The sequence below is a fragment of the Orcinus orca genome, chromosome 1 (assembly GCF_937001465.1).
Source record: "Orcinus orca chromosome 1, mOrcOrc1.1, whole genome shotgun sequence".
Classification (NCBI taxonomy): Eukaryota; Metazoa; Chordata; class Mammalia; order Artiodactyla; family Delphinidae; genus Orcinus; species Orcinus orca.
This window is the reverse complement of record NC_064559.1, coordinates 203472011-203611595: the sequence shown is the minus strand read 5'-3', so window position 1 is coordinate 203611595 and position 139585 is coordinate 203472011. Positions and strand designations below refer to the sequence as shown.

General features: G+C 51.4%; 4 protein-coding genes and 2 non-coding genes across 15 annotated transcripts; 5 read left to right on the top strand and 1 right to left on the bottom strand.

The window, feature by feature from the left end:
• Positions 1-39718: 39718 nt before the first annotated feature.
• LOC117202392 (U5 spliceosomal RNA) lies at positions 39719-39835 on the top strand. The gene has a single exon (XR_004484732.1). It is a non-coding gene; the product is annotated as a U5 spliceosomal RNA (small nuclear RNA).
• A 7014-nt stretch (positions 39836-46849) lies between these two features.
• Positions 46850-51968, bottom strand: KIAA2013 (KIAA2013 ortholog). The gene is made up of 3 exons (XM_004272406.3): positions 50743-51968; positions 47565-48418; positions 46850-47104 (listed from the first exon to the last, which is right to left on the bottom strand). The coding sequence occupies exons 1-3, from the start codon at positions 51773-51775 to the stop codon at positions 47087-47089; spliced, it is 1905 nt and encodes a 634-aa protein (XP_004272454.1). The 5' UTR covers positions 51776-51968; the 3' UTR covers positions 46850-47086.
• A 4593-nt stretch (positions 51969-56561) lies between these two features.
• Positions 56562-83641, top strand: PLOD1 (procollagen-lysine,2-oxoglutarate 5-dioxygenase 1). 2 transcript variants are annotated; one of them, XM_004272408.3, is made up of 19 exons: positions 56562-56819; positions 63551-63642; positions 65059-65192; positions 65654-65817; positions 66967-67079; positions 68869-68932; positions 70235-70332; positions 71197-71298; positions 71872-72003; positions 73486-73607; positions 75543-75647; positions 76071-76196; positions 76485-76626; positions 77252-77365; positions 78034-78099; positions 78737-78841; positions 80070-80216; positions 80982-81107; positions 82540-83641. In XM_004272408.3, exons 1-19 carry the CDS (start codon positions 56744-56746, stop codon positions 82693-82695), a joined length of 2184 nt encoding a protein of 727 aa, XP_004272456.1. In that variant the 5' UTR covers positions 56562-56743; the 3' UTR covers positions 82696-83641. The 2 variants fall into 2 exon arrangements, with proteins under 2 accessions (XP_004272456.1, XP_049564936.1); XM_049708979.1 differs by lacking the exon at positions 56562-56819 and adding an exon at positions 57763-58312.
• A 5845-nt stretch (positions 83642-89486) lies between these two features.
• On the top strand, positions 89487-117048 carry MFN2 (mitofusin 2). Of its 5 annotated transcripts, XM_012534028.3 has the most exons (19): positions 89488-89628; positions 90828-90963; positions 95268-95446; positions 99521-99656; positions 102687-102849; positions 103533-103657; positions 104375-104483; positions 104596-104703; positions 106345-106498; positions 106666-106733; positions 106875-106996; positions 108394-108520; positions 108931-109035; positions 109311-109413; positions 110219-110439; positions 111021-111176; positions 112598-112794; positions 113601-113735; positions 114962-117048. In XM_012534028.3, exons 3-19 carry the CDS (start codon positions 95272-95274, stop codon positions 115029-115031), a joined length of 2274 nt encoding a protein of 757 aa, XP_012389482.1. In that variant the 5' UTR covers positions 89488-89628; positions 90828-90963; positions 95268-95271; the 3' UTR covers positions 115032-117048. The 5 variants fall into 5 exon arrangements, with proteins under 5 accessions (XP_033288859.1, XP_033288858.1, XP_012389482.1 ...); XM_033432968.2 differs by lacking the exons at positions 113601-113735; positions 114962-117048 and adding an exon at positions 111394-111540 and having other exon boundaries at positions 89487-89628; positions 112598-112669; XM_033432966.2 differs by lacking the exon at positions 111021-111176.
• A 7395-nt stretch (positions 117049-124443) lies between these two features.
• Positions 124444-124570, top strand: LOC117202400 (small nucleolar RNA SNORD22). Its single transcript, XR_004484739.1, has one exon. It is a non-coding gene; the product is annotated as a small nucleolar RNA SNORD22 (small nucleolar RNA).
• A 4960-nt stretch (positions 124571-129530) lies between these two features.
• On the top strand, positions 129531-139345 carry MIIP (migration and invasion inhibitory protein). 5 transcript variants are annotated; one of them, XM_033432970.2, is made up of 10 exons: positions 129531-129615; positions 131347-131542; positions 131792-132127; positions 132554-132635; positions 136295-136403; positions 136489-136541; positions 137245-137374; positions 137535-137631; positions 138597-138731; positions 139016-139345. In XM_033432970.2, exons 2-10 carry the CDS (start codon positions 131429-131431, stop codon positions 139229-139231), a joined length of 1272 nt encoding a protein of 423 aa, XP_033288861.1. In that variant the 5' UTR covers positions 129531-129615; positions 131347-131428; the 3' UTR covers positions 139232-139345. The 5 variants fall into 5 exon arrangements, with proteins under 5 accessions (XP_033288861.1, XP_049569059.1, XP_049569044.1 ...); XM_049713102.1 differs by lacking the exon at positions 129531-129615 and adding an exon at positions 129758-129778 and having other exon boundaries at positions 131792-132118; XM_049713087.1 differs by lacking the exon at positions 129531-129615 and adding an exon at positions 129758-129778.
• The last annotated feature ends 240 nt before the right edge of the window (positions 139346-139585 follow it).

Below are 139585 nucleotides of genomic sequence, written 5' to 3'. Positions count from 1 at the left end.
TCTTCAGACCCATTTGGGTTTTTTTTAAGATTCCATATACATGTATTAGCATACCATATTTGTCTTTCTCTTTCTGACTTACTTCACTCTGTATGACAGATTCTAAGTCCATCCATCTCACTACAAATAACTCAATTTCCTTTCTTTTTATGGCTAATATTCCACTGTATATATGTGCCACATCTTCTTTATCTATTCATTTGTCGATGGACACTTAGGTTGCTTCCATGTCCTGGCTATTGTAAATAGTGCTGCAATGAACATTGTGGTACATGACTCTTTTTTTTTTTTTTTTTGTGCGGTATGTGGGCCTCCCACTGTTGTGGCCTCTCCCGTTGCGGAGCACAGGTTCCGGACGCGCAGGTTCAGCGGCCATGGCCCACGGGCCCAGCCGCTCTGCGGCATGTGGGATCTTCCCAGACTGGGGCACGAACTCGTGTCCCCTGCATCGGCAGGCGGACTCTCAACCACTGCGCCACCAGGGAAGCCCACGTGACTCTTTTTGCATTATGGTTTTCTCAGGGTATATGCCCAGTAGTGGGATTGCTGGGTCATATGGTAGTTCTAATTTTAGTTTTTAAGGAACCCCCGTACTGTTCTCCATAGTGGCTGCATCAAGTTATATTCAGGGTGGGTTACTTTTGAGGTCCTCCCTCTTTGGCTTGTAGATGGCCGTCTTCTCCCTGCATCTTCACATGGTGTTTGCCTGTGCATGTCTGTGTCCTAATTTCCTCTTCTTATAAGGATACCAGTCTTATTGGATTAGTCCCACCTGAATGACCTCATTTTAGATTAATCACCCCTTTAAAGACCCTATCTCCAAATGCAGTCACATTCTGAGGTACTTGGGGTTAGGACTTCAAAATACGAATTTTGAGGGGACACAGTTCAACCCTAACACCCCCTTACTTCCCTCTAGTCACTGCCGCGTCTCCAAGGGCCATTTCTTTATTGTTTTGTTACCTTTTGCTGCATAACAACGCCCCCCTCCCAGAATATAGGGGCTTAAAATAACCATCATTTTATTGTGTCTCCTGGTCCTAGGGGTTGATGAGGCTCCGCTTCCTTGCTCTCACTTGAGGTGCCTCAAAGGGTTATCCTCAGATGATGGCTGAGGCGACAGGAATTCCCTGGCGGTCCAGTGGTTAAGACTCCGTGCTTCCACGGCAGGGGGCGCGGGTTCGATCCCCAGTCCCTAGTCAGGGAACTAAAATTCCGCCTGCCGTGCAGCAGGAACAACAACAACAAAAAAAGATGATGGCTGAGATGAGTGGTCTGAAGACTTCATTCACTGCTGTTAGCTGAGCTGGAGCGGCTGGAATAAGGAGGCCAGCCGAGTCCATCTCCCTCCCCGTGTGGCCACCTTGAGCTTTCCCAGCAGTAGTGGTTTTCCCCACAGCAAGTGGTCCCAAGGTGGAAGCTGCCAGTCTTCTGATAAGCTAGGCCTGGATGGTGTGTCCTCCATCATTTTCTATTGGTTAAAACAGTCACAGACCCCCTCAGATGTAAGGAGAAATGGATTCCACCTCCCAGTGGGGGTTATGAATTGAACTGTGTCGCCTCAGAATTTAATCTCCAGTACTTCAGAATATGATCCTATTTGGAAATAGGGTCTTTACAGAGAAAATCAAGTTAAAATGAAATCATTCACGGGGACCCTAATCCAATATGACAGGTGTCCTTATAAAAAGGGGAAATTTGGACACAGAGACGTGTAGAGGGAAGAGGAGGTGAAGAGTTGCAGCCACCTATATACAAGCCAAGAAGAGTCTGGAGCAGACCCTTTCCTCACAGGCCTCAGAGGGAACCCACCCTGCCAACACTTTGATTCTGGACTTCCAGCCTCCAGAACTGTGAAACAATGAACTTCTGTTGCTTAAGCCCCCCGATCTGTGATACTTTGTTACAGCAGCCCCAGCAAACTAATACAACGGGAGAGAGGCATGCATCTATAGGAAGGGCAGGAATTGATGGCGAGCATCTTGGAGATAAGCCCCATGTCTGTTAATGGGATTCTCTCCCAAAAGCACTGCTTTATCAAAGCTGCCACCTTTTTTTTTTTTTTTTTTGCTGTACGTGGGGCTCTCACTGTTGTGGCCTCTCCCGTTGTGGAGCACAGGCTCCGGACGCGCAGGCTCAGTGGCCACGGCTAACGGGCCCAGCGGCTCCACGGCATGAGGGATCTTCCCGGACCAGGGCACGAACCCGTGTCCCCTGCATCGGCAGGCGGACTCTCAACCACTGCGCCACCAGGGAAGCCCAAAGCTGCCACCTTTGACCTACTCACTTTCAAGCCCCTTCCCTGTAGTTGATGCCGTGAACCACAAGGTCCCAGACCCAGGATCAGTATTTGGACACACAGCTGGACTTACTCCTTCTAGGAACAACTCTGTCTACACTTTGTCTATGAGCTCTGCTGTCCTCCCCCTTCCTGTCCCCCTCTTTTTACTGAATCTTTTAAGCCTCCCTCCTCCGCTGTCCCCAACCACAGATTTACAAGGGCAAAGTAGCTCTGCTGGAATTTGGTGTTTGGGGCTTACAGGTAAGTTTCAGTTTGTTGAGTTCTCTGTCTCCTAATAATGTTGAAGAAGTGGGTCACGTGTGGTTGTATGTGCGTTCTTTGTAGACCTTACGTACGTAGGAGAGGATGTGTAGGGGTGTGAATGCGGGTGCTCACTGTTAAGCTTGCCAGTATACTTTAGAGGTATTAACTGAGTTCATCTATTTGATGGCTACGTTTTCCTGATAAACAATAGCTGCCTTTTGTGCTGGAAATCTTCACTGCGCCCCTGTGGAGCTTCCCGGCATCCTTCACTCTGCTCAGTGCCCCAGGAGGCCGATTTTATGGACTGGCCTACATGCCCTCTGGCTTTGTGTTGGATCCACCCGGTGGTGGAGGCAGCAAAATATCCCAGGGAGTAAGATTAGAGAAGGAGGCCATGGTATGTTGTCTGCCAGCTCCAGCTGCCCCGTCTCTTAGGGTTGGCACCCCCCCTCACCCTCCCCCCTCTCGGTCTCAGGCTGCTTCCAGGTTAGGTGGGGTGGTCCAGACACTGCTGCTTCCCCTGGATGCTATTCTCCGTGGTTTCTCTGTGTGCAGACCTTTTTTTTTTTAATTTACTATTTTTTAAAAAATTTTTATTGAAATAGAGTTGATTTACAATGTTGTGTTAGTTTCAGGTGTATAGCAAAGTGATTCAGTTTTATATAGATAGATTCTTTTCCATTATAGTTTATTACAAGATATTGAGTAGAGTTCCCTGTGCTATACAGTAGGTCCTTGTTGATTATCCATTTTATATATAGTAGTGTGTGTATGTTCATCCCCAACTCCTAATTTATCCCTCTCCCCCTCCCCTTTGGTAACCATAAATTTCTTTTCCATGTCTGTGAGTCTATTTCTGTTTTGTAAATAAATTCATTTGTTTCATATTTTAGATTCCACATATAAGGGATATCATATGGTATTTGTCTTTCTGTTTCTGACTTACTTCACTTAGTATGATCATCTCTGGGTCCATCCATGTTGCTGCACATGGCATTATTTCATTCTTTTGTATGGCTAATATTCCATTGTATATATGTACCACATCTTCTTTATCCATTCCTCTGTGGATGGACACTTAGTTTGCTTCCATGTCTTGGCTATTGTAAATAGGGCTTGTGTGCAGGCCTTTATACTCTGTGTCCACACCTTCATACACTGCCCCCTCCTTTTTTTTTTTTTTGGCCACGGCACGTGGGATGGAACCCCCGCCCCCTGCATTGGAAGTGTGGAGTCTTAACCACTGGACTGCCAGGGAAGTCCCAAGAGCCCCCTTTATTAAACCTCCTGGAATTATTCTAAGTCGGCTGCTTTCTGCTACCACCCTCACGGATACCCTTTATCTTCATCTCACAGCCCGTCCAGGTCAGGGCTGGTTCAGCTGAGTCCTCTGTGTGACGGGGAGGAAGACACCCCAGGCCCGAAAATGGGGCAGAAGAAGCCAGGACAGTCACAAGGCCCTGTGAGGAACTTATTTTAAGGCAGCCCTTTGGCCTGTCACCTGCTCTCAGCCACCATCTCCCACAAGGTTTCTAGGACCTGAAGGCTCGGAGGGTGACGGGTGACACACATACTTTGTACCAAGCTCTCCTCCCTGGACTGGCAGCCTCTGGCCAACACCTCCCAGGAAACCACACTCTCTTCCTGCTGGACGGGGCTGGTGGGGGCTTGGAGGCACTAGATGGCCGCAGGTCAGGAGTGACGGGCCAGTCTCAAGTTCTGTCCAGGACAGAGCAAGCCCAGCAGATGGCTTCCTGACAAGGGCGGGAAGGGCAGGCCGGGCAGCCGGGCCATTCAGAGGTGAGGAGCCACTCGTTCTCTTTTTATAGCAGCTGCGTTTAAACTGGGCCCGGTTCTCACTCACTCATTCATTCAACAAACATTCATGGAATGCCTGCTTTCTTCTGGGTGCGGAGGATACAGCAGTGGACAAAACAGACAAAAGCCTTGTCTTTGGGAAGATGATGGGGTTTGGGGGAGTTTTTGTTTGTTTGTTTTGTTTTGTTTTGGCCGCTCCAAGCAGCATGTAGGATCTTAATTCCCAGACCAGGGATTGAACCCATGCCCCCTGCGCTGGAAGCGCGGAGTCTTAACAACTGGACCACCAGAGAAGTCCTGGAAGCTTATGTTCTAATAGAAGGAGATAGACCAAAACAACCAAATAACTATGGGCCTCCCTGGTGGCACAGTGGTTAAAAATCCTCCTGCCAATGCAGGGGACACAGGTTTGAGCCCTGGTCCGGGAAGATCCCACATGCTGCAGAGCAACTAAGCCCGGGCGCCACAACTACTGAGCCTGCACTCTAGGGCCCGTGAGCCACAACTACTGAGCCCATGTGCCTAGAGCCCGTGCTCCACAACAAGAGAAGCCACTGCAATGAGAAACCCACGCACCACAATGAAGAGTAGCCCCCACTGGCCACAACTAGAGAAAGCCTGCGTGCAGCCAAAAATAAAAATAAATAAATTAAAAAAAAACTAAATAACTGAAATATTTAGTATATTAGAAGGTGATAATTCTAAGGAGGAAAATAAAGCAGAGAAGAGGGACGGCTGTGTTAGGGATTGTTGAGTTGTTAGCAGGAAGCTCAGGAAGAACTCATCAGGGAGGTGATATTGGAGCAAAGACTTGAAGGAGGTGAAGAGGGTGCCCCAATGATATTTACAGGAAGAGTGGGTCGGGCAACCTTACAGTGTGTTGGAATGTCCACGAATGACAAAGAGGCCAGCATTAGGGAGTGGAGTGGGTGAGAAAAGAGAGACAGGAAATGAGCTCAGAGAGGTGGTGAGGGCTGGACAGAGCAGAGCCTTCTGGTTAGGACTTAGGCTAAATTTATTCCGAGTAAGATGGGGCCAAGGGGGTGTTTAAGGCCAAAGAGGGATGCTCTCTGACTCATGATTTCACACTCAGTGTGACCCTGCCTGTTCCGAAGAGCCGGCCCCAAGGACCTCTTCTGCTTCTTTTCCATCCTCCTCAGAGGTCTGGGTCCCAGCCCCATGGGGCCCCTCCTCCAAACTTCTAGTTTTAATCATTTCATCCCTTCGTTACTCCGGTCCGGGGGCACAGCTCCTTCTTGCACTGTCTCCCTCCTTGACACCCAGTGTTCTCTTAATTTTTCAGGTTTTCATGCCTAATTAACATTTTTATATGTTAAATTCTCTCTGTTAAAATAACTGGAGTGGCAACAGTTTCAGCTGGCCCCTGGCTGTACCCTCGATGGTGGACCTTCCACTGTGAACAAGACCCAATCTCTAGCTTTGAGGATGACTTGAAGGTGATGAGAGAGAAAACGCCTTCCCTCATGTTCACTGCAGCATGAGTTTCCCAGGGCTGCCAAAATAAATTACCACCAATTCCTCAGCTTGAAACAACAGAAATCGATTCTCTCACCATTCTTAGAAACCAGAAGTCCAAACTCAAGGTGTTGGCTGGGTGTCGCTCCCTCTGAAGTTTCTAGGGGAGGATCCTTCCTGGCCTCTTCCAGCTTCTGGCAGCTCCAGGCGTTCATTCCTTGGCTTATGGCGGCATCCCTCCAATCTCTGCCTCTGGCTTCACATCACCTTCTCCCCTCTGGGTCTCTGAGTCTCAAATCACCTTCTCTTTTTCTTTTATAAGGACACCTGTCATTGGCTTGAGAGCCTACCCCATATCCAGAATGATCTCATCTCAAGACGCTTTTCCCAAGTAAGGTCACATTTGCAGGTTCCAGGGGCTGGGACACAGACATACCTTTCTGGAGGCCACCATTCAACCCTTTACAACCCTCCATGCCCCACTGCCCACTATTGGTCTTATTGCCCCCAGCTCTCTGCTCATCTTTACCCAGACTTCCTATCCAGTCTCCTGAGTCCCTCCACAGTTTGGCCCATCTCACTTTCCACTTTTCTTCTCTGCAGCACAAGCTGCTCCCTTGAACTGACTGACAGACAGGTCCTGAGTCCCCGGGCCCTTCACAATGACTTGGAGAACTCAGCTTGGTGTCATGTTCACCATGACCCTGGCTTTGACCCTGCCATTCACACCCCACCCCTCACCTTTCTTTAGCTTTGCTTCCTCCCTCCCTGTTCCTCCCGGAGACCAGTATGGACTTCTATGGACAGGCTCCTCACACTGGAGCATAATTCATTACCCATGGCTTGTCTGATTCCCCCGCTGGGGTGGGAGCTGCACAAGATATGAGTCAGGTGCACAAGGAATGGCTGGTGCAGGGCTGGACACATGGAAGGGGCCTCGCCAGACACGTGACGACTGAATGATGCATATATATGTTTACTTTTCTTTTTGCATTTACATCTTTTAATCCATGTGTGTCTGTATTTTTTAAACAACTTTATTTGAATGTAATTCACATGCCATACAATTAATTCATCCATCTAAAGTGTATCATTCAATAGTTTAAGTATATTCGCAGACATATGCAACCACCATCACAGACAATTAGAACTTTTTCATCACCTCAGAGAAACCCCAGGCCCTTTAGCCATTATCCCCTACGCCCCGTCATCACCTCTAGCCCTAAGCAACCACTAATCTTTCTGTCTCCATAGATTTGCCTATTCTGAATATTTCATACGAATGGAATCATAAGCTATGTGACCCCTTGTGGTAGGTTTCTTTCACTTAGCGTAATGTTTTCAAAGTTCATCCACGTTGTAGCATTATATATCAGTACTTCACTCCTTTTTGTAGTCAAATAATATTCCATCGTGTGGACATATCACGTTTTGTTTATTTTGTTCATTCATTCGTCCACAGATGAACATTTGAGTTGCCTCCCCCTTAGGCTATTATGAATAATACTGCCATGAACCTCCATGTACAAGTTTCTTTGTGGACATACGTTTTCGCCTCTCTCAGTTATATACCTAGGAGTGGAATTGGTAAGTCAAACAGTAATGCTCATTCAATTGTTTGAGGAATTCATATATATAATTACATATAATATTCATGTATAATTTTAATTTACTTCTCTGTGTTTCCAAAGAGCTGTCATATTTATCTTTTTATTTTATTTATTTATTTTTTTTTGCAGTACGCGGGCCTCTCACTGTTGTGGCCTCTCCCGTTGCGGAGCACAGGCTCCGGACGCTCAGGCTCAGTGGCCATGGCTCACGGGCCCAGCCGCTCCGTGGCATGTGGGATCTTCCTGGACCGGGGCACAAACCCGTGTCCCCTGCAACGGCAGGCGGACTCTCAACCACTGCACCACCAGGGAAGCCCATATTTATCTTTTTAAATGGCTGTTTTATAGTTCTCTGAGTTTAATATTCTGAATATAATGAAATATTTTCTAATTTGATAGCGTGTAGATTTTTTTTGTTAGTTTTAATAATGCTGCTATAAGAGTCTTTAACTATGTAGGCTTTTTGTCCTTTTAGATTAGGGTTCCTCAACCTCAGTTCTATAGACATTTGGGGCCAGATAATCCTTTGTTGGGGTTGGGGGACTGTCCATGTGTGGTAGAGTACTTAGCAGCAACCCCGGTCTCTACCCACTTACCCAAATTGTGACAGCCAAAAATGTCTCCAGCCGTTGCCAGATGTCCTCTGGGGGCAAAATTGCACCTTACTGAGAGCCACGGTCTTAGATATTTTACTCAAGATAAACGCCCAAGAATGAGATTCACTGAGTTAGAGGCTAAGAGCCTGTTCATGGATCTCGATGCCAGCCAGCGGCCGGCCCTCCAGCAGTTCACGGCCTCTTCACGAGGGTCAGGAGAATGGGATCAGGGATGCTCACGGACACCTGTGAAAGAGCAGACCTTGCACACGGGGCCAAGAGTGGCTTCCCACTGCTGCTCGCACACCTGCAGGGGGCGCCTTTCACAATGAAGCCCCTGGGAAGGGCTGCGCGGGGCACGTATACAGGCAGACACTGTTCATTCAGCATAAGATGTAAACACAGTGCCTCTAACTCGGTGGCCTCATTGTCAAGAATAAGCACACGGTGGCTTAGATCCTGCAGACGCTCTGGAAACAGATCAGGGGAGGGAGGGAAGGAGCAGAGAATGGAGAGAGCACACAGGAGAGGAGGAGGGAGCCAGCCCAGCCTGGAGGGTCACACTCATGAATGGTGTGGGGGGGGCCCACACGTGAGGACGAGCTCATGAATGGCCGTCCCAGAACGTCCACATGAGGGATATTAATAGAGCCGTTCCGGGAGAGGACACCCTGTGCTGGGCAGGGTCAGACGCAGGAGCAGGGCTGGGTGTGCGGGAAGCAGGCCCTGTGACAGCCCCACTGTGGGAAGTAGGGGAGGCGCTGGCAGGGCACTGATGTCGCCCTGGCTGGCTCTTCTCCCGATGCTACTCCCCAGGGAAGGTGGCCATCCCCCTGTGGGCTAGCTGCATCCTCCTGGACGTGGCCGGGATCTGGAGCCATGCTCCCGCATTTAAAAGGCTGCGTAGAGCAATGAGAGAGACCGGGAAGACAGCCAGGGTATGACAGGAAAATCAGAAAGAGGCATTGCACTGGGCTGAACAGTGTCCCCTAAAATTCATTCCACCCAGAACCTCAGAATGTGACCTTATTTGGAAATAGGATCTTTGTAGATGTAATTAGTTAAGATGAGATCGTAATGGACTAAAATGGGCCCTAAATCCAACGTGACTGGTGTCTGCATAAGAAGAGGAGAGACACAGATACAGACAGACATGCAGGGAGAAAGCCATGTAAAATCAGAGGGAGAGATTGGAGCCATGTGTCTACAAACCAAGGAACACCAACGATTTCCTGCAAACACCAGAAGCTGGAAGAGCCTCGAGCCTTTGGAGAGAGCGTGGCCCTGCCGACGCCTTGATCTCTGCCTTCCAGTTTCTAGAACTGTGATAGCATGAATTTCTGTTGTTTTAAGCCACCCAGTTTGTGATACTTTGTTGCAGCAGCCCCAAGAAAGGACACGGGCATCTTGTATTTGCAAAGCATCTTTGGTCTGGGCTCCCGTGTCCTTAGGTTTATGCCTTAGGTCTCTGGCGGACTTAGCCTTTAATGGGACAACACAGTACAGCAAGGCAGAGTTTAGGGTCCAGGAGCCAGCCTGCCAGCATTCAGATTTCAGTGCCCCCCCTTACTAGATTGAATCTCAAAAGAGGGCCACATGATCCTCCACCCTCCATGCTCTCCTCCCATTGAAAAGTGGGTCCACGTTCCCTCCTCTTGAACCTGGACAGGCTTGTGACTATGGCAGAAGTAAAGCTCTGTGACTTCTCAGGCTGGGTCATAAAATGTTGAAGGAGTTTCTGCTTTGCTTGCCCAGCAGAACACTTGCGCTGGAGTCCTGAGCGGCTGTGTAAGGAGTCCGACAGCCCCGAGACTGCCTGCCATGCTGTGAGGAAGCTCAAACTAGCCTGATACCAATCAGAGCTCTTGGCCTTCCCCAATCAATAGAAATTGATAAAAGACCAGACAAGAAATTCAGGCAAGGCTTTATTGAGGCCCCTGCTGCAGCAGGGAGGAGAAAAAACGAGTAACAATTTCCCTTGCTCACTCCCTGAGGTGGGGGCCCGCTGCTTCCTTATATGGCATGAGGGTAGGGGTGTGTCCAGGGGTCGGGCTGGAGAGGTGGCTTAGGTGTTTTGCCCGCCCCTTTGGTGGTGGTGTGTGCAGGGAGCACGCGCAGTACCGTGCTTTTGCTCCTGACACCCGATTTTTGCTCCCAGCTCTTCAGAAGTGGCAGTTGGGTTATTATTATTTTTTTTTTTTTTGGTCTTTTTGTATCTTGTTGTCCATAATTTGCCCCAACTATGCGTGCACGCAGTTATTTTTAGTCCCTTATAGTTTCTTTGCATTTTGTTGCTCAAGGAGATGTTTGCCCAGGTGCAAGCCCTGCAACAGAACGGTCCCAGGTCCCAGGTCCCAGCCTGTCTCAAGCCCACCTGGAAAAGCCCTGAGGCCACATGAGGAGAGAGAAATGCCCTGGCTTAGCCCAGAAAACAACCCCCTTATAAAGGATTTAAACTTCCCAAAGGCGCAAACTCTCTCTCTGAGTTTGCCCGTGCGTCTTTCCGCATGTACTTTGCTTTCCCAATAAAGTTTTTACCTTTCTCTTTACCTTCTGCCTCCTTGCCTGAATTCTTCCTTGACAAGGCAGGCAAGAACTGGGGATTTAGGCCCTAGCTGCTGGCCTCTGTGGTCTAGTGGTTAGGACTCCTGGTCAGGGAATTATGGTCTCGCTTCCAGCTACTGCTCGCTGCCCCTTACTGCTGCACGCGTCCGAAATCGCCAAGAACTAGTTAACATTTACTGAGCCCGTCCCACAGGCTCTGACCAGTTCTACACGCCAAAGGGAAGCATCTCACTTACGGGAGGAGGAAGTGGGCAGAGCCCAGCTTTGCAGGACAGATCAGGGAGGCGGCGGGGTGGGGGAAGAGGTTCGGATTTTGTCCTGGGGCATCTTCCCCACCCTTCTCTCACTCACCTCCTCCCGCCTCTCTCTAATGCGCCCCAACACGTCCCACCCCTTTTAAAATAATTTAACTTGTTTTAGTAAGCAGGCATCAGCTTTGAAACTGTACACACAAGTTGAAGTCTTTGAAGACAAGAAAAGCAGGAAACAAAGCAAGTCCTCTGCTCATCTCTCTTATCCTTGCCATCCTCTCCTCTCCTGTCCTGTCCCTGCAATGTGCACCTTCTGCCCTGTAGTGGGAACCCGAGGCTGAGCTGCGCCCCGCTGGGCCGGGCTCCTGGCTGTCAGCACCTGCGGCCAGCAGGATTGTTGCAAACTCTGTCACTCTAACGGCTGATAAAGCCCCACAACCCGCTCGCCTGCAGCCTGGGCTTATAGTCCTGATAAGTTGGGCCTGTCAGCACTGTGTCCACACCTACTCCTGGCCCGGCCTCTGCAAGCCCACCCCTGCTCTGGGCTTCCTGCTGCCTGTTTACAGCCAAGCCCTGGCCACCGTGCCTAGGCCAGGCCCCAGTCACCTTGAGATGACCCCAGAGAGCCAGGCTTGCAGCCGCAGGATCAGGAAGGACAGTTTGCTCAGGACATGGAGTGGGTCCTCCGTGCTGGAGGTATTCTGTCCCCAGCGCTGTTCAGATCCCTACTTGCAGACTGGTCTGTGTGGGATTCTGATTGTACAGGGAGGTGCAGAAGCATCCTGGCCCTTCCTAAGGCAGCCAGCTAGACCAGGGCTGTGGTCTTGACCCCAGAAAGACTTGGCAATGTCCAAGACGTTACTGGTTGTCATAAATAGGGAGGGGGTACTACCTGCTTCTAGTGGGTAAAGGCCAGGGACGCTGCTAAGCGCCCTACAGTGTGTAGGACAGCCCCCCAAGAAAGAATTATCTGGCCACAAATACCAACAGTGTCGAGACTGAGAAACCCTGAGCTGGACAACACAGGGGCAAGCCTGGAAGTTGGACCTCCAAATGCCTCACCCAGAGATGCAAAAGCCAAGTCCACACACTGCCTGGGAGCCTGGACCAGAGCAGGGCAGGGATCCTACCCTCAGGTACCAAATGGCTCGGGGAAAGGCCAACAAACTACCGCAACATCTCCCCAGGGCTGGCTCCCCACGGCCCGCCAGGCCCCGCCCTTCCCTCAGGCATCAGATTCAGGTACAGCCTGACTAGCAGCCCCTTGGCGGATCTCATCCTAGGAAGGACACAAGAAATAACAGTGGCTGTTTTCCTGAGCACCGACTATGATCTGGGGGCTGTGTTTCTAAACAGCAACTCTGCGATGGAGGGATTATTACCAACCCCATATTACACATAAGGAAACTGAGGCTCAGAGCTGATATCTGATTCACCGAAGGTCACTGTCATGGTCATGTTGAAGTCCCAAACCCCAGTACCTCAGAATCACCTTATTTGGAAGTCTTTACAGAGGTAATCAAATGTAAATGAGGTCTTTAGGGTGGGTCCTAATCCAATAGGATTGCCATCCTCAAAAAAAGGAAAAATTTGTGCAGAGACATGCACACATTCAAACCTAAAGGCAGAGACCAGGGTGACGCATCTACAAGCAAGGAATGCCAGCGATTGCCAGGAGACCACCAGAAGCCAGGGGAGACACGACAGACCCTCCCTCGCAGCCCTCAGAAGGCATTAACCCTGCTGACACCGTGATCTTGGACTTCTAGCCTCCAGAACTGTGCGACAAGAAACTTCTGTTGTTTCAGCCACCCAGTCTGTGGTGCTTTGTACAACAGCCCTTAGCAGACTAATAGTCACACAGCTCCTAGTGGTGGGTCCACCGTGGAGCTCAGACCTGTCCAACTGCAGGCAGCCTCTGACCATGTTTCCATTATTTCTTCTGGGGCAGGTGCCCTAGCATTCGGCAGGTCCCTTGAAGTAAGGCTTCAGTTTCCAGAAGTTTCATTGGATTGCTGCTCGTTAACCTTTTTTTAAAAATAAGTTCTTGTGTTTTTTTTAATTAATTTATTTTTATTTTTTTGCTTTATTGGGTCTTTGTTGCTGTGTGCAGGCTTTCTCTAGTTGCGGCGAATGGGGGTTACTCTTCGTTGAGGTGTGCGGGCTTTTCATCGCGGTGGCTTCTCTTGCTGCAGAGCATGGGCTCTAGGCACACGGGCTTCAGTAGTTGTGGCTCGCGGGCTCTAGAGTGCAGGCTCAGTAGTTGTGGCGCACTGGCCTAGTTGCTCTGTGGCATGTGGGATCTTCCCGGACCAGGGCTCGAACCCGTGTCCCCTGCACTGGCAGGCGAATTCTTAACCACTGTGCCACCAGGGAACTCCCTCATTAACATTTTTTTCATTAACATTTTTAACATAACTCTGCTAAATAACATACAATCACTGTAAGTAAGCACCACCCAGGCTGCTTGCAGCAGGACGGTTTTTACTGTAATGAATAATTCGTCAGGACCATGTGATTCATAGGAACACTAGTAGGTGAGTCATTGGGAGTAGAACTTGGACTCTGGAGGTCTGAATGACACACGCAGGTCCAAATCCCAGTTCTACCACCCACCAACAGTATGCTCTTAGGCAAATCTCTCAGGATCTTCCAGCCTCGGTTTTCCCAGTCTGTAAAATGGGTGTAAAAAGAGTGTCTGCCCTATGGAGTTTTCATGATGATTGAGTGACATCATGCTTGTGAACTGCTCAGCACAATTCTTGACACATCGTACTCCCTGAGTAACTAGCTGTTATCGTGATTATTACTATTAGTATGACTCTATCGTGTGGTCCCAGGAAGACCGAGAGACGTGGCTATTGACGATGACTGAATTCATCTCTGGGTCCCCCTGCCCTGTTTTCCAGTGCTCTGCCGTGTTTCTCAGAGCTGGGCCTAAGAAGACCTTGGAGATTCAGGATCGAGGTGCTGGGGCCCGCCCAGCACACTTTTCTTCACACGGTTCCCAGAGGAAGTCACATGGTGATCACACACAGAGCATGAAGTGCTGTCAGCAGCTCTGCCACGTTCCAGGAATTCTTTAGCCCGTGTGGGACCCAGGGGAGTGTGTAGTCTGATGCGAGCCTGGGCTGCCATCACACAGGATGGCTTTGCCCCCGCACAGAATAACCTGCCCCCATATGGTACATCGTTCTCCCATCCCACATCTCAGCAAGAGTCCCAACCAGGCCCAGGCTGCTCCCACCAGAACCTGTTACCAGAGGGACCGTATTTGCCGTCCTGGTAGGGAGGACAGTCAATGCCTGGTGCCCTTAAGAGATCCTCCGGGGCCTCCTGCTTCTGGGAGACAGGCTGGGTCCTCTCCCACCCCCGGGACTCAACAAACATCTATGAACACTGACCATGATCCTGACACTCTGTTGGGCAAAAGGAACCCCCCAAATGTCCCCAGTTTCAAGGAATTTGCAGTCAAGAAAGAGGGAAAGACCAATACATTTTTTGTTGTATTTTACTTTGCTACGTTACTAAATGCAAAGTTTCTGGCCAAAACCCAGAAATAAGTGATAGAAAAAAAAAACAAGGAGAAGTCCCCACACCATAGAATAAAAACTGGGAACACAGGCTGGGGTAGGGGACAGAGTGGGGATGAGGAGGTCATAGCAGATGACCAGCCTTCTGTTTTCTTTAATTTTACTGTTTGAGAAAAAGTAACACATGTTCACAGTAATAAAAAGGAAATCAGGGACTTCCCTGGTGGTCCAGTGGGTAAGATTCCGTGCTCCCAATGCAGAGAGCCTGGGTTCGATTCCTGGTTTGGGAACCAGATCCCACACGCATGCCGCAACTAAGAAGCCCACATGCTGCAACTAAAGATTGCAAGTGCCACAACTGAGACCCAGCGCAGCCAAAATAAATAAGTAAACAAATAAATATTTTTTTAAAAAGGAAATCAAACTTTTGAAAAGGATGCATCTCTCCCGGACATGCCTTCATCAATTTCTTCCATCTCCTTCCGCGGATATCTCATCCACACATGAGCGCACATGTCTGTGTCTAATTGTGCTCCAGCATTTTGCATTTTTCTGCTTTTTTACTTAAATGATTAAGCTACACAATTACTAATTATCAAATTATCTTAGAGATGATTCTATATGATCATATATAGACCTAATGGCATAACCACGTAACCTAAGGTCCAAACCAGGATGCTTTTGCGCATGAAACAGGTGGAATTAAACCAGGTGATGGACGTCAACCAGACAGCCTGGACAACTGTGTTTTAGAAGGAGCCGTGAGCAAGGTCCAGCTAAAACCAAGTTGAACAGAGATCTGTGAATGAACACATCGTTTCTGAGTGTTTCACGTATTTCCAAGCAGGCAACAGGAGGCCTGGGGGTGGGACACACCTCAAACCAGGCTCTGGGTCCCCCCAGTCTCTGAGCCACCAGTCCTCACATCTGAGAGACGCCTGGGGGAGACGGTGTGGGTTCAGAGGGGAACTGGGCTGGCCGGTAAGTGACAAGTCTCCGCCGTGGGTGAGCCCTGTGGACACTGCTGCGGACCCTGTTCCAGCTGCGCCCTCCCCGACGTCCCCTTCAGGCCTCCCTCGGGGCACCCATCCTCCTTCACCCAAGCAGCTGGCCTGCAGAAGGACACAGCCACTTCCCTGACTTCTAGAGCCCTGTTGTCCAAGAGAGACCAGAGCACTGCCCTCTCAGGTTCCATGGCAGCTCGACTACAGGTGTTTTCGAGCAGCTACTCTGTGCCAGGCACTGGGGTCACAGAAGTAAGCAGCTCTGTAGCTCAGTTTCCACGGGGCTCCCATCCCAGTGGGGCCACAAGCAACGGGCCTGATGAGTATTAGCACAGGGGCCAGGGTCACAGAGAGAAAGGAGCTTTGACCTGGGGTCAGGTCTGGGCAAGCCCTTCTGAGGAAGTGACATTGAAATTGAGAGTACGAGGCTCAGCAGGGCAAGCTTCCTCATCAAAGGAACCTGGCAAGCTAGGGAATGGGACAGAGGCCATGTGGCTAGGAGTGGGGTGAGAGGTAGGCAGGGCTGGACCTCGTGGGCCTTTTAGACCCCAGGGCTGCAAGCAATTGTTAAAGGAATCCAGACAGGTACGGTGACAGGATCTAATTTGCCACCTTCCCTGCCCGAGAAAACAACTTGGGACAAGAGCAAAGGCAAATGACAAAGTCCTGGACCCCAGGCCAGGGCGCGGGGGAGGGAGCGAGAAAAGGCGTCTCAGAGCCTGAGGCCCACGAAGCCTCACCCCCAGCTTCCTCGGCAGCCACGTCCATGAAGATTGAGGGGAAGCCCAGGGACAAAAGAAGGAGACAAGGAAAGAAAGCCCAGTGCAGTGGGCTTCCCTGGCCTGGAGGCCCAGGCCCCGCACTGGCTCACACTCTCAGCCCAGGCCTGGGAGCCCCAGCTCCAAGACGGTGGCTTCTTCTGAGCAACCCCCAGTCCCCCTCCCACACACACGCCCCCAAATGGAGCAGAAAGAACGCACAGAAGGCAAAGGGACAGTCACAAAAGGAAAAATGCAGCCTGGAGGGCCAGACGGCGCCAGGACTGGGGGGCTCTGCCCCCTCCCTTCCCGCGCACCGGGCGCAGACAGGAAGCGGTTGGAACCAGCTCCATTCTGCAGGCAGTGCAGCTGGGGGAGAGGTGTCCTGACCACTGGCCATCGGGCGGTGCCATTGGTCCCACAGGCTGACCTCACTGCCCAGGCCCGCGGAGCCCTTCCTGGGGTCACATTCCGCGCTGAAGAGCCCCTCTCCAAGGCCTTGGTTGGCGCCAATGTCTTTTTAGGAACCAAGGGTCTAATTTTAGTGTCCCAGCCTTCGACACCTTCCCGAAATAGCTCCCTGTTTTCCCTCTTGTCCCTGCGCCTTCCTTGGAGAAGGTGAACCCCCTGCGTCCCCGTGATCCGGGCTGGTGAGCGCAGGCCCACAGCCTTGTATGGGTCTCGGTGGAGGGACTCTTGTCCCGGTGGCCTGTTCCCGGTGACCCGACCCAGAGGGCTCTCCTCAAGCAGGGCAGCTCAGCGCCCACCAGGTCACGGGTCCCACACTCAGGGGCCAAGCTTTGAAATGATCACCTATAGGAGCCAGATGGGTAGTGTAAGGAGGGAAACAAGCCAGGTGACAAAGAGGACCTGACCTTTGACCTAGGTGTTGAGGATGTCACAGGGCTGTGGGGACCCAGAGAAACTTGTCTGAAAGAGCAGCTCAGCCTGCCTGAGCGCTGTCTTGAGAGGGGCACCTCTGTTGTCAGATGCCGAAGTAATTTCAAAATCTTCTGTAAAAACCTGATTTTTAAATCTTGGCCCAAAGTTATTATTATTATTATTATTATTATTATTATTATTATTATTTTTACTGCTGAAAGCTTCTAACAAAACATGTCTGCAGGCCATATCCACCTATGGAGAGGGCTGAGGAGGCAGCATTTGCTGTGAGATTACGCTTTTCTTGTTTACAAAGTACATTGTCTTGTGTAATTGTCACTGGGCAGGTCTGCCGTGTCCATTTGACAGATTAGGGAAACTGAGGCCCACACGAGTGAGGCACTTGGCAAGTGTCACACAGCAGTGGCAGAAGAAGGACTCAAACTCAGGTCTCTCTGGTTCCCAAGGGATGCAGGCTGTGTGGGGAGGGAAGGGGCGCAGCTGCCTGTGGGAATGGGGGTGACTGCACTTTTGCACAGCTGAACCCACCCTGTTACCTGAGCCCCCAGTTCCCTGCTCTCAGCACCCCGAGAAGAGCTAAAGGCGGAGATAAGGTTGTCGAGGTGCTGATGGGGCATGTGACGCGAAGATCTTTGCAGCTTCAAAGATGGCCCTCACCCTCCCCATCTGGCTGGAGGAATGCAGAAGAGAAGGTCAGGTGATGGACAGGGCGTCCGTGATGGGCAGATTCCAGTGTCAATCCCAGGGGCTCCATGCTGAGACCTGCCTCACTTCCAGGGCCACCTCCCCATCCGTGGGTTTCCTGGGTCTAACCAGCCCTGGTTCCTCGCCCTCCAGAGGGTCCTACATCGCTGGGTATTGCCTGCCTCTTGGGATCCCACAGCCCTGAGATCCCAGGTGCCTTCCATTGGACTCATCCATTCCATAAGACAGGAGCAAACACGTTTGCTGTGAATCCTGTCTTTGAGGCCAGATGGCATCTCTGGTGCCCTGAAGGAGACCCCAGAGAAGCTACTCGGGACCCCACCAGCTCAACTCACCGATACGAGAGGCCCCAGCCTCTGAACGCCCAAGACACAAACACTTCAGAAACACCTGTTTCCCTGGCTCTGGACTCGTGGCTCTCTGCCCACTCACTGCCGGTGCCCCGGGCGAGGGTCTGTCACGGGTCCTGTCACTCTCCTGCTCTCCTCGCTGGGGGCTCCGGTCGGCCCATGACATCCTGCTCTCCCTGCTGGGAAACATGCCCCAAGAACCACAGGTTTACCAGTGAGGCCGACCCAGACTTTCCAAGGGAACTAAACTGAATCCCCACCTCTAGGACTGGGTTTTGTTGTTTTTTAAAGAAATCCCTGATCTTTTATTATATTTTAACTTCACATGTTAACATTATGATGTGTGCCTTGCCAGGCTTTTTCTAGAAAGCAATGATTTTTGAAGGAGCATTTTCCCTCCAGCCTGTTGTGAAAGAAACAGGAGTTACTGGAAAATCAAGGTGATGCACCCAGGTCTCCCAAAGCGGAGGCAGACGCTAGTGTGGCCGTTAGTGGGCTTGAGGAAGCAGTTTCTGGGACCTTCCTTGCCTGACCCCTCAATTCTCTCTTAGCAGGAACCCAGTTCTATACTGGCTCAGGGGACAGCATAGAGTAGTAAGAAATGCAGGCCCATGCTGGGCTCACCCACACGAGGCCTGCAGATGGAGAGAGAACCAGTACTTGCCGACGACCTGTAGCGATGTGGTGCTTTTGCTGACGCATTTAATCCTGACGCTAACCTGAGCATTATTACCCCATTTGACTGGTGACTAAACTGAGGCTCAGAGAGCTGAAGCAAGTTGCCCACAGTCACACAGCCCTTAACATCAGAGCTGGGATTTGAACTGAGGTCTGTGTAACTGCAAGCTCTATGCCTTTTCAGGGCACCGGGCATGACTCTCAGGGGAGACAGGGTGAGTTTGGCTCTGAGCGCTACGCAGCTGATCCCAGACCAGAAGGGAGACAAGCCCTCCTGCACTTTCTAGGAATGCCCACGCAAGGACGAAAATTTCATATGAGAGTTTCGCTGCCTGGTCTGCTGGCCTGGGGCTGAGCCACTGCCCTGGGTTCCCACATCTGGCCCGCCTGCTGCTTCCCGAAGCAAGGGCGGAACGGGCAGTGTCACCCAGGTGAAGAGAGGCCTTTTAGCGCCACCTGCTGGAGATACTGTAGCAGCATCTCCAGCGGACCCTGCATCCCCAGAGCATGTCATCATCCCTGGCCACTTGAGGGAATTGAGGGTGAGATATGAAGGAAGGCAGGGAGCAGGGCCAGGCTGCCTCTCAGGAGATTAGTCCTATACTTGACCCTATAAACAGGTGTGGGTATTCCTCCTGCCAGAACCTCAGAAAGCTGCACCTGGAGCTCAAGGTAGGTGCCTGACCTTGCAAGGATAGATGGATGGATGGATGGATGGATGGATGGATGGATGGATGGATGGATGGATGGATGGATGGATGGATGGATAGATGGATGGATGGATGGATGGACGGATGGATGGATGGATGGATGGACGGATGATAGATGGAGGCGTGTCAGCTGCTGAGGGCCAGGCTAGGAGGAAGGTTGGCTAATTGTTGTATCATGGAAACAAGGCAATTTTCTGAACAATGCCCTGGCTGTTTGAGTCCAGAGAGAAGATTGGACAGGCCAGCTGGAGCCTCATGTCATCTCTATTTCTGATCAGCCTGAAATTTTCACAACAATCATGACTATTAATGAGCCTGTGGCCACTGCCACTATAAACCTCCCCTATCTTCCCTCTCCCAGCCTAAGTGTCCACAGAGCTTCCGCTGAGGGTTTTCTGGGGTGACTGGCCTCAGGAACCCAGGAGAAGCAGGCAGCTCAGCCCTAGGGAGGGAAAGGAAGAGATCCAGGCTGTTCCCCACAGCTAACATCTATCAAGCATGTCCTTTGTGTCAAATCCTGTGTCCACACACAACACACAGGGTCACATGGACCATGGCTGTGACCAGTGAGGGAGGGACGCTTGTAACCAGAGTCGTAACCATCAGCGTCCACAGCCCTCTGCCTAGATGGAGGTCTCCAGGACCCAGTCCTCCTGACCACCTTCCACTGTTCAGGCCACAAAAGGAGAGGCATGGTTGGAGTGTTAAGCAGGCAGCCTCCAGAGCCAGACAGCCTGTCCTAGTCATCACCGATCAGCAGTGTGACCCTGAGCAAGTTACTTAACCTCTCTGAGCCCCACTTTCCCTGTCTCTGATATAGAGGTTGTGACGGCACATACCCAGGGCTCCTGATCCCCCAGCTGGCACAGCCAAGAGTCAATTCTGACTGGTGACTGTGTCATATGGTTGTTACATTATTTTTCTATTATAAAAATGTCAAACATCATAAAAGTGGAGAACATACTATATAAGAATGCCCACAAATATATCATCATCATTCTACCATATATCACCTGATCCTTGTGTTAGTGTTAAAGCATTATACACGTAGAAAATGTTCTTACTGAAAGAAACATACAGAAAGTAGCCATCTTGGTGGATTTTTCAGTGAATCAGATCAAAATATAGACCATTTCCAGCCACCCCACCTCCACCCTGAAGTCCCTCTCATGGCCCTTCCCAGACATGGGTAATCACCATTCTGACTTCTGTCATCATTGATTAATGTTGCCTATTGGGGGAATTTATAAAAATGGAATCACCCAGTGTATACTCTTTTGTGCCTGTCTTCTTATTTTCGGCATCAAGTTGGGAAGATTCATCCACATAGTCATGTGTTCTGTGGTTCTGTCTCACTGTGTTTACATTTATGAATGTATCACAATTTATCCATTCTAATGTTCGCGGACATTTAGGATTTTTTTTTTTTTTTAAAGAGGAAGGTGAATATATGATCCAATTTTTAAAAATTTTTTATTTATTTATTTATTTTTGGCTGTGTTGGGTCTTCATTTCTGTGCGAGGGCTTTCTCTAGTTGCAGCGAGCGGGGGCCACTCTTCATCAAGGTGCGCGGTCCTCTCACTGTTGTGGCCTCTCTTGTTGCAGAGCACAAGCTCCAGACGCGCAGGCTCAGTAGTTGTGGCTCACAGGCCTAGTTGCTCCGCGGCATGTGGGATCTTCCCAGACCAGGGCTCGAACCCATGTCCCTTGCATTGGCAGGCAGATTCTCAACCACTGCACCACCAGGGAAGCCCCCATTTGGGATGTTTTATGTTATAATTCTGCTGTAGATGTTCTTGTCCATGTCTTTTGGTACATATGTATACACACACGTTTTTTTGGTTATGCACCTAGGAGTGGAAATACTGGATCATAGGACATGTACATGTCCAGCCTCATTAGATGCTTCCATGTAGTTTTTCTTTTATATAAATTTATTTTATTTATTTATTTTTGGCTGCGTTGGGTCTTCAGTGCTGTGCACGGGCTTTCTCTAGCTGCGGTGAGCGAGGCCTACTCTTCATTGTGGTGTGTGGGCCTCTCATTTTGGTGGCTTCTCCTGTTGTGGAGCACAGGCTCCAGGCGCACGGGCTTCAGCAGTTGTGGCACGTGGGCTCAGCAGTTGTGGCTCGCGGGCTCTAGAGCACAGGCTCAGTAGTTGTGGCACACGGGCTTCAGTAGTTGTGGCTCGCGGGCTCTAGAGTGTAGGCTCAGTAGCTGTGGCGCATGGGCTTAAGTTGCTCCGCGGCATGTGTGATCTTCCCGGACCAGGGCTCAAACCCACATCCCCTGCACTGGCAGGCGGATTCTTAACCACTGCGTCACGAGGGAAGCCAGTGGTGGTTTACCTTTTAACTCTCTTAATGATGTCTAAGCAGATCTTAACTTTAATGTAGTCCAGTTTATTGCTCTTTTCCTTTATGCAAAAGTGTTTTTAGACTCCTGTTTGAGAAATCTTTCAAGGTCATGAAATAATCTCCTAGTTTTTCTTTTCGAAGATTTATTGTTTTACCTTGACTTGTAAGTCTATGGTCCACTTGGAATTGGTCTCTGTGTATAGTGTAAGACAGGTGTCAAGGTTCTTTTTCTCCATTTGGATGTCCAGTTGATACAGCACCATCTATTAAAAAATAACATTAGGGCTTCCCTGGTGGCGCAGTGGTTGGGAGTCCACCTGCCGATGCAGGGGACGCGGGTTCGTGCCCTGGTCCTGGAAGATCCCACATGCCATGGAGCGGCTGGGCCCGTGAGCCATGGCCGCTGGGCCTGCACGTCCGGAGCCTGTGCTCCGCAACGGGAGAGGCCACAACAGTGAGAGGCCCACGTACCACAAAATAAATAAATAAAAATAAATAAATAAAAATAACATTAGCTGACTAATATATGGGACTCTTGTACATCAGGTGACTGTATATACGTGGCTCTATTTCTGGACTTACTATTTTGTTCCATTTGACCATCTTTGCACCAATACCACACTATTTTAATATCTGTTGGTGATAATAACTTTAACATAAACAGCTTTATTTTAGCCAATACCATAGTCCTCACCAACATTTGGAGCAGTAGATATTTTTAATTTTAGCTATTCTAAAGGGTGGTATTTCACTGTGGTTTAATTTTCACTGTCCTGATGAGAGATGATGTTGAGCACCTTTTACGTGCTTACTGGGCGTTCATATATCTTCTTTGGGGAAGTGTCCATCCAAGCCTTTTGCCCACTTTTTCTTGGGTTCTGTTTTTCTACATGGATTTCTGGGATTTCCTTATATAGTCTGCATACAAGCCCTTTTCTAGATGGATGTGTTGTGAATACTATCACCCTGTCTGCGGCTTGCGTTTTCATTTTCCTATTTTCATTCTCATTGACATAATGAGCAGAAGTGTCACTGTTGGTGGAATGCGAACTATATATTTTCTTTTCTATTTAATGCTTTGCTTATCTCTACAAGTAGTTTTGCCTATGCCAAGGTCTATGTTTTCTTCTGGAAATGTTATGGTTATACTTTTTATAGTTAATTTTATGACCTATATTAATCCCCACTTCGGGGTTAATTTGCTCTTCTTTTTCTAGCTTCTTAAGATGGAAAAATAGAATATTTATTTTTAAACGTTTCATTTAAAGCTACAAAATTCCTTCTAAGGACTACTTTAGCTTCATCCCACAAGTTTTGATGTGTTAGTGTTTATTATCACTGACATTGCAAAATAGCTCTTAATTTCCCTTTTGATTTCTTCTTTGGACCATGGGTTATTTAGAAGGATAGTGTTTAATTATCTAATATTTAGGGCTTTTCTAGGTAAGTTATTTGTTTTGATTTCTAATTTAATTCTCTTGTGGTCAGACAACATATTCTGTAAGATTTTAGTCCTCTTCCTTTAGTTCTGTCAGTTTTTGCTTCACTGCACTTTGAAACTCTGTTATTAGGTGAATAATCATTTAGGATTATGTCTTCCAAATAAATTGACCCTTTTATCATTATGAACTGTCCTACTTATCTCTGGTAATATTCCACGTCTTAAAATATACATTGTTTCATATTACTACAACCACACAAGCTTTATAATGCTTACTAAGGCGTAATTTTCCATCCTTTTCGTTTCAACTATTTGTGTCCTCATGTTTGAAGTGTATTACTTACAGCAGCACAAAGCTGAGTCTTGCTGTTTTTATCCTATTGGATAACCTCTGGCCTTTACTTGGAAGATTTCATTCATTTAGATGTAATGCGATTACTGATATGGTTGAGTTTAAGTCTAGCATCTTGCTGTTTGTTTTCTATTTATTCTATTTCTATTTATTCTATTTATTCTATTTCTATTTATTCTATTTCTATTTCTATTTATTCTTCTTCTTTGTTGCTCTTTTCCTGACTTCTTTTAGGCTAATTGAAGAATTTTACATTCCATCTTATTTCTTTTACTAGTTTTTTAGCTATACCTTTTTATATTGCTTTAGGGATTATAATATGCATTCTTGATTTTCCAGAGTGTACCTAGAATAAATACTTTACCACTTCAGGTAAAAAGTAAATACTTTAAAACAGTATAATTCCATTTAACCTCCTCCTTTGCACTATCAATGTTATATTCTACCTATGTTATAAACTCCCAAATACAAAATCACTATTTTTGTTTTAGACAGTAGTCTTTTAAAGAGATTAAGGAAATTAAAGATAGTTTTATATTTAGCCATGTGTTTACCATTTCTGGTGCTCTCCATTCCATGAATGTCAGTTTCCACCTTGTATCATTCCTTTCAGCCTGAAGTACTTGCTTTAGAATATCTTGTCATGCAGTTCTGCTGGAGACCGATTGTCTCAACTCTTTTCCTGTGTGTCTGAAACAGTCTTTATTTCACTCCTGTATTTGAAGGATATCTTAGCTGGACATAGAATTTTACATTCACAGTTGTTTTTTTTTTTTCTTTCAGCACTTTAATGTGGGCATTCCATTGTCTTCTAGCTTCTGTTGTTTCTGATGAGAAGACAGTCATCAGTCTATATTCAAATTCCCCCCAGTTATCTCCAAAATGACTTTTTATCATTGTTAGTTCAAATCAAGATCCAAAAAGGACCCTCATATTGCATTTTGTAATTATGGATTTTTTTAGTCCCTTTTAATCAACGGCTTTTGTTTCCTGACACCGTGTGTATGATTGTGTGTGAGTGTGTGTGTGTGTGATTTTTGAAGGACTGGATCAATTGTCCTAAGGAATGTCCTCATAGTGAATGTGTCTGAATTCTCCCCTCATGGTAGGTACTTCTTCCTCCAAATTTAATTTGTCCCTATATCCCCTAAGCTTCTTGTAACCTGGACATCAGCTCTGCAAGCCTGATTAGATTCAGGTGTGTCATTTTTATATTGTCTGACATTAATTATATTGAACAAAATCTCTCCATCTCCCTCACAGGGTTGGCAGGGGGATTAAAGGATCATAAAGCGTTTCTCAGCACCTACCTTAGAGCAAGTGAACATAAATGTTAGCTAGTGTCATTATTATCATTCAGTCAGTTATGCCACTGGTTATGCTACTGACAGCCCACTGGTTAAATCCAGACTACAGATGTATCTGGTCTTATTTTTTAGTTTTGAATTAATCGCCAATGTTTTTTTTAAAGACTTGATTACCATTTATTTATTTTTGGCTGCATCAGGTCTTAGTTGCAGCATGCGGGATCTTCATTGAGGCATGCAGGATATTTCGTCGCAGCACCTGGGCTTCTCTCTAGCTGTGGTGTGCAGGTTTTCTCTTCTCTAGTTGTGGCGCGCAGGCTCCAGGGATCATGGGCTCTGTACTTGTGGCGCGTGGGTTCTGGAGCTCATGGGCTCTGTTGTTTGTGGCACACAGGCTCTCTAGTTGTGGCGTGTGAGCTCAGTAGTTGTGGCACTCGGGCTTACCTGCCCCGCGGCACGTGGGATCTTAGTTCCCTGGTCAGGGATCCAACCTGCGTCCCCTGCATTGGAAGGCGGATTCTTTACCACTGGACAACCAGGGAAGTCCCTCTCAATGTTTTTTTAAGTACTGGAAATTTTATATAAAATTCTAAATTTATGGCTTCTCTGGGAAAATGAGAAGTGGCAACACTCGGTCTCTCTTTCTGCATAGCCTTGATCAGCTGGAGCTAAAGTGCGGATGCTTCCCTCAGAGGGGTCCCACTCACGCCAGTTGGTAGTCATTGCCTCTCAGTCTATGTGGGTTTGTAATTCCTGGTCCAAGCTCACCCCGTCTCTTGTCTAAAGAGCTGGGACCATTTCTGAGGTCCTTTTCCTGTAGTTTCAGTACTCCGATCTTCAGAAAGGCTGTGACTGCCACTGCTGAGAAGAGTTCCATTTCAATTCAGCAGATGTTCATTGAGTCCTTTAACCACTCAATTAAAACAACAAAAGCCATTCTCAGCAACCATTCTGTCAATAACCCAGGGCTCTCCAAAGGGTTCTACAATTACTCTCAAGGGCCAAGTGAGCTAACCCTTGGGAAAAAATTTTGACTCCATGCTCCTGCTAAAAAATGGACAAACCTACCAGTGGACCAAAGGTGGGGAAATAGGAAGGACTTGCTATGATTCATGTAATTCATTCCTGTGTATAATGTAAGACCAAGATAGAAGTGGCGTGAGCATCATGGTGGCGTGAGATGCTCTCTTTGTCTCTCCCGTTCAATCTACAACCAGTACAACATCCACAGTTCAACACAGGTGTCTCTGCCCAACTCACCAGGCTACCCAAGAACTCCACACATTTGTACATCTAACGGCGGGTGGACTGGAACACACAGAGGAGGTGGAACTGGGGGAAGAGTGGAAATGACACCTGCAGTCCCAGACTCCCAGCTGTGGCAGCTGAGTCTGCAGCCCCAGAGAACCCAGTGGCAAGAGGGGAGGTGGTGCACACAACTCCAGCCTCCTGGCTATAGCAGCTCCCATTGCCACAGATAACTGGGCAGCAGTGAGGGCTGTGAACCCATCTCTCTGGCTGTAGAGGCATCCATGACTCTGACCCCCTGTCCCCACCCACCGCGGTGAAGCCTGAACCCAACGGACAAGGTATATGCAACCCTGACTCCCCGCTCCTTCCCCTTTCAACTGCAGTGTAGCCTGCAACTCAGGAGGTCCTGGACTAAGCACCTACCATGCTGGTGCCCCAGACGGTGATGCCAGTGACACCAGCAGCAGCAAGGCACCGACAACCCTTAGAGGCACAAGCAGCACTAATGATGGCACTAGGTGACACCTACTACAGAGGCAGTGGAGGGTGGAAAGTGCTGACTCTCAAATATAACCAGAGGGAGCGCCGCTAAGAGAACCCAAAAAAAGTGTGCTACAGCGCCACCTACTGGAAAACTAAAGAAAAGCCTCTAATTTCTCATCCATTGAATTGTTAGAATGAAATTTTTTTTTAAAAGCTTTACTTAAAAAAGAAAGGTAGGGGCTTCCTTGGTGGCGCACTGGTTGAGAGTCCGCCTGCGGATGCAGGGGACACGGGTTCGTGCCCCGGTCCGGGAAGATCCCACATGCCGCGGAGCGGTTGGGCCCGTGAGCCATTGCCGCTGAGCCTGCGCGTCCGGAGCCTGTGCTCCGCAACGGGAGAGGCCACAACAGTGAGAGGCCCGCGTACCGCAAAAAAAAAAAAAAAAAAAAAAGAAAGGTATTCATTACTTCAAATGTGTCAGCAGAGGGACAACTCATCAAGTACCATGAATAAGCACAGTAACTGTATGTCACGAAAAGAAAATGACAATTCTCCAGAAAGCAAACGTAAAGCCACAGAATGTTGTGATCTACCTGATAAAAAACATATTCAAGGGCTTCTCTGGTGACGCAGTGGTTAAGAATCCGCCTGCAACCCACCAGGGGAGGGATAGGTTGACATCCACCCTCCAGGAAGCCTGAAGTTGCTCAGAAACTACCAAAGCATAGACAAAGCGGGTGGCAGCGTGGTACCAGGGCACCACACCACTTGGGGGCAGCTGCCACTGCCAGGCCTGGAGCAGGAATGTCAGGGCCACCACGGCAGCCAAGTCAGGGCCGGTCTTCAGAGCTGCGAGCAATTCCTTCTGGTCTTTCAGCAGCCGAAGCAGCTCAGAGATGGCACCTGAGAAGAGCAAGCTGGGCTCAGGGACCTGACTCCAAGGGCACGCTGGGGTGCCTGCTGCCGTCTCCACGTGTTGCTTGCAGACTAAGCCTGATTTCCCCTCACACTAGGCATGGTGGGCACATATCCTGCCCAGTTCCCCCTGACAGAGGGCCTCCATCCTCTGAGCATCAACCTGTCCAGGACCAGGGCTCAGCATCACCCAGGGCGTCCCAGCAGCAGAGGGCCTGCTCTGCTTGGAGGAAGCAGATCAGCAAGGCTCGTAGGACGTGACTGCAGGACAGAGCCCCCAGTGGCCTGGTCCATGGCTGCCATTGGCCAACGCAGGTCCAATATGACAGCCCCCATCAAGGCCACCGGAGAAACTGCACAGGTGGCCAGAATCCTCCACATCTGGCTGGCTCCAGAGATGAAAAGGAGGCACTGGGGATGGAAAGCCCCACCGACACGCCCAGGGATGTGCTGCTGGACACCTCAATGAGGCCAGGGGTCCAGGAGTGGAAGGAGGGGGAGCTAACAATTTTACAGGAGTTTCCAGGGAGGACAAGGATTCATGGGAAAGTCAAGGTCCCGCATGAGAGTCAGCAGGGGTCCTGGACCCAGAACTATATCCAAGGTGATGGCCCTGACCAAGGTATATTTCCTCATCTGCAAATCCCTAATGATGACAACAGTTATCCCATTAAGCCGTGAGAATTAAATGAAAGGATGTGGGTAGAGCCCATGGGAGGGGCTCAATAAATGGGAATCTTTAGATTATGACTGAGGGAGGGTAGTGTCATGGTTAGGGGCATGGACTCTGGAGAGACTCTCCTGGGTTCAAATCCAGGCCCTGCTACTTACTACCTGTGGGCTTTCACCCCTCTGTGCCTGTTTCCTCATTTGTTTGTTTGTTAGTTAATATTTATTTATTTGGCTGCATCGGGTCTTAGTCGCAACATGCAGGATCTTTCATTGCAGCGTGTGGGTTCTTTGTTGCGGCGCATGGACTTCTCTCTAGTTGTGGTGCCTGAGCTCAGTAGTTGTGGCACGCAGCCTTAGTTGCCCCGCGGCATGTGGGATATTAGTTCCCCGACCAGGGATCGAACCCATGCCCTCTGCATTGAAAGGCAGATTCTTTACCACTGCACCACCAGGGAAGTCCCCCGGTTTCTCAGATGTAAAGTGAGGATGATAAGAATAGTGACAAACACATAGGGTTGATTTAAGGATTATAAGAGTGAAAATAACTGAAGATAATTAACACTCATATGGTCATCCCAGTATCAGCTCTCATTCTCTCTCGATCTGAGGGTGATTACCAGCAACAAATTTCTAATACTACCCCTTCCCTTTCTCAAGCCATCTTCTGAAAAATGCAGAGGAATTCTTTTATCTATGACTAAACCAAATATCAGTAGGAAAGTAAATCTACTACAGAGTCACAGCATGCACTCCCAAGCCAAGGCAAAACGATGTAAGTTCCCTGAAGTTTTTGGTTTGCCCGCTCTATCGGTGTGGATGATGGGAAGTTAACTGCGTTAGTAGGCGGGAGCTTGGGTTGGTGCCGGGAGTGAGAAAGCAATGAAGCAGGAGGAAGCCGCCTTCTCCTGGATGCCCAGGGTCTAAGCCCAACTGGGAGAAGCGCAGGGGCAGCTACGGAAGGAGGGCTCCCCCCACCCCTTCCCTCACACCCAGCAGCGCAAGGTTCAGTCCAGAGACTTGAATTCTGCAGATTCAGGGACCACCTGGGGTGAGGGCTTCATCTAATTATCTGCAGCCAGCAAGTCTATGGGAGGGCTGACTGGGGGGATCTTGGCTGGTCCATATTCTGGCTCAGAGCCCTGTGGAAGCCGGGGAGAGCGTGGAAACTGGTCGAGGCTGCGTTTGAAAAGGGGGACACCTCTGGGAAGGACCAGGGAGGTTGGAGGCTCAAGGACTCCAGCCTCTCACCTGCTCTGGGCTCGGCTTCCCCTTAGGGTGTCCCTGACGCCCTCCTCTTCCCTCCGTTCTTCCTTCCTTGCCTCCCTCCCCGTCAGGCAGTGGAGACCCTTCGTTTCTGTCTGGGCTGGGCCAAGCGTGTCGGGGAGAGCGGGTCCTCCCCTGCCCTGACTCGAAACAGCACACCTGTCTTGGCCGCGGGGTGGTGGAAAATGAGGACCTGTCTGGATCCGAGGGCGGCTCCTGTCTGGATCCGAGGGCGGCTCCTGTCCACGGTGCTGAAATGCGGCACCCGCTACAGGCCCGGCCAAAGCATCTGCCCTGCACGCTCCCGGAGGCGCCCTGCCCTCCATGAAGCCCCCGAGGAGGATTTGTAGTGCGGTGTTCATGGCTCTTCTCTCAGCCTCCGTCCTTACGTGATCAAATCCTGCTTTCTGTCCCCTAAAATTGTCCCTAGTGCTTCCTGGGGATCTCTCTGGGCAGACATCACAGGCTGGCCCGTTTGCTCGTTATTTGCACCTTTGTCTTACACTCCACGCCACCTCCCAACTCCGCCCCCCACTGTCTTTTTGGGGGGACATTGACGTTTCCCACCCTTAACCAGGCTTTTTTTCTGATTATAAAAGTAACTCTTGGGGCTTCCTTGGTGAGGCAGTGGATGAGAGTCCGCCTGCCAATGCAGGGGACACGGGTTCGTGCCCCGGTCCGGAAAGATCCCACATGCGCGGAGCAGCTGGGCCCATGAGCCATGGCCGCTGAGCCTGCGCGTCCGGAGCCTGTGCTCCGCAACAGGAGAGGCCACAGCAGTGAGAGGCCTGCGTAACGGGAAAAAAAAAAAAAAAAAAGTAACTCTTGGGACTTCCCTGGTGGTGCAGTGGTTAAGACTCTGTGGTCCCAATGCAGGGGGCCTGGGTTCGACCCCTGGTCAGGGAACTAGATCCCACATGCATGCTGCGACTAAGAGTTCGCATGCCACAACTAAGGAGCCCCCGTGCTGCTACTGAGGAGGCTGCCTGCCGCAACTAAGACCCAGTGTGACCAAATGGATAAATAAATAATTTTTTTAAAAAGATCATGTTATTAAAAAACCCTCTTATTTATTGCTGGGAATAAATTATTTATTATTAATATTTTTATATTTACTATTAAGCCTTTTATAGGCACACACGTCTTTTTTTCTACTTAACTGGAATATACTTTTGTATCTTTCTTTTCTACCAAATAAATTGTAAACATATTCATATGTCATTATACGTTCTTTGGAGAAAAACATTTTAATGGCTTCAAAATAGTCCAGTTTATGGAGCTACCACAATTTAGTTAATTGCTTATTGCTAGATGTTCATATCACTTCCAATTTTATTTTCATTGTAAAAAGTGCATTTTTCCACACGTATATTTTTCTACATTTCTGTTCCCTTAAAATATATTCCCAAATGTGAAATTGTTGACTTGAAGTACATGAACTTTTTTTTTCTTTTTTTTTTTTTGCAGTACGCAGGCCTTTCCCTGCTGTGGCCTCTCCCATTGCGGAGCACAGGCTCTGGACACGCAGGCTCAGCGGTCATGGCTCACGGGCCCAGCCGCTCCGCGGCATGTGGGATCTTCCCAGACCGGGACACAAACCCGTGTCCCCTGCATCGGCAGGCGGACCCTCAACCACTGCGCCACCAGGGAAGCCCCCAAATAATTTAAAAAAAAAAAAAACACCTCCTGGAACTGAAAAGCAATTATAACAAGGTTGTGGGATAAAAGGTAAATATATTGATACAAAAGTCAATCAATTTCCTATATGCCAGCAATGAACAAGTGGAATCTGAAATTAAAAACACATTACCGGGCTTCCCTGGTGGCGCAGTGGTTGAGGGTCCGCCTGCCGATGCAGGGGACACGGGTTCGTGCCCCGGTCCGGGAAGATCCCACGTGCCGCGGAGCGGCTGGGCCCGTGAGCCATGGCCGCTGAGCCTGCGCGTCCGGAGCCTGTGCTCCGCGGCGGGAGAGGCCACAACAGTGAGAGGCCCACGTACCGCATAAAAAAAAAAAAAAAAAAAAAAACACATTACCATCAAGAGAAAGAGAAGACAAGACACAGATTTGGGGAGAATATTTGCAAAAGACATATCTGACAAAGAACTATTATCCAAAATATAGAAAGAACTCTTCAAACACAATAAGAAAACAACCCCATGGGCAACAAAAACAGACAAGTAGGACTACATCAAACTAAAAAGTTTCTGCATAGCAAAGGAAGCAATCAACAGAGTGAGAAGGCAACCTACAGAATGGGAGAAAATATTTGCAAATTGTATGTATATTATAAGGAATTAATATCCAAAATGTATAAGGAACTCCTATAACTCAATGGCAAAAAAACAAAAAAGATAAAAAATGAGCAAAGGACTTGAATAGACATTTCTCTAAAAATATACCAATGGCCAACAGGGGTATGAAAAGATGCTCAACATCTCTAATCAGGGAAATACAAATCAAAACCACAATGTGTGGGACTTCCCTGGCGGTACAGCGGTTAAGGCTCTGTGCTTCCAATGCAGGGGGTGAGGGTTCCATCCCTGGTTGGGGAACAAAGATCCCACATGCTGCGCAGTGCGGCCAAAAAAAAACACAAAAACAACCCACAATGTGTGATGTTATTGCACACCTATTTGGATGGCTATTATCAAAAAATAAGAAGTGTTGGCAATGAAAAACTGGAACCCTTGTACATTGTTGGTGGAAATGTAAAATGGTGCAGGCACTATGGGAAACAGGATGGAGGTTCCTTAAAAAATTAAAAAGTAATACTATCATATGTTCCAGCAATCCCATTTCTGGGTATTTATCAAAAGAATTGAAATCAAGATATCAAAGAGTTATACACACTCCCATGTTCATGGCAGCATTATTCACAATAGCCAAAATGTGTAAACAACGTAAGTGTCCACTGATGGATGAATAGATAAAGAAATGTGGCATATCCACACAATGGAATATTACTCAGCCTTTAAAAAGAAGGAAATCCTGCTAAATGTAACAACATGGCTGACCCTTAAGGACATTATGCTAAGTGAAATGAGTCAGTCATTGAATAATTCCTCTTATGTGAAGTATCTAATATAGTCAAATTCATGGAAGCAGAGAGTAGAATGGTGGTTGCTAGGAGTTGGGGGAAGGAGACATGGGGAGTTGTTATTCAATGGGTATAACATTTCCTTGTGCAGGATGAATAACTTCTAGAGATCTGCTGAGTAGCATTTTGCCTATAGTTTAAGTGTATTGTACACTTAAAATGTTTTAAGAGAGTGTATCTCACATTAACTGTTCCTACTGCAATAGAAAGAAAGAGAGAGAGAGAAAAGGAAGCAAGGAAGGGGAGGAAGAAAAAGAAAGAAAGAGAAAGAAAGAAAGAGGAAAGAAAGAAAACGAACATTCAGATTAAAAAATGGGCAAGACTTGAACAGACACCTCACCAAAGAAGACATACAGACAGAAAGTAAGCATATGAAAAGATGTTCAACATCATATGTCATCAGAGTTGCAAATTAAAACAAAGAAATATCATTACAACCTATTAAAATGGTCAAAATTCAGAACACTGACAACACCAAATGATGTTGAGGATGTGGAGCAACAGGAACTCTCATTCGTCATTGGTGGTCATGTAAAATTTTACACACACTTCGGAAGTCAGTTTGGGAGTTTCTTACAGAACTAAATAAAGTCTTACCATGTGATCCAGCAGCTGCACTCCTTGTGGTCTACCCAAAGGAGGTAGGAACTTATTTCCACACAAAAGTCTTCATGGGAGTGTTTATAGCAGCTTTATTCATAGTTGCCAAAATCTGGAAGTAACCAAGATGTTTTTCAATAGTTGTGTGTATAAATAAACCACGGTACATCCGACAATGGAATATTATTCGGCACTACAAAGAAATGAGCTAGCAAGCCATTAAAAGACATGGAAGAAACTTAAATGCACATTGTTAAGTTTAAAAAAGTCGATCTGAAAGTCTACCTCCTGCAAAATTCCAACTGTATGACATCGTGGAAAAGAAAAAACTATAGAGACAGTAAAAAGATCAGTGGTTGCCAGGGGTTAAGGAGGAAGGAGGGATGAATGGGTGGAGCACAGGGGATTTTTAGGGTGGTAAAACCACTCTGTATGATACTACAATGGTAGATAAGTGTCCTTATACTTTTGTCAAAGCCTATAGAATATACAACACCAAGAGTGAGCCCTGATGTAAACCAGGGGTTTTCGATGGTAATGATGTGTCAATGTAGGTTCATAGATCATAACAAATGTGCCACTCTGCTTGGAGACGTTGGTAGTGGGGAAGGTTGCAGGGAGGTGGGCAGGGGTCTATAGGAACTCTCCGTACTTCTTGCTCAGTTTTGCTGTGAGCCTAAAACTGCTCTAAAAAATAAAGTTTGTTAATTTTTAAAAATCTAACGAACAATTTCACACCAATAAATTTAAGAACATAGACAAAATGGATACATTTCTAGAAAAATATGAAGTGCTGAAACTGGCATAAGAAAATTTAATACATTTCTGTACATTAATAGCCAATTAAAAAATTGATATGAGAATCAAAACCCTTCCATCCCCAAAGCCTCAAGCCAAAATGGTCATAGATAAGTTCTACCAAACTTTTCAGGAGTATTTATCTCCTATCTTATACCAGCTGTTCCAGTCATTTGGAAAAATACAAAATTATATTCATACCTGACACCATACACCAAAATAAACTTCAAACACACCAAAGATCTAAATGTTTAAAAAAATGAAACCATATAAGTACTAGAAGAAAATATGAGCGAATTCTTTTTATAATATGCATGAGGAAGCCCTTTCTAACTATGACTCAAAACCTAGAAAAAAATAAATGATTGATAATTTGACTCCATCTTTAAAAAATACTTTTGCTCCGCAAAAATGAAAAACAGAAAGAAAATATTAGCAACTTACCTGGCAGATAGAGGACTAATATCCTTAAATATAAAGAACTCTTTAAAATTACTGGGAAAATCTTTCCTTTCTGCGATATGCAGCTGCAAGATGGTAGTGCAGGTTTCCAAGAAAAATTAACTGAAAACGCACACAAAAAGAGGTAGACAAATGGCCCTTAAACATACGGAAAGATGCTCACGGTTACTTTAAGAAAGAGAAATGAAAATTAAAACTATATTGGGGGACTTCCCTGGTGGCGCAGTGGTTAAGAATCCGCCTGACAGTTCAAGCGACATGGGTTCGACCCCTGGTCCAGGAAGATCCCACATGCCACGGAGCAACTAAGCCCGTGCGCCACAACTACTGAGCCTGCACTCTAGAGCCCACGAGCCACAACTACTGAAACCAGCGCATCTAGAACCCATGCTCCACAACAAGAGAAGCCACCGCAATGAGAAGCCCGCACACCGCAACCAAGAGTAGCCCCTGGGCTTCCCTGGTGGCGCAGTGGTTGAGAGTCCGCCTGCCGATGCAGGGGACGCGGGTTCGTGCCCCGGTCTGGGAGGATCCCACATGCCGCGGAGCGGCTGGGCCCGTGAGCCATGGCCGCTGAGCCTGCGCGTCCGGAGCCTGTGCTTCGCAACGGGAGAGGCCACAACAGTGAGAGGCCCGCGTAATGCAAAAAAAAAAAAAAAAATTTAAAAAAAATAAAAAAAAAAAAAAGAGTAGCCCCTGCTCGCCGCAGCTACAGAAAGCCGGCGCGCAGCAACGAAGACCCAACGCAGCCAAAAATAAATAAATAAATAAATTTAAAAAAATAAATAAATAAAATAAAGGCCTTTCTATCACTTAAAAAATGTATGGAATCTAAAAGATTAAAAAAAAAAGACATCAATATACCATTTCTCGCCTATTAAATGGGCAGAACTTCTCGACAATGTCCTATCGGCAGCTCCTAGTGGCCACCTGCACTTCTTGGCTCATGGCCCCTTCCTCCATCTGCAGAGCACATCACTGCAATCTCTGTTTCTACGTTCTCCTGTTCTGTGGTCAATCCCACTCTGATGCCTCCTTAAAAGGACCATCTCAAGATGTTTAGTGTAAGCACATCTGCAAAGTCTCTTTTGCCATATAAGGGATTAGGACCTAGGTATCATTGGGGGCCATCTTTCAGCCTCCCACACCCACTACTGTCCATTCTAGAGCCAAAATCAGGGTACAGGGATTGGAAGATGTAATGGAAGCTGCTAATTTTCTACCTTGAGCCGCTTGCCCTACTTTTACCTGGGCACTGTGGTGTACTCAAAAAATGGGTTGTGGGACTTCCCTGGTGGCGCAGTGCTTAAGAATCCGCCTGCCAATGCAGGGGACACGGGTTTGAGCCCTGGTCCGGGAAGATTCCACATGCCGCAGAGCAACTAAGCCCCTGCACCACAACTACTGGGCCTGAGCTCTAGAGCCCGTGAGCCACAACTACTGAAGCCGGCATGCCTAGAGCCCGTGCTCCACAACAAGAGAAGCCACCGCAATGAGAAGCCCGCGCACCTCAACGAAGAGTAGCCCCCGCTCGCTGCAACTAGAGAAAGCCCGTGCGCAGCAACAAAGGCCCAATGCAGCCAAAAATTTAAATAAATAAATAAATGAATAATTTAAAAATGGGTTGTTATACAACAGATAAAATGCATGACCTGGAACTAGGTCTACAGATATACCCACACAAATAAATACTGAAAACATAAATGTTGCATGAAAGAGGCATGTTGCAGAAAGATGGATCAAATATATTATAAATCTGAATTTTAAAAACACAAGATCAAAGCTTTTTGTGTTTGGAGGACCCACCTCAGCTTTACTGGAGAGGAAGCAAATGCAGGTTTCAACTGTATAAAAACAGACCTAAAGCATATTTGGAGAAATGTTGACATCTCTTAAATTCAGGTGTCAGATGCACTTTCATTGGTTACAATTTTCTGTGGAGTTAGAAGTATTTCATGATTTTTTTTTGGTACTATTGTTGTTAATTTGTTTCCGCTTTATTGATGTGTAATTGACAAATAAAATTGTAAGATATTTAAAGTGTATGTTGCATTAATTTAAAATACATATACATTACTAAAGGATTTCTCCCATCCAGTTAATTAACAAATCTATCAACTTACATATTTATATTTTCTTGCATGTGTGAGAACATTTAAGTTCTACTCTCTTAGCAAATTTCCATTATACAGTACAGTGTTATCAACTATAGTCACATGTTATACCTTATTTTTTTTACAGCTGAAAGTTTATAACCTTTTACCGAACTCTCCCTATTTCCCCCACCTCCCAGCCCTGGCAACCACTTTCTACTCTCTGTTTCTATGAGTTTGATTTTTTTTTTAAGATTCCACATATAAATGATACCATGCAGTGTGTGTTATATCTGTCTGTCTCTGATTGGCTTATGTCACTTATCATAATGCCTTCAAGTTTCACCCATGCTGTTGTAAATGGGAAGATTTCACTCTTCTTTATGTCTGAGTAGTATTCCACTATCTATCTATCTATTCCATTATATATATATATATATATATATATATATATAAAACACATCCTTTTTATCCATTGATCTGTTGGTGGACACCTAGGTTGTTTCCATGTCTTGGCTACTGTAATAATGCTGTGATGAACATAACGGTGTATATATCTTTTCAAATTAGTGATTTAGCCTTCCTCAGGTAAATACCCAGAAGTGGAATTGCTGGGTCATGTGGTAGTTTTCATTTTAATTTTTTGATTTAATTTTGGCCTCTCCTCCTACCTCTTTGGAGCAGGTCCTCAGGGCTGTCTGAGGAGCTATTTCCCAGGCTGTAGTCCTCAGTAAGGTCCCTGAATAACGCTGAAAACCACAACTCTTTTTGTTTTTTGGTTTTGGGGTTGTTTTGGCCGCGCCGTATGTGGGATCTTAGTTCCCCTGAAAATCGCAACCCTCAATTGTGCATTTTTCATTGTGTTGACAAGGGGAAGATACTGACCAGCTGGTAGATTTGGGGGTGGGAAGATAAGGCTCCTGTTCTCTCAGTGAAACCCTTGGGAGGTCATGGGCTGAGAGTGAGTCAGGGATGGGGGGCATGAAGGTGAGAGGAGAAAGTTTAAAAGGAGCATACTGGGGGTTGGACAGCCAGAGAAATGTCCAAAAAAACTGAGGCCCTCCTTCGAGTTTTGCTCAATTGTCTGATATTTCCAGCAGTTCAGCCGCCCCAGAGCAGATGCTGAAAAGGCAGAGGGTGGGGTATTCCCAGCTGAGGAAGTTGGAGGGAACTTGGGGCAGGCAGAAGGAGGTGGATGGAGGAACGGGCTCCATCAACGCCAGTCTTTGGGGTGGAGGGATCACCATGCTCCCCCTTCCCTCCTTTCCTTCTGCTACCTAGGGCTTGGGGTCCTTCCTCTAACCTGAAGTCAGCTACTGCCCCCTCCCCATTTCCCACCCCACCCTCATCTATTGTTTTTCTTTTTAAAATTTTTATTGAAGTATAGTTGATTTTCCATGTTGTTTAATTTCTGCTGTACATCAAAGCGACTCAGTTATATATATATATATATTCTTGTTCATCTTCTTTTCCATTATGGTTTACCACAGGATATTGGATATAGTTCCCTGTGCTGTACAGTAGGACCTTGTTTACTTCCCCTCTCCTGCATCTTCATTCTCTCCCTCTGCGCTGCCTCCTCCCCAGCGAAGTTTGAACCCCTTTAACACTTTCCTGATGTCAAAGAAAGAAAAAGTCCTCCTCTAACCTCACACCCCTTCCGGCCGGTCTCTCTGGAGCCTTCACTGTCCACCCCACTCACTCCCTCATCAGCTCCCCACAGTGGGGCTTCTAACACTTCCACTCCCTGAAAACGCCTCTGGTCAAGGTCATGACTTCTGTCCCGTGACATCCACTGGCCTTTACAGTCCCCACCTTAATTGACCTCTGGTGGACATTTGACACAACTGACTGCTCCCTTCTGCCCTTGATTTCTCGGTGGTCCCCAGTCCTGGTCTTCCTTCTGCCTCCCTGGTCTCTTCCTAATGACCTTCACATGCTTCTCCTGCTGCATCAACTCCCCTCAATGCCACCATCCCCTAAGGATCTCCCTAGAATGTTTTCTCTCCTCGACTTTGACCCTTTCCCAGGCCTTGTCCCCCATCCAGGCCACCGTATTTCTCTCTGCTTTAATTCTCAGGCTCCTAATTTGCTTCCCCAAACCTCCTTGCTTTCCAACAATAGCCACACTTTAACCAGAGTGGTTGTCCAACAGTGTTTCTCAACCCAGCCGGCATCACACTCACCTGGAGGGCTTGTTAAAACCCAGCTGCTGGGCCCCACTCTCAGAGTTTCAGATTCAGTGGGTCTTGGAGTAGGACCCAAGAACCTGCATCTCTAACACATACCCAGATGACACTGATCTGCTGGTCCCAGGACCACTGTGTTAAAAAGCTAATCTGATCATGTATTCATTTTTAAAGCTCTTCACTGCCTCCCCACTGTCCTCAGGGTAAATTCAAGCTCTTAGCTGGCACTGATGGCCATCTGGTTACTTGCCCTCTCAGCACTGTGCCTCCCTGCCCGGAATACCCTCACCACCCGGCTCCTGTTCTGCCCAGATGTCATCTTCTGTTAACAGTGCTCATCACTGACACCTGGCTCCCCATCACACTGAGCACTCCTTGAAGATGAAATATTACGGTTATCACTCTATCCCTAGAGGCCAGCACGGGGTTGAACACAGTGTTCAATAAATTTTTGTTGAATGAATGAAGATAATTATTTCAAGCTTTTAAATTATTTTATTTTATTCTATTTTATTATATTTAACTCCAAGAGAAATTTTTACTTGTAATGCCACCTATAAAACAGACTTTTTCTAGCTGGATCAGCCTCAGCTCTCTATCCCTGTTAAGTCTCGCCTCCGTTCTGCCCCCTGGCGGTAGTCTCGGTCCCAGCACAAGATGAATGAACTATTTGAGGTATTTCCGGAAACCGGAGAGTAAAGACTGCGGTTTTAATTTGCATATCCAGAATGCATTGCACCCAGGACAAATTTTCGACTAAAAATGACTCGATTCTCCTTCTTTCTTTAATTATTTTTTCCTAGAAGTGAGAATTCTTTCATAGAATTGTCTGAGAAAAAAGCAGATGTTAATAGCTCTTTCAGTTAAATAATCACCATTACTGTGTTAGGGGTAGCAGTTACCCGAGGAATGCGTGCCGCCCAAAGAAAGGTATACTCTGGTTTCTCTTCAGATCGTATAAATCTTTCGCCTTTTACTAAAGATTTCCGTGGAGAGGAACAATTCTGAGTTTGTACCCAATTTTTTGAGGTCTTGCGTTTTGCAAGGCCAATGATAACGTTTAAAAATAGATTATCAGTTTTGGGTGTTCTAGTTGGAGTGCGATGTTTAAATTCGCGCACCACGTTTGTTTTTCAGAGAAAAATTTGTTGTGGTTTTCTAGACTGATACCGTTTTGAAAACGTTATTTTCGGTTTCCGTCATGGGAGTAAACGCTGTCAACCTACTTAAAACAAAAGGACCGAACTACGGAGAGTGGAGTAGTTGCTGTTGTTGAAGTGGAAGGGGTGTAGTTTATTCGTATTCTTTGGTTGCTTTTTCAGTGCCAAGTGCGGCCCGCGGTGGGAGGATTTCTTAAACTGTGGCGTGCAAGTTTTGGCGCCACGGGATTTAATAATGGTGGTCAGTGGGCATAGTTACCCCGCCTTATGCAGAATCATAGTTTCGCGACCACGAACCTAGACGCCGTCCCCCGCATTGAAAGAGAGATTCTTAACCGTTGGACCGTGAAGGAAATCTTTAAAATTTTTTCTTCAGAAAGAATTTAAGTGTGGATTCATTGTTTCTTCTAGAGCGTAAGTATCGTTGTTTTATTCTGTTGAGGTAATTTAGGTTTAGAACAGACACTCTACTATTTGCGAAAAATACCACTCAAGAAAGACGTTTGATCACGGTTACAACGAATTTGATAGAACCCGAACGGAAGTGAATATTTTAACCGATCACAGTGGCCAGAATTCAGCTTTCTGAGCCCGCATAACTGCAAAGCAGGCTGGGAAATGTAGTTTTTTCTCCAGGCAGCCATGACGTTTGCGAGATCCTAGGAGGGAGGAAGTGAATATGCGGAAAGAAAACTAGCAGCGTCTGCCCAGTAAAGAAAGGAGGGAATCCATCCGCACGTTTCCTTCTTGCAAGTTCATTTGTTGAGTTTCGTGTTCCTGCATTCCAGGTTTCTACCTGTGGCCAGATCTCCCATACATGTTCAAGAAACCTCTCGGAGGCTGTCATGCGGCTGTGGGGATCACCCCTTCCCAGGCCCTTTTGAATGTTCTCTTGTGTAGAAAACCAGAATCCCAGGCTCAGACAGTTGTCCTCCGTCTACCCCTGCCCCACTGGCGCGGGTAGCTTTCTTGTCCCCCTAGAAGAAGCGCTGCTTTTCTCACGACGAGGTCTGGTCAGTGAGAACGAAATACTGGTGACAGTGCTTTCTTGGGCTCTGAAGACCGAGTGTTCATCCAAAGTAGGGGTTCTAACATTTTTGTTGTTCACCTTCGGCAAAAGCAACGATCCAGAGTAACGAGCACGCCGAGCAGCCAGAGAGCTAGATATTATATGTCTCCGGGTGAAAGAGTGCGCTGCTCCCATGAAATTGTCTGGCCGGGGAAAATCGAACTTGAGTTCGCTGAAGACTAGATCTGACCACTAATTGACAGAAGAGCAGAACACAGTCGAGCTTGTCTGCATCTCTGCGGGGATGGACGCAATCAGCAAAGCCCTGGCTGCGAGGAGCTTTTCAGGGCGAACCATCAGATTTTTTCAACAAATAAATTACAAGAAGAAATGAGAGAGGGAGATAAAAAGGGAATCTATAGGTTAAAAGAGTTAAAAGAACCCATCTTACCAAGCAGAACTTACTGGGATTCCGGTTTAAACAAACACTATTTTCAGAACTTATTACATTTATGAGATGTCTTCATTTTTCAATCTGACCAGATATTTGATGATATTAAGGAATTACTGAAGAGTTTGGGGTACGATTATCATATTGTGGTAATGATTTTTGTTTTAACCTCCTTATACTTAGAAGTAGCTAAAGCAATATCTACAATATAAAGTTTTTTTGGGGGGTGGGGCACACCGCACAGCTTGTGGGATCTTGGTTTTCTGACCGGGGATGGAATCCACGCCTGCAGCAGGGAGAGCATGGAGTCCTAACCACTGGACTGCCAGTGAATTCCCCGGAAATATCTACAGATGAAATGATATTATATCTTGGATTTGCTTCAAAAGAATGAGTGCAAAGAAAAAGCCCCACCCCCCCCCAAATAAAAAGAACAAAGACAAAAATAAAATTTTGTTTACGTGATGGTTGTTGGACTTGGTAACCAGCACACGGAGGTTCTTTATACTATTACGTCTACTTTTGTGAATGTTAAACATTACTCATAATTTAAAAGTTTTGAATATATTTTATTTATTTATTTATTGTTTTTTTGGCTGCACCGCTCGGCTTGTGAGATCCTAGTTCCCGGACCAGGGATCGAACCCAGGCCCCCTACAGTGGAAGCATGGAGTCCTAACCACTGGACCGCCAGGGAATTCCCTGAATACATCTTAAAAACAACTTTGCGGTTGGTAACATATGCACTTCTTTATTAATAGATCAAATATTGGTATCTAGTGGGAAGTCTCATGACTACCAGCATTTAAAAGTCACGATGAACGTGAGCAATATTTCAAGATGCCTGCCACCACCGGGCGTGTCATGACTGCATCTGTGATTTCTATGTGTGACAATGATGCAAATGTCAAAGTTAATCATGGAAGGAGATGCTGAATTTCAGTTGGAGGTTAGCGAAAATAAAGATTTCTTCCAATCCAATTTCGCAGACCCCCTGACTTCTGTTCAGGGACCCAAGGTTTAGAAGTCCTGCTCTGCATTCCCTTGCCTCTAGGCACATAATACAAACAATTCCCCCTTGTATGGGGAGAAGGTTTTGAATTTATCAAAGCACCTTCACACAAGAGTCATTTATTTCATGGGAATTCCTAACCATCTTTCTGAAGTTGGAAGGTGTTACTAGACCCATTTTACAGGTGGGAACATAGAGCGTAACACATAACCCACTTGTTTGAGGTTACAGAATGATAATGACAGAGCCAGGTCCCCTAACTCCCAGCCCACTCCCCACTCTTTCGCATCAAGCTCCCAGCTCCAGAAATGCTGCTTAGTTAACTTTTCTTTTTTTTTTTTTTTTTTTAGTTAGTTAACTTTTCTTGACATTTTCTTTTGAGAGACGCCACAGCCTTTCTCCTGAGCTCACCTGTCCTCCGTTTGGTCATCTCTCAGGACCCCCTTGAACAGCCACATTGATTCCTGTGGTGCTCGCGGGCAACCAGGAGCTCTGATTTCCAGCACTCTCCTTCACATACTAGCAGAGGTGATAATTAACCTGCCACTGGGAGAGTGTCAATCCTGCAAGGTGGTCAGTGACCTCTGGCAAGTCTCTTTCACTGTGTCTCAGTTTCTACTTTTGTAAAACAGGATGATGAACTGTCGTCCTTGGTTTTGGAGGAAGCTGTAAAATTGGCTAAAATTATGACAGTAACTAGGGGAGAGTAAGTGATTCATCCTCGGGAGAAATTATTACCTGTAATGTTATCATTACAGGTTAGGGCCAGAGCCCACCTAGACCTTGCCTTTACAGGTCAATGAGGTGGAACCATAAATCCCAACTCTCTAAGCTTATTACCTACTTTATTTCCCTTCCTGGATTCTATGCTCCAGACAAACTGAAGTATTACTGTCCATTGCCTCTCAAACTTCCCCATTTCTGTATGTCTACTCGTGCTCTGCCCACTGCCTGGACGGTCCTCTCCCACACCTTAACCTCGGATGTGGGATCTTAGTTCCCTGACCAGGGATCAAACCCATGTGCCCTGCAGTGGAAGCGCAGAGTCTTAACCACTGGACCGCCAGGGAAATCCCAAAGATTCACAATGAACATTTACTGAGTCAAATGATTTATTTGAAGCTTCCATCAGCCTAAGTCCAGAGGAGAGGCTCCCAGGAAGCACGATTATGAGACTAGGTAGCTTGTTCACAGCGAGGCTGCTTGCTCAGCTCAGCTGAGATGGGCCTCCTTTCTGCAAGGGGAGTAAGTGCCCCTCAGCAAGTGAGGTGATCCACCCAATCACCAGACCCCTAAGCCGATGGCCGGAGGTCAGACCACTGCTGCTTCTTGGGGGTGGGGTGGGGGGCTGAAAACAAGACCCCAAAGTGCAGGTTATCATGTTCTTAAGGTTTTTTTTTAAGAGGTCAGGAATCCTTTTAAGAATCTGAGGAAAGCTACAGAAACTCTCCTCATGAAAAAAAAAAAGTACATACATTTTGCAATTCCAGGGGTTCACAGGTCACTTGAAGCCAGGTTACGGACACTTGAGCAAAAAAAACTCTAAGGTTTTTTTAATCTAAGACCCTGCAAATGTCTGGATTTTTGGCTTCTTACCACCCTTGAAGAGTTCCATTCCTCCACTGGAAGAATATGACTGTCTTAGTCCGTTTGGGCTCCTACAGCAGAATACCACACACCAGGTGGCTTATGAACAACAGAAATCTATTTCTCACAGTTCTGGAGGCTAGAAGGCTGAGATCAGCGTGCCGGCGTGGTCGGGTTCTGATGAGAGCCCTCTTCTGGGCTGGAGATAGCTGTCGTCTCTCTGCGTCCTCACACGGCAGGGAGAGGACTAGAGAGCTCCCTGGGGTCTCTTGTATAATGGCACCGATACCATTCATGAGGGCTCCACCCTCATGATCTATTCACCTCCCAGAGGCCCCACTTCCAAACACCATCACATTGGGGGTTAGGCTTCAACATGTGAATCAGTCCGTAACAACGCCCACAGGAGAATCCAACCTCCTCTTGGAAAAACCCTCCAGAGGAGCCACAGACCTCCCGGTTAGTGTCTTAACCCGAAGCAAAACTTGTGTTCAGGTAGTTTATTTAGGAAGAGATCCCAGGGGACAGCAGAGGGAGGCTGGGGAGGGTAAAATGGAGGGAGGGAAATTGAATCAAGCGTGTCTTCCCAAGTTCTTCACCACTGTGGGCAGTGGGGGGCCTGATCTTGCCGTCTGAGGAGCCGTGTAGAATGTGTCACATAACTGTCCGCCCAGGGGATGGCGGAGGCAGCACTGGTCCACTGGCTCCACCTCTCATGGGAGAATGGCTGCCCCTAGCAGCGATATCCTTGGCCTGCTTTGAGGCTACACACATGCTGAGTGCAGAGCAGCTTCCTGAAGGTCAGAGAGAAGGTGAGGTCAGATGCTGCCAGGGACCTGCACCTGGAAAGAGCTGGTGGCTGCAACCACGGCAGGAGTGAAAGGTGGCCTGAGAGGACATGAGATGGGGCACGAGAGGCCAAGGTGCCCGTAGGTTTTCAGGGAGTTAATACATTTCCAAACCAACTTTTCAGCTGTTGGGAACTGCCGGGTAGTGTGCAATTCCATACCAGGTGTCTTTCCCTGAAAAGCAACTTGACCAAGCCTCTTTGTGCATCCAGCCCAAGAAGAGAGCTCCAGTGCATTACCGGACCGTGAGAGGCAGACCCACTAGAGTTAGTGGATGGCCTGCTCCCAACTGAGGCTGAACTGGAGGCACTGCAGAGGCTCACGGCAGACGCCCAGCAGCTTTCAGAGTGGGCTGATGTCATCCCAGAGGGCAGGAGCAAATGCATTACCCACCCCATCCTGTGGGAGCCATCAGAGGAGTGTGTGGGGAGAGAGCATGGGCAGAAACAGAGTGTAGGGACTGAGAGAGAGGCTGGGCTGACAGTGAGCCCCAGTTTGCATCCCAGCCTGGGCTGCTCGGCCTTGAGCACATTTCCTCATCTCTCAAATCGGGATCTTAACCCTTAGCAACCTCCTCCCTGCATGAGGCCGTGTTGATGTAAAATACGTAACACACGTGCTCGCTTCAATGACCTATGATTCGCAAGTGTTCGTCTACTGAAATTCTAGTCGTTGGCTCGGTATTCTCCAGGCACAGGTACATGGGTTCATGTTTACATGTATGGGAGCCCACACCATGCCTGGTTCCAAGTTAACAGGGTGAGTGGGAGCCCTGAAGCGCTGCTCCTGTGGTCAAGTAACTTCCAGTTGAACGCAATGACTAGAGGGCATGTCACGCCAGACACCACAGCCCACCACACCCCACCGCCGCCAAGGGCCCCTGGCCAGAAGGGTGAGGCACCCCCAGGGCAGGAGTGGAAGGCGCACAGGACTGGAGCGACAGCAGCAAAACCAGAGCAACTCGTAGAAGAGCCTGAAACCCTTGTGTACTTTCTCTCCCAGCCACCTGCGGGGGCCGGACACTCGGCAACTTGGCAAGCAAACCAGGCTTCCTGGTGAGCCAGGGTGCTCAAAACGCCCATCTGGGAAGCCAGGGAAACCACCAAGACACTGAGGGTGATGGTCCACACTCAGCCCGGCCCCTCTTTGCTCCATTCTCCCCACAAAGGAAGGACTCAGACCTTAGCTTCGAGAACAATCTGCAGGAGGCCCACTCAGGGTTTTTCCTGCCCCCGGTCCTATGGGCAGCAAAACCGGGGCAGGCAACTCTCTTTAGGGCAGGCAGGGGGAGAGGCACTGCAGCAGGAAGGGGCCAGGGTAATGCTCCTCGAGCAGCCCACTCAGCTGGGACATGCAGCAATCCCCCAGGTGGGCAGCACGGGGGCCACCTCCACAGCCTCTGAGTGGGCTCCTCTGAAGAGGAGAGGACGTGGGAAAAGTATACTGTCACCACGGCGGGGCCTTTGCTTCGGACTCCACCCAAAAGCCTGGTGACCGAGGAAGGTCCGATGTCTCCAGAGGTCTCAACCACACGCAAACCGGTTGTGGAGGTTTGAAAGAGATTTATTTAAAAACAGAACACAAAAAAAAGCTTTGGTATTCCAAAACCCAACAATCATCGATCACTAGAAAGTTAAACACCTCCCCTAAAGCCCAGAGGTACAAAACCACAGATCTCCATAGGCTCACGATAAGAAAGACGCAGTGTGCAAACCCGAGGGTGACGGAGACCCACTCCTTCACGCAGGCGGCGTGCGGGCCTCCAAACCTCCCGAGGTGGTGCATATTGGAAATCATTGCCAAGATTCCCTACCGAGAGTGGATGCAAAAGCCATCCAGCAAAATCTCAACAATAAATTAAAAATTCATTCAAGAAAGAACACATTAAATTAGGAAAAGAACACATTTTTTCCTAGACAAGAGTCTTTTCAAAAGAGGGTCTATTTCCTGGGACAGAAGAAAGGGGGAAAGTGGAAAGAGTGAGTTCAATTTCAAGTATTTTCCATATAGGTTCACTTTATTGAGTCGAAAGCTTACAAAAGGTCCACCAGCCCCGCCCCTCCCGCTCCCTGATGCAAACTCCTGAACATCCACGCGCACTTCCGAGTCACTGGTGTCCCCCAACAAGGCACAAAAGGCTGGGTGCTTTCAAAGGATCCCTTGTTCGCAGCAGCAGGACTTTCAGTGCTGGGTGTCTTGTGCAAGTGGCGACTGAAAGCAGGACTGATGCCACTCAGACACTGGGATCTTCCTGTTCAATCAACAAGACAGGTCGTTACTGCTCACGCCAACCCCGGTGGACAGCTACAGAAATCTCAAGGGAAGCAGGCGATGGAGACACCCTGCTGGCACCCCACCCAGGCTCCGAGCCCGCCTTGCTGACAGCACTTGGCCCAGGGGCGGGCTAGAGCTGCCACAGACTCGGGGGCCCAGGCGCCTCCTTAGGCGGGTGCGGCGAGTTCACGGGCTCTGCTCTGGCCAGGCCTGGCTGGAGCTCAGACCTGCCTCTGGCCCTTCTCCCACTCCTTCAGGTCAAGTGCTACTTCCTTCTCCAAACCAGAAGCCACAGAGCCCCTCTCTCCTGAGTCCGGGCTCTTTAAAGAGTGGGAGCACAGAGCTGGAGCTTAACGTACCCTCCACCCCACTACACTAAACTCGGGACAGAACGCGAGGCCAGGGCCCCGGGCTCTGGAGGCGCAGTGGCTTTATACCTTACTCCTGAAGAGGGGTTTGGCGCCAGGCCCACAGTACTCGTTGTAGATGAGCTTGAATAGGAAGAGGTGGAAGAGGGTGATGAGGGAGGCCACGCTGAACCAGAAGAGGAAGGGCAGCCCGGGGTCCTGCTGGGCCATGTGCTCGTCGTGGGCCAGGATGGCCTTGAGATGCAGCGTGTGCCGCAGGTCCTGCAGGTGCGTGAGGTCAGTGGAGATGTAGAGCAGCGGCGTGATGGGCTGCGTCACCATGACCGAGAAGGTGTGGCCCTGGGGCGCCGAGGTCAGCTCCACAGGCTCGTCCAGGCAGCCCGCTTCGCAGGCGTAGATCTTGACGAGCTGGCCGCGGGACTCCACAGACACGTGCAGGTACGGCTTGCCCTCGGGGTCCGCGAGCACAGCCAGGTTGATGTGGTCATTCTTGTAGCGGATGCCATGCAGGGCGTAGCTGTTGTGCAGCACGTCGGGGTCAGCCTGGAACTGGAGGTGGTTCTCGGTGAACTGCAGGCCGCCGAAGCTGAGCACCATGCCCTGCAGGATGCCCGGGGCGCCCGCCCGCACCAGCCCCTTGCAGCCGCGCTTCTGCAGGGTCAGCCTCCACAGGTCCCAGAGCTGCAGGATCTGCTGGATGGAGGACAGGCGGCCCGGCCAGAGGTTCCCAGCGTGCATGGTGGCGTGGCCGCTGAAGCAGTGATCTTCATAGTTGAGTGTCGACTCCATCTGGTCTCGCTCCCTGTGGCTCAGGTCGGGGCTGAGCAGTGGCGCGGGGGAGCAGGAAAGCATGTAGTACAGCGTCAGGTTCACGGTCAGGCCTGATGGAGTGTGAGCATCGGTGATCTTCTTCATTTCCACACCTGCAACACCACAGAGGTTGTACATTAAGGAGGAACGGCATGGCCAAGAGGCTGAGGTTATGAAACAAAGATCAAGAGCAGCAGAGACACGAAGCTTTTGTCCTCAGGGATGAAAACAGCAGCTCCAGTCTCCCACAAGTACAGGAGAGCAGCATTGCCTGGCTTCCTCACGTGACCACCTTGAGCCCTCTGGGCCTGAAACTGAAAATCCCGCCAGTGGGGCTCCTGCCAGAGCCCAGAAGAACACAGATTTAGCCAAGCCTAGGGCGCCAAGTCAAAAGGCCAATTTCCCGACTCCAAGAACTGTCACAACGCCCTGGCCAGTCGTGGGCTGCTTCTCTCTCACCGGGCCTGCAGCTTTAAACAACATCTGAGCACAGGATCGCACAGATCTGTATGAGCTCTAGACTCAGACAGCTCACCGCCCACATGGTGTCTCAAGCTGGATGTCTGACAGGCATTTGGGAACGGACAAGGTTTGAATCCTTCCAGCCCCATGCTAATCCTTCCCTAAATCACCTCCAGACACCCGCTGGAGCCCTCCCCCCAAATCCAGGAGTCACCCTCAAGTTCTCACTCCCCACAGCCAGTCCACAGAACGCCCAGTGGCTCCAGCTGCAAAAGTTTCCGACTCATCCACCCCTGCTTCCACGGTCGCAGCGCTGGTCCCAGCCACCGTCCTCTCAGCTGCGTTCCTGCCAAAACCTCCTATGTGGTCTCCACACTCTACTTCCCCCTCTCCCCCACACTGTCTACACTCTGACACAGCAGCACCGCGACCTTTAAAAACGTGCACCAGATAGTGCCTCCGCCCTGCCTCCCATCTCACTTAGAATAAAATTCACTGTCCTCACCAAGGCCCCAAGGTAAACCCTCTGGCCACTGCCACCCTCCCCTTGCTCACTACCTGCCAGCCACACTGGCCACTCAACCAAGCCCGCCCCTGCCTCAGGGCCTCTGCCCTGCTGGCTCCCTCCAGACCACCACACAGCGCTTCCTCTAGCTGTGTAGGCCTCAGCTTCTGCAATTCCTGCTCACAGAGGCCTCCCCGACAGCGGAGCTACACACTCTTAGCCCCACCCACTGCAGTCACTCACCCCCAAGCACATATTTTTATCTTTTCTCCTTATAACGCTTGAGCCTAAAAAGCTATCTCGCTTTTTTAATCCAAATTTCCGCTTTCTAATATCTGTCTTCTGCCCGCCCAGAATTTAAGAACCATGAGAACCGGAACTTTGTTCTGTTTGCTTCCGTATGCCCCACGTGAAGAACACTTTCTGGCAGAAGCATTCGATAAATACTTGACTAAATTAAAGGCTCTTTGAGCAACTATGTTTAAGGATTTAGACAACTAGAACTCTGGAAACCAAAATCTCTTAATCTCTCTCTCCTCTACACTAGGATTTCCTTTTCTTAAGCAGTCAAGGGGGCGAAGGAGTTTTCATTTGACAGGAGCATCCCACCTGCTGAAGAGATTCCACTACCCCCGCCCCCCATGAAAAAGCTGCAGCCGCAACAGCGAGGCCACAGCTCAGGCTAGCGGGAGTCATGTCAAGAAGCCCATGCCTGTCACCAGCCAGAAATGTGGGGAACTGAGTTAAGAACCCCGGGATCAGGCTTCCCTCGTGGCTCAGTGGTTAAGAATCCGCCTGCCAATGCAAGGAACACGGGTTCGAGCCCTGTTCTGGGAAGATCCCACATGCCGCGGAGTAACTAAGCCTGTGCGCCACAACCACTGAGCCTGTGCTCTAGAGCCCGCGTGCCACAACTACTGAGCGCATGTGTCACAACTACTGAAGCCCGCGCGCCTAGAGCCCGTGCTCACAACAAGAGAAACCCGTGCAGCGCAATGAAGGTAGCCCCCCACTCACAACTAGAGAAAGCATCCGCGCAGCAGCGAAGACCCAATGCAGCCCAAAATAAATAAATACATTAAAAAAAAAAAAAAAGAATCCCGGGATCGGCCAGGCCTCTGACCTCCCAAACCACGCTGCTCAAATGAGGCTTCAGCCACAAGAACGAATAACAATAAGATCTGCCCTTTGCACTCCTCTTTCACGACCATCTCATAAAAGTCCTCTGAGGTACGTGCTACTGTTATTATTGAACACAAGCCCAGAGAGAGTAGGGTTCAAGGTCACACAGCTACTAAGTGGTGGAGCAAGAGTCAGCCCCAAATCAAACGCCAAGCCCAAGTTTGAACTACCCCGGGACCCCGCCCTTCAGTGTCACCTCTGCAGACTCTGCAGGGGCATCTCCAGGATGGACCGTGCTCACCCTGGTGCAAGGTGTGGACGGTGGACCAAGCACTCGCCAGGCCTCACCTGGGCTGAAGAGCTGGGCCCAGAGGCGCTGGTGGTCCTGAAGCAGCTCCGCCGCCGGCATCTCCAAGAGCTCCAGCATTTCCTTCCGTGCCAAGTCCTGGAGCACCTTGAGCTCCTTGCCTGCTTTGCTTTTGAGCACCTGGGGGTTAAGAGGGCCGGAGACGTGCACCACCCACAGCACAGTCTCGTCCAGTTGCGTCTTGGGAGCCACTTGGAGACGGTTCACTAACTTCTTGGCGGCCACCACCAGCAGGTGCACCAGCCCCGTGGGAAAAGGCGGGGACCGGCCCGAGTAGAGGAGGAACTGATGGTCTCCGACCTTCTCCAGAGTGCTGGTGAAGGCCTTGGGGACCGGGCCAGCAGTGGGCCCGACAGTCTGCAGCGCGGCCACGCGTTCCGTGGGGTTGTTGAGCTGGATGCGCTGCAAATAGACGTGGGGTCGGCCCCGGTGCGCAAGAAAGTCCTCTTGCAGCAGCACGCAGTCTCGGCCGGATCCCGTGACGAGGCCGGAGGCCGAGGCGGGGCCCGGGCCGGCGGCCGCAGGGCCGGGACCCGGAGTCCCGAGCTGCAGGCAGCGCACCCGCCGCAGCAGCCCTTCCCGCAGCAGCAACACTGACTCTCCAGCTTCAGAGAGCGCGCTCAGCGGGCGCAGCTGCACGAAGGGCACGAAGTCCGGCGCCACGGCGGGCTCCCGCTCCCCAGGGGTCACCCACAGCCGGTTGGCGACCACGTCCAGGGCCAGGAAGCCGTTGGCCACCAGGGCCGGCACTCCGGGGCCCAGTGGTACAGCCTCGCCCCGCTCCCGCAGGCCGCGCCACGCGCGGGTGGCTGCCTCCAGACAGGCAGAGGGCTCGGCGGCGCCCGGCTCGCCGCGGGGCCAGGGCAACAGCTGCAGACCGCCCGCCGCCCGCCGCGCCCCGGAGCCCGCGAACCACAGAAGCAGCACCAGGAGGCCGAGCAGGCAGAGTAGGCGGCGGGCCCAGCTGCTCGACAGCAGTCCCGGCAGCCCCTTAAGCCGCTGCTGCAGCCACATCGGGCCGCCAGGCGCGGGCGCGGCGCGGGGGCGGCCGCCGGGCCCGCCGCCCAGCCCACCGGCCCGGCCGCCCGCGCCTCACTCCCGGGCCCGGACCGCGGCGCCCACCCCAGCCCCCGTCACAGGCGCCGCGGCAGCCGCCACAGCTGCTCCCTCCTCCTTCTCGGTTGCCTCCGGCCGTCAAACGACGCGGGCCGTCAAGCGCCACCTACTCTTTTGCGACAGATGGAAAAGGGGAGGGCGGAGGGAGGAGAGAGGGGCGGGCCCGGGAGAAGGAGGCGTGGCCACAGCGAGGAGGGGGCGGGCACCGCCGGGGTTTGACCACCAGTTCTCGGGCCTGAAAAGTCAAGTCCAGAAGAGGAGAGGGGTCTGCGGAGGACTGGAAGCGGCCAATTCATGGGAACTTAAAACAGAAACGAAAAAACCAACCGCGCTAGCCAACCCGAACACGTGTTGTGCCCCATTCGCTACTAATGGATTCAACAGCCGCAAGATTTTTAAAAAATAATTTTAAAACTTTTTTTCTGTAAAAATGATCCTCACTGCAAAAAAAAAAAAGACTTAGTACAGAATAGTACCCCCAAAAAAAAGAAAGAAAGAAAGAAAGAAAAAGAAAAGTAAGCACTGTCAACCAGACTTCCTAGGATATATTTTGTTGACGACTCTTCCAGACCTGTCTGGCTGCATGTACAGCATACAGGACACAAATCAGGCCCAGGACTGTCCATTTCTCTACCACACCAAGTCGTCTTCTTGATGTCAACCATGAGTCTTAACTTATTAAATAACATAAAACACTAAATTCTCATGCTTTGAAAATGCTTTTAAATTGTGTATTATCAATGCAAAAGACAAATTTTGTTTCTGGGGAAAAAATTCAAATTGAGCACAGGGGCAGACAATGGGGCGATTGTTTCCACTTTAGTTTCAGGACATTCCAAAGCCAGACAGTGCTTCCCAGTTGTTGAAAATTAAATGGTCATTTGAGGTGGCTTCTTGTGGGCTGTGAGCAGACACATGTGTGTTTGCCAAGTCTTAGGGCCAGCACCCTATAAGAAGGCAGCTGTCCAGGTGATCCTACAGTATGCTTACCTTCCTTGTTTTCTTTTTTAAGATCATTATCAAAACATACACACAAAATTCTTAATTTCCACCAGGATTTCACAAACCCTACAGAATAACTTCATGGATGTGCAGGAATCCATAACCTACAGTTAGAGAGATAGGATCCATCCAAGCCCCTCAGGGAGGCAGAAACACTTGGGAGGCACAGTGAGATGAGAGCAAAGGACTAAACCAGGCTTGATCCCACCTGTGAAATGGGGATGACCAGAGAAACTGCCTCTCAGGTTTCTGAGGAATAAGTAAGTTAATACAGGCAAAGCAAGCAAGGTGCATGACATGGGGTAAGTACACAGTAAATGTAAACCCACATAGTTATTTTTCGCTATTATGAATGTCTGTGTAATAGACATATATAGGCCTACTTTTGAGACTGTTTCTGGGGGAGCAATTCCTGGAAGTAGATTCCTACGTTAAAGAGAAGGTTCATGCTGGTGCTCTTAACTCCCTTACCACTCTCAAACACCCCAGGGGAGGGAATCACAGCCCACGATCAGCAACATAGCCACAACAAAGCCAGGAGGTCAAGAGTAAGGACACTGGCACGAGGCTGCCTGGGTTTTGAATCTTGGCCTTGCCCCTTGCTAGCAAGTCAGCTAACTTCCTTGGGCCTTGGTTTCTCCATCCATAAAATGGGGATCATGAGACAGAGTAGGATTGCTCTGAGACTTAAGTTAGATAAACAAATTAAACATTTAGCATACTGCCTGGCTTAAAATAACCGTTCATTATTTTATTTATTTTTACTAGGAAACAGGAAACACATGTACATGACACAAAATTCAACATATATGAAAGGGTGAAGAGTGGCCATTAAGTCTTCCTCTTTCCTGGAGTCCCAGCTAGTCAGTTCCTCTTCCCAGATGCAACCACTGCTTCCTGTTCCTTGGGTGCTCTTCCAGAAATTCTATTCACTTACAGATATATAGCCATATAGACAGAGACCTATATTTTTCCCTTTACAGAAATTGTAGCATATTATATACTCTTGCATATTACTTTCTTTTTTTTTTGCGGTACGCGGGCCTCTCACTGTTGTGGCCTCTCCCGCTGCGGAGCACAGGATCCGGACGCGCAGGCTCAGCGGCCATGGCTCACGGGCCCAGCCGCTCCGCGGCATGTGGGATCTTCCCGGACCGGGGCACGAACCCGTGTCCCCTGAATCGGCAGGCGGACTCTCAAACACTGTGCCACCAGGAAAGCCCTTGCATATTACTTTTTTCATTTAAGGGAACAGCTTGGAAATTCCATTATTATTATTATCATCATCATCATCATCAAAGGGGGTAGGTGCCAGTGGGACTAGCTGATGCGTGTAAACAGGGAGGAGGCTGAGAACCGGCTGGCAGCAGAGAATGTGGCTGTCCACTGAGGCCATCGCTCTTCCTCGGTCAAGAAAGGAAATGGTAAAAATGGAGAAAAGCAGAGGATGAGAGGGAGAAAAGCCCCTTGTGGCACCAGACCACTACCCTCCAGTCCAGCTATCCTTTCTGCTTCCCAGAAAAGCAGAGTCCTGTGCCTTGAACTGTGCACAACAGGTGCAGCACTTACCCTGAGTAACATCTAGGCAGCAGCCACCCCTGGTTAAAGAGACAAGTCCTCCTTTTGGATGAAGCTTGGACCGATTTCAAGTTCCAGCAATTTGGTGAAGGGTGGCAGGCAGGCTTCACCAGGATGAATCCTTTCTCCAGGGGCGGCCAGCAGCCTCCAAGATTGATCCCCCCTCCCAATTTGCAATGACTCTGGGAACTCTACTGCGCAAGGATTTTTTTCCGTCCATAGTATGCCACCATTGAGGTTCTCTTGGGCCCGAGCAAAAGGGAAGTTAGAGCCGGTTTCCAAAGTCGCCTCCCTTACTGTGGTCCCCCATCAGCTGTGTGACTTTGAGGAAGTTGCTTCACATCTCTGAGCCCCGGTTTCCTTATTTCACAAATGGGGGCAATACTGCCTAACTGGCAGGGCTGTGGGGAACATGGCATAAGCCAGAGCTTTGAAAATTGAGCCACTCAACACATGCTCCTCTTCCCCTCTGCTTATCCCTCCATTTCCTCCTCAAAGGAGCTGGAATTTCAGTCTGCATCCTCCTGAATTCAAAAACATCCGGTGGATTCTGGCACCATGTCCTGTCCCCAGCTGCAGAAACTCCCCGCCCTAGGTCCCAGGTCCCAACTGGATGGCAGCCCTGGATTGCACTCCTGCCTCTTCCCTTTACTTGCCTTTCGAATTTGAGCTTGCTGTTGGGTCCCTCTGGGCCTTACTTCTACCATCTTTACCATGAGTAAATCTCTGTTCAGTGAGATAATTTCCCAGGTTCGCAGGGATTGTACCTATCGTCTAAAAAGAACATGTGTTGGCTTTGTTTGGGTTGTACAAATAGTATATATTCATTGTAAAATGATTGTAAAAACAATGAAAAATATAAATAAGAAGATAAAAACTACCTGGCAAGAACACACACACACACACACACACATTCCCACAAGTTGGAAATAATGACTGTAAATATTTGGCTGTCATTTTCTTTTAGCATCATCTCTATGCATCGTACCTGTAAGGATATATTTTTGCTGAGTGGGGTCATACAGTATATACTGCTTTTCCCATGTAACGTCATGTTGGTAGTGCATTACCCTGGCTGAATCAGTCTTAAGAGTACTGCCGATTTCTCTTTTCCCCAGGACCTAGCACGGCCTGCTTTATGTTGTTCATTGATAATCATGACATTCCTCCTCCCTCTGCCCTTTCCCCCTGTGGGTGGGGAACCCCCTGCCCACCCAGGGTTGTACTCACTACCCTCTCCTCTGGAGCCTAACCTGCTGGAAAGGATCTCCCTTTGAGGGTCTCTTCCAAGGATGAAAATTGTTGTTGTTGTTTTCCCAGAGATGGCTGCCCCTAGCTGACATCTGCTCCAGGAACCCTTGTTCTAGAAACGCTTGAGTTGTGTTTTGAAGACCCACATCTGTGAAGAGACCCTAAACAACTTCTTTCTTCCTTCCTTCCTTCCTTCCTTCCTTCCTTCCTTCCTTCCTTCCTCCCTCCTTCTTTCATCCCTCCTTCCCTCCCTCCCTCCCTTTCTTCTCTCTCTCTCTCATTCATTCATTCATCCATTCATTCAACAATGTGACCTCAGGAACAAGACCTTCCTTGTCTCAGAGGTTCCCTTTGCCTCCCAGGGACAAAAAGGCAGATTAAGTGAGTCCCTTTTTGCGGGGCGGGGATGCACTTTCTGCACTTGCAGCAGCCAGGAGGGTCTTGGCAGGCGTGTGGATGCCTCTGAAAACATTCCTGCCAGGCCTCGCCCGCTCCAGGCTCAGAGCCTCACGCCCAGGGCTTTGGACAAGGGCGAATGAAATCTGAATAGCTGAGATTTACTGAGGGCTTATCGAGGGGCTGTTCTAAGGGCACTGCAGGTAACCATGTCATTAACCCGTGCAAGGCCCAACGCATAGATACCATTATAAACCCCACTTTCCAGAGAGGAAACCGAGGCTCACGTTTATTGATACCATCAAGGCTTGGCGCGGGGTCGGGGTATAGAAATTGCTGCCTCGCCCCCGTCTCCCCTCCTCTTTCCGGTCGGAGTGAAGCTCCCCGGAGACGGGAGGGAGGAGGCCGGCGGCGGAAGGACCCGGGAGCCGCAGGGACGGGCCCGCAGGGAGCTGCCCAGACTCGGAGAGGCGGCGGGTTCGGGCGAGTCTGCAGGAAACCCTTCCCCCCGGCAGCACGGCGCGACACCGCCCCCGGGGCGGGCCCAGTGCGTGGCAGCGGGATCGCCGACCCCGTCGGGAAGTTTCCAGCCTGCGAGCGAGCGCCGCTGGACACGCCGGACGTTCCCAGACACGGACCATGCGGCTCCAGCTGCTCCTGGCCCCGCTGGGCTGGCTGCTCCTTGTCGAAACGAAGGGTGATGCCAAGCCGGAGGGTGAGGGCTCCGGGCCGGGGGCGGGAGGGGGGATCCGGGGCCGGAGGTGGAGTGGGGGGGATGGGGGCAGGTGGGCTGGTCTGGGGGCTGCCTCCGTTAGGACCGGCCTGTAGGGGAGGCCTGGGCTTCCGAGGGGTTCTGGGTTCAGGCCAGTTGTCCACTGACTCAGTGGTGACTTGGACAAGGCACTTATCCTTTTAGGGTTGCGTTTCCCACTTTCGGGCAGCTGGAGGGGAGGAACGGCCCAAGTCCCGTTCATTACCCAGAGGGGCAAATAATAATAGCACTCATAATAATAAGGACGATAACTACGTTTGTGGGGCACTGGCTATGAGTTAGACGTCGATTAAGCAGGACCCTAACCTTCAGAAGTGCATCCTTCTGTCATTTCCATTTTCTAGCTGGGAAAACTGGGGCTCCAGAGTTGATTCACTTGCCCAAGGTCACACCGCTTGTGGGCTTTGAAATCAGGATTCACACCTAGGCCTCCTAACTATGGAGTGCGGGGCACCTGGGCGGGGTGGGAGACAGAAGGGGTGGCTCACATCACAGAGCCGTTTGTACTTTCACCCGTGTCCTCGGTGGTCTGCTCTGCCCCTCCCAGGTGGGTCTTACTCTCTCTGGGTTGCACATGAGGAAACTGAGGCCCAGACAGGTGTAGTGACTGCCCAGGGGGATCCAGCTTTGGAGCGGTGGGTCTCAGGTCTGCTGGACTCCGGGTCTAGTGCTTTTTCTACAACCCCAAGGCAGATTGGATTTCAAAGTGTGTCCCGCTATCCTGAGCGGGTGCTACTCTCCTCCCCAGCCCTCCCTGGACCACCTGCAGGGCCGCCCAGTCAGCATCTGAGAGCCCCAGGAGGACACAGACCACTGGCAGTCCCAGCGAAGCAGAGCCAGACTGACCACACCCTCCATCATCCCCCGTTCCCCTTGGCCCACTCTTCTAGGGAAACTGGGAACCAGAGTGGGGCAGGATGGTAGTTTAGCAGACCCTTGGGCCAGGAAAAGGGATGGGAACCACCATTTCTTGAGTACTTCCTTTGTGCCAGGTTCTGCCCAAGGCCACGCGTCTCCCATGGTAAAACAGTGGTGCTTAATCTCCGCGAGGCTTGCTGTTCTAGCCTGCAAAACAGGTGTGATGATACCTGCGTCCTAGAGCTCTTGACAAGGATTCCGTGGGATGAGGCCTGTTGGTGAGAGTTCAGCTCAATGCCCAGCCCATAAAGGCATTTTCTTTCTTGGCCCAGCGCTGCCAGCTTTCCTGGAGTATCCCAGCAGGGCAGTAAGACAGGTCAAAAAATACAGTGAGGGAGGTGCTAAGCACAGGGCTGGGCTGGTGGTGTGTGCAGAGGTCCTGTGGCCTGGGTCCAGTTGCTGGCTTTTTTCCCCCTGGGCCTCTCTTCCCTCTGCTTTTGCTGATGTAGGCTCCCTCCACCCCAGACCATCCCAGGAGAAAAACTCCAGCTGCCCAGGGAGGTGATGAAGCCCGGGAGGTGAGTTGGAGGGACCAAATTGATGACAAGGCTTCAGGTGCCCTGACCCCTAGCAGGTGACGGGAGGGGACAGAGTAGACACAAGGCAGCCCCCACAGAGGGTACAGGATTCAGGGTGTTGCTGAGATAATCCAGGTAAAGCACCTAGTAGATAGTAAGCGGGTCCCCAGGCATGTGGCGAAAGTCAGGCCGCTCTCAAGTTTGAGGCCCTGTGCTTCCCTTGCTCCATTCAGACCCTTTTGATACATAAGGAATCATTGGCCTCATTTTACAGATAGGAAGACTGAGACCCTAAACGGTTAAACACCTGGTCTCAGGTTGCCACAGCTGATTGGAAGTAGCATCATTGACTGGGACTCAGACCCTCTGCTCATTCCTGCTGACCCCCAGCTCCAGATGGGGGGGCAGGTGTTGCCGGGAGATACACGGATAGAAAGAGGGACAGTTGTCCCTTTCAGCGTGCTCCCAATCTGAGGGAGGACACAGAGCTCCTCACCCCAGTGGACGCCCAGTCTGATGGGGGAGACACAGCCCTCTGCTCCCAGAGAGCCCTGTGCCTGAGGGAGGAGACAGTGCCCTGCGCTGGGGGGCCCCCAGACTGATGTGGGGGAAAGAAAAAGGCCTTCAACAAAGCGGCATCCAAACAAGCAAATTTGCACAGAGCTGAGGGGGTGGGAGAGTCCAGGAGCAACATGGTCCGTCCTTCTTTTTTTTTTTTTTTTTTTTTGTGGTACGCGGGCCTCTCACTGTTGTGGCCTCTCCCGTTGCGGAGCACAGGCTCCGGACGCGCAGGCCCAGCGGCCACGGCTCACGGGCCCAGCCGCTCCGTGGTACGCGGGATCCTCCCGGACCGGGGCACGAACCCGCGTCCCCCGCATCGGCAGGCGGACTCCCAACCACTGTGCCACCAGGGAAGCCCTCGTCCTTCTTTTTGTAGTTGCTTCTGGCTGAGACCCCCTCTCTCCCTGGGCCCATGCCTTTCCCTGCAGGCCTTCATCTGGCCACGGAGAGGGAAGGAGGAGCCTGAGCCTGATGGCCGCTGAGACCTGAGACTCCAGGGATGCCGGCTGGTCTTGGGTGGGAGCTTCAGGTCGTGCTGTTCTGCCGCAGGAAATGGAGAAGCAGGCAGACCCAGCTGGCTGTGTGTGTGTCAGGGCGGGGGAGTCTCAGGAGCCCTGAGGTGGCAGAAATGAGTGGGAGGCCAGACCTGGGGAAGAGGCAGGGCTGGCTCCAGCCCTGGGAATCCCCATCTCCTGGCTTCCGTTCCAGCCCCAGGTGGGTGTGGGGGATGGGAGGAGCTTCATTCATTCCCGCCTCCCCAGAGAGCAGCCTGGGTGTGTCATGATCCTGCCTAGGGAGCCAAGGCCACACGCTGACCCTCCACCCCCTTGCCTGGCCCGGCACTGCTTGGGGAGAGGAGGTGGCATCTGAGGGAGCACAGCCGAACGGGGCCTGAGTCCTCAGCCTTCTCTTAGGATCCCAGAGAGATGTCTGCACTCCCCGCACGGCCCCCGTGCCCCCCCCCACTCCCCGTCATTCTCACCCTCAGGAAGGCAGCTCCTCTCCATCCCTGCCCCCCAGGGCAGCACTTTAATTCCCTGACCAGGGATTGAACCCGGGCCCTTGTCAGTAAAAGTGCAGAGTCCTAACCACTCCTGGACCGCCAAAGAATTCCCTGGTACTATTGTTATTACTCCCATTTTACAGATAAGAAAACAGAGGCACAGAGAGGCTAAGTTACTGTCCCAGCAATCTGTGGCAGTTTGCCACTCCACTCTGCTCTCTGGTTTGTCTCTGCTGACCCTGGATCATGGGTCATCCATCTGGGGAAACCACTGCTGGACTTTGAGCAGCGGGTCAGGGGGACCAAGAGCCCTGTATGTCGGGCCTCATGTGGGCCCTGGCCTCAGCCCAAGGCGGCTGGCTGGGCCAGACAGAAGCAGGTGGGCGGGGCCCTGGGCCACGTTGTCACCCTGTAGGCTGCCCAGAGCTCTGGCTGTGCAGTGAGTTGGGAAGAGACCTCATCCGGTGACTGGAGCGGGTGCCCACACTGGGGAGGCCTGAGAGAAGGTGGCTGGAAATGCTGGATTCAGTCTACAGCTGGGATCCCAGCATTCCGGGTTGTTGGACAGGGAAACAGTGTGGTGAAGGGCATGGGCATTTGGAATTCCAGCTCGTTTCCTCCTCACTTCGAGGTCCTGTGACCTCGAGGTTATATAGCCTCTCTGTGCCTCAGTTTCCTCACCTGTAGAAGGGGGAGTAGAAATATCACCTACCGCACAGGGTGTTGATGGTTAAATTTGATAACGAATGTAACACGCTTCACAAGGTGCATGGCATCTAGAAAAGGCTCAACAGTGCTAGCGCTTACTAGTCATCTCCACAGGGCTCCTGAAGGCCAGACACTGCACCTGAGGCCCAAGTCACACTCACTCCGAGTCCTGGGGAGGGGGAGGGACACCAAGGAAATAGAGACGTGGGCCTGGCCTGGCAAAGGGAGAAGCAGGTTTGTACCGGTACTTCACCTACCGTGCACACGGAGACTTCACGGGCCGAGGACTGACTGGGTAAGGGGATGAGATTGAGGAGGGCTTCCTGGAGGAAGTGGCCTGGGGCCTTTTCAGGGGAAGGAGCAAGTTTTGCAGGCAGGACAAAGGAATGGGGTGGCTGGATTCAGCGACGCAGTTTCATGGGGGTGTTGAGGGGTGATGCCAGGGTCCCTTAGGGGAGGGGCCTGCCTTGAGTTCTCTTGCTGTGAACCACCTCCCAGGCCCCTGCATTGGAGCCCAGAGTCAGAGGACCAAGGGATGGGTTTCTAAACGTGGCTGACATCAGAAATCACCAGGGGAATGTAGGACAAATCCAGACTCCTGGGTCCATCTCTGATCTGTGGTCCTGGGGCCCAGGAATGTGGATGTCACAGCCTCCCTTGTGATGCCGATATGCAGGCAGGTTTGGGGCCCTCAGCACTGGGGGATTTTGTGGGGTCCTTGGCCAGGAGAGTGGGCGTTGTGTTGCCCAAGGAACCCAGGATTTGTTAAGGCGCCGTTGCGAGCACCTGGCAGGAAAACTGAGTGGAGACAGGCTGGGCAGGAGGAAGGGGGCATGTGGGGAGGGTCCAGCATGGCCTGAGCTGGACACTCTCATTAGACAGATGGAGATGGACGCCTGGCCACGTCCCAGGCCTGAGCGGTGCATGCAGAGGTGAAGAGAGGGGATTCTGGGTCCAGGTATCTGGGTCCAAATCATGGTGCTGCCACTTCGTGGCTCCCTTGGGCAGGTTACCGTGTCTGAGTCTTGGGTTCCTCACTTCCCCTCCCCCACTTCCTGACTTCAGGAGCCCTGGTCCAACGGAGAATCCAGAATCTCACATAGATACACACGCTGGCTTTTTCCATCCATGAAATGTGACACTCTTCCTGTCCCCAGCAGCCCCTGTTGTCGACAAGAGGGCCTCAGAGCTGGGGCTCTGGCTCTCCTTGCCTGAGGGCAGACTTAACCATCCTGGCAGGAGCTGGGGGGAGCCCTTCCCCAAGTGTGATCAGCACCCCTCTTTCCTGGACCCCAGGGTCAGATGGTGAGGTCTCCCCTCTCCGTATCTGCCTAATGAATCCACCCGCTTCTGCCCCAGGTCTCTGGACCCACCCGCAGCAGATTCTTGCCAATCCTGGCTGGGCCACCTGGCACCAACCCCTTGCTCTGGGACCAGCAGCCTGCCCCTCGGCTCAGCCAGCTCTGTCAGGCTGGACTCCTTTGTTCTTTTAGCCCAGGCTCCTCCTGACTTCCTGGGGAGGTCGAGGTGGGAGGGCCTTACCTGCCTGTGCTGGCCTGGCCACTTGGTGAGTCTGTTCACCCAGAAAAGTGTTAAGACCTGGACCCCAGGGAAGTAAGGCTCACCTAGTGAAACAATGATGGGCGCTGCAAAGTGGGGTCCTGCCCTCTGCCCAGAGAGAGGTCAGGAGAAATCCAAGAAGGCTTCTTGGTGGTGGCAAGGGAAGAAGTATCACTGGCCCTGGGACCTGGAGGAAGGTTAAAGAAAGAGCAGAGAAAGGGAGCCCTAGCAGGAGGGAGGAGCCCAGCCAGGAGGAGGGCCCACTCAATGGAGGGAATGAGTGTGTCACCAGGCCAATCAACGGGGGCCTTGAATGCCAGAGCAAGGCGTTTGCCTCTCAGTAATAAGCACCAGTAATAGCTTAGTGTGTGCCAGTATCCCAACAAGGATTTTACAGGCCTGATCGCATTTAATTAGTCCAGCAGCCCTGGGAAGTAGGTACTACTACTATCCCTATTTTACAAGGGGGAAACCAGCTCAGAAGGGTCAAGGACTTTTCCAAGTTCACACAGTTGGTAAGGAGCAGAGCTAGGAGCCTAACCAGGCCAGCTACAGGGAATTTTTTTTTTTGTTTCTCCTGTGCAGCGTGGCATGTGGAATCTCAGGTTCCCGACCAGGGATTGAACCAGGGCCTCAGCAGTGAAAGCCCGAAATCCTAACCACTAGGCCACCAGGGGACTCCCAGAGCCTTCACTTCTCGTAGAACACAGCCTCAAAGTATGGTCTGGGAGGTGCTTCTTCACGGCTCCCAGAAATGGCATCTGGGAGTGTTTTCAGCAGGTTCTGTTGCAGAGGTGAAGCCACACTACAGAGCCCAGAGAGGTCCCTTGGTAAAAAGGTAGCATAGCCGCTCTGGCCAAAGGCCAGGATTTCAAGTCAGTTTCCACTGCAGGCCAGCTCTTATTGGTTCTCACAGTGTTGGGAGAATCCAAGGCCAAGTGAGGCTCAGCAAGAAAGTCTGTTGGGATTGATTAGCAATGTCTGCCCTGAGTGCGGGCATGGAGAGCTGTGATTGTTCCCAGGCTAATGTCTGATATTGGCCAGAGAGGTCCTCCTGTTGTTCAGCATTCAGAGCGAATCCTTTCCTCTGCTCCTAAATCCAGAGAGACCCAGTCTCACAATGCAAGGTGCAGACACCTCTGCTCTGGGTACTTCCTGCCACATTGGTCAGTTACCAGATGAACGGAGCCCTGAAGGAGAATTGGGAGACCCAGGTTATGTCCCAGCTCTGTCATTAACCAGCTGAGTAGTCTTAGGTGTGTCTCTTCCTATCTGGGCCCTGGGCCCTTGTCTATAATGGGTTGACATGAAGATACATTCTGTTGGATTTGACACATCCCGCTGGGCATGGTCATCCATTCCTGCTGTCACCTCTCTTCATCCTTCATTCCCTTCTCTGTCCCTAGACAACCTTTTGGTCCTCACGGTGGCCACAAAGGAGACCGAGGGGTTCCGACGCTTCAAGCGCTCAGCTCAGTTCTTCAACTACAAGATCCAGGTAAGGGGCTCCCCAGGTGGGGCAGAGATAGCCGAGGGGTGGTGGGAGAGTCCAGGAGCTGGATGTCTGCCTTTCCCAAACTGACTTGGGCCCACAGGGAAATCTTCTGGAAAAGTAAGATGGGAAGAACATAAGCGAAGTCTAGGAGGTGCTGGAGATAGAGGGTGTGTGGAAGGTGAGACTCGAGAGGTATGTGGGCGTACTCATGTTAGTGCATAAGACTCACCTGGGGACCTGTGGCTAGTTTAGAGGGTAGGGCCTGGGGATCAGCATTTCCACATGGCCTCCCAGGTGATTTGGGGATGCCCTTGTCTGGATATCTTACCTGTATAAACACTGCTGTAAAGAAACACAAGCTAACGCCATGTCCATTGGTGGCATGGATTTCATGTCCTGTGCGTGCAGTCTGTGGTTCTGAGCCCTGCAGGGAGAGATTTCTCCATTTCACTGAGTGTGCTGAGTGCCTCCTTGTGTCAGGTGCCGTGGTTGGCACTGGGGACAGAATGATGGACGAGAGAGACCAGGGCACTGCCTACACAGCTTGCAGTGTAGTGGCTTTAAGCCAGAAAGAAAGTGTATTAGTTTGTGGCTTCCCTGGTGGCGCAGTGGTTAAGAATTTGCCTGCCAATGGAGGGGACAGGGGTTCGAGCCCTAATCCAGGAAGATCCCACATGCCGAGGAGCAACTAAGCCCGTGCGCCACAACTACTGGAGCCTGCGCACCTAGAGCCCATGCTTTGCAACAAGAGAAGCCACTGCAATGAGAAGCCCACGTACCACAATGAAGAGTAGCCCCCGCTCACCACAACTAGAGAAAGCCCGTGTGCAGGAACAAAGACCCAATGCAGCCAAAAACAAATAAATAAAATAAATAAATTTTTAAAAATTCATTATAAGAAAGTGTATTAGTTTACATAAATGGGGCTTGAGGCAGCGGGTTGCTTCAGGCATAGCTGGATCTAGGAGTTCAAGCAGCATGGTAAGGGCCTTGTCTTTCCATCTCTAGGCCCTGTTTGTTTTCATTTGCAAGACATGCTCTCTCTACATGGTAGCAGGATGACCACCAGCCATAGACCCACATGCCCCAGCTTCACAACCTCAGCAGAACAAGATAACCTTTCCTTACTTTTAACAGAACAGTCCCAGGGAAGACTCTGATAGGCCCTACTTGGGTTACATGCTCAAACTCATGGCTCTGGGAGAGATGGGAGACTCTGATTGGCCAGCCATGGTCACATGACCACACCAGGAGCCTGCTCAGCCCCACATATGTCTTAGAATGGTTTCCCACGGGGAGGGGAGGAGGTGCTGGACACAGACAGAAGCACAGATGTGCACTGCCCAGGTGGGGTTGGAAATTGAGCTGGCCAGATCTTTTCTTTACCAAAAGCTCATGTTAAGGGGCCTTTCTCTGCAGGCGCTGGGGCTGGGGGAGGACTGGCATGGGGAGAAGGAGATGTCGGCAGGTGGAGGGCTGAAGGTTCGACTACTGAAGAAAGCCCTGGAGAAGCACGCAGACAAGGAGAACCTGGTCATTCTCTTCACAGACAGGTAGGCAGCTGAGAGGTAGAGGAATATTCTAGAATGAGGTCCTGCCAGGACATCAGGGATGAGGGGGGTTACTCTAGCTAAGGTTGCCTGCAGTTTTAAGGGGTCTGTGAACCCCAGAAAAGACCCATGTCCACTCTTGGTGAAAAGATGGGTGGGGGGACCTGCCCAGGTATGGTGAGCTATGCTTTGAGTGTGAGATGGGCACAGATTATAGGGACCACGTCTCTGCCCAGGAAGGGGGTGGAAACGTGGTGGGCAGGGGCAAAGGCAACAGAGCAGATCTATTTCCCAGATGTGGCCTGGGGCTGGCGTGGGAGGAGGGGGGGAGCCTTGATCCCTGGTCTCCTCCTGCCTGTACCCTCCTGAGCCCCTGCCTCCCTCTCCCCCGCCCGCTCTCCCCAGCCCCTTCTCCTCCCTGTTCACCTCTGCCCTGCCCTGTCTTCTCCCGGCTCTGGCCATAGCTACGATGTGGTGTTTGCCTCGGGGCCCCGAGAGCTCCTGAAGAAGTTCCGGCAGGCCAGGAGCCAGGTGGTCTTCTCTGCCGAGGAGCTCATCTACCCGGACCGCAGGCTGGAGGCCAAGTACCCGGTGGTATCTGACGGCAAGAGGTTCCTGGGCTCTGGAGGTGAGGGGCCCGGGTGCGGAGTGTGTGGCAGGCTGGGCAGGCTCCAGAGGGGTCCGTCTGCTGCCTGGGTGCGGATCCCCCCGGCTTGACATCCCATGCGGATGGCTCACGGGTCCTGAATGCAGAATGACCTCAGTAGAACTGATTTTTTAACCCTTAAATCAGCTTCTCTGCAATCTTCCTTGTCTCATTCAATAGCCCCCCATCTGCACAGGGCAAGACAGGGAGTCGGGAGTCACCCCTGATTCCTCCCTTGCCTTCCCGCACCTTAGTCCATCAGCAGGTCACACCACTTCCAGTTCAAAAGATCCCTGGAATCTGCCCTCTCATGTCCAGGCCCCTTGCCACTGCCTCATGGGGCCCCTGGCATAGGCAGTAGTCTCCTAACTGCTCTGCCAGCCTCCCCCCTCGCCCCTTCCAGTCCATCCTCCACCCAGCAGCCGGATGCGAGTCTGCACACATCACTCAGTGACTTCCTACTGCACGGAGAATAAAATCCATATTTTATTCTGGATTCCTCTGTCCAGCCACGGAAGGGGGATCCGCCCCCAGGGACCACGTTTCCCCATTGGCCAAGAGAGTTAGCACAGTCCAGATGGCCTGGCCCTGGCCCAGGGGTAGAGGTGTCCCCTAGGGCAGGGCCCTCCCTGGCTGCCCACCTTCTCCTTTTTCTCTTCCCTTCTCACCAGTCTGCACTGTAGCCTGGGGTCTGTGTGGGCCTTACCCTCTAAGCCCTCCTGTACTGTGTGACCTTGGCTCAGCCTCTGCCCTTCTCTGGGTCAAGTTTCTCAGATAACTGTAGAAAAGGGGCTCCAAGCCTATGCCCCACCAGCCCTGCTCTCCTGGGCTTCTGGTCTAATTCATTTATTCACCACCTGTGTGGTGCCCAGGACCTGAGCTGGTGCAGCTTAATGGACAGCACTGATTTTTCTCTCTGGGCTCAGTGGGAACTTGTCACCAAGTGGCATTAACTGGCAGGCTGTTTCCAACCTGTAGACATCACCTCTTCTCAATCCAGGAGGGCTTCTGAGAGGAGGCGGGGCTTATGGGTAAGGAAGAGGGAGGTGGATGAGAGGGGAGGCTGGGAAGAGGCCCCTGGCTTAGAGGCCGGAAGCTAAGTGTCAGTCTCTGTGTGTCCCCCACTCCCAGGCTTCATCGGTTATGCCCCCAACCTCAGCAAACTGGTGGCCGAGTGGGAGGGTCAGGACAGTGACAGTGACCAGCTCTTTTACACCAAGATCTTCTTGGACCCGGAGAAGAGGGTAAGAGGCAGTGGGTGGGACTGTGGGATCTTGACGCTGGATTCCCCCAGACCAGGCGGCACTGGGAGCAGCCCCTGCCCCCCAGGCCTGACCCCCTGGGTTGGGCATTGACACTCCATTTATGTATTCTTCGATTCACTCATTTTTTCAGCAGGTATTTATTGAGTGCCTGTGGTGTGTGAGACACTGTCAGGTGTAGGGCAGGGATATGGCAATGAACAAGACAGTTGGGGTCTCTGCCCTCGTGGACCTTCAAGCTGGGGACACAAGGAATTTACAGCCTCATGTCAGGTGGTGAGGATGGTCATGAAAGGAACTGACAGGCTGAGCTGCCCCTGCCCAACCCTACCTGGAGGGTTTCTAGGGGGCTGATGTGATCTTGGCTGGACCTGGGCCCCAGAAGCTAGGCCTCTCAGCCTGTCTCAAGGCAGGGATCATTGGGGAATTCCCTGCTGGTCCAGGGGTTAGGACTCTGAACTTTCATTGCCGAGGGTGCGGGTTCAATCCCTGGTTGGGGAACTAAGATCCCTCAAGCCACGTGGCAAGGCCAAAAAAAGAAAAGCAGAGATCATTGAGGGGAATGGAGGCAGTAGAACTGGACCAGTGTAGCCCCAAAGCCAGCCGGTGTCCTCTGGGCAGGCAGGAAATTTAGGGAGCCCTTGAGGGGCGTCAGTATTCCTGGATTCTTCCCTGCTTACCCACCCAACCCCTGTTTATTCTGTGCTGCGTGATGTAGGGTAACTCACTTTCCCTCTTTGGGCCTCGATTTTGGTTATCCATGAAATAATGAAATGAAGCAATTGGACTTGTGCAGTGGAAACTATGAACTTGATCTTTAGTTAGCTCAGTCCTTGCTCCTCCTTCCCCTTTGCCTCCAGTGACATTGCTAGCAGAAGCCCATGGTCTAAAACAAAACAGTGGAGCTGTTCTCTGTGGGATGAAGGCTGAGCCTAGAGTGTCACTTGGCCTGGCCTTGGGCTCCATGAGACAAAGTCAGATCTCGAAGAGGCAGCATTATGCATTGAACGTGGACCTCAGGGCCAGGCTGCCAGGCTCAGATGCCAGCTTAGCCAGTTACTAAGTGTGTGACCTTGAGCAAGTTATCCAACCTCTCTGTGCCTTGTTTGTTTGTTTTTTTAAATATTTATTTATTTATTTACTTACTTATTTGGCTGCTTTGGGTCTTCGCTGCTGCACACGGGCTTTCTCTAGTTGCGGCGAGCGGGGGCTACCCTTCGTTGCGGTGCGCGGGCTTCTCGTTGTCGTGGCTTCTCTTAATGTGGAGCACGGGCTCTAGGCACGTGGGCTCCAGTAGTTGTGGCACGCGGGCTCAGTAGTTGTGGCTTGTGGGCTCTAGAGCGCAGGCTCAGTAGTTGTGGCGCACGGGCTTAGTTGCTCCGCGGCATGTGGGATCTTCAAGGGTGTTGTGTGGATTAAATTAATGTACAGATAATACTTGGGATGTGATTGGCACATAGTAAAGTGCTAAACAAGCATTTGTTGTTACTATGATGGTTGTAGTAGTTGAACCAGCTGTTTCCTTGGATTCCTTCCAGTTCTGAGAGTCCCTGGTTCTCTATGAATAGAGCCACTAGACTAGTAGATCCCAGGGGCTTGGCCACTGGCTGGCCTTCCCAAGGCTCCCAGCTGCCCTGATGTGACAGGGCAAAGTGGGTGTGGGGAAAGGAAGTGGCAGAAGTGGGAGAACAGATTCCCCACACTGGGTGATGGAGCCTTGTCCTCTGCCAGGGCCTGTCCCTGCTGCAGCCTGGTGCCCTCTTTCCTGCAGGAGGGGATCAATATCACCCTGGACCACCGTTGCCGTATCTTCCAGAATCTGGATGGAGCCTTGGGTGAGCAGCCCTGACAGGGAGGGGGATCCTGAGAGGCGTGGTAAGGAGATGAGGATTCCAGGCAGGGCCTAAGCCGAGGAGGTTCCTCTCGGGTTGTTGTGCTGGGATGTTGCCCACCTCATCCCCAGGTCCCCAGAGACCACCTGGATGTCCTCTGGGGGCAGAGCTGTGTCTCTCTAGGGGTGGAGAAAGGAGGGCTAAGAGGTCATTCCAGAGAGCCTGCCGGACACCAGGGCTCAGCCTGGGAGGAGCTGGGTGATGCGCTCAGCGGGTACCTGATCCCTGCCCTGCATAACTGGTCTTTAGAGGTGAGCCTGCTTCACCTCCTTCCCCTGCCCTCCAACCTCCCAGGTGAAGACTTCCTGGGCTGGGGGCAGGGAGTTGATGGATGGCTTCGGAAGCAGAGAGGCCACCTGGCCCTTGAAACCACAAATGCTCTTGGCCCGGTCCCGTCGGTGGCTGGCGATGACATTGCTTTGCCACTATCTTGCTGGGTGACCTCAGGCAAGACACACACACACACACCCCTCAGGCCTCAGTTTCCCCATGCTTAGAAAAGAGAATTTGGACCAGATCATTGATTGGTGATTTAACGGGGTAAATGGACCCCTTTGAGAATCTGAGGAGAGCTCCGGCTCCCCTCCCAGGGAGGCGCAGAAGCATGGCACGCTTTGGCCTGTGGGTTCTGGGAGTTTGTGGACCTATGTTAAGAAGCTGGGCCCAGACCACCTCTTAGGTGGATCGGGAGCTTGCCCAGAGGGGCTCCCATCACATGATCACCTACCACAAAAGGCCTCCCAGCCCGGCGTCTTCTCAGGCCTCTGGGAAAAGGCCCTTCTGCCTTTTATAACTGTCAGGCAAGGCAGCGTCCTACCCGCTGTCTTACGTGCAGACTGACCAGGTCTGAGCTAGGGTATTGGGACCCTACTGCAGGGGCTTTCTCCACCGGGACAGGATCTGTCCCTGCCCGACCCAGGCCTCCCTGCTGGTTGAACTGCACCTGGAGCTGGGATGTTTCAGGTCTTTGCTTGCTCCCATCCTCTGCTTCTGGCTCTAATAAGTAATTATTAGATTGGATTCCATGCTTAGCACGTGCCAGGCGTGGTGCTAAGTACTCACAGGACACGGAATCCTCCCACTCTAACCCCCATTTTACAGATGAGGAAACTGAGGCTCAGAGAGGTGAAGTGACTAGCCCAGGGCCTCACTGGGGGAGGCTTCGGATTCCAGCCCATCCTGTCAGCCCTGGAGCTTGGCCTGTGGGCCTGATGCTGGACACGTCTCTGCTTTCTGCCCCCACAGATGAGGTGGTGCTCAAGTTTGAAATGGGCCAAGTGAGAGCAAGGAACCTGGCTTACGACACCCTCCCAGTCCTGATTCATGGCAATGGGCCTACCAAGGTAGGGAGGGGCCCCAGCTCCCGGGGGAGAGTGGGATGGGGGTCCAGAATCCCAATTGTGCTCCCACTGTGACACCACAGCTTCTCCTTGGGGTCAGGGCCACACACCTGGGACCCACTCATCGCCTCTGACCTCACATCTGAGTTCAGTATGGTGCCTTCTCTCCTTACTGTGGTGGTTGGTGATGCCCTGTCCATCTCTGCTGGACCACAAAGGAGGCTCCTGTCCGTATCCAGGCCCAGACTGGGCTGCCCTGAGTCATCTGTACTCTGCCACTCCCGGGCAGGCTTGTTTCTACATTCAACAAACATCGATTGAATGTTTGTAGCAGGGCCTGAGGACTCGCCAGCCCTGAACAGGACAGACTGTTCCCTGTGCTCCCAGAGCTACAGAAGGGGCGGGGGAGCAGGCCAGACCCAACTAGACCCTGGGGAACGGGCCCCTGGATCACAGCACATTTCTTGGAGTGTGGTCCTTGACCACCCTCGTCAGAATCACGTGGACGGAGGGGAAGGAGAGGGTGTTCAAATGCAGATTTCCTGATGCCACCCAAGAGCCGCTCATTTTGAATGTCTGCAGGGGTGGGGCTCAGGAATCTGCATTTTACAAGCTCCCAGGAGATCCAAAGATGAAGAAGCACCAGAGCGCTGAGTCCTCCCTCGGCCCTCCCTCAGAGCAGCTTTGGTGATCTCCAGGGGGACGGACATGCTCTCCAAGTCCCACCCCAAATAAAGCCACATTTCTGTCCCCTTAGGGGAGGCTGGGGTGCAGGCCCACAAGGGGCCCAGGGAGATGTGCCTTGTTGGTTGGAGGGGGCGGGGGGGGCTGAGCCTGTTTCCTCTCAGACCCCTCGTCTCCCCACAGCTGCAGCTGAACTACCTGGGCAACTACATCCCACGCTTCTGGACCTTTGAGACGGGATGTGCTGTGTGTGATGAGGGCCTGCGCAGCCTCAAGGGCATCGGGGTGAGGCTGCTGGACCCCGGGGTTCCGTCCCTCGGGGAGGGGAGGATGGTGGATTCTGGAGACTCTGTTGTCTTTGGTGGGAGGTAAAGGGGTCACCTCCCTGTCTGGGGTTCCATCCTCCCCCGCCTCACCTATGCACCTCCTCCTGGAAACCTTCTCAAACTACACGCTCCAGCTTCCCCCAGATGCCTACGTTCCGGTTTCTTCTGCCTGGTCCTTCGGGTACTCCTGCAGCCTTCTCCCCATCCCACGAAACTTACTCCTCATTTAAGGCCCACCTCAGACCCCATGCCAGCCAAGCCCTCCCGATGGCGTGCCGTCAACCTGTCCTCGCTCCACGTCTGGGCTCATGCTGCTCTCGTCCCCGGCAGGGACGGCCTCCTGCTGCTTCCCTGCCAGTCCCTGCCTCTGCCATCTGCACATCCTGCTCGGAGCGCCCCGTCCCAGGCCCCTTTCCTGCTAAGTCCGCAAGCGTCTGCCTGTGGTCCAGATCCCTCAGGCCATCCTCGGGGCTCAGGGGTGGCGCAGTGGCTGGACATCGCCGGACTCTTGTGCCGCCCTCTCCCCATGCAGGATGAAGCTCTGCCCATGGTCCTGGTTGGCGTGTTCATCGAACAGCCCACGCCGTTCCTGTCCCTGTTCTTCCAGCGTCTCCTGCGCCTCCACTACCCCCGGAAACGGCTGCGGCTTTTCATTCACAGCCATGTGAGTAGCAGGCACTTGGTGGGGTCGCCGTGTGGCTTGGGTCAAGGGCTCAGCCTCACAAGACGCCCTGAGACCTCTGAGGAAGTGACTGAACGAGGGTTGTCTGGGCCAAACGGAAGTGGGCAGTGGGCTGTATCCCCAGTCGCTGGGTTCACTCTGGAGTCAGACTGGCCGGGTTTGAACCCCAACATCACTGCTTATATTAGCTGTGTGACCTTGGGCATGTTATTCAACCTCTCTGGGCTTCAGTTTTCTCATCTCTTAGGTCTATTAGATAGGGATAATGTTAGAGCAGGCCACGTAGAATTGCTGCAAGGGTTAAACAAGTTGCATAGTAGGTGCTCTCAGCTGATGTCATTGTCATTGTTTCCCTTCCTGGTCCAGGCTGTCTTTCCTGATTTGACCTGGTGATGGTCAAATTGGTTTTCATTCTTTGAGTACCTTCTGAGGAATCGGGGAGGGCCTGGAGGGCTGCTACTTTGTGGCTCGCAGGGCTAGCTCCCTCCCTTGCCTGCCTCTCCTTCCCAGCCAGATAAAGTCCCACCTCTCAGCTTTTGCTGAGAGAAGCCAGATACGCTCTCCAAATTCTACCTGCTGTTTAGGCTCCTTGCCTTCCCTAGAGTCTTCTCAGCTGCCCCGTCTAGGGCCACCCCTTTCCGAGACCTCTCGGCCCTGACTGTCTGCACCCCACCCCCAGGGACCTGTGATCCCCCACTCAGCTCAGCTCTGCGTGGGTCACAGACATTCATTCAACTGTGCCACCTGGAAACAGGACGAGGGTGTAGGCCCTGCCCTTGGGAGGCTCCCAGCTTCCCTGAAGACATCAAACCTCACATGCATGAACTGTGACTTTGTATAGAAAAAGAGAACTGTTCCAGGCAGTCTTTGAGGACCTGCTTTGTGCTCTGCCTTGTTGAGTCCTTGCAGTGACCCCGTGAGGGAGGCATGATCACCCTCCCATTTTACAGAGGAGGAAACTGAAGCTGAGACGGGTGAAGTGACTTGTCCAAGTTCATGCAGCGAATCAGAGCAGAGCTGGGTTTCTCTCTGAACCCTGGGTTTGTTTCTAAACACCCTGCTCCTTCCGCTTCCCGGTGCAGGGGCTCCAGGTATAAACTGTTTTTCAGAGTGCACTTTGAAGATCGCCTGGAGCATTTTATAGCAAAGCAGACCCCCCTGGGCCACACCCTGGCCCAGCAGAATCAGCGACTATGGGTGTGTGGCTTGTGGGGTGAGGGGCACTGTCCTGGTGACAGAGGCTCTTAAGAGGCTTGTGGGCCTGGCCTGGTCAGAGGAGGATGGTCCAAGGATGGCCAGGAAGGGCACTCCAGGCAGAAGGTCTGGTGTGGGCAGAGTTCTGGGGATAGGAAAGCAGATGGCCAGGGATGCTCCAGGAATCATGGAGAGCAGCTTGCAGTAGCAGAAGGTGCTGTGGTCCCTGGGGTGAAGCCTCATCCTCACCCTCCATCCCCTCACCCCCAGGAGCAGCAACATAAGACTCAGGTGGAGCAGTTCCTGGCAGAGCACGGCAGCGAGTACCTGTCTGTGAAACTGCTGGGCCCCGAGGTGCGGGTGGCGAACGCGGACGCCAGGAACATGGGCGTGTGAGTTGGGGGTCGCGGCAGAGGGGCTGCAGTATCAGGAGCACCAGGCAGGGAGACAGGTTCAGAAGGCTGTGTGGTCTCCAGCAAGTCCTGCCCCTCTCTGGGCCTCAGTGTTCCCATCTCTCAAATGGGGAAATAGTTGAGCCAACCTCGTTGCTCCTGGGAGGGGCTGAGCACTGTCAATTGGATTCAGGAAGCAAATGAGAGAAAGAGGAAGGACTGGAGGCCCAGAGTAGATAAATGCTGACAATAGAGAAACAATCTCTGATTTTTTTTCCTTTATCATTAAAACAAACAAGTAATTTGTGTTGACTATAAAAGAATTAGAAAGTCTAGATCCAAGACTGGCAAATGTTTTATAAAGGACTAGCTAGTAAATCTGTGTAAATTGGCTTTGTGGGCTCAGCCGTGACCACTCAGCCCGGCTATTGGAGCATGAATGAGCGTGGCAGCGCTCCAATAACATTTTATTTATCAACACTGAAATTTGAATTTCATAGGATTTTCACATGACTTCTTTTGATTTTTGTTTTCCCCAACCATTTAAAAATGTAAAATTGTTCTTACAGAGTTGTGGGATGGGGTGGGGAGGGATGGATTGGGAGTTTGGGATTAGCAGATGCAAGCTATTATCTATAAGATGGATAAACAACAAGGTCCTGCGGCTTCCCTGGTGGCTCAGTGGTTGAGAGTCCGCCTGCCGATGCAGGGGACACGGGTTCGTGCCCCGGTCCGGGAAGATCCCACATGCTGCGGAGCGGCTGGGCCTGTGAGCCATGCCCGCTGAGCCTGCACGTCCGGAGCCTGTGCTCCGCAACGGGAAAGGCCACAACAGTGAGAGGCCCGCCTACCGCAAAACAAACAAACAAAAACAACAAGGTCCTACTGTATAGCACAGGGAACTATATTCAATATCCTGCAATAAACTATAATGGAAAAGAATATGAAAAAGAATGTGTGTGTGTGTGTGTATATATATATATATATATGTATAACTGAATCACTTTGCCATACAGCAGAAATTAACACAACATTGTAAATCAACTATACTTCAATAAAATAAATTAAAAAAACACAACAAACCGTTCTTAGCTCATGAGCTAACCAGGCAGTGGGCTAGATTTGGACTGTGGCCCGAAGTTTGCTGAGCCCGGCACCAGATAAACAAAAAAAACATAGATTTGTTTTTTTTTAGTGTAACTATTGTTGACTTACAATATTGTGTTAATTTCAGGTGTACAGCTTCAGATTCCTTTCCATTATAGGTTATTATAAGATATCGAATATCGTTCTCTGTGCTGGAGAGTAAATCCTTATTTTTTATTTTATATGTAGTGGTTTGTATCTGTTAATCCCATACTCCTAATCTATCTCTCCCCCTCCCCTTTCCCCTTTGGTAACCATAAGTTTGTTTTCTATGTCTGTGAGTCTATTTCTGTTTTGTAAATAAGTTGGTTTGTGTTACTTTTTTAGAATCCATGCATAAGTGATATCACATTTGTCTTTCTCTGTCTGACTTACTTTACTTAGTATGAGATTTTTAAGGCTTTGGGTACAAGTTGTCAGACTCTCCTCCAGAAAGGCAGAAACAGTTTACCCACAGCCCCGGGCAGTGTAGGCACCTGTCTGTGGGCCTGCTCTCGCCAGTAGCAAGGTTTTCAGGGCACTAGACACCACTTGCCAGGCTCTGGGCCTTGTCTTGACAGCTCCGTAGCCCAGGGGTTGGGTCTCAGAGTTGGGAGGGACCTGGAGGTGGCTGGTCCCAACCTGCAGCAGGGCCGGCCTGAGCTCCCTAAAGACCCTTGGCTGGTACCTGGTGATCGTATATATGGGCAATGGTTGGGGACTGCAGCCTGGGGGTAGCTCTGGGATCCTGGGTGGGGAGGCTGGCGCCAGAACCCCGTCCCCGCTGACCCTGTGTCCCCCTCCCTGCAGGGACTTGTGCCGGCAGGACCGTGGCTGCACCTACTACTTCAGCATAGATGCCGATGTGGCCCTGACCGAGCCCAAAACCCTGCAGCTGCTAATCGAACAGAACAAGTGAGGCTTGGGTGGGCTGTGCCTGCTGGAAAAGCAGGCCCTCGGAGCCAGGGCTCACGATGTCCCTGGGCCTGGGCCTGGGGTGGGAGCCCCTCCCCTGTCTTTCTCCTCCTCCCCGGCCTTGGCCTCACCTATGACCCCAGGCTTTTCCCAGCCTGGCTACCTTGGTCTAGGACGGTCCCCACCTCCCGGCCACAAGCCCCAGCCTCACCCCCCCACTCCCATCCCCCCAACTCCCCCCCCAGCCTTTCCTGGCTGCCCTGTGGGAGGGAGCTGGCACCAGATGGGCCAGACCCAGCTCCAGGCCCTACCCTAGGGAGGTGCTTGCAGGGTGAAGGCACTCTCCCTCCCCTTCCCCATACCTGGGTCTGCCCCAACCTCCCCGTGGCAGAGGGACTCCCTCTGAGGTGCCTCCTTCCCCAGGAATGTCATCGCCCCGTTGATGACCCGCCACGGGAGGCTGTGGTCGAACTTCTGGGGGGCACTGAGTGCAGATGGCTACTACGCCCGCTCCGAGGACTACGTGGACATTGTGCAGGGGCGGCGTGTGTGAGTACCTGCAGGACGGGGGGCACCCTCATCTGTTTCCCTCCCCAGTATTCCTGTCCTGTTGCTCTCAAATTCCTGTTTAACTGAAGAAAGGACGACTGCAGTCAGACACACAGAAGGACTTTCTGATTGTTATCCTGGGCCCATGTGCCCAGGGTAGGGGAATCAAATCACCACCGTCGTGCCCTCCCAGCCTGTGACTGCCCCTTTCCTCCTCCCCCCTGACCCCCAGACTATGACCCCTCGCCATCGCCTGTGGCCCCCTCCATCTTCCTTTCTTTCCTTTAGCGGCGTCTGGAACGTGCCCTACATCTCAAACATCTACCTGATCAAGGGCAGTGCCCTGCGGGCTGAGCTGCAGGAGATGGACCTATTCCACCACAGCAAGCTGGACCCGGACATGGCCTTCTGTGCCAATATCCGGCAGCAGGTTAGCCTGGGCTGGGCAGTCAGAAGAGGCCCTGTTGACAGGGAAGATGGGCCACCTTGTCACCATAGGCCCTGCAGCTTCTGAGATCCCAGCAGGGCTGCTTCAAGGCTGCCAGGCCCTGGTGGGGGCACTTGGGGCCCCGGGCATGAGGGCTGGTCCTCGGGATCTGCAGGATCATTTTTTTCACACCACCTGTTTTCACACCACCTCTTTTATTTACATTTTTGACAGAGCCTAAAGAAAACTTTCTACCTAAAACTTGCCACCTTTACTCCAAGTAATGTGCCCGAGATGCCCTTACCCTATCCCCGTGCCCCACCCAATATTATTTTGTGGTTATTTTAAAGACTATAACGGCAGGGTAATGTTTCCCCTGTGCACACAACTAACTCCAGGATCAGAACACCATCCTTTTCTTTTGCACATTCATTCTTTCATTCCTGTTCAGTCCTCCAGGAAGTCTTCCTTGATTGCATCCCCAGTGTCAGGCCTCATCCAGGCACTGGGGAGATGAGGTGAACTCAAATTCGGTGGGCAGAGGAGGCTGCAGTCGTGCCCCCCACCCCACCCCTGGGGGCGTGCAGGGGAGAGGGAGGGTCTCTTCCATCCGGCCCGTTCTCCCCAGGATGTGTTCCTGTTCCTGACCAACCGGCACGCCTTCGGCCACCTGCTGTCCCTGGACAGCTACCAAACCACCCACCTCCATAACGACCTCTGGGAGGTGTTCAGCAACCCCGAGGTGAGGCCCTTCGTGGGTGGGCAGGGGTGGGAGCAGAGGAGACCCCAGTGATCCTGTGGCCTGAGGAGCCTCCCTCTCACAGCCTGACCTTGGCTGGGACCCCAAGCCACCCCCACCCGCGCCGCCTCCCTCTGCCCCAGGGGCTTGTTGGGCAGGATTTCAGTGGGGAGAGGAGAATATCTCCAGAGGCAGCGCCGTCTGGTGGAGGAGGGACCAGGAGTCAGAGGCCGAGGTTTGTGGTCCATCAGCTGTGACTTAGTTGAGCCTCTCCACCTTTGGGGCCTCGGTTATCTTAGCTCTAAAATGGGTGTACTGTCCCAGCCTGTCTCACCTCTGAGGGTGTTGTGATGACAGCATCCCTAGACGTTGCAAGCTTGTGGCTGATGTGGGCACATGTACATACCTGCAGGCAGACCTGTACACACACACACACACACGTGTACACGCACATGCAGACACCCCCTCCTGCAGGCACACTTGTGGGCCCATCAGCTCACATGACCCAGTGGCACAGGCACATACCGGCTCCCCACCCCAGCCCCCGCCCCACCCCCCAGGGGGCTTGCGGGGCAGAACTCCATCTTGGAGCAGCGCATGCGGTAGAACAAGGGGTGAGCCCGAGCTGGCCCAGGCAGGCCCGAGAACCCCACCTCTCCCACTCCCCACAGGACTGGAAGGAGAAGTACATCCACGAGAACTACACCAAGGCCCTGGCAGGGAAGATGGTGGAGATGGTAAGGACTGGAGGCCGTTTGGGGACAAAGCTGCTGGATCCGGCACCTGCTGCAGGGAGGGGGACAGACAGCAGAGGAACAAAGCCGGCTGACCCGGGCGGGGAGAAGGCACCTTGCTATGCTCTGGCACTGCGTGGGGTGAGGGAATGGACAGTGGGATGGGCCCCCTCCTCCTGCGGGCACTTTCCAACTGGAGTCTGCAGGGGCCTGGGGGTGCCTGACGCTTCCTCCCTGGCCTGAACAAGAAAGAAGAAAATATCCCCAAATGTGGTCTCAACTGTGGACCGTGGGCCTAGGATGAGAAACAAATGCTTCTCTGCTTCTCCCGGAGCCTGCGGGCCTCTGTTCCCTGGGGGCACTGGGGATACGCACGTCCCTTTCCTGGCCTGGGCTGCTTTTGGCTGAGAAGGGCCAGCTCTGAGCTCTGCTTCCTTCTCCCTTCAGCAGCTCACTGAGCCCCTGCTCCCTGGGGCCGCTGGTGGGGACGTGGAGGGCCCACAGACTGGAGTGTGTGGGACCGGGCATAGACCACATGATGGGCCTTGCCTGCGGTGGGTTCTGCAGAGGGCCATGGGGGCAGGGGGAGAATGCGGTGATGCCACTCTGGACCCTGTGACCGAGTCCCCGCCCTCCCCAGCCTTGCCCAGACGTCTACTGGTTCCCCATCTTCACGGAGACGGCCTGTGATGAGCTGGTGGGAGAAATGGAGCACTATGGCCAGTGGTCTCTGGGAGATAACAAGGTAGGGGTCCCAGGCGCCTGGACCGCGGCTGATGGGGGCCGCCCCTCCCGCCATGCCTGCCCTCTGGGCTCTTTTCCTGGCAAGCCAGCCAAGCTCTCTGGGACTCTTGGAGATGGGGGCACTGGCAGGGGGGCCTGCAGGTACTGAGGAGTAGAGGGATTGAGAAATGGGATGGGGTGTTGGTCCTCAAGCTGCCACTGCCGCTGGGTGACTTTGAGCTACCTGAAGCTTCAATGGCAGGTTATCCAGTTCCTGGTTTCTCATTAGAATGATGTAGCTTCCTTCCCCAGATGAGGCGTGGATGGAGATGGGGGAGGAATGAGCAAGTGTGGGACGCAGAAGAATTAGGAAGCGACAGCAGTGCCAAGTTCACCAGACAGCAGAAGCAAGGGGCATGGTGGATGTGACAGGCTGTGCACTCCCTGAAGGAGGGATTCATACCTGCACCCATCTTGGAAAGTTCAGGAACCATTTTTAAAGGCACATGAGCCCCTGGGCCTGTGTGCCTCAGAGACCAGCTAACCTTTGGGCTGGCAGCTTGACTAAGCAGTGGTTCTGGTTACTGCCTAATCTACATGCTTGGTGGCAGAGCTCATCTGCAGAACCCAGTAACTCACGTAGCCCGAGTGTGAGGTCTGGTGAACCCTTGTGCTCCACTGACCGGGCCAGCCCTGGGATGCTAGTGCCCCAGCTAACCTGTGGCCTTCTGCATCGGTTTCCTGTGCTGTGTAACAAATCACCACAAAGTTTATCAGCTTAAAACAACACCCATTTATTATCTCCCAGTTTCTGTGGGTCGGGAGTCCGGCTCAGGGCCTCACAAGGCTGAAGTCATGGTATCAGCCGGGATTGGGGTCTCATCTGAGGCCTGGGGTCCTTTTCCGAGCTCATGTGGCAGAACTCATTTCTTTGCAGCTGTAGAATTTCAGGCAGCTTGCTCCTTCCAGGCCCGTAGGACACAGAGTCTCCCTCTTCAAGATCCTCCTTGAAGGGCCCACCCAGGATGAGTTCCTTTTTGATTAACCCAAAGTCAATAGACTGCTTACATTAATTACATCTGCTCATCCCCTTCACTTTTGTCCTGTAACCTAACCTTATCCCATCGGGTTCACAGGTCAAAGGGAGGGGATTAGGCAGAGCCTGTACACCAGGGGGCTGGAATTCCAGCGGGGTGGCAGGGGGCCCATCTTAGAGTTCTGCTTACCACACTCTCCTTGGTCACTTCCAGGACAACCGCATCCAGGGTGGCTACGAAAACGTGCCGACCATAGACATCCACATGAACCAGATCAACTTTGAGCGGGAGTGGCACAAGTTCCTGGTGGAGTACATCGCCCCCATGACGGAGAAACTCTACCCGGGCTACTACACCAGGGTGGGCGTGCCTGGGGTGCAGCCAGGATGAGGGCTTGGGGTGGAATGGCTGGGGCTTGTGGGGAGGAGGGTGTTCCTGGCTCGGGGGAGAAGTGATGGAATATTTGGTCTCCAGGAGTGAAGTCTCCTCCCATCAGGTGTGAGGCGGGGCCCTGGGAGGCATCTAGGATAATGGAAGGCCCCTGGGCCTCTAGCCTCTGGCTCACTCCTTTGCGTCTTTCCCTGTGTACTTAAATCCTGCCTCAGTGACTCCTATGCTAGCCCACCACACAAGCCCCCAGTTAGCTGGCCAGCGTGCCCATTCCTTCAGCTCCTCCGTCGTGTGTCTTCTGACTGTCTCTTTGGCTTTTGCACTCCTCTCAGTCACCTCCTCTTTAAATGGTTTTCTCCAAATACCTGCTTTGAGTGTGCCTGGGCCTTACCCTCAAGGAATCACCAGCCAGGACGGGTCGTGAGGATTAAGTTCATTTCCTCCCTTCTTTTCCTCCCCTCCTGTCCTCTCCATCCTCTCTTTCTCCCTCTCTTCCCTCCTTTCCTCCATGTCCTCCCCTTCCTTCCCTTTCCTTCTTTTCCTTCCCTTCCTCCCCACATTTTAACTGAGAACCTTTTCTGTGCCACGCACTGGAGAACACAGCATAAACAGACTGCTCTCCCGGCTAACGTTCCAGCGATTGGATGAGGGGTCCCTTCTATGCACCCCTGCCTTTCCCGGCCTTCGGGGGCCTCTCTCTAACTCCACTTCTCTTGTCCCGCTTCCTCGACGCAGGCCCAGTTCGACCTGGCCTTTGTTGTCCGCTACAAGCCTGACGAGCAGCCCTCCCTGATGCCACACCATGACGCCTCCACCTTCACCATTAACATTGCCCTGAACCGGGCTGGGGTGGATTACGAGGTGAGGGCGGGCCGGGGGGAGGGCTGGCTGGGGAGTACTCACAGCGTGGTCGAGCAGAGGGGCCCAGGGTATGCCGGTGCCAGGGAACCCGAGAGACAGGATTCCAGGTCCATGGGGACGGCTTCTTGGAAGGGGTGGGTTCAGAGCACAATTCGGTGGGAGGAAGAAGGCTTTGGACATAATAGAGCAGCGGCACAGGAGGACCAGGACCAGGCTGCCTGGACCTGGGTCCTGCCTCTCCCCTTACCAGCTCTCTGTAACATATAACCAGGCACGTTTCTTAGCATCTCAGTTTCCTCACGTCTTAGATGGGAAAACCTAGAGGGGCCCCCATAGAATGGTGAGAATTAAATGAGTTCATCCAGGTAATTGCTTACATGGACCCATAATGAGTACTCAAGGAATGATAGCTATTAGTAATCAAAAGCTTAGGGTTTTCATCATTCTTGAAAGTAAGATGCAGCTTTGGGAATGACAGGACAGAGTTAGTGCAGGTGCGGGGCACAAGCTAGAGGCCAGAGGGGAGGGCTGAGGAAACCAGGAAGACGTGAGGGTTTCGAAGGAGCAGTTGAGGGCCTCAGGGCCCCAGGGAAGGCCTCTAGGTGTGATCAACTAGGGAGCCAGCCATTCATTCATTCATTGACCCCTTAAGCTACTATTTTCTAAGAGCTTTTTGGGACTCGGTCCTGAGCAGGCACTGTGAAGGACACCCATAAAAACACCTATCATTTTTTTGAGAGTTTACAATGTATCAAGGTTCTCATAGGGGATGATGTTGCCCCCCTCCCTGGGGGGGACATTGGTAATACCTGAAGTTGTCACAACTCTGGGGGTGCTACTGGCATCTAGTGGGTAGAGGCCAGGAATGCCCAGGACACCCCCCGTAAGAAAGAATTATCTGGCCCATGGTGGTTATAGCTGTACAGCAGTGTGAAAGTACTTAATACCACTGTACGCTTAAAAATGACTATGATGGTAAAGTTTATGTCATGTGTATTTATCCCAACTAAAAAAAAAAACAAAACGGGGGGGGGAGAATTATCTGGCCCAAAACGTCCGTAGTGCTGAGGTTGAGGAACTGAGCCCTAAGCTCTTACTTGTATCATCTCATTTAATTCTTACCACCCTGTGCAGTTTGATGCCCATTTTCCAGAAGGGGAAACTGAGGTTCAGGTTGGTCACAGAGTTAGTTGGCACTGCCCAGTGCTGCCTCCCTGCAAGGCCAGCGCTCTGGGTCCCTTGCTCTTTGCTGAGTGTCTTCCTTAGGCAGCTCGTGGCCGTCGCTCTGCAAGGCATCCCCAGGCAGGCTGTGCTGAGCACCCCTTGGCTGTGATGGCTCAGATGGGAGAATGGGGGTAGTAGGGGAAGGGCCCAGCGTCCCATTGGGGAACTGGTGCTTCCTGTTGGGGAACTGACACCTCCTGTCTCCCAGGGCGGAGGCTGTCGGTTCCTGCGCTACAACTGCTCCGTCCGAGCCCCGCGGAAGGGCTGGACTCTCATGCACCCCGGGCGACTCACGCACTACCACGAGGGGCTCCCCACCACCAAAGGCACCCGCTACATCGCAGTCTCCTTCGTCGATCCCTAATTGGCCCGGCCCGGCCACCACAGACCTTTTCCTCTTTGTCAACAACCGCTGCCCAGCAGCCTCTGGGACCTCGGGGTCCCAGGGAACCAGATCCAGCCTCCAGACTCCTGACCTCTCATTGCTCTTGGAGCCGCCATCCGAGAGACTGGGCCACAGGCTAGAGGCAGAGCACACCTCCTTGGCTGGGACTTTCCTGGTGCTCTGGACACAGCCCCGGGAGAAACTGTTCACTTTCACTGCTTTGTAGCAACTCGTCCTTTCCCATCCCTCTTCCTGAAAAACCCAGTCCCACTTCCTCTGCTTCTTCCAAGGGGCAACACTTGAGCAGAAGAGGGGCTGACCCAGCTGCCCAGAGAGACTCTCGGGGTGAGAAGCCACGCCCCAGAGCTTCTCCCCGGCAGAGCCGCAGCCCCGAGGACTTCTGCTTCAAGCTTCAGGGTTGACACCCGAGACCTGGATCAGACTCAAGTCCCCACCCTGACCGTGGGACTGCTGAAGCCCCATCCTCCCTGGCTCCTATCATGAGAGCAAAACTCTGTCCCTTGGAGACGGTGACTCAGAAAACCTCCCGGGAGACAGGAAATGCACGGATGCCACAGCTCCATCCTCTACTTGACCTTTTCTGGGGGCGCAGAGCAGGGAGTGGTATGTCCAGACACTGCACTGCGTCACCCTGTCCTGAATGCCTCCAGAGAGAGGGACAGACAGAAACAGGAGAGTTTCTACTAAAGGTCATTCAAACCACTGAGTGGGAGATGCTGGGGTGGGTGGGTGTCTGCAGGGAGAAACTTTAACAGCTCACGATTGGCAAGGAAGGCCGGCCGTGGGTGACTTGGCATATTGGGTCAGGCAGATTGGGTGACTTGTGTTTCCCACACTCAGTCACATGTGATCTCCATGTCCTTTGTATATTCCATAAATCCTCCGTATAAGCCAGGCACTGCTACCTGGGGCACACTGTGTCATCTCTTAAGATCTGAATCTGGTGTCACCCTCCTCCGAAGCCTTCGCTGACCACCCTTCTTGCAAACATGAATGTCAGGGAACGGTGAACTTCTGCCCCACCATACCCTGGGCAGATTTGTAGCACCAATAACACTTCAGGGCATTTATTAATAATAAGCAGTAACCTCTATCCGTCCCTGCTCTGGGCTGGGCATCGTGCATGTCAGGCCGGCTCAGCGCGCGGTCCTCTGGGGTAGGGGCTAGCATCACCTTTTTATAGATGAGGAAATGTAGGCTTGGAGAAGCCAAGTGATTGGCCTAAAGTCACACAAGTGCTAAGGACAGGGATTTGAATATGATTTCAGCAGAAATCTGGTCCCTGTCCCCGCCCCCCTCCGCCCCAGGCATCCTGTAATCAGTGGTGAGGACAAAAAACCAAATGCAGTTCACTGTGGACCCAGTGTGGACGGGTGTGATAAGTGCCACAATGGTTGTAAGAACTGCTGTGGGGAACAGGAGGGACCAGCAGCGTGTGTAATAATGCTTCTCACCTGAGGTGATTTTGCCCCCAAGGGCATTTGGCAATGTCTGAAGGGATTTGGGGTTGTCACACCCTGGGAAGGGGGGTGGAATGCTGCTGGCACTAGTGAGTAGGGGCCGGGGACGCTCCTAAACATCCTGCAAGGCATCCCTGCCCCCCAACAAAGAATTACCCAGCCCCAAATATCAGTAGTGCTGAGGCTGAGAAGCCTGCTAGCAGATGCCATTTAAGCTGGGCCTTGGAGGGGAAGGAGGTATCCAATAGGCAGAGACACTCTTTAGGTCAAGGGCTAGAGCCGGGAAGGCACAGGTGGGATCTGAGAAGCAGGTTGGCTCGTGTGGGTGGGGTGGAGGGAGTCAGATCGCAAAAGCCATTTTCCCCGGCTAAGGAGAGTTGGACTTAATTTAATTGGAGTCATTCAGGGGGTTTGCATATATATACTAAAGATAAGTTTTTAAAAAAAAATTTTTTAATTGAAGTATTATTGATTTACAATGTTTCAGGTATATAGCAAAGTGATTCAGTTATATGTATATTCTTTTCCATTATAGGTTACTACAAGATATTGAATATAGTTCCCTGTGCTATACATTAGGTCTTTGTTGCTTATCTATTTTATTTACAGTAGTTGTGTACGTGTTAATCCCAAATCCCTAATTTATCCCTCCCCTCTAAAGATAAGTTTTTGTGTTTAAAAAACCCATGGTGACGGGCTTCCCTGGGGGCGCAGTGGTTGAGAGTCCGCCTGCCGATGCAGGGGACACGGGTTCGTGCCCCGGTCCGGGAAGATCCCATATGCCGCGGGGCAGCTAGGCCCGTGAGCCGTGGCCGCTGAGCCTGTGTGTCTGGAGCCTGTGCTCCGCAACGGGAGAGGCCACAACAGTGAGAGGCCCGTGTACCGGTAAAAAAAAAAAAACAACAAAAACAACAACAACAAAAAACCCATGGTGGGGCCTCCCTGGTGGCGCAGTGGTTGAGAGTCCGCCTGCCGATGCAGGGGACACGGGTTCGTGCCCCAGTCCGGGAAGATCCCACATGCCGCGGAGCGGCTGGGCCCGTGAGCCATGGCTGCTGAGCCTGCGTGTCCAGAGCCTGTGCTCCACAACGGGAGAGGCCACAACAGTGAGAGGCCCGCGTACCGCAAAAAAAAACAACATGGTGAATTCAAACAGTGCAAATCTTAATCTCTTTCCCGTCTCTCACCCCTGGCTTCCCAGTTCTCCCCAGAAGTGACCATGCCTAATCAGTTTCTTGGGTGTCCTTTCTGAGATGGTCTGTGCTATACGTGTGTGTGTGTGTGTGTGTGTGTGTGTGTGTGTGTGTGTCTTAGGGTTGTTTTTCATTGTTAACCTTTTTCTGATTATAAATGCAATTCATGTCCACCGTGGAAAAGTTCATCAAAATAGAAACAGGTAATGTGGAAAAGATGTCCTGTGAATGCACCGCACCCCTGCCCTGCAGCCCCACAATCACACGACCAGCCAAGCTAGGGGAGCCTTGTTATTGGAGGCCTCACAGCTTGAGGCAGTGCTTCGGAGAGAAAGCAGGGTGCTGGGTGGACGGTCATACTAGAGGCTGGGGATGGATTCCAAGGCTCCTGCAGCAGCCCAGGCAAGTGGCCAGCACCTAGGCCAGAGCTCACAGGAGGGAACGGACAGGACAGATGTTTGAGGGGGAGAACCTCCAGGCAGAATCTTGCCCTAACTTGGGCAAGATTCTGCTGAAGAAGGGAAACGGAATTCACTTCGTGCCCTTGGAGTATTGACAGTCCCCTTAGGGAGGCCAGGGAGCTTGGAGGAGGAAAACAGACAGCTGCTCTACAAGGCAGCAAGTACAGGCCCCCGTGTGTGCCACATCCAGAGGCCTGGCCACACCCTGAGGCAAGGTCTGAGTGTGGCCTCACAGTCTGGGGTCTGACTCTTAGGATGCGAGGCTACTAACTCACTTAGCACAGAAAGGGCGGGACAGCTACCTCTGACCAACCTCACTGGGAACTGATAAGCTGGTTGGTCCAGAGGCTAATGATTTGCTTCTTGAGGTGTCCGCAGGCAAGATTCTACCATGGTTATAAAGCAGTGCAGTCCAGTAGGAATAAAGTTGGCCTTCCTTATCCAAATACGTATTTGGACGTGGAGGAGCTGTTCTATGCCATTTTATATAAGGGACCTGAGCACTGAAGGATTTTGGTGTTCCAGGAGGGTCCTGGAACCAATCCCCTGCGGATACCAAGGTACAACTGAATAATGTGAACCATAAATCCTAGTGTAGAGGAAAAACTCTATTGTTTTTCCTTATACTCCACACAATACTCCACTTAATGACACTTCTGGTCACCAAATGTGTCTGGGTTTTTCCCACACCAAGCAGTCCTCCAATTCTGAGTGAAAACAGAAAGGCTGTCTTGGGGATAGCATCAGATCCCATAGGTTAAGGGCTCAGTCCCACAAGACCGTCCCCACTTCAAATGCCAATTGCAAGTCCAGGTTGTCACCTGTGCTTCTGATGAACCATTTATAAATTTCAGATTCCCATGAGCCCCTCCTGAAGTTTGATTAATTTACTAGAGTGGCTCAGAGAACTCAGGGAAACAGTTTACTTACTAGATTACTAGTTTATTATAAAGGGATACCACTTAGGAACAGCTAGATGGAAGAGATGCAGAGGACAAGGCACTGGGAAGGAGTGAGGAGTTTCCATGCTCTTTCTTTTCTTTTTTTATAAACTTATTCATTTATTTTTGGCTGCATTGGGTCTTTGTTGCTGCGCGTGGGCTTTCTCTAGTTGCAGCGAGCAGGGGCTACTCTTCGTTGCGGTGCTCAGGCTTCTCATTGCAGTGGCTTCTCTTGTTGCGGAGCACGGGCTCTAGGCGTGCGGGCTTCAGTAGTTGTGGCACGTGGGCTCAGTAGTTGTGGCTCGTGGGCTCTGGAGCGCAGGCTCAGTAGTTGTGGCACACGGGCTTAGCTGCTCCGCGGCATGTGGGATCTTCCCGGACCAGGGCTCGAACCCATGTCGCTTGCACTGGCAGGCAGATTCTTAACCACTGCACCACCAGGGAAGCCTGCCATGCTCTTTCTGGGCACGCCACCCTCCCAGCACCTCCACTTGTTTACCAGCCTGGAAGCTCTCTGGACCATAGTTCAGGGCTTTTTATGAGGACTTCATTACATAGGTGTTAAAACAGGCAGGTAGGGCTTCCCTGGTGGTGCAGTGGTTAAGAATCTGCCTGCCAATGCAGGGGACATGGGCTTGAGCCCTGGTCTGGGAAGATCCCGCATGCCACGGAGCAACTGAGCCCAAGCACCACAACTACTGAAGCCCATGCCCCTAGAGCCCATGCTCCACAACAAGAGAAGCCACTGCAATAGAAGCCCACGCACCGCAACGAAGAGTAGCTCCTGCTGGCCACAACTAGCGAAAGCCCACACGCAGCAACGAAGACCCAACGCAGCCAAAAATAAAATTAATTAATTAATTATTTTTTAAAAAATACACCAAAAATACAGGCAGGTAGCTAGATGTGAGCAGAGAAAGGGGAGCACAGGCCAGATGGCAGGAAACCATGTATCTTGGGGTCCACAGGCAGACAGAGAAAAGCAGGAACCTCCAGACTGACAGGAAAGCACATATCCTGGGGTGGCAGACAAAGAAAGGTGGGAAAAGGTGGGAATCTCCGGTGTCCAGATGTAACCTTTTGCTCATTATGCTCTCATTACAATAAAAATTAGCCTTGCAGATAAGAAATACCCATCATACACTGGCGCCACGACACTTCCAATCAAGGGTTAAATAAGGACAAAAATCCATCCTCCCCTCGGGAAGGTGGAGCTGGAATGAAAATCAGGGAACACGACCCCCAAGCCTTCCTTCTGCAATGAATATTCCGCCCCACATAACCGACTTGCCAAGAAAACTCGGGGCAGCTACTCACCTCTCTGCCCGCTCTCCCTTTGAGAGAGTACTTTTGCTTAAATAAATACTCAATTTACTTTCTTGACCTCCCTGTCTCATCTCTGAATTCTTTCTGCCATGGACAAGAACCTTTCTTTCACTGAGAATATAGGCATGGTTGATTAAATCATCGGCCATTAGTGATCAAGTCAATCTCCAACTCCTCTCTCAGGAGGTTGAGGGGGTGGTGAGGCTGAAAGTTGCAACCCTCTAATCACGTGGTTGGGTTCCCCTGGCAACCAGCCCACATCTTTAGGAGTTTTCCAAAAGTTGTCTCATTAACACAAACTCAGGTGTGGTTGAAAGGTGTGAATAACAAAAAGACACTCATTTCGCCTTTATTTGAATAGCTCTGAAACTGTTTCAGAAACTGAGGACAAAACTAAATATTATGACAAAAGATGCCCCTATGGCTCTTATATAGGTAATTACCAGGGCTTTAGGAGCTCTGCCAGGCACAGTAGACAAAGACCAAATATATAGTTCTTATTATAAACCACAATATCACAGCGAGCCACTTATGTAATTTTAGATTTTTTAGTAGCCACATTTTAAACAGTAAAATGGACAGGTGAAATTCATTTTAGTAATATATATTTTTAACCCAATTTATCCAAAATACTATCATTTTACAATACAAAAATATCAATGAGATTGTTTACATTCCTTTTCTTACCGAGTCTTACACATCTCAGTTTGCACTGGCCACATTTCAGGAGCTCGTAGCACATATGGCTGGGGGGGTACCACACCTGAGAGCGCAGGCTTGGAGCCTTCCCTGCTGTTGTTGAGGCCATCAGGAGTCTGCTTATTGCGGTGTCCCAGTGCCTGGCACATAAGGAGGCCTAGTAAGCTGCCATATGTGAGCTGGGGTAATCTCCCCTCTGAGCCAACTGGGACCGCTGTGAAAGTCAAAACGATGTATGTTAGGTAGCCTGCTCAAGGACTGTTGCTGTTCTCACTTCCTCAAAGTCAATTGAAGGGCGGCAGGCCCAGGCTTGCTTCCTGTCTTACTCTTGAGAGCTCTTGTCTAAAATACCAAACGCAAGCTTGGATTCCAGAGCAGACAGGGTCCTTGGGGTCAGGCTCTGGGGCAACAAACGAAAGAGCAGGAACCTGTAATCTACGCCCTTGCTTTCTTTTCCCCTTGACAGCTCGTGGCCCCGCCCACGCCAGCCCTTACCGGCGCCTGGCGGAACTACAGCCCCCATGATGCAGCGGGAGACCCGAAATTTACGTCATCGGCTTGGGACGCCTGGGCGGTGAATAAGATCGCTGAGGCGCTTCTCCAGGCGCTGAGCCAGCTGACCCCTGACCCGTAAGCGTTAGTAGGGTGGAAGCTGCTGAGCTCGGAGTCCAGCGACTCACTGGGACCAGAACGGCGAACCTGCGGCGGCTGGTGACGCGTGCGTCCTGCCTCCTCCTCCCGCCTGTTCCCGGGGGGCGCGTGTTGGTGACGTCGGGGTTATGATGGCCACCGGGAGGCCGGGAAGGTGAAGGTGAGAGAGCGAGCGCGTCGGGTGGTGGGGCCCGGCCCGGGCCAGCACGGCGAGTCCTGAGTACCCCGGCGTGGGCCTGTGAGACGCCGGGTTCCCGGGGGCTCAGGATCCGGGCCGGCGGACGTCCCCACGTTCCGGCCTCGCCGCCGGGCCCTCAGCGGCCCTGACAGGAGGGGGCGGGACGCGGGACAAGGGAGTGGGGTCCCCTAAGGCTTCTTGTCACCCCCGCTTTCTCACCCTTCTCCACCACATCCCACCCCTGCCCTTTCTCCATTTCTCATCCAGTTCTCTGTATTTGCCTGCACTTATTCAGCGCGAGAGGTGCCTACGTAGGCGCCCTGCTCTGACTTCCCCAAATTTGGGCATTTCTTGCTCTCGCACAGTTGTCTCTTGTTTGGCTTCTCAGTGGACGGTAAGCCTCCTTGAGGGCAGGGATTGTTTTTTATCCATCTCTAACTCTAGCGCCTAGCACACACACACACAGAGGACACACAGAAAATGTCGAATAATTAGCTGCTTGGATGCTTGAAGACAGAGCTGCCCATTCCCGTCTGTTTTAAGCCTTGATTGCCCTGTTTCTTTAATTTCTCTATTTACTCTCTTTCTCTCCTCCCAGACTGTCACCCTTCCCATCCCCAAGGGTCGGGTGAGGCAGCTTCCCATAATTGAAAATAAGTGAGCTTTACAGTCAACGGGAGGTGATATCTCAGTTCCCAGCTTGGCCGCTTAACTAGCAGCCCATAAATCTCTTAAGTGTTCCAAGCGTCTCTTTGCACCATGGAATTGAGAATTAAGTAAGATATTTTACAACATCTGGTAGATAGAGGCTTTCAGTAAGTTCCACTTCTCTCTCTCAACTCCACCTTCCCGTCTCTAATCCTCAGTGCCACAGCCCTCAAGCCCAGTCCTTGACCTGGTTCTGCCCCCTCCTGTCACCCCTCTGGATGTGCCTTTACCAGGGTCCCTGCTTCTCACCAGCACACGTCTGAACACGTGTTTGTGCACACCCGGGCTTGGCCTCGCACCTGTGTGTTGTGTTTTTCCCCAGGGCACTTCCTCACATACCACCCCAATACCTCAGTGAGTAAGCTTCCCTCGGGGATGAGTTTGTTTGGTTTTTAAACCTGATTAGACTTCTTTGGCATCTTTTTTTTTTTTCTGCCCTGTTGACATGTCCCTTTTCCTTTCCAATAACTCAGAATTGGTGGAGTCAACACAATCAGTAGCCAACCTCAACCTGAGACAGGACAGAGGAGAACTCAGATTCTTTTCATCTTTTTGCCTCCAGCCATGTCCATGATGCCCACCCTGTGAAGGTCTCTCACCATCCATAAAGTAAGTGGGGTGGCTGTGACACCTGGCACCCTGGATCTGGGTGGAGTGGAAAGGGGTGTACTCTGCTGGCCATCCAGCAGCAAGTCTCTTGGATGGGGTCATCTCTGCGCAGAGCTGGAGCGTTCCAACCCACGTTGGAAAGAACTGTAGTTCCTTTTACCTTCCATGGAGGAGTTCACTGGTTGCCGAGAGAGCCCGTTTAAAGATTGACTGTTCAGAAAGTGACTGGGATCTCTGGGCTCCCGGAAGAATGAGTCTCTATCTCCCTCGTTTGTTCTCTGCTGTGCTGGCTCCTCCCTCCCCATCTCTGCCCAGCAGAAGTTGGCCCGTTGGCTCCTTATCACAGCTCTTCTAAGAGTCTACTCTGCCCCTTTACCCTGCATACTCTTTTGTTTCAGTTTCTCAGCTTTTCCTCTGTTCCAGTTGTGCCAGCAGACAATCCGTGGATCCATTTTATTTTCCCTGCTAGGAGCTGCTCTGCATGAAACTGGGTAAAGAGGTGGTGTGGATTCAGGGACTGTGCCTGGGATCCAGACACACCTTGTGGTGAATTTTGCTGTTGCTATCCCTATACCCAAGGCACTTAATCCTCCTTAACTAATAGCCTAGGTTGAGGCAGAGCTTTTCAGTACCTGGGAGTGCTAATAGCTGTTTAATTTTTTTTTTTTTGGCTGCATTATGTGAGATCTTAGTTCCCTGACCAGGGATTGAACCCATGCCCCCTGCATTGGGAGCATGGAGTCTTAACCACTGGACCGCCAGGAAAGTCCCTAACAGCAGTTTAGAATTGGGTTTGGTTCTGGTCTTAGGTTAATATCTGTTAATATTGTGCCCCCAGCACTTTTTTGGGGTGGGAGTGGGAAACTACTAGGATGAATGAGGCTTTTCCCAAAGTATGACCCACAGGGTTTTAAAAACTGTGACATAGAAGAAGGGTTTCTGCAGATAAATTTGTGAAATGCTGCGTTAAATACAGTTAAACAGGCCTTCCTTCCCAAAGTCTTTGCTGTGCTCGTGTACTCCAGTGGAGGGGGACTGTAGCATATAGTGTTTTACAGATTGATTCTGCTATGGGATCATTTTTGTCCACTGCAGTTCTGTGGACCACGCTTTGGGGAATGCTGCTGTAAACTCTCTGAAACCACGACCTCAAGAGCGCTTTGAGGCGGTCACAACAGCTTGAAGCGTGCCACGTAGTGTATAGCTGATACCGGAGCTCAACTCTGGCCCAGCTGTGCTTGGGGGACTGGCTGTGCCTGCCTGCTGTGAGCGCTGCAGTGAAGTAGGGGCTGTCAGGGCTTTCCAGAGGAGGAACAGGAACCAGCTGTTTCCCCCAGCTCTAGAAGCATAGGAAGCCAGCAGGTGGAACCCCAAGATAGCTGGGGCCCTATCTTGGCTTGTGTGTGTGTACTTGCAGCTGTGGTCCGTTTGTGCACGTACGTATGCCCAGCTTGCTCTTTGGAAGGATTACATTCTGGAATCTGAAAGATTTGTTTAACTCTCTTGACTCACTGAACTCCAAATAGTAGGAAACATACTTAGCCAAAGGCTGCTTTTTAAGAAAAAAGTAAATATATGTATTCCAGGATTGGAAGGGTAGGAAGGTAATCCCCTTTAGGGCATTCACTATCTCAAACGCTGTCTCTTACAGTTGTAGAGGAGGAAAGTAGAAATGGAAATAGGTCACTGCTGTGTATTAGAGACTGGCTTTCTAGAAGCTCACAGATTAGACAGGGAGAAAGTATGACGAAAAAAAAAGCCAAAAGTTTGGTAAGGTTGCACGGCCTCCACAGAGATGTCAAGGAAGGCTTCATGGAGGGGGTGACACTAGCGTTGGGTCTAGAAGGACAGGAGGAGTAGGCCAAATGGGTGAATAAGGAAAGAGGATTCCAGGCTGAAAGCAACATGTGTAACACGAACATGGAATCTTAGCTCAGGCACGAACAGAGGCAGAGAAAGCAGTTTGGAGGGGTTGGCGGTTCGGGACATGCAGGTGCAGGCTGGGTAATGTGAGAGCAGGGCAGCACCTGGATGGGCTGCACTCTGAGCAGACCAGGTAACCTGGAAGCACTAAGCTTTAACTAGTGTGTATGCTTTTAAATCTTGCATTTACTGAACACTAACGCCTTTGGTGTCATACCCTTTGGACTTGCAAACAATGACCAGAATTTGAAAGCACTTGCTTCTAAAAGCCCAGCTGATCTGAGAACTTGCTGCCTGCAAGCAAGTCACTTCTGGGGTGGGGCACTGCGGAGCCTCACCCCTGAGCTGACCTGTGTCCTTGGTCCCCATGGCAGCCGTCAGGCAGCTGTGGGTGTGCTGGTGGAGGAGTTGCCTCTGCCCTCCCCTGAAGGCTGGCTATTCCAGGGGGAAGTCTTGTGATCTTGCTGGTGGAGTTTATTACTCTTGTTGTTTTATAACATGTAAAACTACCTTTGAGTTCGTGCCATGTCATCTTTAATCTTCTCATGGTCTACGTGATATCATGCTTGTACATGTGACGAATCCAAGCTTCTGAGGTTTAAACAGCCGAGATATTTACAGTCACGATTTGAACCCAGCTCTGTCTGATTCCAGAATCTATCTATAATGCTAGCTACATCATGCCATCCCAGACCCAGTTCTCCTTTCGGTGACTTTCCTCTTCTGCTTACACATATCCCCTGTTTCTCTAAGAGTCTTTCCTGCTGGGCCACAGTAAGCCTGATTTCAATGTACTCTCCTTTTCTGCTTTGGAGGAGCCAGTGGTATTTTCTTCCTAGTTCCCCTTCTCAGAGCTCTGCTGTCTTTCTTATTTCAGCCTTTGACACGTGGGCTCCATGCTTAGAAAATCTCCCAGCTGTGGTGTATTCCTGGGGAGGGGGACACACACTCACTTTCCTCTCTCATCTCCCCAGAAATCAGGAACAGCGCAAAATAATTGGTAGGTTTAGGCAAAACCTGTGGCTCCCCATTTCCCTGTGTGTCTCTCTTTCTGCCCACCCTTTGGGATGGTTAGTTCCTAAGGGCCACTTTTCAGTTATTATGCATTTGTTCCAGATGTTCTTTCTGCTTCTCAGGAACTGGTTCAAATGCTTTGGCAGTTTCTCGTGTATGTTCGCTTGTGGGCAATGCGCTGTCATTTCCCAGCTAGAGCGAGTGCCGGGTCTGGTGGAGAGCGGCGTGATTAGGGTGGCTGGGGGAGAGGGGCCAACAAGAAATTGCTGGGTGTTGAGGAGGGCAGAACCGGGCACACACAGCTGTGCACACTCCCCTCATCCTCAGAAAGGCCTTTTCCCTGTGACTTCCCAGTGTCTGAGGGCTCTACTGAAGAAATGGCACTGTGCGAGCTGGGAACTCTGAGGAACGATCCAGGGATGCCCAGCCACATCTGGGGACCACCTTCTCTGGTCTGTCTCCCTCTTTTGACTTTGAGCAAAGATCTCTAGGGCTTTGGAGTTAAGCCTCATGGCCCCTCGCATGTTATTGCCATGTGAAGAAAAAGAGCCTGCAAAGATGTGCGTGTGATTGAATAAGAGCAGGAGAGCTACCCACACAAAAACAGACTGATGATAGGCAAATGTTAACAGTGCCTGTCACAGAATGGTGGGGTTGTGGATTTTTTTTTTCCTTTAGTTTCCACATTTTCTACAGTGTACACATTTAAAATGAAAGAGAACAGTAAACGTTTTTAAGTAAATTGTAGAAGTAGACCTCTCTCATTTGAAGATCACCCTTCCTTGCCATCCACTCCTCCACCCCTCCCCAGCAACCAAAAATAAAACCAAACACCAAAAACCTGTTAGGAATTAGGGCCATCAGGACTGGGCAGCAGAGTAGCCAGGGCAGGGTGGTGGGAGGGCCTGACCTTGAGTGTCACTATGCTGTCACTGCTTTCAATATTCAGCGCTTTTTCTCAGGGGGGTGATGTATAGGAAATAAGTGAAATTTCTGTCACTCTTTTCTGCATAAGGCTAGGAAGAGGGCTTCTCTGTGTGTTACCTTGTGGTTCCCCTCTGTCTCTCTCTGAAATGGGGAGGGCAGGCCTGTCCCTGTTCACCAGGCAGGGAACAGCCAGCGCTAGACCTGAGCTCAGGGCCCTGGGTGCCCACACTGTGTGACATGGAGACAGGCCCAAGTGGTGCCTTCCTACTCTTGAGGTGCTGGTTCTGATCTTGCTGTCCCTGATCTAGTCCTGGAGGGCCCATGTTCAGGATGGACCCTCGAGCTGGTGCCTGTCCCCCTGCTGCACCCCGCTGCATGCCAGCAGAACGTCCTGAGCTGGGTGTCCCTGGGTTCGCTCACGTGTCTTCTTTCTCTTGCAGCGCAATGTCCCTGCTCTTCTCTCGATGCAACTCCATCATCACAGTCAAGAAGGATAAGAGACACATGGCTGAAGTGAATGCTTCCCCGCTCAAGCACTTTGTCACCGCCAAGAAGAAGATCAATGGCATTTTTGAGCAGCTGGGGGCCTACATCCAGGAGAGCGCCACTTTCCTTGAAGGTGAGACAGGCAACCCACTCAGCCAGGCCCACGCCTGTCAGCCTCAATATTTAGGTGGCAGGATTTGGGGATGGGGAAGTACAGCACTGCTCTTGAGGAGCTCATGACCAGATGGGTTGTCACCTTCAGTGGTGCTCTGCTCTTGGAATCATGGAATTGGACTCCGGGGAGATTGGGCCAGGAAAACAAGGGACCTGTCATTGAAGAATTCTACGAACTCTGTTCCATTTAGTCACGAGGGGTAGGTGAATCGTCTCCTCATCTAAGAGACAAGCAGATTGAGGTTTTGAGAGTTGTTTGATACCTTGGAAGTGACACAGCGGCCTTTACCCGGGTGTCTCTGACTCCAAATCCCAGGTGTTTTCCTTGGCCCGGTCTGGCTGCCAGCAGTCCGGGTACTGTCCGGGTGTTGGTTGTTCCTGACCAGGGTGTTCTCTCACTGATATTTTTAGACAACAGGACTATGAATAAGAAACTTGTGTCACCAGTACCTTTTCCTCTAGTTACTAATCTGAGCCCAACCTCTAATCCCTGCTCTGTCAGCAGAGAAGGACTGGTTCCCAGGGCCCCACTAGTTCTGAGCACCAACTCCAGCCACTGGCTTCTCAGACTCCCTCTCTAGAAGGCACACCTTGGCTCTAGGTCCTGGGATTGTCAGTGAAGACCCAGTAGCTGAATCTTATCTGTCCTTGGTTTCCTCATTTGTGAAAGAGGGGCTCAGGTGAGACCAGGGGGTTCCAAATTCTAGTCTGCAGAACCCTAAAAGTTCAATGGGAATGCCCCTGGGACACACTGCTCTCCACGCTCTGCTTTGCACTGGAGCACCTTGGCTTCTGGCTGGGTTACATGTCAGGCTGCTACTTTAGCTCCCTTTAAAGAAGGGAAATAGTTCCAGTACCATGGTGTACATGTTTGTCCCTCCATGTTCACATGTTGGAATCCTGAGGCCCAAAGTGTTGGTGTGAGGATGTAGGGCCTTTGGGAGGGGATTATGTCACGAGGGTGGAGCCCTCATGACTGAGATTAGTGCTCTTATAAAGGAGACCCCACAAAGCTCCCTCGCCCCCTTCCGCCACGTGAGGATACAACAAGAAATCTGCCACCTGGAAGAGGGCCCTCACCTGACCAGGCCGGCACCCTGATCCGAGACTTCCAGCCACCAGCACTGTGAGCAATACGTTTCTGTTGTGTCTAAGCCCCCAGTCATGGTGTTCTGTTCGAGCAGCCCGAATGGACTAAGCATGGACTCTATGCCCTGCCCTCAGCGTGGTGCTTGAAGCAGGAGAGGCGCTCCCGAAGTATTGGTTCCATTTAAAAATTTGAATTTCAGGGTATAAGATTGGTGGTTGCAATTATTCCAGTTTATTATCGTTTGTTTAGCAATAGTTCTGGTGTGCCTGGCCCTGTGCCTGCAGAGATGGGACAGACCAGGCCCCTGTCCCGCCGGAGCCCAGACTAACCCTCTGTGATGCTCTGACTCACTCAAATGGTTCTGTGGACGAACACGTGCTTAATAATGAAGGTGTTTGTGTGATGGCATCAGGAGTGGGTGTTTTGGTTTCTCTTTTTGTGAAAATATGGAGCCTCTCGTATTGGCGGACTAGAAGGGAAAGCACTGGAGCGATCCTGAGATGTATTTGGGATTGTCCTGGCTAGCGAAGGGGATGGCTACTGCCTTGGGACTGTTCTCTAAAGGGCAGGTAACAAGAGCTTGTTGGCCTACTGCCTGTTTCTTTTAAATGTAGCCACAGGCTTAAGAGCCAGCTTCCTCTGGGGCGCATTCCAAAGGCCACACCCCAGTGCCCACATAAGGGAAGAATGTTGATGGGTCTGAGTAGCGGGTGACCAGTGGATGTGGGGAGGTCTTGTTGGTTTGCTCACTTCCTTTCGTGGCACCAGCTGCGGGGGAAACTCACTGGGCATCTCTGAAACGCGCTCGCCGTGCTCTGGATGCTGTGGGAGTGCTCTGCATGCTGGGGCCTGTCAGCCCAGTGGTTCGCAAGTGCCTTAGTCTGTTTGGGAGGCTGCAACAAATACCATAGACTCGGTGGCTTGTAAACAACAAACATTATTTCTCACAGTTCGGGAGGCTGGGAAGCCCAAGATCAAGGTATCGGCAGATTTGGTGTCTGGCGAGGACCAGCTTCCTAGACTGCTGTCTTTTCTCTGTATCATCACATGTAACCACACGGCAGGAGGGGCTGGCTAGCCCTTTGGGTCTCTTTTGTAAGGGCACTAATCCCAGGCATGGGGTCTCCATCTCTATATACAGTTGACTCTCGAATAACATGAGTTTGAACTGCGCGGATCCACTTATATGTGGATTGTTTTCAATAGCAAATACTATATAGTAGTACAGAATCCATGGGTGAATCTGGGGATGCAGAACCGTGGATACGGAGGGCTGACCAAATTACATGTTGAGTTTTGACTGTGTGGAGAGTCGGCGCCCTAACCCCCGTGTTGTTCAGGGGTCAGCTGTACCATCATACCGTCATCACATGGGGGCACATAAACATTTAGTCCATTGCAGCAAGAGTGTGCTGAGGGGCAAACACCCGTCTGCTGTCCAGCCAGCTCGTGACCTTCCTCGCGCAAGTACTAGATGGGATGGGGTCAGGATCTTGCTCAGTTGCTCCCATCTGTCATCGTACGTTATCCACCTGCCTGTCAAGGGCCCTGGGAAGAAGCAGTGCAGTGATCCTAGTATCTGTTTGCTTAGTGAACATTGTGCACCTGCTGAGCGCTGGGTGCTGGGATCAGACAGCTTGGCCTTCACGTGGTAGGTGGTGCAGACAGGTGAGCTAGGCGGCTACCCTGTGGTGAGATAAGGGCTAAGATAGGAGAAGTACAGGGTGCTGTGGGAGCATAAACAAGGGGACCAGACTCAGGGGCGGTCAGGGCAGGCTAAGTGGGAAAGAGCCAGGCACCGTGAGGCGGTGCATTAGTTCTTCAGAGTGGGGGAGGGGCGTGGGGAAGCACTGAGCAAAGCCCAGAGCAGTGGCAAGTGTGGGGATGTGGTGAGGCAGCATGCGAGGCAGCGGGTGCCCAAGACCTGGCTGGAGCAGCGAGCGGGTCCAGAGCAGGCAGGGCCTCGTGAAGGTGCACAGGGACCCGGTCCCAATCGCAGCTCTGCCATCTGCTAACTCTGATGGGTACACGCTGTGGATTAAATGAGACCGTATTTGAAAAGTGATCAGGGGCTTCCCTGGTGGCGCAGTGGTTAAGAACCCACCTGCCAATACAGAGGACACGGGTTCGAGCCCTGATGTAGGAAGACCCCGCATACCGCGGAGCAACTAAGCCTCTGAGCCATAACTACTGAGCCCGCGCTCTAGAGCCCACGAGCCACAACTACTGAAGCCCACATGCCTAGAGTTCATGCTCCGCAACAAGAGAAGCCACCGCAATGAGAAGCCCATGCACCACAACAGAGTAGCCCCCACTCGCTGCAACTAGAGAAAGCCCACGTGCAGCAACGAAGACCCGACACAGCCAAAAATAAATAAATAAAAATTACAAAAAAAAAAAGAAAAGTAGTCAGAACAGTGTCTGGCATATAGTGAGAACTTGGTAAGTATTTGTTAAGTAAAAAACATATAACTTAATTAGGTACCTGCCCCCATTCTTAGCGATTTTGTGTTTTAATCCATTTAATCCTTTCAGTAGTCACATGAAGTAGGTACTGTTGTCATCTGTGTTTTAAGGGTGAGGAAACTAAGACCAGGAAGGTTCATTTGCCTGGGGTCACAAAGAGCCAGGAAGAGGTGAGAACCAGCACTTCTTGCACTGGGATTCAGGCAGACTTGCTCCCAAGCTGTGTTCTTTGTTTTCTGGCTGCGCGGCCTGCGGAATTTTAGACCTCCCACCAAGGATCGAACCCACACCCCCTGCAGTGGAAGCTTGGAGTCTTAACCACTGGACCGCCAGGGAAGCCCCCCAAGCCATGTTCTTCACTGCACTGCGGCCCACAGTAGGGAGTAGCAGGGAGCCGTGGTGGTGGACCCTGCCTTCCAGACTTGTGACTGTGGGACTCTGACCGTGGGGTGAGCCATTTTCAATCTCCGCCTCCAGACACCTACAGGAATGCGGAACTGGACCCTGTTACGACAGAAGAACAGGTTCTGGACGTCAGAGGTTACCTGTCCAAAGTGAGGGGCATCAGCGAGGTGCTGGCCCGACGGCACATGAAAGTGGCTTTTTTTGGCCGGTGAGTCTCAAAGCCCTCATACCTTCTTTCTTCCCAGCGGGGGGCAGGCAGGGAGGCAGGCACTTTGTGTGGGATCACAGCCTGAGGGCCCCAAGGCAGAGAAGCAGCTGGCATGCTTCAGTGCTCTCCTTCTTATTTATTTTTAACTGTGGTTAAATACACATAACGTAACATTTACCATCTAACTATTCTTAAGTGTATGGTTCAGTTTCGTTAAATACATTCACGTTGTTGTACAACCATCACCACCGTCCATCTCCAGAACTTCTTCCCCTTGGAAAATTGAAACTCTGCCTGTTAAGTAACAACTCCCGTTCCCCTCTCCCCACCCCGCTGGCCACCACCATTCTCCTTCCTGTCTCTATGAGTCTGGCTACTCGAGGTGCCTCAGGGAACTGGGATCACAGAGTATTTGTCTTTTTGTGACCGGCTTCTTTCACTCAGCATAATGTCCTCTAGAATCATCCATGTTGCAGCATTTGTCAGAATACCTTCCTTTTTAAGGCTGAGCAATATTCCATTGTATGTATATACCATATCGCGTTTATCCGTTCATCCATGATGGACACTTGTTGCTTCCACTTTTTGGCTATTGTGAATAATGCTGCTATGAACGTGGGCGTACAAATATCTGTTTGAGACCCTGCTTTCAATTCTTTTGGGAATATACCCAGAGGTGGAATTGCTGGACCATATGATCATTCTGTTTAAAAATTTTTTTTCTTTTTGGCCGTGCTGCACGGCATGCGGGATCTTAGTTCCCCGATCAGGGATTGAACCCATGCCAACCTGTGCCCCCTACAGTGGAAGCTCAGAGTCCTAACCACTGGACTGCCAGGGAAATCCCCTGTTTTTAATTTTTTGAGGAACTACCCACCATATTGTTTTCCATAGCGACTGCACCATTTTAATTCCTACCAGCAGTGCACAGGGGTTCCAGTTTTTCCATATCCTCCCAATACTTGTTTTCTGTACTTTTGATAGTAGCCGTCCTAAAGGGTGTGAGGTGGTATCTCTTGTAGTTTCGATTCGCATTTTCCTAGTGATCAGTGATGTTGAGCAGCTTTTCATGTGTTAGTTGACCATTTGTATATCTTCCTTGGAGAAATGTCTATTCAAGTCCTTTGCCCACTTTTAAATTGGGTTGTTTGGGGGTTTTTTTAATGTCGTTTTGGTGTGGTTTTTTTGTTTTTTGTTTTTAAGTTGTAGGGGTTCTGGATTTAATTCCTTATCAGACATATGATTTGGAAATATTTTCTCTCATTCTATAGGTCGCCTTTTCACTCTGTTAACTGTCCTGTGACGCACAGAAATATTTTATTTTGATATAGTCCAATTTATGTATACTTTTTTGCCTATACTTTTGATGTCATATTTAAGAAATTGCCAAACCCAGTGTCATGAGGCTTTTCCCCTATGTTTTCTTCTAAGTGCTTTATATTTTTAGCCCTCAGATATCCTTCTTATTATACTTTGTGGTCTGGTAGGCACCTCTGGAATGTTTGCTACAGTACCAAGGACTTCTCCAGTTCTCGGTGGGCACTGACTGGGTGGCCTACACAGTGAACTCAGTTCTGACACGCTGCCTGGAGGTGGCGTCAGAACCCCCAGGTTAAGAGCCCGGTCCCTCAAGACGCCCCCGCTTCAGGTGCCATTCGGAAACCTGGGCGTCTGACCCACTGGCTATAGATCAGAGGTTCCCACGACCTCCTCCTCTTAATTTGCTAGAGCGGCTCACAGAGCTCAGGGGAACATTTACTTACATTTACTGGTTAGTATATAAGTATGGGATACTGTAAGGGATACAGGTGAAGAGGCACACAGGGTGAGGTCTGGGAGGGTCCTGAGCACAGGAGCTTTTGTCCCTGTGGAGCTGAGGTGCACTGCCTTCCACCCTGAAGCTCATCAGTTCTCATTGTTCAAGAGCTTTTGTGGAGCTTAATCCACAGCGCCCTCCTTCCTTTTCCTGGAGGTCAGTGGGTGGGGCTGAAAGTCCCAACCCTCTTATCACTTGGTCTTTCTGGTGACCAGCCCATCCTGAGGCTGCCTGGGGGCCCCACCTGAGTCACCTTACTAGCATAAACAGGTGTGCCCAACAGGGGCTCCTTACGAGTAACTGCAGACACTCCTGCCACTCAGGAAATTCCAAGGGTTTTAGGAGCTCTGTGCCAGGAACTGGGGACAAAGACCGAACATATTTTGTGTTATACCACAGCACCTTTAAAAAAAGTAAAGCCCAATACAGGAAAAAAAAAAGACACCCAGACGGTTGGGTGCTGTGCGCACAGTGGTAGCCTGAGGAATTGGCACTCTGCCACCCCTGCCCCTAATCACCTCGGGGTGGCCCTCAGACCTCTGGGCTGACATTTTGCGTCCTCCCCTCAGAGGTGTGGCCCTGGCTTTGGTGAGCTGAAGAGATGAGTCTGCAGAGTAGAGCTGTTTTCAAGACCCAGAATGTCGGAAAGGGGTGTGATGGGCAAGAATGCTACAGTAATCTGCCCTGTAGCAGGCCCTTATCAGCTGGGACTGACAGGTGGGGCTTCATGTTTGGGAGGAGCATGGTGGGAGAAGAGCGGCAAAATTGGCCTTTTGTAGAAAACCAGGGACTTTGGGTTCATTCAGCTGAGGTCACTTAGACTGAGGAAGACACCCTGGGGGTGAGTCAGTGGTTCCAAGTAGAAGAGGAGGAGTGGGTTGTCCCTCGGAGTCAGGTCATCTCCAGAGTGATGCTGAGAGCCTCAAGCTCGATGGTGGGCTCCCTTGAGGGCAGTGAGTGTCTGCGTGCCAGTGCCACACCGAGGGAGCCCCTCGTAGGCTGGTTTGCCGTGATGAACCGGGAGCACATCACAGACATGGGTCACGGTGTTTGTCCAGCATTTTCATAAACACAGAGAGCCCTCCCTCTCTGCCTGTCTGGGCACACGTCTCACTGTGGAGAACAAGACTTTGGACTTCCAGGCCGTAACTTCTTAGTGACAGCCTGAGACGCAGATAGTGGTAGCTTCACTGACAGCCGGGATTTCCTCGTAGGACGAGCAACGGGAAGAGCACTGTGATCAATGCCATGCTCTGGGACAAAGTGCTGCCCTCCGGGATCGGCCACACCACCAACTGCTTCCTGCGGGTGGAGGGCACGGATGGCCACGAGGCCTTCCTCCTCACGGAGGGCTCAGAGGAGAAGAGGAGTGTCAAGGTGAGGGGACAGCGCCGGCCCGGCTCTCAGCCCTGGGCATGCTGGTGGGTTAAATCTGGGCTTAGACCAACCAGCACATCCACTGTGCCAGGACCACTGGAAGCTCTAAGGAGAAGGCAGTGCCCTCCACTGCGGTAGAGTCTGGGAGGCCCTGTCCTAGCCTGGCTGCTTGGGAGTTGCGAGAGCTTCAGGGAGGGTCTGAAAGCCGGAGCGCCTGAAGTCGGGATTCACAGTCCTTGTGAATTGCTGGGCAGGCCTTTTCTCTTTGTGATGAAGAGCATATGTGCCTTGTTCTTTGGCGTGTTGCCAGAGAGCGATCCCTGCATTTGCTCTGTGATTCTGACACGTCAGCTCGGGGCTTGCGTGTTTTCATTTTTCTGAGAGCCAGCTGCATTCTTGGTTGGGGCCAGATGCTCATTTTGGTTCATAAAGAATTAATTAATGCAGAAAACCCTCAGTTTTAGGACAACATCCAAGAAAGAAACTCAAAAGAGGAGTGAAGAATAGTTAGTTCTTATTGACAGCTCCCAGCTCTTGACTTTTTATGTGTGAAATGAAAGAAAAAGGGGTAGCAGATCAGGCAGCAGTCTCAGGCCATCGTGCTGTGGCCACATGGCACTGGAAATCTCCACGCTGGAGGCTCTTCCTCAGCCCTGATCTTTCTTTCCCTTCTCTCCCATCAGACTGTGAACCAGCTGGCCCACGCCCTTCACCAGGACGAGCAGCTGCATGCCGGCAGCCTGGTGAGTGTGATGTGGCCCAACTCCAAGTGTCCGCTTCTCAAAGATGACCTTGTGCTAATGGACAGGTAAGAGGGCAGGTGCCTCCCCAGGAGGTCCAAACTGGGAGGGCACCAGGTTTCCATTTCTGGATCATCCAGGCCAGGATCCCCTAGGTCCTGTTGTTGCTCTGCTTAAGTATTGCTTTTCAAACTGGCTCAACCAAATCTTCCTGCCTCTTGGATTTCCTCCAGGGTCTGGTTACTGTATCCCTGGGCAGGTGTCAGGGCCCTGAAGATGTCCCAGTGATGGCCTGTAAAGAGGGATAGGGAGGATGCTCAAAAGTTGGGAAGGTTCTCAGCCTCAGCGCAACATTAGTGTGTTTATTGGGGGCGGGGGGGTGGAGCTTGCGGTGGTGAGGTCCATGTTGTATTTTATTTTTCTCAAAGGAACACTTTGCTCCTGCTTTGTGGACAGGCTGTAACTATACCAAGAAGTGGGGTACTAGGGTGCTTGCCAGACTCACATAAATACAGAGCTTCACCTTAATTATATACCCCCAAAGTAAAATTCAGATCATTACGTTTTTATAAAAGTGATAGACGTGTATGGCAAAAACCACATTTTCAGAGTCTGGAAGGATATGAGATGAAAAGTAAAAATCCCTCCAATAAGGGCCAGGCCCAATTTCTCTCCCTTCTGTAGCTTTCTCCTCCTTTGCCTGGCTGCCTCAGGTCTGTTCAGAGCAGGAAGGATGGGGCCCATGGTCTGTGTGTCCGGTGACAGTTTATCCTTGTCGCCTCTAGCCCTGGCATCGATGTCACCACAGAGCTGGACAGCTGGATTGACAAATTTTGCCTGGACGCCGATGTGTTCGTGCTGGTGGCCAACTCAGAGTCCACCCTGATGCAGACGGTAACCCCTCCTCCACCTTTTCCCACACTCCGAGGACCCAGCTGAGTGGGCGGGCTGGCAGGGCCTCGGCTGGCACAGCTCCTCCCCCACTGAGGTCTTCCCCCCCATCCAGGAAAAGCAGTTCTTCCACAAGGTGAGCGAGCGCTTGTCCCGCCCTAACATCTTCATCCTGAACAACCGCTGGGACGCGTCCGCCTCGGAGCCTGAGTACATGGAGGAGGTGGGTGCCTCTTTACCCAGCAGTTTGGGGAATGCTACCCCATGTGTCTACCCAGACCCTCTTTATGCTCTCCCAGGCCACATCCCTGAATGAATTTCAGCACCAAAGAAGTCCCGGGTGTTCCTTGGGGTCACTGATGGCTTTAAAAATACCCCTTCGTGGGTGTTCCCTGGCGGTCCAGTGGTTAGGACTTAGTGCTTTCACTGCTGAGGCCCCAGGTTCAATCCCTGGTCAGGAAACTAAGATCCCACAAGCTGTGCAGTGTGGCAAAAACAAAACCAAACAAAAACAAACTGAAAAAACAAAAACAACTCTTTGGGACTTTCCTGGAGGTCCCGTGGTTAAGAATCTGTGCTTCCAGGGGCTTCCCCAGTGGCGCAGTGGTTGAGAGTCCGCCTGCCGATGCAGGGGACACGGGTTCGTGCCCCGGTCCAGGAAGATCCCACATGCCGCGGAGCGGCTGGGCCCGTGAGCCATGGCCGCTGAGCCTGTGCGTCCGGAGCCTGTGCTCCGCAACGGGAGAGGCCACAACAGTGAGAGGCCCGCATACCGCAAAAAAAAAAAAAGAAAAAAAAGAATCCACGCTTCCACTGCAGGGAGCACGGGTTCAATCCCTGGTCCGGGAACTAAGATCCTGCCTGCTGTGTGGTGCGGCAAAAAAACACAACAGCAACAAAACGCAAACCCTTCACTTCTCCCATTCGCTTTCCCGGACCCCTCTACTCTTCAAAAGGTTTTCTTCCAGGTCTGAGAAGCATCCCTACCACGTTAGCTGCTGCACCCTTGCTTGCTCTCTTTATTTAGTTCATAAAGAATTAATCATTATAGAACAGGCTTAGCTTTAGAAAGACATCCAGGAAAGAAATTTAAAAGAGGAGTGAAGAATAATTGGTTCTTACCAACAGCTCAGAATGCTTTACTTTTCATGCGTGAAATGAAAGAAAAAGGAGTAACAGACAGGTGATATGGGGTGATGATAAAGCACGTAGTCAGCAGGCTGACACTGGGCAGTGTGACTGGTAAATTCCCTAATCCCTCCGGTAAATCCTCACCTGTGAGTTGGATATAATAGAGTTGTTGAGAGGATGAAATCTGTTAACTTTGAGAAAAGGCCTGGCATGTGGCAGGTGTCCACAAGAGGCTGTCATCACTTTTAAGTTCCAGTAGTAGAACCCTAGGGCTTCAGAGCTAGGAGGGATTTTGGGGTGCGGCCACTCATGTAATAAACGAGGCCCAGGGTAGACTCAGCTTGTCAGTACAGAGTTCAGGTGTAGGTTTCTTGACCAATCCCCCCCCCACCCAGGTTCCTTTCCTTCTGGGGCGCCAAAGTGAGACACTCTGTAGGCTCTAACAAGGCAATTTGGGGCACATGTAAGCATTTCATCTTGTTGATGCACCAGCTGTCTTTGACAGGCTGTACCCGAGGGAACCCCTGTGACGTGGGTTCTGGGGAGCCTGGTGGCTGGAGAACAGATGGTGGGAGATGGTCGCTGCATGTGTGTTTGTACCTTTTGAATCCTGAGCTGTGTTAACAGATTATCTGTGTTTTAGAAAAGAAGCAGTTGGGGGCCGCGGGCTCCATCAGGAGGGGCCCACCTGCACCCTGCCTGCTCACGTAATGCCCATCTGCTTGGGCTCCAGGTACGGCGGCAGCACATGGAGCGCTGTACCAGCTTCCTGGTGGACGAGCTGGGCGTGGTGGATCGAGGCCAGGCTGGAGACCGCATCTTCTTTGTGTCTGCCAAGGAGGTGCTCAACGCCAGGATCCAGAAGGCCCAGGGCATGCCCGAAGGAGGTGACGATGGAACCAGCTTCTTGCTTTTCCCGAACATTTGAGTCTTTGGGTCTCATACTAAGTCAGCCAGTAGAAACAGTTCTGAGAACGAGGTGGTGAGAAGAGCCCTGAGTGAGAAGCTCTCGGTTGCGAGTTATTTCTCGACTAATGTGGTGCAATTCTCCTAGGGGGCGCTCTTGCAGAAGGCTTTCAAGTGAGGATGTTTGAGTTTCAGAATTTTGAGAGGAGATTTGAGGTGAGCACAAGCCTTTGATCCTGGTGTCTGGCGATTCTGTGCCTCCCCGGCTCTTTCCAGCCGTGTCCCTGGCAGTGGATGCCAGAGCCTGGCCCTTGGCCAGTGGCCTCTGCCCCCCTCTGTGCCTCTTGTGTGTTCCAGGAGTGCATCTCCCAGTCGGCTGTGAAGACCAAGTTTGAGCAGCACACAGTCCGGGCCAAGCAGATCGCGGAGGCTGTTCGCCTCATCATGGACTCTCTGCACATTGCGGCGCAGGAGCAGCGGTAAGAGCCCCGGAGGTGACAGGAGGGAGCGTGGCAGTGACCGCCTCACTGCGGCCTGGACCCGGCCCAGGGCCAGAGCCTGGCCGCCAGATTGGAGTCTCAGGGCTCCCTCCAGGCCCCATTCGAGCCACGAGGAGCAGCCTGGTGAGGAGGCCGTGGGGCGTCTGTCCATCCCACCTGGCCTGTGCAGCGAGGCTCCCCACGAGCCCACGTTGGCGGCCTTGGGCCAGTGCTGCACCGAGCACAGCAGCCGTTCTCAGAGTTGAAGCAGGACATACTTCTTAAAAATACCCTTTTTTTGGAGAAATTAAAATATAGGAAAGTACAGAGAATAGCATACCATGCTTCCATTGCACAGAATTGACAATATTTGCTATATTTTTAAGTTAAAGTAAAAGACATACGGCAGAAACTAACACAACATTGTATAGCAATTATACTCCAATAAAGATGTTAAAAAAAAAACACAACAACACAGAAAAAAATGTTGAATACCCTTTGATTCTTCAGCCCCTGTCCCAGTGTCCCTCTGCCCACTCCTCAGAGGCAACTGCAATCATGAATTTGGTGTGTAGTCCTGTCATTCATTAAGCAGTACTTTTTATGTAAGTTCTGAAGAATACATAATGTTGCTCTGCAAGTGCTTTAAATGTGCAGGTACGGGATCATGCTGCACCTGGCTTCTCTTTCCACTCAGCATCGTTTTTACCCTTTGTCCTTGTTGATACCTGTAGATGGAGTTTAGGACTGTTAGCTGCTGTAGAGTAGTCCATTGTGAATGTACCTCATTTTCCCGTAGATTGATTTTTAGATTTCATTATTTTGCTATTGCAAACCCTGCTGCAGTGGATGCCAGTCTGTGTGTCCACTTGTGCACATCTGCAAGAGTCTAGCATTAATTCCTGGAGGTGGAAGGTTTCCTCTTAGGGTATATGCATTTCAGTTTTACTCAGTTTTACTTGTGGCTTTCTGAAACATCTGAACCCGTCCAAGGTCCCACCAGCAGTGTGTGCTGGAACTCCCATTTCCCTGACCCCATCAGTAATTCAGACTTGGGGAATTTGGCCAGGCTTCTGGGTAGTGTAGTACCTCTTTTTTCTTTTTCTTGATTATCCTAGTGATTTTTTCTATATTAATTGGCAGAACTTGTTCTAAAGCCCCTGAAAGCTCCCTCCCCTGTCGGTCACCACCACATCTTCCAAATTTGGAAAACTTGAGTGAGTTGTCGGCGCCATCTCTCCCTCATACCTGGGAAGGGGAAGAGCAGGCGTCCGGGGATGTGCGTGGAGCTGCCAGGATCACCGCTGGGGCCCACACAGGCTTCCCCGCGTCACCTCTTGCTTCTCTGCTTAGTCGTGTGGGGACCTGCGTCGCGTAACCAGAGCTCGCTCTTTCAGGGTTTACTGCCTGGAAATGCGTGAAGAGCGGCAGGAGCGGCTGCGATTTATTGACAAGCAGCTGGAGCTCTTGGCGCAAGACTACAAACTGCGAATTAAGCAGATTACGGAGGAAGTTGAGAGGCAGGTGAGAGGCGGGAGAGGAAGCACACTGGGGAGATGCGGACTCCGAGTAGAGGCTGGGGAGCTAGAAAAGTGAAAACACAGACGTCCTATTCCTTGGGAGCTCCTCAGCCTTCCAGGAGGAAGTCGTGGCCCTGATTCAAGAATGTGGCGCCTCCCTGGGTTTGCTCTTCCATCGTGTGACCCTGGGCAAGTCCCCCCTCCTCTGGGCCTTCTCCTCCATATCTTACAGGAGTGTTTGGTCAGCCAGTCTCTCTACCTCAAAAACTTTTAATTCCGTAGATCAGCTGAGGACACTGCATGGGTGAGGGGAAAGATATCCAGTGTGTTAGAGTCTGTTAGACTCTCTCCTGGTGCTGCGGAATTGAACCACGTTCCTCCTTGACGCTTACCAGCACGCTGCTTCTGCTGTAGGTGTCCACCGCGATGGCTGAGGAGATCCGGCGCCTCTCTGTGCTGGTGGACGAGTACCAGATGGACTTCCACCCTTCCCCAGTGGTCCTCAAGGTTTATAAGAATGTGAGTCGTTAAGTGGCAGGTGCTCTGGGCAGGGGCTCCCCTTATTCCCTGTTGGTTACTGGAAGGGATCACCAAGCAGACGGCGATTCAGCCCTGCTGCTCTGAGTCAGGGCCCCTCAGCCGGGGACACGAGCCCCGGGCTCCCATGCGGCCTGCCTGCCGCTGTCGCCTGGTGGGCCTGGGCTGACCAGCCTCGGATTTCCCTGTCCCTGGGCTCCCCAAAGGGAACCTCTGGCAGAGGGCGCCGCTTCCCTTCACCTCTCTTCTGGCTGCAGGAACTGCACCGCCATATAGAGGAAGGACTGGGCCGAAATATGTCGGACCGCTGCTCCACGGCCATCACCAGCTCCCTGCAGACCATGCAGCAGGAGATGATAGGTCAGTGCTGCGGGGGCCTCGGGACCTGGTCCCTGGGCTGCCCAAAGATCAGTTCCAGGCCAGTCTACAGAAGTAACGGCCTTTCCTTGTCTGTCACCTTTTATGATGAGTCAGCTCCATACCTTGGGGTTCTGGGCATGTGTCATGAGTTCATTCCACACATAGACGTGGGGGGTCGGTCGTGGGGGGAGGGCGTCCTTTTTTAATTTTTTTAATAAATTTATTTATTTATTTTTGGCTGCGTTGGGTCTTTGTTGCTGCACGCGGGCTTTCTCTAGTTGCGGCGAGTGGGGGCCACTCCTCGCTGTGGTACGTGTGCTCCTCATTGCAGTGGCTTCTCCCGCTGTGGAGCACCGGCTCTAGGCATGCGGGCTTCAGTAGTTGTGGCGTGTGGGCTCAGTAGTTGTGGCTCGCGGGCTCTAGAGTGCAGGCTCAGCAGTTGTGGCGCATGGGCTTAGCTGCTCCACGGCACGTGGGATCTTCCCAGAGCAGGGCTCGAACCCGTGTCCCCTGCACTGGCAGGCGGATTCTTAACCACTGCGCCACCAGGGAGGTCCCCGTGGGGGTGTGTTGTGTTACCACCTGGAACTAGCAGAGGCTGAGAGCTCGGCCTGCTCCTTAAATCCGCACGTTAGCTGGTGTGGAACCTTGGCCTGCATCCCCTCACCCACTGGCCCACTCTTCCAGGCCTGGTTTCTGGGCCTCACCGTCAGCATCCTGGGCCGCAGCGAGTGTTCTGAGGCTCAGCCCTGGCGTGGCACGGGGCTGAGCTGCTGTGCTTTCTCCGCATTTCTGTTCCTGACAGACGGCTTGAAACCCCTCCTTCCTGTGTCCATGCGGAGTCAGATAGACTTGCTGGTCCCTCGGCAGTGCTTCTCCCTCAGCTACGACCTGAACTGCGACAAGCTGTGTGCTGACTTTCAGGAGGACATCGAGTTTCATTTTTCTCTCGGGTGGACCATGCTGGTGAACAGGTTCCTGGGCCCCAAGAACAGCCGCCGGGCCTTGATGGGCTACAACGAACAGGCAAGCGAAGTCCCGCACCCTCGGGCATCAAGGGAGGTCAGTCTGCACCCCAGGCACACAAACTGTTCTGAAAGGGGTGCCCTGAGGTCACAGCCGTGGCATGTGGGCCACCACCACGGTCAGGTTTTTGCCACAAATCAACCTAGCTTTATCCTAAGCACTAATATTTGTGAAATTACAAATGCAAGCTGCATTTTTTTTTTCTATTACACGTTAAAGTGAGCATGTAACTATTAAATATAGATGACCTATCTGTCCACATACCACCATTTTCATGTTTGGATGTTGAACCCCCCATCTCTGTACCATTGGAGTTACTGCCCGGGCTGCTCTCAGGCCACGTCCCACACCTGGGGACCTGTGCTGAAGCGTTCCAGGGCGGCCACTGCTCCCGTTCTGTGGTACCCCACGGTGCTCACCTTTGGGCCGGCAGGTCTGTTAGGAGCTTAAATTCTCTGCTACATGTGAAGCTCATTTTCCCTTTTGGGAAATTGAAGAGCCACTCCCCGTGCCCCTGTTCTGGACCCTAGAATGAGAGACTGGCCGGTATCTTCTTAGCCCCGCCTCGTTTCTCTCTGCAGGTGCAGCGGCCCATGCCCCTGACCCCGGCCAACCCCAGCATGCCCCCACTGCCCCAGGGCTCCCTCACCCAGGAGGAGCTCATGGTTTCCATGGTCACCGGCCTGGCCTCCCTGACCTCTAGGACCTCCATGGGCATTCTCGTCGTTGGAGGAGTGGTCAGTGACAAGCCCTGCTCGGGAAGGGGGGTGGCAGGTGTGTGGGGACCGAGAGGCACAGTCTGGTGGGTGTCCCCGCATCGGCCCTGCACTTCACATCCGTGATGACTTTTTGCTGTGATCTCAGGAGCCGTGTAGCCTTAGCCCTTTAACATACATTTATTGACTTATTTAAGTCTCACTCAACTAACGTGACATTTAGGTTCCCGTTTTACAGAAGAACATCTGCAGTTGGCTTGCCAAGTACACACAGCTAGGATTTGAACTCTGGCCCCATCTGACTCCAGGACCATATTCTTTCCCCTGTAGGGCCAGTAGGGTAGGGAAGTGACCTGAGAAATTGACGGACCTGGGTTCTAGAGAGGTGGGTATGACCAGGAGTTTCTCACTGGTAGGTGAGTAAACCGAGAGCAAAACTTGCAAGGGCTTGAGACAGAAAGAGGCCAGGCTGGGCCTTGAACCCTTGTCTCTCCAGCTGCAGTTTTATTGCCCTTTCTTCCTGCCCCAAGGCCTGAGATCACAGGCTGCCTTCTTGATTACTGGGGTACTCCCATGTCTTGACCCAAGACACACTGCAGCTAGAGTTATTTATGCCTTGAATTTTCTTGATGATGTGGGAAAGTTCTCTTTGTCATGGTCATTTGAGTTGTGGAGTGGTGGCAGAACGTAACTGTAACAAAACTGCCAGGAATTCCATTCTCAGCTTGTAAGACTAGGGCGGGCTGGAGCTGAGGTCCCCTCCCTCCTGGCTGTAGATGGTACATGCTCTGGGTTTTTTTTCACAGATGGTGACCTGGCAGAGGGTCATGATCTGAGAAGCTGACACTTGACGGTTATGTAACCCTTTTTACAGTCAGTGTCTCATTTTACCCAAACAACCCTGAGAATTGGGTGGGGGCCGTTATTCCTATTTTGGGAGGAAACAGGTGTAAACAAACTTGCCCAAGGTCACCAGCCAAGGAAGAGCTTCACACTAGAGCTTCGATTTCTGGCTCCAAGTCCAGTGCTCTTTGACTGTAACTACACTGCCTCCAACCAAAGTGTTACAAACCAGACCAAAAGAAGCCATCTACTGAGGACCGATGTGCAGAATTCTGCTTGTCAGTGTCACCAGAATGGAAGGTCCCTTCAGAGTACTCCAACGTTTATCTTTAAGATTTTTCTGTGCCTGGATCTGTGCTTCTGGTGCTCACAACCACAGAGGTGGACTTTGCACAAGTCATGTTGTGTGGCCCACACTAAGTTTCCCTCGTCTCCAAACTAGACAAGGTCCCTGCCCTTCTGGCCTCAGTGAGACCAAGGAAGACATTGAAAGGAGTGTTCTGAGTAGAAGCACAGAGGCTCTTGGGAAAGTCCTAGCTGAGAGGATGGGCGGTGGGATGGCAGAGGGACTGTGCCAGCTGACCACTGTGCCTCTGCAGGTGTGGAAGGCTGTGGGCTGGCGACTCATCGCCCTCTCCCTTGGCCTCTATGGACTCTTGTACGTCTACGAGCGTCTGACCTGGACCGCCAAGGCCAAGGAGAGGGCCTTCAAGCGCCAGTTTGTAGAGTACGCCAGCGAGAAGCTGCAGCTCATCATCAGCTATACCGGCTCCAATTGCAGCCACCAAGTCCAGCAGTGAGTGGCCCCGTCAGCCCCGAGGGGCCGGTGCCGGCTCCCGTGGTTCAGGACTGCCCTCTAGGTTTCCTCCTAACCTGACCTGGAAACCACTGGGCCCTGAGTGCTGTCTGACTCTGGCCTTCAGCTGTGCAGCGCCAGCGTGGAGGCTAGGGATGGGGGAGGGGTCTCCAGGGACACCTTACGTCCTGGGCTGGGACCAAGTAGGCCTCTGGTCTCCCAAGGAAGGAAGACATGGGAAGACGAGGGGTGTTACCTGTAGCCATCTTTTAAAGGTTACCTCGAAGGGCTTGGGTTGTGGGCGTAGCTTTGATGTTCTGAGCCACAGCCCATTCTTCATGGCGTATCTTAGGGCAGGTGGGAATGGATGGCTTGATCTGGGTGGTGGTCAGGAAGGTGCTGGCTGCCTGCCTTTTATTGCTATGTGGCAGGCCCTCTGCTAGGCATTTTGCACCTAACTCTTCAATTTCTCCCCGAGCCCTTTGAGGTAGACGTTTTTACTGGCACCTTGTTTTTCAAAATGAGGAAACTGAGATGTGAAGAGGAGTCATGTGTCTCCTGCACTCGGCTGATTAGCAGCGGGGCCGCGATCTGCATCCTGGTCTCTTGTGCCCGAGCCGGGGCGCCTTGCTCTGTGCTCCAGGTTCTTGCTCTGTGCTGACGCTAGTGCGTGTGGTGGCTGTGATGTCCGCGGCCTCAGCAGCGGGCGGGGACGATTCTGACAGACCAGGACAGGCGCAGGGGACAGATGGGCTGGCTGCTTCACCACCGACGTGGCCTGCTTGATCCTGACTCTCCCCCCTCAGGGAACTGTCTGGGACCTTTGCTCATCTGTGCCAGCAAGTTGATGTCACCCGGGAGAACCTGGAGCAGGAAATTGCCGCCATGAACAAGAAAATTGAGGTTCTTGATTCACTGCAGAGCAAAGCCAAACTGCTCAGGTGAGGTTGGCCATGTGGCAGCAGAGGAGGTCTGGTCCCTGGGGTTACAGCTCACAGGCACGTCCTTAACCGTGGTGTCTCAGGCACTTGACACGTGCTGTCCCATCTTCAGCGTCCCTTTAGGGACGTATCATCACCTTCACTTTATAAAATGGAAGATCGAGGCCTAGAGAGGTTAAGTAACTTATCTGGGATCCCACAGTAAGTGGTCAAGCCAGGAGGAGAAGAATCCAGGCGTGCTAGGCTCCAGCACTCTGTGACACTCCACACGTTGATTGTCCTTTACCGTCGGCGGGAACAGTGGGCTACACCCGGCCCCCACTTTCCGCCATTTCACGGTGCGGCACGGCAGCATCTGTGTCCACAGGGGAGCCGGCCAGGTAGCCGGTGACCGACAGAACCCGGAGCAGAACCCAGGTCTGCGTAGGGTCTCTGTTGAAAGTCAGAGCTTCCAGCAGCAGGTTGCTGGGGAGAGGATGGGTCTCAGGAGTCAGGAGTCCTGGCTTCTGGTCCTGGCACCCCCATTTGGGCAAATCGCTGAGCTTTCCTATGTCTCATTGCTTTCATCTGTGAAATGGAGTAAGGTTTCATGACACAGTCACAGAGCTGAGTGTGCGAGTGCTCTGCAGAAGCCCTCGGCCCACTCAGGCCGGGATAACATCAGCACACGGGGACTCTGTTCTTCCTGCCCCCGCCCTGACGTCAGCACAGAGGGGAGCTGCATCAGAGGGCACTGGTGGGCCTTGCCCTCCCCGCCCACTGCCCTGGGACAGCTGTGTTCTAGAGACACGCTGCTCATCCCCGGGGAAATCTCACGCGGCGTGTGGCTTCGGGGTGGCGGTGTCTCTGCTGCTTGTCACCTGCAGCGACAGGGTGAACCTGAAAAGGGCTGCGTGTGAGCAGCCCAGCCTCCTGCTGACAGGCAGGAAGACTGTTCCCAACAGTCCAGGGACTTACCCGTGGTCCCGGCATGAAGCAAACACAGAGCTTGAGGGTCAGAAAAACCTGATTTTATTTCCACCGCTGATTGGTCGCGTGACCGTAGGAAGTTATTGAACCTCTCTGGGCCTCATTTTCCTCATCGGTGAAGTGGAGGTTATTGGAGAGATAATGAGTAAATGAGTCTGTACAAGTCAAGTGTCCGGTAGAGCAGCACTTGGCCTTGGCACACAGTGCTCTTACTTGTTATCAGCTGTTACTGCTACAAGGTAACCGTTTCTCTGCAGGAATAAAGCTGGTTGGTTGGACAGCGAACTCAACATGTTCACGCACCAGTACCTGCAGCCCAGCAGATAGTGGGCAGCCCGGAGCCGGAGCCCGCATAGGGAGGGGCAGCGCTGCCAGCTGCGAGGGGCCTCCCACCAGGGCCACGTGCAGCTCCTGTCCGTTGCCGCCACCGTGAGAATGAAAGCACCCACTGTCTCCCACCGTTTTGAGCCCTGAGACGCTAGTTATTTTCCCCCTCCTTTGCCTGCTGTTGCAGGAAGATATTCCGGCTCATACCACTAAAGGAGACTTGTTTTTTTCAATGATGACTCTGGACAGCATGATACTGAGGAGTTAAGTCGAGTCTATTCTCGGTTTTGTCAGGCTCTGTTGATTGAGAATCATGATTGCTTGATGAGGTCTTGGGATCAGCCAGCATTGCAGAAGGCCTGGTTGGGCCTTTAAGGATATCAGGCAAGACACCCCCTCCTCCAGCCAACGCTAACACTGACCCACGCGCACCTGCCTACCACGCACCCCAGCGCACCCACAGAGAAAGGCCACCTTAGGAGGTGGTTGCATTTTCTTCCCGGATTGCGCTGGGAACAGTTCCAGGAAGGCCAAGGCCGTCCCAGGATGGTTGTGGCTTACGTGTCAGTTTGGTCCTTCGGCTTTCATACCTCATCCCATCTGCAGAGCCTTCCAGACCAGCCCTTCAGTCTTGGTGGCGGGGCTGAGAGTGCAGAGGTAGCTGGAACGCTGACTGGCATGTGTGGAGGGCGTGTCCCAGTGCCCCTGCTGTCACAGGCGGCCGGGGTCGTGATGGGGGGAGACTTGCCTCCTTCTCCTCATTCTGTCTCTTGTTCTGGTTTCGGTCCTTAGCCTATCAGTCTGGTTTCTTATTTATGAAAGATAGGTTGGTGCAGATAGTTAAAGGATGTAGTAGAAGGAAAGATGGCGGAAGGAGGGAACCTTGGCGGCAGGCTGAGAGGAGTGGGCCCCTCCCAGGACAGCTAGAGAATCTGGAGTTGATGCAGAACAGGACCTTGCATTTGACCTCGCTCTGTGAGGGGTTCGTGGGGTCTGAGAGCCCACTCTACTAGCTTGATGCTCTATAAGAGACATGTTCCCACCCCTCACCCCACCTCGGCCCAAGCTGCCCTTGGCCACCAGACCTCTGGATGAAGTCTCCTGTGCCAGCGATGCTGCACGTGGCCAAGAGACAGTGCGGGGAACCCAGCACCCAGCCTCCCACCCTCCCTGATCCCAGAGCCTCCAGGTGACACATGGGGCCTCGTGTTGATTTTGAGAAGTGTTTCCTGTTGTTGAGTTTGGGGATTGTTACCGGTCAAAGTGGGGGCAGGTTCCTGTCTCCAAGGTGTTAACTGTCTGGGGCAAACAGCCTTCGGGTGACAGCCTTTGCGGGGCAGGTCAGAGAACTTCCTAGAAGCCAGCAGCACGTCTCTCCCAGAAAGAGGCTCAGGCAGAGAGGTGGGGCTTGTCCTGCTCTCTTGAATCCACCCGCCCTCCGACTTTGGGGAAATGACTTGGTGGCCTCTGCTCACTGGCGGGTGGCATGCAGGTGGCGAGCTCTCCAGGTGCCCGCTTGTCCTTCAAACCCTCAGTCTACCCTGGTGCGTGGAACAAAGCGATGGACTTGGCCGAGGCCGCCATGCGGCGGGAGGATGCTCTGAGCTTTTTGCCAGCCTGGATGGTGGTTACCTCCCAGTGTGTCTGGAGAAATCAGTGTCACACAATTCCAATGAATCTTGTGCTTTTGCGGGGGGGGTTATTTAGAATAACTAAACATGAATTTTTTTTGAATGTAGCCTCTGGGCAGTGAATGAGATTTTGAGCTTCTTATACAATAAGTAAAATTGAAATTACACCACTGAGGGCGAAACTCTGAAAGAACTGTGGCAAAAAGCACTTTAATTTAATGCTGCTGACTTCGTCCTCTGCTTTTATGTTCATTTGCTGGAGTTCAGGATGTGCTTGACATGGTAGGTTTTTTCTCTGATGTATTTAAGGTGATATATTTGCCTGAATTATTCCTGTATCATTGCTGATAATATTGAACACTAAAATAAAACCTAGTTGGAAACCATTTGTGTTTTGTGTGTCTCCTCAGCTTACTGTTCCTATGCAAACTCTCTTTGACGTGACAAAGTCTGCAGGCTGTATTTTGAAATGACCTTAACTTCGTTTAGGGGAAGTTCCCACTGTAATCTGCCTGTGGGTTCCTCCTGACTCTTGGAAGGAATCTGATACTCTCAGAGGAGCAAAAGGCATAACTGATCTTTGAGAACCAGGAAATCTAGAGTGATTTCTTTACAGATTTCGCCATAACTCTAAACCATTCATTTTTCACTTAAAAAGTAATGACTCAGACTGGTTCACCCTAGTTTGTCTTCTGAGAAATTGGTTGTGACCTTTTCTTTCTTTTTTTTTTTTTAAAGGGCCCTCAGCAGTGGCTTGGGCGTGACTAGTCAGTTTCGCTGACCCTGCACACCTGTCCCCTGGGCTCTGCACTGCCCACTGCCTGCGCTGCTTATCCATTTCAGAGGCCTCCACACCTCAGCGGATGGCATCCTCGTCCCTCCAGATTCCCAGGTCACAGACTTGGGGCGTGATCTGGACTCCCCTGTCACACGTGCTGCATCCAACCTGTCAGTTTCTGTCTTAAAAATACACCTCGCCCCTGACCATTTCATCCACTCCATTCACAGTCACGGCTCTGACCCGTGTTACTACCTCTAACTCAGCCCCTCCTCCCACCCTGGCCCTCTCACACTTGTTTCAAAGCAGCAGCCAGAGTGACCTTGACGTAGGCTGGAAGTCGAACCCAGCTCGTATTACTCCTTTGCTCAAAATACAGCTCTGGCTCCCTGTCCCACCCAGAGTCGAGGCCCAAGTCCTTGTGGTGGCCTTTCAGGATCCACTGCCCCTGATTGCCCCTCCCTCTTCGGCTCCCTCTGTTTCGGCCACACTGGTCCTTGCTCTCCCTTGAAACTGCTGCCCACAGTCTACCGTACGGCCTTTGCCTGGCTGACCCTCTGCCCGTGGTCCAGAATGCACCACAGCTGACTAACTCCTTTACCTCCAGGTCTGCTGAGACGTCACCTCATTGAGGTCCATGCACACCCTTCCCTGTTAAGATCCCTCTCTCGCCTCACCCCTGGCACTTCTGAGTACCCTTCTGAGTACCCTCCTACCTAGTCATCTGAGCAATATTGTCTGTGTCTGCACCTGCTAGAGCATAAGCTCTAAGAACATAAGCAAAACATGAGAGTTTTACATGTTTCGTTCATTGGTAAAGCGCCCAGGGTCTAGACCAGTGCCTGGCACAGAATCAGAACTCAGTAAATACTTGCTGAATTAACAGATCCTGCCCTGATAACACAGTCGCACCATTTATCAACCCTTTAGCGCCGGGGGACAGAAGTAACAAATGCTACTGGAAACTTCCGATAGGTAGGCATGGCGCCTAGGGGCTTTCAAGCGTGTTGTATGTTTAGTAATTAACATTTTCCACTCCACTGTGGAAACTGAGGCTCAGAGAGGTTGGGACTAGTTCAGACATCAGCAGCTGGAGGGTGATGGAGGCTGGATTGGAGCCCAAGTCCAAATTCCCCAAAGCCCAGTGGCTTTTGAACATTTTTTTACCCTGACCCATTATTAGAAATGCATCATGATTGAGTACACACATATATGTGCGAGTGAAACCAAAAAAAAGTCAATCATTACCCCTTTTCTGCAATACACAGGTATTTTCTCATGAAGAAGCTGCTGTTTGCAACCCACTAAATTGCTCACCAGCCACTCCTGGGTCGTGACCAGTCGTTTGAAAAACGGTGTTCTACCCTCTTTGCCTCACTCAACACCTCTTAGTTCTTTATTCCCAGTCAAGGCCAGACTCATTCCTGTGGCTCCTCAGACTACCTCATCTGCCCACTGAGAGTTCTGGGGAATCAAGAGCCTGAGATTTTGGGCCCTTCAGTAACAGTGTCGCAATTTAATCACGGAATATGTAGCCGGGAATGTACCTCCCTGTTCCAAGTGCTGGGTCCTGCTCACAGATGTCAGCTAGGTTCACTCTGACCTCCAGGCCAGGGTTTTCTGTCTCTGAGCCAGACTCAGAGATTAGAACAGGCAACTTCTATAGAGGGCTTGGCTTGTGTCAGACATGCATACGCGTGACTGCCAATCCTCTCAAAAACCTAGTGATCGATTTTCCCCTTTGTACAAACGATGAAGTTTATTCATCAAAATATTTGAGTGCCTGCTGTATGCCGAGCATGGTTCTGGGCATTGGAGACGCAGCAGTGAATAAGGTGGAAAAAAATCCCTGCCTTTATGGCGCTTACATACTTGTGGGGGAAGGCAGACAGCAGGCAAAACCACTGAGTTAAAGAGTATGTCAGAAGATAAGGGCTATGGGGGAAAATGGGGCAGGGAAGGTCAGGGAGGGGGTAACAAGAGTGTGGCTGGGGTAGGCCTGGCTGAGAAGATGATGTTTGAAGAAAGAGCCGAATGAATTCGGTAGGGAATGAAGCCCTGTGGACATCTGGGGCGGGGCATTCCAGGCAGAGCCGCATGTGTAAAGGCCCTGAGGTACGAGCATGCCAGTATCTTCAAGGAACAAAATGAGACTAGCATGGCTGGAGCAGAGCAAGGGAGGTGGAGAGCAGTTGGACTTCAGTTGCGAAAGGAACCAGGGGAGACTGGGGTCTTGCCGGCCACTGTGAGGACCTTGGCTTCACCGTGAGCGAGGTAGATGCCATGGAGAGTTCCGAGCCAAGGAGTGACGTGAGCTGACTTACTTATGCTCGAGCGGTCCCGGGTCCTGCTATAGGGAGAGTAGACAAGAGAGTAAGGATGGAAGCAGGGGGGACCAGTCAGGAGGCAAGTGCAATATTCCAGGGAGGAGAGGATGGTGCCTTGCACCAGGCGGTTCTGATGGAGGCTGTGAAAAGTGGTCAGTTCTGGAGACCTTTTGAAGACAGAAACAATGCAATGTGCTGATGGACTGGATGAGTCACGGCTGACTCGGGTTTTGTCCTGGGTCGGTGGCAGGATGGGGAAGCTTCCTGGTGGAGCAGGTGTGGGAGAGAAGATCGGGAGTTTTGTTTTGGACGTGTTGAACTTAGGGTCCCTCTTCCATAGTTGGATATGTGAACCTGGAGTTCAGGTGATGTCTGGTGCAGAGACGCACACTGGGGAGTCAGCATGTGACAGTGGCAATCACAGCTTAGGGTTCCTGGAATGCAGAGCCTAAAGCAGAAGGCTTGTGCGCCCTCGTTTTAATCGGCAGAACGACCCCAGAGAAACGCAGTGAGGGCGGGGGGGCGGTCAGAAGGAGGGAGAGCCAGCAGGGGTGTGCGTGGTGGAGTTGGCCGCCACCAAATGTGACCCTGAGGAGGCATGGAATGAGTCTCGGCGCCACTTCCTGGTGGAGACGAAGGGGGCAGAATTTATTCACCGTCTCCCTCTTCCAGCTGGTGAAGATTTGCCCCATGGGACATTGACTCTGTGCATTTCTGGGTTGCATATTGAAATGCTTGAGCACCAAGTGGGGCCCGTGGGGGGTGGTGGAGGTGAGAGGGCCAGGACTCAGGCAGGGGGTGTGGCCAGGCGAGTTGCGTTTGCATCAGACCGCTCAGCCGAGGCAGAGCCGGAACAAAAGGCGGGTAAGGCCAAGAGGGTCTGAAGCGTTCACCCGTCCGATCACTCAGATCTGCTCTTGCCTCCCCGCCCTTCTTCCCCGAGAGGGGAGGTCTAAGTCCCATTAAACCGAGTCCCCTTCGAGGTGATACGGTCGGTCCCTCGTCCACCCCCATTCCATGGCCAAAGCTGCAGCTAGTCTGATTATTTCCCGGTGGGGTCATCCAGATCTTCATCCCCGAGGGATCTGAGCCCTTGGCTGTTTGCCCTGGGTGGGCTGTGATTGCCACAATTGCCACTTACTATTTTCAGTGGGTGTGGAGACACCGAGAGACACCAGAGGAGGTTCTGGAAAAACCTCTGCCTCATTTTGTACACGCTGTCCTGACTCCTCATGGGGATGGGAATCTATTAGCCCCAGCAGTACAGTAATTCTCTTTGCCTGCTGGTCCACCAGCAGAGAGGCCCGAAGACCAGGTGATGGTCACGTCTTCAAGTTCATTGGGACTGTGGGACCCTATCGTGTCCCCTGGCAGAAGTTTCCTAGCCCCGGGCACTGGCACTTCCAACGGGGCAGAGCCAATGTTTGCAGGGATAGGAAACGCAAGTTCCACAAGTGCTTCACTGCGACCAGTAGGGAGAGGGTCCACCCTCTGCTTCCCTTCCCCATGTAATCTAGCCTCAGGGGACACAGCTGCATATGTCAACTTCCTGGAGAACACAGCTGTAGCGTATGGTCCCTGAGCTATGTCTTTAGCAGGACATGCCACTCGGGTGTTGGGGTCCCTGGTAAGATCAGTGGATCCTTTAGTCAGATGCCCATTGTCCCACCTGTTCTGCAAAAAAATGGGTCCCTTGGTGTGAGACAATGTGGTGTGGCATACCACGTCACTACATCAGGCAGCCTTAAGCCCTCAGGTGGTGGTGCGGGCAATAGCCCTGAAGGCAGTTCAGGCGAACCCTTACATGGAGTAGCATCAATTTCAATAAGTACAAACCGCTCCCTTTAGGGTCAAAGGGGACCTGATGTAATTGATCTGCCACCAGATCAATGGCTGGCTGGTCTCTTGGAGATGTCGTATCAAGGGCTCAGCTTTGGTCCTGCAGACTAGGGGTCCAGCAGCAGCAGGACCGAGCCTTTAGGAAAGGAGCCCAGGCTACTTCACCCCGTCATCTTGGCTGCTCTGTCCCTGGGCCCATCGCACCTGCACTGGGGTGGCTGAGCAGAGAGGGGGGCTGATATTTACCAGCTGCATCGTCCGTTCCAGCTGGTCGTGGGCCGTCTCCCAGGCAGCAGATGTCCTCTGGTGGATTTGAAACATGAGACACCAACATGTGATCCCGTGCGCCCCCATGTACCGGACAGCATTGGTTCATCTTCCCCCTTTCCCCAGTTCTTGGCGCTAGTCTTCTGATCTCTTTCTGCTGAGCTCTGACCTCCAGTCACACCATTTGCCACCACCCAGGAGATTGTGTATCATCTCTTCCTTAGACTGTTCATCCCTCCTCATGAATGGATGGCCAAGTGTACAGCTCACAGCTCTGACCACCAGGAGGATTAACCTTCATCCCTGAGGCGGCATCATGGCATAAGAGTGGAAATGGTCCATTTCCAGTGAGGGCAAACATACTGCGCCCAGCTAGGCCAAGTTCTTTATTGTTTGCTTACTTGCTTCATACCTTTTAATAGCTTTATTGAGATATAGTTAACATACAATAACTGCCCATGTTTTTTTGTTGTTTTTTTTTGCGGTATGCAGGCCTCTCGCTGCCGCAGCCTCTCCCATTGCGGAGCAAAGGCTCCGGACGCGCAGGCTCAGCGGCCATGGCTCACGGGCCCAGCCGCTCCGTGGCATGTGGGATCTTCCCAGACCGGGGCACGAACCCGCGTCCCCTGCATCGGCAGGCGGACTCTCAACCACCGCGCCACCAGGGAAGCCCTGCCCATGTTTAAAGTGTACAATTTGATAAGTTTGGGCAGATGTATGCACCTATGAAAGCATCATCACAATGAGGACAGTGAACAAACCCATCATGCCCCAAGTTTCCTCGTGCCCCATCATCATCCCTCCCGCCCACCCCATCTCCAAGCAACCCCTCATCTTTCTGTCACTATAGATGAGTTTACATCTTCTCAAGTTTTATATAGACTGAAGATTCAGTGTGTACTCTTTTCCCACTCAGCAAAACTTTGTATTTTTACTTTTTTTTTTTTTGGCTGCGCAGCTTGCGGGATCCTAGTTCCCTCACCATGGATTCAACCCACACCCTCAGCAGTAAAAGTGCAGAGTCCTAACCGCTGGACCGCCAGGGAATTCCCAGCATAATTATTTTGAGATGCATCCATATTGTGTGTGGACAAGTAGTTTGTTCATTTTTATTGCTGAGTAGTATCCATTGTATGGATGGATGTACCACAATTTGTTTATCCATTCCCCCCTTGATGGACATTTGGATTTACAATATAGCTGCTATGAACATTCATATACAAGTCTTCATATAGATTATATTTTTTCCCTTAGATAAATGCTTAGAAGTAGAACAAATGGGTCACGTATGTTTAACTTAAAAAAAAAAAATCTTTACTGAGGTACAATATATGTATCATAAAATTCACTCGTTTTGTTTGTGTTTTGTTTTGTTTTGTTTTTGCGGTACGCGGGCCTCTCACTGTTGTGGGCTTTCCCGTTGCGGAGCACAGGCTCCAGACGCGCAGGCTCAGCGGCCATGGCTCATGCTCCGCGGCATGTGGGATCTTCCCGGACCGGGGCACGAACCCGTGTCCGCTGCATCGGCAGGCAGACTCGCAACAACTGCGCCACCAGGGAAGCCCCTAAATTCACTCTTTTTAAATGTACAATTCAATCATTTCAGCAAATTTACAAAGTTCTGCAGCCCTCATCACCACAATCCAATTTTAGGATATTTTCATTACCTCACAATGATCCCTCCTGCCCATTTGCAGTAAATCTCTGTTCCCACCCAGACACATGGAACCACTAATCTTATTTTCTGTCTCCATAGATTTGCCTTTTCTGGACATTTCATATAATTGGAGTCATCAATATGTGGTCTTTTTTGTATGGCTTCTTTCACTTAACATAACGTTGATGAGGTTCGTCCATGTTGTAGCACGTGTCAGTACTTCATTTCTTTTTATTGCCATTTTCTATTGTATGGATACCACATTTAGTTTGTCCATTTATGAGTTGATGGACATTTGGATTATTTCCCCATTTTTGTGGCTATAATGAATAATGCTGCCAGGAACATTCTTGTACAAGTCTTTGCGTGGACGTGTTTTCATTTCTCTTGGGTAGATACCTAGCCCTGGAATTTCTGGGTCATATGGTAAATTTATATTTAACTTTTTAAGATACTGTCAAACTGTTTTCTGAAGTGATTGTACAATTTTACATTCCCACCAGCAGAGCACATGGGTTCCAGTTTTTCCCTGTCCTCGCCAATACTGGTATAGTGAGTCTTTGATTTTACATGCCATCATTTTAGACACAGAAATAGTTACGCGGTGGTGTCTCATTCTGGCTTTATTTTACATTTGCCTAGCAAATGGAGCCTAGAGCAAGAGAAGACTCTAGAAAGACAGATTGGGATAAAAGCTGCTGCTAGGTGTATTAATGGTGGGTAAGGATGCTGAGCTGAGTCTCTGACCAGCCTCAACAGGAGAGTTCTGTGATGTGGAGCATGTTTTTGTGCATATTCACCATCTGTATGTATCTCTTCTTTGGTGTTCAATTCTTTTAATCATTTAAAAAATTGGGTTGTTTGTTAGCCAAGACATGGAAGCAACCTAGGTATCCATCAACAGATGAATGGATGCCAATGAGGAAAGCAAGCATCCTGTCTTACCCCTGTTCTAGCCCCAGAGCCTGTAATGGTGAACCCACTGGAGCTAACTGGGAGAGAGGATGAGAACTTGTTCCATAAGGAACTGTCTAAGATACAGCAAATGTCTGTGGACAGCATTTGCTTGGCTTTTCTTGGCTATTCATAGCGAGAATGGTTTTGGCTGTTTTAGATACTTGGCTAATTACATGATGTTCTCATTCTGCAGCAGCTTGTTCCTTGCTCCTGTATCACTCCTGGAAAGCCTCCCGAGTTAAAAGGTACCATTGCCACTTACCTGCTTGTTCACCCAAAGGTCCAGCCCCTTGTCTGGAGCCTGAGAATGATTTCAGGGGAAAGGAGTAAGCCATATTTCTGCTCAACTCCAGTCTGAAGTTAAGAGGTCTGAAGAAAGAACAAAGCACACATAATGGAACCCAATTCTTGGAAGACATCAAAAATGGAACATTCTTGGGAATTCCCTGGTGCTCCAGTGGTTAGGACTCTGTGCTCTCACAGCTGAGGCCTGGGTTCAATCCCTGGTCAGGGAACTAGGATCCCACAGGCCGTGAGGCGCAGCCTGAAAAAAAAAAAAAAAAAAAAAAGGAACTTTCTTATACAACCTAGCTGTTCAAATTAGCATACAATCATTTCAGCCTTTCTAAATAAAAGTTTTGTTTTTTTAACCTTAAAACAAACAAACAAAAAAACAGATGAATGGATAAAGAATATGTGATTATATATATATATATATATATATATATATATATATACACAATGGAATATTACTCAGCCATAAAAAGAATGAAATATTGCCATTTGCAGCAACATGGATGGATCTAGAGGATATCATACTAAGTGAAGTAAGGCAGACAGAGAAAGACAAACATTATATGTGGAATCTAAAAAATAATACAAATGGACTTATTTACAAAACAGAAACAGACTCAGAGACATAGAAAACAAACTTATGATTTGGGGGGAGGGATAAATTAGGAGTATGGGATTAACAGATATATACTACTACATATAGAATAGATAAACAACAAGGATTTACTGTATAGGGAACTATAGTCAATATCTTGTAATAACCTATAATGGAAAATAATATGAAAAATATTTAACTAACTCACTTTGCTATACACCTGAAAATAACACAATATTATAAATAAACTATACTTCAATAAAAAAAATTGCGTTGTTTTCTTGTGAGTTGGGAGAGTTATTTATATAATCTGATACAAATTCTTTATTAGACATGTGATCTGCAATTATTTTCTCCAATCTTGTGGCTTGTATTTCCACTCTCTTAACAACGTCTTTCAAAGAGCAGAAGTTATTAATTTTGACAAAGTCCAATTTATCCATTCTTCTTTTAGAGATTGTACTTTTGGTGTCATATCTAAGAAATTTCTGCTTAATGCAAGGTAACAAAGATTTTATTCTCAGTTTTCTTCTAGAAGTTTTAGGTTTTACAATTAGGTCTATGATACATCTTGAGTTAATTTTTACATATGGTACAGATATGGTACAGATAGAGGGTTTAAAAAATTTTGTTTTGTTTTGTGGTGTGTGTGTCTTTAGCATATGAACATCCAATTGTTCTTGTACCATTTGCTGAAAAGGCTGTCCTTTCTCCACTGAGTTGCCTCTGCATCTTTGTCAAAAATTAATTGATCATGTATGTGTGAGACAATTTCTGGACTTTCTATTCTATTTCATTCATTTATTTGTCTACCTTGATGCCAATACTACACTCTCTTGATTACTGTAGCTTTTTTTAAAAATTTATTTATTTATTTATTTATTTTTGGCTGTGTTGGGTCTTCGTGTCTGTGCGAGGGCTTTCTCTAGTTGCGGCAAGTGGGGGCCACTCTTCATCACGGTGCGCGGGCCTCTCACTATCGCGGCCTCTCTTGTTGCGGAGCACAGGCTTCAGATGCGCAGGCTCAGTAGTTGTGGCTCACAGGCCTAGTTGCTCTGCGACATGTGGGATGCTCCCAGACCAGGGCTTGAACCCGTGTCCCCTGCATTGGCAGGCAGATTCTCAACCACTGTGCCACCAGGGAAGCCCGATTACTATAGCTTTATAATAAATCTTAAAGCAGGTAGTGTAGGTCATCTGAATTTGTTCTTTGTTTTCAAAATTGTTTTGGCTCTCTAAGTCCTTTGCACTTCCATATGAATTTTAGAAATTGTCAGTTTATACAAAGAAACTTACTGGGATTTTATTTGGGATTGTATTGAGTCTATAGGTCAATTTGGGGAGAATTGATATCTTAAAAATTTGAATTTTTCAAGCCATGAACACAGTATATCTCTCCAATTATTTAATCTCCTTTAATTTCTCTCAACACTGTTTTATAACTTTAATATATAGGTCTTGTATTTTGGGGGTCAGATTTATCCTTAAGTATTTAATTTTTATATTTCTTGATGTATTTGAAATGGTTTTTTAAAAATTTCAGTTTCTGATTGTTTATTGCTAATATATAGAAATACGACTGATTTTTGTATATTGATCTTGTATCTTGCAACTGCAAAACCCATTAACGATTCTAGTAGCTTTTTTGTAGAGTCCACGAGATTTTCTGTTATCATGCTGTCTGTGAATAAAGAGTTTTATTTCTTCCTCTCCGTTCCAGATGTCTTTGATATTTCTTATTGCACTGGCTAGAACTCTAGTGTAATATTGAATTGAACTGGTGATAGCAGACATCCTTACCTTTTCCTAATTGTAGGGAGAAAGCATTCAGTCTTTTATTATGAAATATGCTGTTAAATGTAGGTGTTTCATAGATGCCTTTTATCAAGATGAGAAAGTTCCCTTCCAGTCCTAGTTTGCTCCAAGATTTTTTTTTAATTTTTATAAATTTATTTATTTTTGGCTGCGTTGAGTCTTCGTTGCTGTGTGCAGGCTTTCTCTAGTTGTGGTGAGCGGGGGCCACTCTTCGTTGTGGTGCGCGGGCTTCTCATTGCGGTGACTTCTTTTGTTGCAGAGCACGGGCTCTAGGTGCGTGGGCTTCAGTAGTTGTGGCACATGGGCTCAGTAGTTGTGGCTCATGGGCTCTAGAGCGCAGGCTCAGTAGTTGTGGCACATGGACTCAGTTGCTCCAAGGCATGTGGGATCCTCCCGGACCAGGGCTCGAACCTGTGTCCCCTGCATTGGCTGGTGGACTCTTAACCACTGCGCCACCAGGGAAGCCCCAAGATTTTTATTTTTAAAGATTTTTATTAATTTAGTTAAACTAAAAAAAACCCCACTTCACCCATTTCTCCTACTCCCTGCCTCTTGCAGCCACCAATCTCTTTTCTGTATCTATGAGCTTGCTTTTTGTTTTTGTTTTTTTAGATTCCACATATAAGAGAGAAATATTGTATTTGTCTTTCTCTATCTGACTTATTTCACTTAGCATAATGCCTGCAAGTTCCATCCGTGTTATTGAAAATGGCAAGATCTCCCTTTTTTTTTTTTTTTTTGCGGTACGCGGGCCTCTCACAGTTGTGGCCTCTCCTGTTGCGGAGCACAGGCTCTGGACGCGCAGGCTCAGCGGCCATGGCTCACGGGCCCAGCCGCTCTGCGGCACGTGGGATCTTCCCGGACCGGGGCACGAACCCGTGTCCCCTGCATCGGCAGGCGGACTCTCAACCACTGCACCACCAGGGAAGCCCAGATCTCCCCTTTTTTACGGCTGAATCATAGTCCATTATAGATATATACCACACTTTCTGTATCCACTCATCCATTGCTGGACACTTCGGTTGTTTCCATATATTGGCTATTATAAATAATGCTGCAATGAAAATGGGGGTGCACTAGCTTTTCAAATCAGTGTTTTTGCTTTCTTCAGATAAATACCCAAAAGTGGAATTGCTGGATAATAAGGTAGTTCTATTTTTAAATTCTGAGGAAATCTCAAACCTCCATACTCTTTTCCATAGTGGTTGCACCGATTTACATTCCCACCAACAGTGCGCAAATGTTCCCTTTTCTCCACATCCTTGCCAACACTTGTTATTTCTTGCCTTTTTAGTAATAGTCATTCTAACACATGTGAGGTGATAACTCATTGTGGTTTTGATTTGCATTTCCCTGATAGTTATTGATATTGAGCATCTTTTCAGGTAACTATTGGCCATCTGTCTTCTTTGGGAAAATGTCTATTCAGATCCTCTGCCCATTTTTAAGTTGGATTGTTTGGGGTCTTTTTTGCTATTGAGTTGTATGAAGCTGGAAGATTTTTTTTAAAAATCAGAAATGAGTGTTGGATTTTGTCAAATGCCGGAACATCTCTTTAAAAGATTGTGGCACTCCAACTGCAGCTACTAAGAAAAAGGGACAGTGCTTGGTGGATTTTTCTGTATCTATTGAGATGGCTTTTCTTTCTTTCCTTTCGTCTGTTAATTTGGGAATTATACTGACTGCCTCTAAAACGTTCTGGTCTAGTCACTTCATCTCTCACGACCTCGTTTTTTGCTTTGTCTGTAAAACGGGACAATAATATTCATCTTATAGCACATTTATGAGGCCGGCATGCATTGGCATATGGAAAATACATGGCGCAAAGCAGGCACTCCATATAAACTTGCCCATATTTTACAGACTGGATCACAGCTACCTGTGTTCAAATCTTACCCGCTGCCTCTCCCCCTCCTCCAGGAATGGACCCGTCTTAATTCTTTCCTGCCTCCCAACGCTTAGTACAGTGCCTCTTGGCACAAAATAGGCCTAAGTACCAGAATGAAAGTATGAAAGGATGGGTCACTGGCCACCGCCTACCCACAGCTGCATCCTTTGGCTCTGCGGAAGCATCAGGTCCGGACTCTGACACTGCCGTCACCAAACGTGAAATAGCCGCGGCCTTGTCCTGACCAATCGGAGCCCGTCTTCTGGGGTCCCGCCCCATTCGACTATCAACCGCTAGACCTGGGAAGTTGTCCAATCAGATGTTGAGCACCGTCGTTATCCCCGCCTCAGTGTTGAAAAGGCAGCTTCTGAAGGCGAAGTAAAGCTCGCAAGAGCGTCCCGGCTCCGCCCCACATCTGACCAATCAGGGCTCCCGGATCAGGCCCCGCCCCCGGCCGCCGAAGCGTAGGGTGGCCTGGGCGGAACTCCCGGCAGCGCAGGTGGCGGTGGGCTGCGCGGCTCCGGGGCTTCCTAGAGGTGAGTGAGGCAGTGGCGGGGCCGGGTATGGAGAGGAAGGGCTCGACGGGTTGCCTCACGTACGCCCCCACGGAGGGTCCGTGGCCCGCGAAGGGAAAGAAGAGGGAGGCTGAGTCTCCCTTTCCCGGGGGTCCCGCCCTTTTGTTCCGCGGCACCGCAGCTGGTACTCTTGCTGCCCCAGTTTCTCTTTTGAACGTCGCCTTCCCGTTACCTTGGTGCGGCTTTAGCTTTCCAGAGCGTCGCCGGAGCCGGAGGTGTTCTCTTTAACACTGTGCGAAAACGGAGATCCTCGAACTATAGGTCTGGCCCAGAGTCAGATAAGGACGGGGGCCGGGAGTCCCTGTCCTGCGGATGAGGCTTTTTACCCCGTTTGTCTGCACCACCCCCCGCACAGTCTGTACTCGCATCTCCGCTGCCCCCCTTCCCTGCATGGGTATATGTGGGGACGGCTCCAGGGTAGCCTGGCTTCTCTCTGCTTTAGCCACTGCAACCGGGCCCTGAGGAGGGGGCCCGGGTGTGGGCGGTCCACACGAGAGGAGTGTTGGTGGGAGGGCTGGGGTTCTGAGAGTAGGGTGTCTGTCTGGACGCAGTGTTAGAAAGGGATCGTGTGTACTGGGGGAGACTCAGTTTCTGGTTGGAGGCATCTGGGCTTGGGACTCTGAGGGAAGAGGAAGCCTCTTCCCCTAGTCTGCAGAAGTCCCTTCCAGCAGCATCAGTTTGTCCCTGAGTCTGGATCCCTGGGGGGCCAAAGGCTGGGGGAAGGAGGAGGCAGCTTCCCAGGCCCCCCTCCACACTGTTTGGGGAAAGGCTGGCATAACCGTGTACCCCGGAGCCCGGTTTGGGTTCAAATCCTGGCTTTGCCACCTACAAGCTGTGTGACTTGGGGCTAGTAGCTTAACTTCTCTGAACTTTGGTTTCTTCATTTGTAAAAGGGAAGAAGGAGGGAGGGCAGGAGAGAGGGAGGAGTCCCTTCACAAATCTGATTTGTGTTGAATTTGAAAGTTACCATGCTTTACATCTGTGGACTTGCCCTAGTTGTCTTCTACAAATTAATCTAGTAATTTCATAGTTAAGGTTGTTAAAGAGGGATTTTTTTTTAAGATGTTGGGGGTAGAAGTTTATTAATTTATTCATTTATTTTTGCTGTGTTGGGTCTTCGTTTCAGTGCGAGTGCTTTCTCTAGTTGTGGCAAGCGGGGGCCACTCTTCATCGCAGTGTGCGGGCCTCTCACTATCGTGGCCTCTCTTGTTGCGGAGCACAGGCTCCAGACGCGCAGGCTTAGTAGTCGTGGCTCACGGGCCTAGTTGCTCCACGGCATGTGGGATCTTCCCAGACCAGGGCTCGAACCCGTGTCCCCTGCATTAGCAGGCAGACTCCCGACCACTGCGCCACCAGGGAAGCCCATTAAAGAGGGATTGATCTCTTTTGACATGTTAGGAAACACGCTGTGGCCAGTGTAATAATAATAGGCATTTACTGAGTGCTTACTGTGTGTGCCAGGCACTGTACTAACATTTAATATACATGATCTCCTTTAATCCTTACAACAGTCTTATGAGGTCAATGCTGTTAACATCTGTTTGGCAGATGAGGAAACAGGCACAGAGAGGTTAAATAACTTGTCTGAGGCTGCACAGTTTGGGAGTATCAAAGTGGGGATTTGAACCCCGGCCTCTGGGTCTGCAGGGCAGCCTCCTCAGCGCTATGTCGTGCTGTCTGTCTTGGCTTCAGGTAGGAGAACTTGGCCGTGAGGGCACTCTGTGGCCCGGGAGTCGGTGACACCTGTCTTGGGAAGCCAGTGGATACGCCTGGGATGGTGGAGACCAGAGATCTGGCACAGCTACGGCAGCTCAACCTGGAGCTCCTGAGGCAGCTGTGGGTCGGACAGGATGCCGTGCGGCGGTCCGTGGCCAAGGCAGCCTCAGAGGTGAGCGCCTTGGCCAAGTCCCGGGAGTGAGGGAGGGGCTGCCTAACCCTCAGGCCAGAATCCAGGGCTTCCGGGTCCTCTCGTGCAGCATGCCCATTTTACTGATGATGAGAAAACTGAGTGAGGCCCAGAGTGGGAAGGGACTGGCCTGGGACATGTAGAGGCTGGAGCAAGGGTGAGGACCAGGCCTTCATGCCCAGTGCAGGCCAGCTGGGTAGATGGCTGGGTGAACTGGCCTCTCTGTTCCAGTCAAGCCTGGACTCCAGCAGCAGCTACAACTCAGAGATGCCGTCATCCCAAGAGACGTCCTCAGTGGCCTCAAGAGCCTCCTGCCCACAGGATGCCCACCGAGGTGACCCGTGTGATAGGGACGGGGCCAGCTCCGGGGTGGTCTCTCTCCCACCTGCCAGGTGCCTCCACCAGGAGCCCCCGGGCCCACTGAGGCCCTGCTCGGCTCCGCTGCTGGCCACCTCAGACTTGAGCGACCCAGAGCCTTCAGCAGAGCTGGACAGTCTAGACACCCAGGAGGCACAGGCCCTGAAGTCCCTCCTGGCTCAACGGAGCAAGCTGTCCGAGGTAATGCGGGCGAGTGGAGCATCCACTGACGGGCACGTCCTTGAGCCTCAGTTTCCCCCCTGACAGATGCACTCATGGGCAGCTTCCCTTCCAGGGTGAGGCTCCTGGGAGGTACCGTGAGTCAAGTCCAGCTCAGCCTAAGTGCTTGATAAGTTGTGGCCATTAGTTTCTCAGACAGCACTTTGGGAAGAAGGTGACCAGCCCCATTATGCAGATGGGAAGACGGGCGTTCAGAGGACAAACTTGTTCAAAGTCACACATGGAGGCGGGTGGGGGCCAAACTCTTGTCCTCCAGCCCCCAAGCCCTCGGCTGAGCCCTGGGGCCCCTGTCAGTGTATGAGTTAAGACACAGCCCTTTTCCTCCCTGCAAGGTGGGACCTCCTTTGGGCCAGGCCTGCTGGCCTAGCCCTTGCCCGTCTTTGCCTCCCTCCTCAGCCGCGAGTGACCAACAAGGAGTCTCCAGTGCCTGAGAAGAGCTGGCGCCTCAGACCGTGCCTGGGCTGCGACTGGCTTGCAGGTGTGGCTAGCCCCCGTGCCCGGGGTGCGGGTGGAGGCCCCCGCTTGCTTCTGCGCCTGCCTGCGCCCCCAGCGGGCGCTGCTGCTCTTTTTCCGACTGTTCTACCCCCCTCGGGGAGCACCTTCAGTACCGCGTCTCCTGTCTCAGCCCTTGGCACAGTGACAGGCACAGAGATGGTGCTCACCGAGTGTTTGTTGAATGAATGAACAAATCAGAGCTGCTGTATTTTCTTGGCATTTATTGTGTGCCGGGCCCCTGTGAAACTCTGTATGCGTGTCATCTCTTTATGTTTTACTGCCCATCCCCCCACTCCCCCAGCACTCAGTGGCTTCCTGGCTGGTCTCCCTCTGGGCTCTTTCACCCCCATTATCACCCATTTTCGGCACAGCAGCCAGAACTAATGTTTAAACACGGGAATCAGATCACGTCACTCAGAGTACTTAGCACTTAGAGTAAAATCTGAAATCCTTATCTAGAGTTTTGAGGTGTGATCTGGCTTCTGCTTGGCCCCGTGACATGGCCTCTTAACCATCTACCTTCTGACTCCTCACGCCGGCCTCCTTGCTGGTCCTTGAACCTGCCATGCTCACGGCCACCTCGGGGCCTTTGCACTTGCTGTGCCCTTTGCTTTGAACGCACCTCCCCAGGTTCACACCTGCTGGTTCCTTTTCGTCACTGAGTGTTCAGCTCAAATGGTAGGCCTTCCACGAGCACAGCGTTGTAGGGCCACCACACCTGCATCCTTGCCTGTTGCATCAGCCGTTTGTATGTTCCTTGTATCATTCATTCATTCTCAGAAGTCATCTTGTTTGCTTGTTTCTTGTCTGACTTCTCCGGTGGACTATAAGCTCTGTTGGAGCAGGGGCCTGGCCGTCTTTTTTGTTGCTGTGCTCCCCGAGTCTGAGCCTAGAACGGTGCCTGGCACGTAGTAGGCCCTCAGCCAATGCTGGCTGAGTGAGTGAGTGGGCGGCCCTAGGAGGTTGGTGCTATCGGACCCCCACTTTCACAAAGGAGGAAACTGGTGTACAGAGAAGTTGAGTTGCTGCCCCAAGGCAGGTGCTCTGTGGGGCTGCTGAGACCCTGCGGTGGTGGAGACACAGGCCCCATCCCAAGGACTTTCCTGACTGCCAGCTCACTGCTTTGCTTCCTGTCTCTAGGAAAGTAGAGGCGGCTACCCCCTGCCTGCCCTGTGTGTGTGTGTGTGTGTGCGCGCGCGCACGCCTCTCTCCCCCCTTTCTGAGCCCCCGTCCTGTCCCTGCATTTGTGTGCTTGGGCCCCATCCCTTCTTGGCTCCCAGAAGTTTTTTTTTTTTAATTAATTAATTTATTTATTTTTGGCCGCGTTGGGTCTTTGTTGCTGCACATGCGCTTTCTCTAGTTGTGGCGAGCAGGGGCTACTCTTCGTTGCGGTGCGCAGACTTCTCACTGCAGTGGCTTCTCTTGTTGTGGAGCGCGGGCTGTAGGGGCATGGGCTTCAGTAGTTGTGGCACGCGGGCTCAGTAGTTGTGGCGCATGGCTTAGTTGCTCCGTGGCATGCACGATGTTCCTGGACCAGGGCTCAGAACCGTGTCCCCTGCATTGACAGGCGGATTCTTAACCACTGCTCCACCAGGGAAGTCCCTCCCAGAGCGTTTTTTCCCTGTAATTCTCTCCTCTCCTTCCTCCACCATCACTCTGCCCCGTCAGTATATGAACGCCAGGGAATATTAATGACAATTGATTTCAGTGAGTGCTTATTATGTGCCGGGCCCTGTGCCAAGAGCTTCCCTCTGCTTCGCTCCCATTCACTCCTTAACTTCTCACAATACTCTGATTAGGTGGATGCTGTTACTGTCCCCACTGGCAGATGAGAAGGCTGAGGCATCAAGAGACTGAAAACCTTAGCAAAGTCTCACATGTGGTCAGGGGTAAAGCTGCAGTCTGTGATTTCCCATCCTGAGGAAGCATCGCTCCCTTTATATCCTGCCTTTGCTTCTAGTTACTGCCCGTGTTCTCTGCTTTTCTTTATAACAAAACTCCTCAAAAGGGCCATCTAGACTCGCTGTCTCCAGTTTCTGTCCCTGACTTTTTCTTAAACTGGACTTCAGCCCCTGACACCCTCTGACGCTGTCTTCGGCCGGGTCAGCAGTGACCTCTGCATTGGCAGCTCCCAGCTCAGTGCTCAGTCCAGAGCTTTCTTGGCCCCTGGGTAGCGTGGACACAGCGGCCACTCCCTCCTCCCCGAAGCTCTTTCTTCTTCTGACTTCCAGGCCCGGGCCCCCTCACTGGCTCTTCCCCACTTCCCTGGCTGCTCTGTCCAGTCTCTGCTGGATCCACTTCCTTGTTCCACATTCCAGAGGCCCCCCCTCAGTGCCGAGGCTCTCCATGCTCTCTTCTCCCTGACTTTATCTCTCCCCGTGCTGCTCCTCTGAATTCCAGACTTGTATATCTGGCTTTCTTCTCTGCAGAGGTCATTAGGTGTGTTAGACTAATCTCAGGTCCAAAATCAAGGTCCTGATTTCCGCCCCACCTGGTCCTCCTGCAGTCTGTTCTATCTCTGTTAGTGGCAACTCCATTTATGGAGCTAATGGCCATAATCTTGAGATCAGCCTTGATATTTTCCTCTCCTTTTCACACACTGTGCATCCTGGTAGTCCTGCCTTCCACGTATTTCTAGAATTTTACTGTTTGTCTCCACCAGGATGCCTGCAGTAGCCTCCTAACTGGTGCCCCTGCTTCCCCTCACCTTGCAGCAGCCAGAAGGGGGGTCCTATAAAAGTACATGGCTGATCTGATTGCGTCACTCCTTGTCCCCAAACCCACCGCTGGCTTCCCAGCCTCATCTCCTCCACCCTCACCCCTACACCTATTTTTACCTCCTGGGTGTGCCTCAAACATACCAACCACAGCTACCCCAGGGCCTTTGCATTTGCTCTTCTGTCTGCCTGGGATGTCCCCACGGCTCCCTCCCTCCCTTCGTCAGGTCTCTGCTCAGGTGTCACCTCCTCAGGGAAACTTCCTCTGGCTCCCCTGCCCTACCAAGTTCAGTTTTCTGACTCTCTTTTATTTATTTATTTATTATTTTGGGCTGCGTCGGGTCTTAGTTGTGGCACGCGGGCTCTTCATTGCGGTGCACAGGCTTCTCTCTCTCTAGTTGTGGCGTGCAGGCTCAGTAGTTGCAGCACGTGGGCTTAGTTGCCCCGTGGCTTGTGGGATCTTAGTTCCCTGACCAGGGATCAAACCCGCGTCCCTTGCGTTGGAAGGCAGATTCTCAACCACTCGACCACCAGAGAAGTCCCTCCTGACTCTCTTTTATTTCCTGGCAGGTGTCACCCCTCAATGTTGTATTACAGGTTTCTTTGGTGACTAGCTCGTCTGTTGCCACATTAGAAAGTAAGCCTCACGAGGGCAGGGGCTTTGTCCAGGTAGCTGTTCTTTCCCCAGCACGTAAAACAGTGTCTGGCCCGTAGTAGGGGCTCTATAAATATTTTTTGCGTGGACGATTGGATATGCATGAGGGTAGACAGACACGAGACAAAACCAACAGTCACATGAGTGGAGGGTCCCCTCCAGGTCTGTACGAGGTAAGGTGGGGTCAAAGCAGGTGGCCTGGGGTGCCAGTGCCCAGCTTCCCCTGAGTCTTGGCCACACAGCAGCTCCTTTGTGTGTTGCCCGCTCCAGGGTCTCCGGACAACAGCTCTCCCGTCACCAGCAAGCCCGAGGCCTTCTTCTCGAAGCTGCAGAAGTTCCGGGAAGCCAACAAGGAGGAGTGTATTTGCAGTGACCCTGAGTGAGCAGCGGCAGGCGCGGGGCGGGCAGGGCGGCGGGCTCAGGGCCTGTGTCACCCTGGCCTGCTCACCCTCTCGCCCTCACAGATCCCAGTTCCTAGGCCTGCAGGAGAGTAGTGCTGCGGTGGGGGACCATGAATGTGAGTGTAAACGCTCGGCGGCCGCCCCGTAGCCCAGCTAAGGCCTGGGGGCCTGGGGAGGCAGCTGGGAACGGCGGGGAGGGAGGCCTGGGGTCCAGGCAGGGGGGCCGCGAGCCTGGGGTGAGCTGAGGCCTGGCCTCAGGGGGAACAGGGCCTGCCCTGTGCTATCCACCTCGCCCCTCGCCCGCGCCTTCCGTTTTCTCCCAGTTGCCTCATTTTCCCATGTGTCCCCACTCCCTCCACCTCCTCTCCACACAGGGGTCGTCTGGGTGGGCAGCGGGGGGGGGACGTTCCAGCTCAGTCATGTGGGCACCCAAGTCTTTGCTGTGGGTTTGCACGAGCAGCATACAGTGTATACATGTGTGTACATATGTGTGTGAGGCGTGTTCCTATGGATGTACGTGTGTGTGCACCCTGTGTGTGTGATTACAAGTGTAGGCACGTTCATGTGTGTCCACAGATATGACTGTATGAAGCCGTGCTTTGTGTTTGCACGGATGACATTTGCACATGTGAAGTGGCTGGCATGTGCACGCGTGTGTCACGCTTGAGTAGAAGGCGGTGGTGCTCAGTGTTGTTGCATGTGAGCACGTGTGCGTGTGCATGCTCTGTCTGTGTACACGTGGGTGAGCCTGTGTGGTTGGGGTCCAGGGACCTAGGTTCCCTGGCTGAGGGGGGCTTCTGCTTCTCATGGATCTCACAGGTGTGTATTGTTACTGTGTCAACCGGCGCCTGTTTCTGGTGCCTTCGGACCCCGGCACCCCCTGCTGCCTGTGCCGGACACCACGGGGCCAGCGGGGTCCAGAGACCCTGGCAGAGCCAGCGCAGGTCAGGTGAGTGGCCAGAGTAGGCAGGACACCGGGGGGAGCTGTAGGGGCAGCCGCAGCTGAGGACGAGAGCAGAGCCTGGGGCCTGTGGTTTTGAGGGAGGGCAGGATGGGCCACAGCGGCCTGGAGGCGCCTGCAGCAGTGCCCCCACTATTACCCCCACCAGGGTGAGCATCCCGCTGTCTGTCCTGGACCCCCCGCACCGGTACCGCATCCACCGGCAGAAGAGCTTCGACGCCTCCGACACGCTGGCGCTGCCCCAGGTGAGGATGGCCTTGGGGCGGTCCCCTGTCTGGCTCAGGTCTCTGGACGTGTCCTGAGGCCCAGAGGGCCAGGGACTGCCCCAAGGCCAATAGCAAGGCTGGGCTGAAGGACCGAAGTCTCTGGGGTTAGGGCTGGGCCACCCATGTCATGTGTACCGTGCTTGTTCCCTGAGGGAGGCTGGGCTCCCCACCCAGCCCCTGGCTTCCAGGAGGACTGTCCGCCCGTGCAGTGCATTGGCCTAGTGCACACGGGCCCCGTTCTTGCGCTCTTGTGGCCACATGCACAGTCCTTAGGGCGATTATCTCGTGGAGCCACAGCAACTGAGAGTGCAGGCACTACTGTTACCCCACTTTACAGATGAGGAGACTGAGGCAGAGGGGAGGTGACTTGTCCAAGGTCAGCGGGATGGAAGAGCTGGGATTTCAACCTAGGTCCTTTGTGTCTCCTGGGTAGGACAGGGGTCACTGGGGACCCCACTCATTCCCAGTGGAGTCCGGAGGTGCTGGGGTTGCGGGGAGGAGAAGGGGTACTGAGGAAAGTCAGTTTGCTCATCTGTAAAATGGGTACAACATACTATCCTCAGGCTCATGGGGTGGACAAGGGGCAGGTCAGTGAGTCAATACCTGTCGGGGGCTTGGGGCAGAACTTGGTACACAGGACGTGCTCCATCAGCGTCCGCGGCCTTCCCTCCACCCATCTGTGGTCGGGGCCCAGGGCCTGGGTCAGCAGGGTTAGGAAAGGGAGGCCTGGGGTAACAGTGGTGGATAAGACCCCTGCCCTCGGGGAGCCTCAGTCCGTGGGGGACACTGTGATTGGGAGGCCCCTTCACCCTCATGGGGGACACAGCCCTGTCCTAGAGGTTGCTGCCAGTCCAAGGGGAGAGGTACAGCCCCTCCCTGGGGTGTGCCCAGTCAGTGGGGAGCCCCGCTCCAGGCCAGGCACCTTAACCCTTTGCTCTCCACAGCACTGCCTACTGGGCTGGGACATTCTTCCTCCGAAGTCTGAGAAAAGCTCAGCCCCCAAGAGCCTGGACCTCTGGTCCAGTGTCTCTTCTGAGGCCCAACGTCGGAAGCTGTCAGCCACCAGCCCTTCTCACCGGGTACGGTCCAGGGAGCCCTGGGAGAGACAGACGCCTTGGAGCGGCCTGGGGACCGCAGAGTCCTGGGGGGCAGGATTGGGGTAGGAGTGCAGAGCCTGGAAACGTCCCTCTGTGGGGTTCCCTGGCCCTAGCCCTGGCCCTGACCCACGGCACCTCTCCAGGCACCACTGCTGCCTGCTGGCTACCCCACCCCACCCTGGAAGGTGACCCCAACTCTGAGATCCAGAAGGGGATGAGGCTGCCTCCAAAGAGGCCCCCCTGACACCCTTCCCTTCACTCTCCAGGCCGTGCCAACGCGGGTCCCAGCCCCCACCCCGATCTGGTCAGAACCCTCCGTGCCCCAGCCCCGTGCCGCCCGGCCGAAGCCCCGAGGACTGGCCACTGGGAGGTGGACAGTGCCCCTACCGTCGTTTCAGCCTCTCTCCTCCGGCAGGGGCGCCCACGAGAGGGGAGCTTTGCCCAGCCTCAGCTGCAGGTGGACTCTGGCCCCACCTTCCTAGGCTGGGCCGGTGGGTGGCCTCAGGCCTGTCTCCTTCCTGGGGACAGAGGAGACCCTGGGGTTGGGAAGAGGGGCTTCCGTGACACGTTTGTAAGTAAAGCTCGGCACTCCCGCAGCTCCAGGTTCCCACGTGTGCCGGCTCTGTCCTGCTGACGCCCTCAGAGCCCTAGAGGTGCCCTGGCCTCGGCCTGCCCCCCTCACTTGCAGCAAGACACCTCTGACAACCTGTGCTGGGCAGGGTGGATCCAGCAGCTTCTAACTCTGGGTAGGTGGCCTCCCCACCAGACAGGTGGGGGTGAGGCTCCCCAGAGTAAGGCTGAGGCCAAGGTCAGCGTTAAAAATCCATCTTAGCAAG

Coding starts and splice junctions, on each gene's coding strand:
- KIAA2013 (XM_004272406.3), bottom strand. CDS start 51,775: ATGTGGCTGCAGCAGCGGCTTAAGGGGCTGCCGGGACTGCTGTCGAGC. Junction 48,419..50,742: donor GGCCCAGCTCTTCAGCCCAG/GTGAGGCCTGGC, acceptor GTGGTGTTGCAG/GTGTGGAAATGAAGAAGATC.
- PLOD1 (XM_004272408.3), top strand. CDS start 56,744: ATGCGGCTCCAGCTGCTCCTGGCCCCGCTGGGCTGGCTGCTCCTTGTC. Junction 71,299..71,871: donor GCAGCCTCAAGGGCATCGGG/GTGAGGCTGCTG, acceptor CTCCCCATGCAG/GATGAAGCTCTGCCCATGGT. Junction 78,100..78,736: donor CAGGGAAGATGGTGGAGATG/GTAAGGACTGGA, acceptor CGCCCTCCCCAG/CCTTGCCCAGACGTCTACTG.
- MFN2 (XM_012534028.3), top strand. CDS start 95,272: ATGTCCCTGCTCTTCTCTCGATGCAACTCCATCATCACAGTCAAGAAG. Junction 104,484..104,595: donor AGTCCACCCTGATGCAGACG/GTAACCCCTCCT, acceptor CCCCCCATCCAG/GAAAAGCAGTTCTTCCACAA. Junction 113,736..114,961: donor AGCAAAGCCAAACTGCTCAG/GTGAGGTTGGCC, acceptor GTTTCTCTGCAG/GAATAAAGCTGGTTGGTTGG.
- MIIP (XM_033432970.2), top strand. CDS start 131,429: ATGGTGGAGACCAGAGATCTGGCACAGCTACGGCAGCTCAACCTGGAG. Junction 132,636..136,294: donor GGGCTGCGACTGGCTTGCAG/GTGTGGCTAGCC, acceptor TGCCCGCTCCAG/GGTCTCCGGACAACAGCTCT. Junction 138,732..139,015: donor CCACCAGCCCTTCTCACCGG/GTACGGTCCAGG, acceptor TTCACTCTCCAG/GCCGTGCCAACGCGGGTCCC.